At 32.2% G+C, this 144179-nt stretch overlaps 12 protein-coding genes, 2 long non-coding RNA genes and 3 pseudogenes across 15 annotated transcripts; 9 read left to right on the top strand and 8 right to left on the bottom strand.

The window, feature by feature from the left end:
* Nucleotides 1-15628: 15628 nt before the first annotated feature.
* Nucleotides 15629-16175, top strand: LOC25486362 (uncharacterized). Its single transcript, XR_003009075.2, has 2 exons — nt 15629-15885; nt 16004-16175. It is a non-coding gene; the product is annotated as an uncharacterized lncRNA (long non-coding RNA).
* A 2496-nt stretch (nt 16176-18671) lies between these two features.
* LOC112419338 (protein FAR1-RELATED SEQUENCE 5-like) lies at nt 18672-21850 on the top strand. Of its 2 annotated transcripts, none has more exons than XM_039830414.1 (3): nt 18672-18785; nt 19462-21614; nt 21718-21850. In XM_039830414.1, the coding sequence occupies exon 2, from the start codon at nt 20221-20223 to the stop codon at nt 21106-21108; it is 888 nt and encodes a 295-aa protein (XP_039686348.1). In that variant the 5' UTR covers nt 18672-18785; nt 19462-20220; the 3' UTR covers nt 21109-21614; nt 21718-21850. Both variants share the same exon structure in this region, with proteins under 2 accessions (XP_039686348.1, XP_039686349.1).
* A 6382-nt stretch (nt 21851-28232) lies between these two features.
* LOC11410191 (polygalacturonase At1g48100) lies at nt 28233-35162 on the top strand. Its single transcript, XM_003594585.4, has 7 exons — nt 28233-28389; nt 31346-31799; nt 32264-32431; nt 32532-32576; nt 32652-32859; nt 32950-33031; nt 34245-35162. The coding sequence occupies exons 2-7, from the start codon at nt 31419-31421 to the stop codon at nt 34750-34752; spliced, it is 1392 nt and encodes a 463-aa protein (XP_003594633.1). The 5' UTR covers nt 28233-28389; nt 31346-31418; the 3' UTR covers nt 34753-35162.
* A 1324-nt stretch (nt 35163-36486) lies between these two features.
* On the top strand, nt 36487-40007 carry LOC11413876 (uncharacterized). Its single transcript, XM_003594584.4, has 5 exons — nt 36487-36635; nt 36782-36851; nt 36955-36999; nt 39247-39344; nt 39565-40007. Exons 2-5 carry the CDS (start codon nt 36798-36800, stop codon nt 39653-39655), a joined length of 288 nt encoding a protein of 95 aa, XP_003594632.1. The 5' UTR covers nt 36487-36635; nt 36782-36797; the 3' UTR covers nt 39656-40007.
* Nucleotides 40008-40598: 591 nt separating this feature from the next.
* Nucleotides 40599-45037, bottom strand: LOC11415954 (boron transporter 1-like; annotated as a pseudogene).
* Nucleotides 45038-56060: 11023 nt separating this feature from the next.
* LOC11420003 (YTH domain-containing protein ECT4) lies at nt 56061-61459 on the bottom strand. The gene is made up of 8 exons (XM_003594580.4): nt 61157-61459; nt 60104-60167; nt 59825-59966; nt 59654-59727; nt 59112-59576; nt 58362-58901; nt 58023-58235; nt 56061-57098 (listed from the first exon to the last, which is right to left on the bottom strand). The coding sequence occupies exons 2-8, from the start codon at nt 60149-60151 to the stop codon at nt 56496-56498; spliced, it is 2085 nt and encodes a 694-aa protein (XP_003594628.2). The 5' UTR covers nt 60152-60167; nt 61157-61459; the 3' UTR covers nt 56061-56495.
* Nucleotides 61460-65432: 3973 nt separating this feature from the next.
* Nucleotides 65433-73004, bottom strand: LOC11420002 (DEAD-box ATP-dependent RNA helicase 46). Its single transcript, XM_003594578.4, has 8 exons — nt 72812-73004; nt 71348-72616; nt 70358-70579; nt 70011-70079; nt 69202-69471; nt 68748-69098; nt 67128-67405; nt 65433-66941 (listed from the first exon to the last, which is right to left on the bottom strand). Exons 2-8 carry the CDS (start codon nt 72581-72583, stop codon nt 65840-65842), a joined length of 3528 nt encoding a protein of 1175 aa, XP_003594626.2. The 5' UTR covers nt 72584-72616; nt 72812-73004; the 3' UTR covers nt 65433-65839.
* A 3267-nt stretch (nt 73005-76271) lies between these two features.
* On the top strand, nt 76272-79560 carry LOC11410190 (solute carrier family 25 member 44). The gene is made up of 6 exons (XM_024776326.2): nt 76272-76535; nt 77116-77497; nt 77653-77849; nt 77948-78089; nt 78662-78821; nt 79263-79560. The coding sequence occupies exons 1-6, from the start codon at nt 76471-76473 to the stop codon at nt 79301-79303; spliced, it is 987 nt and encodes a 328-aa protein (XP_024632094.1). The 5' UTR covers nt 76272-76470; the 3' UTR covers nt 79304-79560.
* Nucleotides 79561-84133: 4573 nt separating this feature from the next.
* LOC120578152 (uncharacterized) lies at nt 84134-84692 on the bottom strand. The gene is made up of 2 exons (XR_005644085.1): nt 84435-84692; nt 84134-84269 (listed from the first exon to the last, which is right to left on the bottom strand). It is a non-coding gene; the product is annotated as an uncharacterized lncRNA (long non-coding RNA).
* A 6065-nt stretch (nt 84693-90757) lies between these two features.
* LOC11417076 (heat shock cognate 70 kDa protein-like) lies at nt 90758-92725 on the bottom strand (annotated as a pseudogene).
* Nucleotides 92726-94555: 1830 nt separating this feature from the next.
* LOC25484934 (receptor-like protein Cf-9) lies at nt 94556-102114 on the top strand. The gene is made up of 8 exons (XM_039830955.1): nt 94556-94705; nt 94790-95057; nt 95242-95301; nt 95442-95567; nt 95653-95737; nt 95812-95947; nt 100011-101963; nt 102058-102114. The coding sequence occupies exons 1-8, from the start codon at nt 94556-94558 to the stop codon at nt 102112-102114; spliced, it is 2835 nt and encodes a 944-aa protein (XP_039686889.1).
* A 5-nt stretch (nt 102115-102119) lies between these two features.
* On the top strand, nt 102120-102893 carry LOC120578294 (receptor-like protein 9DC3). Its single transcript, XM_039830954.1, has one exon. It carries the CDS (start codon nt 102138-102140, stop codon nt 102891-102893), a length of 756 nt encoding a protein of 251 aa, XP_039686888.1. The 5' UTR covers nt 102120-102137.
* Nucleotides 102894-103775: 882 nt separating this feature from the next.
* LOC11417074 (heat shock 70 kDa protein 4) lies at nt 103776-106305 on the bottom strand. The gene is made up of 2 exons (XM_003594570.3): nt 106015-106305; nt 103776-105565 (listed from the first exon to the last, which is right to left on the bottom strand). Exons 1-2 carry the CDS (start codon nt 106235-106237, stop codon nt 103926-103928), a joined length of 1863 nt encoding a protein of 620 aa, XP_003594618.1. The 5' UTR covers nt 106238-106305; the 3' UTR covers nt 103776-103925.
* Nucleotides 106306-108454: 2149 nt separating this feature from the next.
* LOC11410188 (probable ribose-5-phosphate isomerase 4, chloroplastic) lies at nt 108455-112849 on the bottom strand. Its single transcript, XM_003594568.4, has 9 exons — nt 112600-112849; nt 111265-111392; nt 110974-111043; nt 110568-110672; nt 110372-110467; nt 110236-110292; nt 109684-109801; nt 109536-109602; nt 108455-108790 (listed from the first exon to the last, which is right to left on the bottom strand). The coding sequence occupies exons 1-9, from the start codon at nt 112771-112773 to the stop codon at nt 108718-108720; spliced, it is 888 nt and encodes a 295-aa protein (XP_003594616.2). The 5' UTR covers nt 112774-112849; the 3' UTR covers nt 108455-108717.
* Nucleotides 112850-114558: 1709 nt separating this feature from the next.
* LOC25486361 (heat shock cognate 70 kDa protein-like) lies at nt 114559-116476 on the top strand (annotated as a pseudogene).
* Nucleotides 116477-124947: 8471 nt separating this feature from the next.
* On the top strand, nt 124948-129200 carry LOC25486358 (coatomer subunit epsilon-2). Its single transcript, XM_013607634.3, has 6 exons — nt 124948-125347; nt 125416-125567; nt 125914-126049; nt 127009-127164; nt 127451-127530; nt 128879-129200. The coding sequence occupies exons 1-6, from the start codon at nt 125096-125098 to the stop codon at nt 128970-128972; spliced, it is 870 nt and encodes a 289-aa protein (XP_013463088.1). The 5' UTR covers nt 124948-125095; the 3' UTR covers nt 128973-129200.
* Nucleotides 129201-133848: 4648 nt separating this feature from the next.
* On the bottom strand, nt 133849-138927 carry LOC25486356 (UDP-arabinose 4-epimerase 1). Its single transcript, XM_013607632.3, has 10 exons — nt 138663-138927; nt 137340-137480; nt 136898-137022; nt 136556-136669; nt 136356-136463; nt 136160-136251; nt 135756-135897; nt 135542-135636; nt 135146-135275; nt 133849-134449 (listed from the first exon to the last, which is right to left on the bottom strand). Exons 2-10 carry the CDS (start codon nt 137398-137400, stop codon nt 134078-134080), a joined length of 1239 nt encoding a protein of 412 aa, XP_013463086.1. The 5' UTR covers nt 137401-137480; nt 138663-138927; the 3' UTR covers nt 133849-134077.
* Between the last annotated feature and the right edge of the window lie 5252 nt (nt 138928-144179).

Raw genomic sequence — 144179 nt, 5'->3', positions numbered from 1 at the left:
AATCCAACCAGTTAGAAAATATTCTAATGCTATAATCTACAATTTGCACCACTAGTTACATATATGATATGATTCTTCATCGAATTTACGGTTGAGCCTAACATTACCTCATAAAACTAACTTGTAAAGTGAAAATTACCCCCCATTTATAAACGCTCGTCTAGACCATATGTCAATCAATGTAGCAGACTTTAACACACATCCTCAAATATAATACTAATGGGTTTGGTACATAAATATAAATGGTTGGTGATCTGAAATAATATATTTCACTCGGTATGCATTCTGTTTTTGTATCTAAGAATTTAACATAAGATTAATGTTTCGGGCACTTTTCGACCCGTAAATTTTAAAATGTTGCGATTTTGGCCTCCTATTAAAAAAATTACAATCTTTACCCCTTTCGTCTCAAAATTACTGACAAGACGCCACATGTTCCAAAAAAGAGATCATTTAATCGCAACTTTTTGAGAAGATAATCAAAATATCATATTTCCCTTACCTTAGGGGTCAAAAGAGCATATTTCCCTAAATTTGGAGGGTCATTTTTGTTCATAGGGACCAAAATCACAACATTTTAAAACTTAAGGGTTGAAAAGTGCACTTTAATCTAATGTTTTATACCTCTTTCGGAAACTCACTTATAAATATATCTCACCCCATGTTGATGTTTATTTTATTTTATTTTTTAAGATATCAAGACTTCGTTTAATACGTCACGTCAAATCAGAGACATATCACAAATTGATGTTTATCTCACCCCATGAAGTTTTATAATGATTTCTACTATATATCAAAGTTTTAATTTCTATTTGTAAACATTATGCAAAGTCATTTTGAGTTTTAATGTTGGTAAATTATTAGGTACCTTAAAGCTTGGTTGGAGATCGATATCCAGTAAAGCAAAACTCATTCAAAATTTGATTTTATTCTTAAACAAATTAATATAAAAATATGACATATCATTGAATAATTCAATGATGAGTACATAGTCAATCAAACTTAATGCGTGTCATTGTATTCGCCTTTAATTTTTCTTCTTAAGAATTTTAAATGAATCTAAGTTAATTTCAAGACTTCATTCCGCTTCGAGAAAAGATTTGTTTAAAATTCTTTTCAAATTGAAAGGGATGGTTATCAATATACTGGTTGATGTTAAACTCTAAAATATGAAAATTTTATTCCTTGATTTCATTAATATTAATTTATATATATATATATATATATATAATTTGAATTCCTATATTTAAAAGACTTTTATATGTGTTTAGTCCCTGTAAATATAGGGATCATTTAAAATTTAATCTTGTATTCCTTAAGACTGCTGAACACATGTAAAAGCCTATTTAAAACTAGTTATCATATATTTTGCTTTACATTTGAAAACTCTTATACATACACCTTTATGGCTATATATATGGTCTTTTTGTTGGGTCACAAGGGGAGCCTGAGGGACTGTCCATATCGAGGCTAGAACAACTACACTTGCCCACAACAACACTTTTGAGAAACCTAAAACTAACTAAACAGAGAATTCTAATAGAGATTGATTTGACTTTTTATATTTGAAAATTATTATCATGTGTTTTGCTTCACGCTTGAAAATTCTTATACCTTCACTTTTTGTGTCTATAAATAAGGTCTTTTTGCACATCCTAAAATATCACAAAAAAAGTAAAATTACAATAGAGATTGTTAAAATATACACATCAAAAAGAGTCATGGAAGTAAGCATGATAAGAAAATGTGTTGTGATGATGTTAATGATTATGTTAATTGTATCACATGTTGAATGCAACTTTCCATCTGAAGAATTTGAGCCAACTAAGCTCAAAGGAATCCGAAGAGCATGGTGTGAAATTAAGTGTGACTTAAAATGCATTGGACAAAGACTAGTAGAAAAATGGGAGAAGTGCGTGAAAGATTGTATGAATAAATGCTAGGCGCCGGTAAAAACCAAAATATTGCTATGATCCTTACCTACCATCAACAATTGTGTCTAGATTTACTTTCTCTTCGTCTTTTTTTTATTTTTATTTTATTTTTTTAGCAAATATAAATAATATCATATATTTGTTTGTACTTTGTAGGTGCCCATGCAGTTCATACACAAATTGATTCAAGCTTGGAGATTTGCAGCAATAATAAATAAATAATGAGTATCCCCTACAAAAAATAATGTGTATGTTATGTGAGACTCTATATAATAAAATTTACTCATAGAATTGACGTTATGTCAATCTTAAATAAATATGTTTTTATTCATAATGCCTACTTTCTATTTTTTATTATCTATTTTTGCAAGTAATTTTTATTTATTTATATTTTTCTCTGATGATTGATTCATAGATTTAGCAACCAGCTATCTTTTGAAAAAAAAGATATAAATCAAAATCATTTTCTTAGCACCCCAAATCATTGTTTACAGGCATGGCAGCAACCGCCACCACCTTCATGCTCAACTAAATATTGGGAAGCCAAATAAAACCCGGTTTAATCCTTTGCATTGCACACAGATTATAGATCACAAATCCTCTAAAATCCATTAGGGTGTTGAAGCACATAACACGCGTGAAGAAATTGAAATTTGAGTGCATTAATTTAGTCAGGTTGGGTTTGCCTTTGTAGCAAAAATAAAGAAATAGAGAGGAAGTCAACATGTATGTAATTAAGAACTAATTTTTAATAGTTAAGATGAAATAACTTATTTTAATGTCTTTCTACTTCTTGCAAAAAAGAAAAACATGTGACGTCAAATGCCAATAGACCTTGCCACATTAACTCCCATATGCCACCTCATCAGCTTTAACAAAATCTGAGGGAAATATTTGCAAGAATTTAAAATTTTAAGGGGTTATTTTCCTATTCACTTAAAAAAAATATGTTTGGAATGCATAAAAAACTTGAATGTCTATTTCAAAAAAAAATCTTTCAAAGCAATATATCCCACATAAGAAGAGTGGTTGACATCGTTTGTAAAGATTCCTAAAATAAAATTCCAAAGTGTTCAAAGGTTTTATGTATCAGATGTCAGTAAAAAGAGGTATGGGCAGTATGACTTTTAATTCGGTATATGATGCGGCAATGGAGTCAATGGACCCCGTCTACGAGTTATGCACTTTGGAGAGTTATGCACTGATGTTAGTTCTATTATATGTGATGTATGATCAGAAATTCCGTCGAGCAAGCGTTGTATAGAATTGATGTAAGACCTGTTGTCATTTGGTTACCATCTGATGAGCAAGCGTTGTATAAAATCACATATTTGCCCTCGTTTTTTCATGTATTTGGCTCCCAAGGAGGCGATGTCGAAAGTGGAACCTTCCAGATTTCCTACGCTGATTGCTGTTGCTCAAGAGCTGCAGAGAAAAGACAACAATTGTTCAACTGTTGCTGATCATGAGTTAACTTCAATGGTAGGGGAAGACCTGGAAACTGTACAAGATTTGGTGAAAATTCATCGCCAATTTATGCCACATAATCGATGTCCAGCGTGAGCCAGTATGCTTGTAATTGTAAAGTCCTCGTGACTTCTAAATTTGATCAGAATCATATGGTTAAAGGCGACTTAACTTAATCATGAGTTGTTTTATCTTGCCACTTTTCATTCCTTGCTTGATTGGTTTATCCAGATATTCTTTTTTAGGTATAATTTACTAGAGGAATGTTAGGGACACACTCCCTAATGCTAGTGGAATAGAAAGGTGAATGTGATGATCTAGATCATTAATTAAGGATGTATCCATGATGGTTCCCCACAAGTTGTATGAAGTTTCTCTAGATTTGGCCTCCAAGGATGATCAAGATTCATGAAATGGTAAATTGTTTTGATGATGAACAAGCCAATAAAAACATAGAAACTATTGCTTGCTTTCATTAATTAAGATATGCTCAGTTATGATCACTAAATACCATTAATTTGTCAGAAGCGTATTCATTTATTATGGTAGTGTTATGATATTGATATCAGTGATAGAAAATAGTGAATTGAATAGAAAAATAAGCAAGTGAATTGAGTGTTTTCTTAAGGAATATGAAATTTGAGAAAATAGAAAAATACCATATAGTTTGAACTCTAATCCAACTAGTTAGAAAAACATATAATGCCATATATAGGGCTTGCACCACTACTTACATATATGATACGATTCTTCTTAGAATTTGTGGATGAGCCTAACACAATCTCATAAAAACTGGCTTTTGAGATAAGATTTGCCCCCATCTATAAACATATGCCCATACCATCTCTTATTCAATGTAGGAGTCTTTAACACACACCCTCAGACCAATTATACTAATGGATTTTATTCGTAGATATAAATGGTGAGCGGTACGAAGGAAACATTGTGGCCGGTGGCCTAACAAATATTGGAGGAGATTGAAACCATATTGAATGAGAGAAATTAAGCAACAGAGAGTGAGAGACATTTATTAAAAACCGTGTTACTTAATATCACTACGGAAGGTCTATTATATAAGAGATTTTACACTTAATTATAAAAGGAATATTCAACAGAATATGCAATGCTAAGATATATCTTCAATCTTACTAATGAAGCAAATTGCTTCAAACTTTCAGTAAATTAGTCTAGATTCTCAAATTTCTCATGTTTGAAGGTCTAGACAATGAGAATAGAAATTTAATGACATAGAAAGTATAGAAGAATAAAATATGTTTTATATTCAAAAAAAATAAATAGACATTTTGGAACAACAAGCATTCTGTTTTTTTATCCTAAAATTTCCGTTTTCTGCCGTTTTATATTTAACTTAAGATTTATGTTTTATCCCTCTTTTAGAAACGCACTGAAATAATATATTTCATTTCATGTTGATGTTTTTTTTTTTTTTTAGGATATCAAGATTGGTCGTTATTTTTACATATCCAATCAAACTTAAAAGGTGTCATTGTATTCACCTTTAATAGAGATGGCGATGGGTACCTAATGGGTAGGGTACTATAGTATCCATCTCCATACCCACGTTTGTAAATGCTCGTACCCGTGCCCGTACTTTCGTGGGCAACAACTTTAGTGCCCATACCCGCACTTTAGCCATGGAAAGATAATAAAAATCACCACACTTGAAATAAAACTATGATCCAAATTTTTTTAAATCAACTTACGAAATAATATGAATCGTAATATTTTACCAAATAAAAAAACATCCAAATTATTCCTGAAAAAAAAAAATAGATACCTTACATCAGTTATACGTTAAAAAGTTGTAGTTGCATGCTAAAATCATAATAAATTGTTACTAACATTTTTATTAATCTGTTTTAGGTTTAAGGTTAGGCTTAAATAGTTAAATTTATTAATTAATTGTACACCAAAAATAAATAAATTATTTATAATATTATATAAATACATATATGCGGGTGGCGGGGCTCGGTAGTACAGTGCCCATACCCATATATATAAATTTACGGGTAATTACCCATACCCAAGCCCGGACCCATGAAAGCGGGGTTTTACCCTACCCATAGCGGGTATTTTTTGCGGGTGCCCATAGAGTTTGGGTCCAATTGCCATCCCTAACCTTTAATAATTCTTCTAAAGAATTTTAAATGAATCTAAGTTAATTTCAAGAGTTCATTCCGCTTCGAGAAAAGATATGTTTAAACTTCCAAATCGAGATGGGGTGTATACCGATTAATGTTTAACTAAAATATGGAAATTTTATTCTTTTATGAGCATGTTTCTCCTTAAGGTCTCATATTCGATTCTTTCCGGTGTCAATTTGAGTGGGTTATAGTTTCTTCAAAAAAATTAATTTGAATTCATATATTTGAAAATTATTATCATGTATTTTCTTTACGTTTGAAAACTTTTATACATACATTTTATGGCCATAAACATGGTCTCCTGAGTAACCTTTTGTTTAGCAAGTCTTTTGAGAAACCTAAAAATCTTTAAAATGAAAATTCTAATAGAGATTGATTTCACTTTTTAAATTTGAAAATTATTATCATGTATTTTACTTTACGTTTGAAAACTTTTATACATACACCTTTATGACTATGAATAAGATCTTTTTAGAAACCTAAAAATTACTAAAAAGAGAATTCTAAAAGAGATTGATTTGACTTTTTTATATTTGAAAATTATTATCATGTGTTTTGCTTTACGCTTGAAAAGTCTTATACCTTCACTTTTTGTGGCTATAAATAAGGTATTTTTACACAACCTAAAACATCACAAAAAAATAAAATTATAATAGAGATTGTTAAAATTTACTTCATCAAAAAGAGTCATGGAAGTAAGCATGATAAGAAAATGTGCTGTAATGATGTTAATGATTATGTTAATTGTAACACATGTTGAATGCAACTCTCCATCTCAAGAATTTGAGCCAACTAAACTCAAAGGATGGCCAAGAACATCTTGTGAAATAAAGTGTACCATGTCATGTCTTCCACACATAATACACGACTATGAAGCATGCGTGATAGACTGTGAGAATAAAAACTGCTAGGCGCCGGTAAGAACGAGAAAACATTACTATGATCTTACACCATCAACAATTGTGTCTAGATTTACTTTCTCTTCATCTATTATTGTCTTTTTTTTTGCAAATACAAATATGTTTTTTCTTTTGTAGGTGCTCGTGCAATTCATACAGAAAGTGATTCAAGCTTGGAGATTTGCAACAGTAGTAAATAAACAAATAAATAATGTGTATGGGTGATTCTATATAATGAAATGTACTCATTGAATTGATATTATGTCAAACTTAAATAAATATGTTTTAATTCACAATACCTTGTTAAGAGTCCCACATCGGATAGGAGATGGTCAGACAATGTGCTTATAAGTGGGGGCAATCCTCACATCATAAGTCAGTTTTGTGGGGTTGTGTTAGACCCAACCACGGTTTCTAAAACGGTCTTGAGCGTGAGGTGGTGTGTTAAGAGTCCCACATCGGATAGGAGATGGTTTGACAATGCCAAAAGTCTTATCTATCAGATGTGGGACATGTGTTTTTCCCAATATACCTAACTTCTATTTTTTATAATATTTTTTCCAGGTTTTATTTATAATTGTTTTCCTATGATTTTTTCTTAGATTTGGTTACATGCATAATATTGTTATAAAGATATATGTTAAAGATTCCACAAATAAATTGATACATGATGGGTTAACACCTTAACTAACTAAACTAGCCCATACTAACTAACGTTAGAATATGAATTGAATTTCAACATGCTCATGATGTCTTTAGAAGTGTTGATCTACTGTGCTTATATACTCTCTATATGTCGAAAATTATATCTCATTCTAGAAAATTATATGGCCATTTTATTGGATAAAAGAGTAATAGTTGGGGTATATCCGTATATGATAAAAAAAATTTAGAAATTTTTTTTTTTTAAACAGCAAATTTTATTTAACAACCATGGCCCCGTTCAAGACAAACAGAGACCGACGAAATTGAGAATACAAACTAAAGACGTCTTACAAAGGCGGAACACCCGAAAATAAACACCCTGAGGACAACATCCATCAAAATACACGTCACCACCTAAAACAGACTCCTTCACGAAAACGACCTCTGTAAAAACGATATCCAACCACTCATCGTCACTACTCACCCCCCAAGAAACACCCCTCAAAAATAAACTCCCAGTCCTCAACACCAAGCACCAAAGCAGAGGAAAATCCGAAAAGCTCCTGTTGTGAAAATGACTCAAAATTAGAGTTTTGAATCTGTCAAAATCGAGGCCCGAATGGTGCTGTCTGGGTCCCAAATTTGGCCGTGGTTTTTGAGCCTGTTGGTACGTGAAAAATCGGTGGCCGAAGAGCAAAATCAGGGCCCGAATTTGCCAGCAGAAAAAATAACATAATCATATTTTTGGGGTCAGATTTGTTCCAATTTTTTTAGGATACTTTTACTATAAATATACACATTGTATCAGAGTAAACCTTGAGATAGAGGGGGCTGAAACAAAGGGTTTAGAAGTCAACAAAAAAAATACAAATTAAATTCTTCTAATCAACTTTGTTTTCATTCATCATCTTCTCAGCACATAACGGCAGAGGCATGGCGGCAAATCATAATTTACAGGCATGGCGGTAGAGGCCACCACCTTTAAGCTCTATTTAATATTGAGTTAAATGTTGAGAAGCGAAAAAGAGGTGAATTTATCTTTTGTATACTGCACAATATAGATTATAGATCATAAATCCTCCAAAATTCATTAGGGTTGTGAAGCACATAACGCACGGGGAGAAATTGAGATTTGAGTGCATTTAGTTAGGTTGGGTTTGTCTTTGTTAAGATGAAATAACTTATTTTTTACTCCCTCCGTTTTAAAATGAGTGTCGTTTTAGCCAATTGCACATTTATTAAGGAATGAAATAAAGTAGTCAAATGTCATAACAATTTTACCAAATTATCCTAATCAACTATTGATTTGTTTTTCATTAAAGAAAAAATAATATTTTGGAAGTAGTGTAACATAGTATTAATTGAAGGGTACAATTGAAAAGAAAAAGTTATTATTGCATTGGAAACCGAAAGTGACATTCATTTTGAAACAATTTTTTTTGGTTAAAACGACACTCATTTTGAAACGGAAGGAGTAATATGTAATAAAGAATCAATATGGGTTTGCTTGGCTTGTTCATGCGATAGTTGTGTTTGAGTCGGAGATTTAACAAGGAAGATCTTTTTATTTGCTTCAATGAAGTTTGATTTAGAAAAGAAACTTTTTTTTTTTGTGACAAAGCTAAATCATAAACAAAAGAAAAGAACACAAAAGAGAAAAAGAAAAATTAGGTCCCGGGGAAGAAAGTTCTTGAAGCGTCGCTCTTTAGCATCATAAGTAAAGGAACAGTTTAGATATGCTACTTAGGCATGGCAACAAAACTCATACCCGCGGTTATCCGTCCGAACCAAACCCAATTTGACGGGTTTTCCCCGTTTTGACTGAGTTTGGGTATGGGTATGGGTTTTCCCCGATTTCAAAACACAGGTATGGGACTGGGTTTGGGTATGGGTATGGGTTTTCCCCAATTTAAAAAAAAATTATTCGATGCGGGGATGGGGCGGGGATACCCAAACCCGTCGGGGACGGGGATGAGATTTAATTTCTCATTCCCGTTGGGTATGGGCAGGGTAACAGATAAGTATATGAAAATCGGGTATGGGGACGGGGAAGGTAAAACCCGTCCCCACCCCGCCCCATTGTCATGCCTAATGCTACTTTTCTATTTCTTAAAGAAGTTGTAATAACAAAAAGTAGAAGTTGCATTACTAAACATGCATAGTCGGTTAGCACGTAAAAGTCTCTTAGTGATGACATGGACCAATGCATAGTTTTAAAACCCGGCTCGGACCGGCCGGTCGAACCGGTTGGACCGTGAAGCGGTGGGGTAAGCGGTTCGAGTTAACTAATGGATCGGCCATGCATTTGAACCGGCGTGAACCGGAGTGACTCGGCTAAAACCGATGACTCGGCGGTTTTTTTGAACCGGATCGGGTCAGTGATGGAAATAAAAAATAAGCAGAACGGAAGAAAACGAAGGACACATCAACGTTGTTCATACTTGAAAACATTTTCAGTGGTTTATACTTTCACCATTTTAGTTGCATCTTTGACATGATAACATTACATATTGATATAGAAGAAGAAGAAAAAAAAATAGAATGAGAAAGGGAAAAGTCACCCGCATAAAGGGATAGGGAGAGATGGAGAAAGTGTTTGATTAATTTCTTTTAAAGAATGTAAAGCTAATTAGATGAAGAGATGTGCATTGACAGAATTGTATAGAGTAGTGTGTATTTCTTGGAAGTTGTAACTAAGCATATTCTTTGAAAGTTCCAGAGCAATAGTAGTCTGTACCGTCTACAATTACTTCTATTTTAAATTTTTTAACTATAAACTAGTAATTTTTTTTAGGAAGGGATTAACTCTAAAATAATGTGAATCTCAGTTGGGAAAAATAAAATAATTTTTTTTTAAAATAATAGACATTGATTTATCCGGTTTAGTCTAGTTTAATACATAAACAATATTATCTATATACGCCGAGTTGAATATCGAGTCAATCGGTCTAAACCGGTTCAGTCATGCGGTTCGACCAATAATTCGACCAATGACTCATTGACCCAGTAACATTACCGAGTCAATCACCGAGCCGAGTTTTAAAACTATGGACCAATGTTTAAGTAAGTGTTCAAAAGCGTTTGATCGAAGGTGTGTGCTTGACATTGCTAATTTTAATCTTAATCTTAATTTTTTTTTCGACAAAAAATCTTAATGTTAATCTTATACGATCACGTCATTCTTGCCACATCATCACAAAATAATAGTTTTTATTTACCAATTTTAACAATCACAGGCATTGAAGAAGATGATACACCATAATGGAACAGTGATGATGATGACAACGGAGAGAAGACAAATATTTAAGTAAAAAATGGGGAAAACTAAGGGTGAAAATTGGGGGAAAGGAAAAAAAAAATTATGTTAATAACCTTTCTACCTCATGCAAAAAAAAAAAAACATATGACGTCAGATGCCAATAGACCTTGCCACATTAACGGTTAACAAATTGATGGGGGTATTTGTCATTTCGAAAATTTGAGATTGAAGGAAATATTTGCAAGTATTTAAAATTTCAGAGGAAAATTTTGCTATTCATTTAAAAAAAATCTGTTCAGAATGCATAGAAAACTTAAACGAATATTTAAAAAAAAAAAACTTTCTTTCACATTAAATCAAACTAGCGGTACATCTCCCAACTAGATTATATTTAGTGTACTTTAAGATCATTATATCCACTTGACTCGACACGAGACCTTTTCACATTCCACTCTTTCTTCTTCTTTCTTGCAAGTTGCATACTAACCACTTCTGCTATATCAACCAAATTATCTAAAAATGAAGAACAAACCCACTTCTGAAACCATTATCAAGCATCTTAACAAAACCATGAGTCAATTCAAAGCAAGATATCCTACAGAAGAAGAGTGGTCGACATCGTTTGTAAAGATTCCTACAATAAAATTCCAAAGTGTTCAAAGGTTTTATGTATCAGATGTCAGTAAAAGAGGTATGGCTTTTTACTCGGCATATGATGCGGCAGTGGAGTCAATGGACACCGTTGGAGAGTTATGCACTAATGTTGGTTCCATGTTATGTGATGTGTACGATGGATTTAGAAACTTCGTTGAAGAAGCATTGTATAGAATTGGTGTAAGACCTGTTGTCCTTTGGTTGCCATCTGATGACACTGCTGAAGTTTATTGGCCCTTCATTCTTGTCAACTTTGCTTGTTGTATTATTATGCTTTTGAAAAAGTTTACCGATGAGATAAATTATCATACTTTTATGATTGAGTTTATTAATGAGTTGAAAGAGATAATTGGATATGATGCTGATTTGGATTTTCCATTTGATTTCAAGAGTGCAAATGCAATTAGAACTAATCTTGGTGGTAGTTCAAGATTATGTCAAGATACAATTAGATTTATCATGAAGAAAGGTATTCATTCGGTTGAAACTGATGAAGAAATTGGTGTTGTGTGTCAATATTTGTATAATGTGTTAGCTTGGTCTGAGATGCGCCATTTCATACTCATCAATGATATGTTAGTTAAGGCTAAATCACCTGTTTTCTTTGACCCTCGAGTTTCAAAAGAGGTAAATGATTTTACTGAGGCGTGTAGAGCTATAAAGTCACATATTTGCCCTCAGTTTTTCATGTATTTGGCTCCGAAGGAGGCAATGTCAAAGGTGGAACCTTCCAGATTCCCTACCCTGATTGCTGTTGCTCAAGAGCTGCAGAGAAAAGACAACAATTGTTCAACTGTTGCGGAACTTGAGTTAACTTCAATGGTAGGAGAAGACCTAGAAACTGTAAAAGATTTGGTGAAAATTCATCGCCAATTTATGCCACATAATCGATGTCCAGTGTGAGAACAGTATGCTTGTAACTGGTCAGATGTAATCTTAACAGTGTGTTTGATGAACTATTGAGCTAGTGGAATAGTAAGGAGAATGTGTTGATCTAGATCATTATGTATCCATGATGGTGTGCCTCACAAGTTGTATGCAATGGATCTATATTTTGCCTCTAAGGATGATCATGACTCATGAAATGGTAAATTGTTTTGATGGTGAACAAGCCAGTAAAAACATAGAAACTATTGCTTGCTTTCATTAATTAGGACATGCTCAGTTAAAATCACTAAATACAATGAATTTTCTTTCATAAGATCAGAAGAGTAATCGTTTACTAGGGTATTGTTATGATATCAGTGATAGAAAATATTGAATTGTATAGAAAAATAAACAAGGCACATAAGATAGATTACATATGCAAACAAATGGAGGCAAAGAAAGTTAGTGACAATTAAGCCTCTGAATGATTTAGGAGAACCTTTTCAACCCATTCTATAGTTAGCTACTGCTAAATCATTAAGAGTAAACGCTACACACTTGTACAAACTCAATGGGAATGCGTCGGTCCAAAAAAAAGTACTACCTCCGGTTCTATTTATAAGAAAAATTTAGGTCAACAAAAATGAATGTATTTGGACTGAATTTTTAACTAGATACATCAACTTTTGTTGACCCAAAATTCTCTTATAAATAGGACCGGAGGGAGTAATAAATAAAGAAACAGTTATAGAGCTTTTAAATTAAATAGAAATTAAATTGAGGTTGAGAGAAAAAAATATGAGGTGAGTTTTCTTAAGGAATATGAAATCTGAGAAAATAGAAAAATACCATATAGTTTGAACTCTAATCCAACTAGTTAGAAAAACATATATATATATATATATATATGCAGGGGCGTCCCTGAGGGGGTGCAAACAGCTCAAACGAGCTGAGCCTCCCTCAAGGATGGGCCTCAATTTTTTTATTTTTTTTTATATATTCAGTATAATGGTGGTTTCTTTTTAGGCCCCCTAAGATTATTTCATTCCCTCACAAGGATGGGCCTCTTTTAGGATTATTAGAATTAGTTCCTCTTGATTTTGGTGTTAGGTGGGGGTTCCTCATGTATACGGTAGTCATTTTCACCTCTGGGTGTACCACATATATATGACACCTTGTATTTATCTTTTAAAAAATATAAATAGAACATTGCTCTTTTAAAAAAAAATTATATTTTGATTTTATCACTGGCCTCTTTTCATTTCCAGAGCCGAGCCTTCGAATTCTCAGGGACGGCCCTGTATATATGATATGATATGATTCTTCGCAGAATGTGGTTGAGTCTAACACAATCTCATAAAACTGACTTTTAAGATGAGAATTGCCTTCATCTATAATTATTTACCCAAACCATCTCTTATTCAATGTAGAAGTCTTTAACACACGGGTTTTATGCGTAGATATAAATTGTGAGCGGTACGAGGGGAAACCTTATGGCCAGTGGCCTAACAAATATTGGAGGAGATTGAAACCATATTCAATATGAGAGAAAGCAAGATAGTGAGAATTTTTATTTTTTTTTAAGAAGATAGAGTGAGATTAAAAACCATGTTATTTAATATCACCGCGGAAGGTCTATTATATAAGAGATTATACACTTATTTATAAAAGGATTATAAGAGATATAGCTTCAATCTTACTAATGAAGTAAATTACTTCAAAACTTTCACTAAATTAGTCTAGATTCTCAAATTTCTCACGTTTGAAGGTCTAGGCAGTGAGAATAGAAATTTAATGACATTTGAAAGTATAGAAGAAGAAAATATGTTTTTTTTTATTGGAGAATAAAATATGTTATAATGATATAAATGACATATTTTGGAACAACAGGCATTCTGTTTTTTATCCAAGGATTTAACTTAAGATTTATGTTTTATCCCTCCTTTAGAAACCACTGAAATAATATATCTCATTCCATGTTGATGTTATTATTTTTTTTTAAGATATCAAGACCAGGGGGCGTTTGTTTCACGGATGCAAAAATTATTCCCTGGAATAATTTTCCCAGGAATATATTTCTTGGAATTATATTCCTAGGAATATTTTAAAAAAGTGTTTGGTTACCAATTTGAATTTCTTGGAACTTTCTTTCTAAATTCCTGGGAATACTAAAAATATGTTTGGTTTAAAATGTATAATCCCAGGAATAAATGTCAAAATTATTAAAATACCCTTTTACATTAAATAGATGAAAAATAATATTTTTCATGTTATTTTTAATCAAGCAAAGTAAATTATGTGAGTCAACAAAGGTATTGGTCAGCGTATATACTTGTTTTTTAATACATAACAAGAGTACCATGTTTCAAGTTGTTACACGCCATTTAATTGAAGGTTGGCAGACTGCCCAACACCTTTGACATGCAACAACAACAGAATGGTGGATGCCCGCTCGAATGTCAGTCACCGAAACTCGCATTTGCGCGGCCCAGCTCCGCTGGTACAACAGCCTGGCAGGTCGAGAATCTGTCCAGCAGTTAAAAAAACGCAAAAAACAAAACAAAACATAAGACACAAACCTGTTATGGATGGATCTGGATCCAGATGAGTGAAAAGAGAGAGCAAAGAGGGGTTTATATATATGTGGGTTTCTATTAATTTAGAAAACGCGTGGGAAAAATTAGGAGGGAAGAAGCGCGGGTAAAATAGGGGTATGGGTGGGTTTTCGCCATGAATGTGGAGATTTCATTCCCAGGAATTGAAGATTCCAGCCCCCCACCCCCGGGAATAAAAATAGAGAGTCAACGGGTAAATAAGATTCCTGGGAATCATTTATTCCTGGGTATATTATTTTTGTTCCCTTCTACCAAACATAGGAATATCATATTTAATGCTCTTATTTCCAGGAATATATTTTTTATCTCCCAAACAAACACCCCCTAGGCGTTACTCCCTCAAAAAAAAAAGAAGGACTAGTCCTTATTTTTTTTATTTTTAATATGACATATTATTGAATAACTGGATGATGTGCACATATTCAATCAAACTTCTAAAGAATTCTAAATGAATCTAATTTAATTTCAAGAATTCATTCCGCTTCGAGAAAAGATATGTTAAAACTCCTTTCCAAATCGAGAGGGGTGTATACCGATTAATGTTTAACTCTAAAATATGGAAATATTCGTTTATTACATTGATATTAATTTTTATTTTCTTTTACATACTATATAATGTGAATTCTTATTGTGCTGGCTTAGGACCTACGAATATGCTTCTCAGATTCGATTTTTTCCAGTGTCAATTAAGGTGAGCTATTTAACCTCTTCAATTTGAATTCATATATTTGAAAATTATAATCGTGTATTTTACTTTATGTTTGAAAACTTTCATACATACACTCTATGACCATAAATAAAGTCTCCTGAGAAACCTAATATTCACTAAAAAGAGAATTCTAATAGAGATTGATTTGACTTTTTATATTTGAAAATTATTATCATGTATTTTACTTTACGTTTGAAAACATTTATACATGACTCCTTTATGGCTATAAGTAAGGTCTTTTGAGAAACCTAAAATTCACTAAAAAGAGAATTCTAATAGAGATTGATTTGACAACTTTATATTTGAAAATTATTATCAAGTGCTTTGCTTCACGCTTGAAAAGTCTTATACCTCACTTTTTTGGCTATAAATAAGGTCTTTTTGCACAACCTAAAACATCACAAAAAAAAAAACTATAATAGAGATTGTTAAAATATACACATAAAAAGAATCATGGAAGTAAGCATGATAAGAAAAGGTGTTGTGATGATGTTAATTGTAACACATGTTGAATGCAACTCTCCATCTAAGAATTTGGGCCAGCTAAGCTCAAAGGACTCCCAAGAGCATGGTGTGTATTTAAGTGTAACATGTCATGTCTTAAAGACATGATACACAACAAATTTGAAGCATGCGTGATAGATTGTGACAATAAAAAATGCTAGGCGCCGGTAAAAACGATAAAACATTACTATGATCTTATACCATCAACAATTGTGTCTAGATTTACTTTCTCTTCATCTATTATTGTCTTTTTTAGCAAATACAAATATGTTTTTTCTTTTGTAGGTGCTCGTGCAGTAGTTCATACAGAGTGTGATTCAAGCTTGGAGATTTGCAACAATAATAAATAAATAAATAATGTGTATGGATGATTCTATATAATGAAATGTACTAATGAAATGTACTCATTGAAATTGACATTATGTCCAACTTAAATAAATTATCTTTTGATTCACAATGCCTAACTTCTATTTTTTTATAATCTATTTTTGCAGGTATTTTTTATTTATAATTTTTTTCCTATTATTGATTCATGGATTTGGTTGCATGCGTAACATTGTTATAATATAAGGGTACATATTAAAGATTCCACAAATAAATTGATACATGATGGTTAACACCTTAACTAACTAAACTAACCAATACTAACTAACGTTTCTTTGAAGAAAAAAAATAAAAAAAAGATGCTAACTAACGTTAGAATATGAATTAAATTTCAACATGCACGTGATGTCTTTAGAAGTATTGATTCTACTGTGCTTATACTCAAATTATATCTCATTCTAATTAAAAATATAAATTTGTTCTAAATTATATGTTCTTTTGCAATATCAATGAACATTGACATTTCTTTTCCAATTACGTCCTTCCTATTTACTAATTCATATTAATTTATTTTTTCATACTAATGAACAATATTTTTACAAAGTGAAATTTCTCATCTCCATATAATATTAATTGCATTTTTAATTTGTATGATACGAAGTAACATATAATTTGAGACGGATAGGGTATATAAATATAATGGTATAAATATACACTGCCTTCCCATGAGGGCAAACCTATAATGATTTATGCAATTCTTCCCTCCCCAAGAAAAGTTTGAATACCACCCCTTTCTCGGCTTTACACTATTTGGTCACTAGCTCTAATTTATTAAATAAAATGCAAGGTTTTTTCTAAATTACCTTTGAAGAATGGTGGGTAATTTACCCACCAACCAATGAAAATGAACAATTTATTTGTGGGGTCAAGATAGTTCATGTATATGTGCTTATGTGGCTAATGTGTATTGGTTGGGTAAATTACCCATCATTCTTTCATGGTAGCCTAGTTGTCACCAAAATCCAAATGAACATATCATTGATTCCCTTAACAGATAAAACTTAATTCAGGTTGTTTTCCAAAAAAAAAAAAAAAAATCAGGTTTCATTTTGGGTACTGATTCTCCACCATTTTTGGCTTTTTGTTTAATCTCTCCCTTATTCCTAGCAGACAAAATTGCGCTGATTTCCTTAGTTTTAAAAATCAGTTTTGAAAACAAAGGTTTAAGTTGGTTTTTAACTCAATTTGAAACTTGTTTTTCTCTCAAACCCTAAACCACTAAAGTAGGTTGTTTTGTTAGTGGTTTCCATTTACACGCTCCACATCTTTCGTCTTCCCCTTCAACTTCATCATGATTTCCATTCATCACCATCCCTGAAGTGTCGCCATCGTCACCACCGTAGCCGCCGTCCTTCCTTCCTTATTCCCCGTTCTAGGGTTCCTTTCTTCTTCTCAGGTTTGTTTCTTGTTCCTCTTTTATTTTTTATAAATAACATCTGTTCTTCCCTGTTCAATAATTTTGATCCACGGATTTTTGGTTTTTTTTTTCCTCTCCTATGTTATTTCAATAATTTTTGTTGTTTTGATTTTCTTGTTATGTTGTTCTTCAAAATAAAAACAAAAAATATTGACAAAAGAACAATTAAGACTTTGACAATAACATTTGCTGGTTACTATAGTGAACACAAACATGCACCGATTATAGCAATGATGTTATATTAATTCTTCATACATTAATGCCATTTTTTAATGTTTGCTAATATTGTGTCGACTATTTTTCAAATCTTGCCAAAAAAAAAAAGGTAACATTTGAAAGAGAATAACTCAATGAACAGTTGAGAAAATAGAGCTAAGCACATCTCGATAATGTTTGTCTTCCTTGAATAATGTTTCTTGTGGGGGGGTGGGGGGTTTACTTTGACAAGAGTTACAATTTTGGGGAATTTTTTCCTATTCACTCGAAAATAATTTTATCCATCCAAGCTATCATTTTTGTTACCCCTATTAAATTTCTATAATTTTGTGTTTTGTATTATTAGGATTTTTTCCATTTTCTAGTTCTGAATTAATTTTAACATTTAAATATTTTAGTTTTTTATTATTAGGATTTTTTTTATATATATTAGATTTATACTAATAGTTCAATTAATCCATTGGATTTTAAAAATAAGTTAGATAAATTGAATACATATTTTTAAATGGATGGATTCAATACAATCCATTAAAAAATATTGTTTAGTGGATGGATTTAATGAATTTTGTAGTGGATATAGATTTGGTGGATTACTTTGCCACCCCTAATAATAATTGTTTCATATTACAATATGAGTATGGGTGTGTGTGTGTGTATATATATATATATATATATATATATATATATATATATATATATATATATATATATATATATATATAGATAGAGGGCATTTCAAATAAGAGGAGTTTTAAAATGAGAGGTTAAGAGGATGAAACAGTGGCCATTGGATTAATTAGATGGCTGTGATTAAAAGAAATGGTTTAATGACTCACGTGACTCCTTCTCCCCAATTTTCCAATTTTCCAAAACGCGCGTTGCTTGCTTTCTCTCCATATTTTGTTGACGTTCTTTCTTCTTCTCATCACCGACCTTCTCACTTCTCTCCAACCATGGACAAAGATACATCAATTTGAATACTAAAACTTGCACTTACGTTCAACAATCATTATGGACAAAGATTCATCAACTTGTTTTCAAATTCCTCAGGTATATTATAATTAGTTTGGATCCTAAGAGATAGTTTTTTTTTTTCTTTCTATTTTCTTGTTGTCGTTGCTCTCTATACTCCAATACTGGTTCTATTACTTGTTGTCGTTGTTGTCTATAGTAGTTTTATTACTTGTTGCACTGACCTTCTTTCTATTTTCTAGTTGTCGTTGCTATCAATTTGATTATTTTTTCTGTTTTGTTCTTTTTTATTGGCTGCACCGTTGTGGTATTTACTTGTTTTATTTTTCTTTCTGTTTACTTGAGAAATAAGCTCAGTAGGTTCCATGATTTTCTTTGTTTGGAATGCTTATCAGAAAGAGTGTTAGTGTTATATTAATGTAATGTAGAAGATCTCTACACTTGTTTTTAGTACTTGATAGTATTCCATCTATTTATAGTCGACAAAGAGGAATAAGAATGTAGGTACTATATAATAGGGAGTGACTTCATAATTGCCAATAATTACCATCTGACACAGGTATGGGACCACTTCAGCCTGAAGAGGAGCCAGTTTATGTAGTTAGTTTTTTAGAATTAATAATAGAAACATTACTTAGTAACTCTCTGTTTTCTTCTTTTTTGGGACCATTTTTGTTGGCTGCAGAGTTGTGTTCATTTTAGGAATACACACTCTTTGTTTATTCTTTGTTTGACTTTTTATTGTTAATTCTAGGAATATGAATGTGAGCCAAATTTTGACGATGAATTAAAGCCTAAGATTGGACAAGTATTTGATACATTAGATGAAGGTAAAAAAAATTATGAAAAATACGCACTCTCTGTCGGATTTAGTGTGCGTTCAGCATCATCGACTATAGATAAAAAAGGCGTGAAGCGTTGGAAGTATTTTGTTTGCTCGAAAGAGGGTTATTTGGCAAAGAAGAAGGATGATAAGGAGGAAAGTGAATCTACTGTCAAGGCTAGAAGAAGAAGGGATTTAACAAGAGAAGGATGCAATGCAAATGTTGGTTTCAAATGGGTAGGGGAAGGTAAGTACGAGATAGCTCGATTTCATGAAAGCCATACCCATCCACTTGCTTCACCTATGAAGAGACCGTTTCTAAGGACTGCAAGGAAGGTTAATCCATTTCACAAAAGCTTATTACATGCATGTAGTAGAGCAAATATTGGACCTTCATAAGCTTTCCACTTATTAAAAGAACAGTGTGGGGGTTATGAAAATGTTGGATGCACGCAGAGAGATCTTCAAAACTATTCCAGAGATTTAAAGTCTTTGAATAAAGATTCTGATGCACATGTTTTGATAGATTACTTTAGAAGAAAGCAAGAAGTTAATCCATCCTTTTATTATGCATATGAGGTAGGTGAAGAAGGCCGGCTGAAGCATGTTTTCTGGGCAGATGGTATTTGTAGGAAAAATTATTCCTTATTTGGGGATGTGGTTTCATTTGATACTACATATGAAACAAATATGTATCATTTGATTTTTGCACCTTTCACCGGGATAAACCATCATCGACAATCTATTACGTTCGGAGTAGGACTTATAACAAATGAGAAAAGTGATTCATTCGTATGGTTGTTTGAAAAGTTTTTGGAAGCAATGGGTGGACATAAGCCAACTCTTATAATAACCGATCAAGATCCTTCCATGAAAGTGGCTATAGAAAAGATTTTTGATACTTCTACTCATAGATTGTGCATGTGGCATATCATGAAAAAAGTTTCTGAAAAAGTAGGTGTGTCCATGAATGATGATGATGAGTTCAACAAAAGTTTCAAGTCATGTGTTTGGGGTTCAGAGACACCAAATGAGTTTGAAGAGACTTGGGCATTTTTGATGACAAGGTTCGAGTTAGAAAAGAATAAGTGGTTGTTACATATGTTTGAAATTCGAAGGATGTGGATCCCAGCATACTTCAAAGACACTTTTATGGCTGGGATATTGAGAACAACATCAAGATCAGAAAGTGAGAATTCTTTTTATGGTAATTTCCTGAATCCTAATGTTAACTTGGTTGAATTTTGGATGAGGTTTGATTCAGCAATAGAAGCGCAACGACAGAAGGAGTTACTGGCTGATAATAACTCTATTCATTCTAAACCAAAACTAAAGTTGGAACGTGGTATAGAGAGGCATGCAAGAGATGTGTATACTCGTGAGAACTTTTATATATTTCAACATGAATTATGGATTGCATGCGTGGATTGTGGGATTGAAAATAAGAAAGATGGAGATGGGATGGAAATATTTCATATATATGATAATAGTGAGACCAATGGTAAACTTCGAGAAGTGGTGTATAACTTGTCCGATCACAATGCAAATTGCTCATGCAAAATGTTTCAGGCTGAATGAATACCTTGTAGACACATACTTTGTGTTTTAAAGGGAAAAAAATTCAATGAAATACCAAGTAAGCACATTGTGAATAGGTGGACTAAGTTTGCAAATAGAACACCTATTTTTGACATAGCTGACAATGTTTTGGAGGAAGATAGCAAACTAATTTCTGATGTGTGGAGTCACTTACATAGCTGTGTGGAGAAGGCTGGCAAAGATAAGGGAAAATTGCTTCTGTTGTTAAATGGGGCTGTTAACATGGAAAAACAATTGGACGAGTTTGAAGGGAGTTCTAAGAGAAACAGGACAGATGATTTGATTATTGGGTCCAATATTCCTGAGGAAGTAGAAATCCTTCCACCAAATTTTGCAAAGACTAAAGGTAGTGGGAAAAGAATCAAAGGTGGCAAAGAGAAGGCTATTGAACAACAACAAAAAAAGGCAAGACTTTGTAGGTTATGCGGTGAGTATGTGCATCATGACAGCCGCAATTGTCCCCAAAGATCATCTCCATAATTTTGGTAAGAAAACCCTTTTTGTGCTCATGTTTATGGTGTACTTATTTTGATCTTTTTGTGCAAATGTTTATGGTGTAAATTTTTACTTGATGTTTTTTGTTTTTAGGATTGGAAGAATGGCATAGAAGAAGGAAGAAGGAAGTTAGACAAACAAGATGAATAACATAGAAGAATGAATGTCATATTTTGATTTGAAAGTTCTGTTTTGTATCAGTAACTTAAGTTCTGTTTTGTATCAGTACTTGTTTAGATTTGATATCAGTACTCCTATTATTGCTTGGTTCAATTTTCTTGTTTTTTTGTTTCTGTTTTGTTCTTTTTTGCTGGCTGCAGCATTGAGCCAAATTTTAGGCTATCAGTACTCGTGAATTGAGTTATTTGGCTATGCATCATTGTAGCAAATATCACTCCTATTATTGTGCTTGACTTCCTCATTATAAGCAACAACATATATGTATTCCCTGACTAAGAAAAGTATATTTATGGGCAACAACATATATGCCTATTTTTGTGCCAAAGTAGTTATCAGTCATGTAGCCAAGTAGTAACAAAATAGTTCTTGGTAATAATGTGTTTTAGTCAATTTTTAATTCAAAATAAAACCTAAAATCTGAATCTGAATGATATTAAGTTTCTAAGCTTTCGATGATTTGTTTTGATACTTTTACTATCATTTTTGTTTCATTAACTAGATTGAAGATATATCTTCTTTTTTTTTTTTAAATTGAAGGTATACCATTTTTGTTGTGCTCTCTGTCATGTAGGTATTTCCCTGAATGGAACAAAGTATATTTATGGGCTTGGATTATAAATAAGAGTTTGTTGCTTGTTAAAAAAAACAAACAAACGATCAGTTTGCTCCAAATGTATTCTTTGATGTAAAACCAATTCATCATAGCACATGTAAGGCTCATAGCAGCAACAAGAATACACATACGACATATCACCATGAGTTTTTGAAATCCCTACTAAGACTATGAGCAACAGAGTTTACAGACCTCTTAATGAACATAACATTAACATTAGACATCTCTCTCATAAGAGTTTTAATATCCTGAATAACATGATCAAAAGCTGCTACAAAATTACTAGAGTTAATACACTTGACAATCACTTATGCATCTGAGAAAATAGTTGCTTCAAGGATGTTAGCTTCCTTCGCCACTTGCAAACTCCATCTGATTCCAAGCGCCTCTGCAAGGGTTGGGTCAACTTCCTTCGCCACAACCAAACCCAATCTATTCTGTTCCATCATGAAAGCATCCAGCATCAACAAAAAAAATAAATTCATGAACCATCATGATACTCCAGCATCAACAAAAAAATAAGTTCCTGAACAAAAAATAAATTAAACCTGGAAAAGTGATATTCAAACAGAATAAGATATTTAAACAGAACAAGATGTAAAAAATTGGGGTATCAAATTAAATTGGGAAAAACTGAATCAAAGGTATTGAGAATTTAATTGGGAAAAATTGAATCAAATTAGGGTATGAATCAGGACACAATTTCCAACCTGTTCATAATAGAATCAGCATGAGGATTAACAAATTCTGGATTATCACCTTTGTGTGAGAGGAAGAATCGTATCTTGTGCTTGTGTTACAAGAGGAGTGAGAACTGATAAAGGTGTGAGAAGAAGAATCGTATGTTAGAAAGGAAGTGAGAGAGAGTGAGCAACGCGCATCTGAAATGGGGGTGAAGAGATGTCACGTGATTCACTTATGTGAGAATTTAATCACAGCCATCTAATTAATCCAATGGCCACTGTTTCATCCTCTTATCCTCTCATTTTAAAACTCCTCTATATATATATATATATATATATATATATATATATATAGCTTGATCTTCATCTTCGATCTCTAATTTGACTACTTATTTTATTTTCTAGAGTAAGCAATGAATGGACTGAGGGAACGGTATCCCACTGAAGCAATGTCAAATATGTTTATTATTATGAATGAAACTAGTGTCGCTAATTTCACTACGGCATATAAGGTGGCGGTTGTTTCAGAAAATAACAAGGAGTTATGCATTTGTGTTTGTGCTATGATAACTTATGTATCTGCTGAATTCCAGAACCCTGCGTTAACAGCATTGGGTGCAATAGGTATAAAACCTAATGCATGGAGGTCTACCATTGATAACTATACAAGATGGGGGATACAAACCTATGCTGGTTACCAAACTATGAATTTCGATTGGCCTTCAATACTTGTCTATTTCGGTTGTTGTATCATTGTACTTTTCAAGGAGTTTACTACTGAGGAAAGCTATAACATTTTCATGACGAATTCTATTCGCGAACTTAGAGTGAGAGCTAAATGTGATCCTGACGCTACGTTTGGTGTTCCATTTGATTATAATAAAGCTACTGCTATTAGAACTATGATTGGTGGTTGTTCCTTGCTTTGCAAGGAAGCAATTAAATTTCTTTTCAAGTACATGAATTGCGAAAGTTCAGCAATTGGTCCTATTTGTCATTATTTGGGGAATCTGTTAGCTTGGGTTGATATGCGACATTTGGTCCTCATGAATAATTTTTTGATTATGCCTAAATCTCCTGTCCTAGAAGACCCTAGAGTTTCAAGAGAGGTGGAAAATTTAGAGGCGGCCATTACAAAAGTTATGCAGCATCCTTACCCTCAGTTTTTCATGTGTATGGTTTCGAATGTGGAACGGTACAAAGTTGAACCTTCCTTGTTTCCTACTTTACTTGCTGTTGCGCAGGAGCTGGAGAGGGCTGACTATAACAACAATGTTGCAAATTTTAAGTCAATTTCAACCACAGATGCAAATCCAGCAATTGTACAATCTTTGGTAACACTTCACCAAACTGCTTTTCCACAACATGGCTCAAGCTCTTCAAATGTGCGAAGGTCACAGGTGAAACAAGAGAAACCACAAAAGCGCTCAAGGACTTCAAATGTGCAAATGCCACAGGTGAAACGAGAGACTCCACAAAATCACTCAAGGACTTCAAATGTGCAAATGCGCCCGGTGAAACAAGAGAATCGACGAAAGCGCTCAAGGACTTCAAATGTGCAAATGCCACCGGTAAAGCAAGAGAGGATTCATGTTATTGTCTTGGATTAGTACATCATGAATAAGTAGACAACCTTATGACGACATCATCGTATTTTTACTTTTACTTTTGATATTGACTATTAAATGTTTGATTTTGAGATTTTTCTTTATTTTATGTATTCAGTTGTATGGTTTGACTTAAGAATTTTTGAGGTATTTTTCAGACATTTAATTTCTAATTATGCTTTGTTTAAACACTTGTTCTTGATATGCCTGCTTTTGCTAAAGTATTTTTGGAAACATAGGATATGCTATTTGCAGCTTAGCACAAAAGAGCTTTGTTGGTTCAGAATAGCCTAGTTGCTTCATATTGACATGGTATCATTCTTTAGGAAATGAGAAGTTCTTCTCAGAAATCAGAATAGTCTACTATACTATTTAAATCAAATGCAGGTGTGAAACTAACATGTTATTATTGGATCAGGTTCATATCAGATATCTTATTGCTACTGTGCTTTGATTGTAATCTATATGTACTTGCTAGTTTCTAACTTAATCTATGATTTTCAAATATATTACTTTGGTCAAACAATATGCAGGACTGATATGTATTAGATAAGTCTTGCTCATCTTAAATTTACAAAAACAAATTTTAAGCCTGTCATTGTGATTTTGATTATACAAGGGTCACAAATATTTTTGTTTATATGCTTAATAATATGCTATATGGATAAAAATATCATTACGATTCTATGTGATTGTTCTGTTTTGGGAAATTTAAGCAAATCAATTATCAAAACTGATATCAATCCTATATGCTTTTGAATGCTCTGATACCGGTTGATAGAAACTGATATCAAAATATAAATTTATAGTAATTATTACAATATATAATCCCAAGGAATTCGAGAGTCTTGGTTCTCTCCCCTCCAAAAATTCGAGAGTTTGGTCTCTCCCTACCAATCCTTTATCGCAATCCCTGAATAGCTTTCTTTTCCTTTGCATCTTATTTATAATACTAACTCTCTCCTATAGTAGTTACACATAAGTTTAGTAGACAACCACTACTGCAGACAACAATTACTGCACATAAGTAACAATTACTAATTTATAATACTATTAAATAAACAACTAGTATTATATAACTTCTGCCCTTAGGAGTCCTATATCCAACAGTTTAGCCCTTTGTAATTGATGAATGCAGTGAAATAGATGAAATAACTTTGTATTGAATTTAATGAAAAACACAATACAAGATAAATTGACTGAATACAATGTAAATTGTAAACTTAAGAAACTAGTAGGAATATAGAAGAAGACTTTTCTTCAATTTTCTTCATGTCCACTATTGATCCTCATTTCACCGTTTATGCACAACTCAAGGTTACTTGATTTTAAGATCACACGCCACGTCTCCATTTACCTCAACTAATTATGTTAGGTCAAATGTATTTCCTCATATGCTATTTTGAATCATAACATTATCATAGCAAATTTTTCTTGTACCTTGAGAAATTGCTCTGCCTTGATGTATGCTCATGTAAAAAGGGGTTATACACTAATGTACCTTGAGAATTTGTCTTTGTATAACAGGGGAGTACCAGGGCAGGTCAAGATGGAAGTTATTAGCCTATAATAAAAAACTTACACTAAGATGGATATTGAAGTTGTATTAGATTTTCACTTCTGCAATGTTTTTGAGTAATTAAATGTATATATGTGATTGATCAATCATATCTTATAAGCTAGCTTTTAAGAGCGACATCAACATCCATTTCACACCGATCATTTAAAAAGTTTAGCCAAAACATTCCTTATAAACTTGAAGGAAAAATTATATTTAGTATATGTTTTTTTAAATGGTTTATAATTTTATTTTTTGACGTACAGATATTAACAAAACATAAAAAATAAAAAAAATAAAAAAAGAAGTTTACTATTCATGAATCAAAGATGATTCATTTTAATTGAAATATATTGGGTTTTAACATTATTAATACATCCCCTCAAAAAAATATTAATACATTGAATGTTTATATTTTAGTTAATGTTTTCTTTGCTTACTTTCTTTACTAAAATCTTGACACTCATCAGCATTCAAAAGAAAGCATATACCATTCATGTGCTTGGATATCTGCATTATTAATAACAAGGCAAAACACCTAACAGCATTTCCACATTACAGCCTAATTGGTGCTTATGCTTAATTAAACCTGTCATAAAACCAAATGCAAACAAGATTAAGTTTAAACTAATGGGTTATTTAATGTCACGGAATCAGACACCAGAATGCTGTGTTTTGTTCCCATTCTTTATAATATGCTATCCACAATCACATCACTATCTTACAATATAAAACATGAGTAAATCTTTCTTTTTTGGTAAATCGAGTATCTTCTACGCGCAATTGCATAGATTAATCCTTCAAATCCTATGAGATTAATTTAAATAGACAGCAAACTGTCCATAAGAATTTTAACGCTGCTACATGTTTGATGCACAAATAAAACTTGGGACCTTGATTAGGCTAAACAATGGTCCAATAATATTCGATAGTCAGTGAGGCATACAGCAAATTTGGAAATATATATGGATCTTTTTTGTCTACATGGGGCCTTTTTTGTTTATAAAAACTAATGAACAATAAATTTTCATTGGTGGACTTAAAATTAGGATTTTAGTAGCCTTACCCTTAGGTCGATCCTAAAGTTAGAATAGACTCGTGATAACTTATATAAACATCCTTAAGTAAAGCACGAGTAAATTGTAAATATATAAAAAAAAAAAAAAAATTAAGAAAGTAAATACCATTTATTTGTTGAAATCCAAATACCAATAACTGGATCATGATTCCCTGCAGTCGGGTAGATGATATTGTCACGCAGTTAAAGTGTTATTGGTCTTACGATTGAAATCGGATTGTAAATATTTAAAGATCAGAAGTGAAATAAAAACTATTCTAACATATCATATGGTTGATATCATTCTACCGTCACTACTTGACTGGAGAGATTATTTTCCCCAATAACTAACAATATAATTAATTATTCAACTTTATATTAATGAATGAATGAATCCATTAATAATTCCATTCGTCCGTGACACACACAAAATAAAAACACCATCCCGTGAAATATTCTCATCAACACGTGTCTCTTCATCTCCTCTCATGAAAAATAAAGTAATGTGACCACAAACTGAAAATGAAGACTTTCTTTCTTAGTTCTTGAAATTTCTGCAGAATCTTCTTATAGCTGCATGTGAAAATATTGCCTAAGAATTGAAACTATGACCATACTATACGTAACAATGAACCACTAATAACATGTCACGTGTTATAGCTTATAATCACAAACACTTTTGTCACCTCAGAACACAAAAAAAGTGCACTCACGAATCTCTCTAGTCACTTAATTGGTTTTGTTGTTTATGAAGTTTCTTTCTCTGTTCTTTCACCTGTGAATATTGTACACACGTGACATGTTAAGACAAACATGAGTGAGTGAATGTGCATATGCTCAAATATTTTTACACATTCATCCTTCTATATAAATCCTCTTTATAATACACATATTTTGCAAAACATGTTATTATTGTGTTGTACAATAATTGTCTTAGACATGACACATACATAATAATCACAAAATTCATGTTAAGTCTAATGCATTGGATTGTTACAGCAATTTCTTGTGCTCAAAGAAATTGAAGAGATAAAATAAGCATACCCTTGATCAATTCTTATTATCAGGTGAATTTAACAAGTCTATTTAATTTTTCAATGTTGTTTATGTACTTGAATGGTCACGTAATATGTCTTTATAAGTGTAAAATAATTTTATGCACACTTTCGATTGTATGGATGTACTTTGTGTAATATAAAAACATGGCACACAATGAATGTAATATGATTGCACAAAATTCCAACAATAATTTATTTTTTTTTGGTGAATTTCTTTTTTCTTTTTGAATCATAGATGGAGTGATAAATACCTCATGAAATTCAAGACACAAATAGAAGATATCATGTTCGAAACCAGAACACCACAGATATCCAAACTAACAATTTTAGCATTTGTCAATTAAGAAAATTCTAACAACCATGCAATTTGGTACAAATTAATTTTATCACGAAACAATGTGTACAATTTTTAATGCGAGAATTGATGCTGAATATAGTCTTGAGAAATATTTACTTGAACACAAAATCAAATTAAAATATTTAAACACACAAAAATAAAAAATAAATTTAAAAAAGAAAATAATTAAATGACATGACTAAATTAATTTTCTTTTAATTTTTTCAATTTGTGTACCCAACAATTTTTATTCTGCTCAAGACTTGCATTTTAGTCTTTGATGCAAATCAAGAAAAGTAGTTTATAGGCTAAATGATACCAATCATTCTGTGAAAATGATTTTCATGCATGACAAATACATCATTTTCTTCAATACATATACTTTATATATAGAAGTTTTAATTTCTATATGAAGGTCACTTTCCATGTTCTAACTCTGCTTATGTATGTCCCTAGCTAGCAGCATATCTTGGTTTTCTTTACCCTTGTTTTTGGTTTGAATCATAGAGAATTTGATTCCACCCGTGAATGCCTTAATTCTATTGTCGGGTACCAATATAACTTCCCTACAATAAATTCAGGGCCACAATGAACTAAACAACAACAAAGAGTCACGATATTGTTTTCTTTTACATCAACACTATGTATATTCCCTCATTTTACACTTCTCTTTTGTCCAATCAAAACGAATCTCAATTTACTAAAGCAAAAAATAAATTTGGTGTAATACTTGTTTGAAACGTTCACATTCCAATAATTAACAATTCAAGTATAAGTTTTTTTATTGAGAGAAAATTCAAGTATAAGTTTTTAAAATGTGAGTAATAATATTTATCCCCCAAATGTCACACAACATAATTTTTTTTTTATATTTTCTTATTTCGCCAAAGAAATTCATTATACTATGTACAACTTTGACATAAAAAAATGTATTTTGGTATAAACCGAAGTACATACGCGCATTGATTCAAAATTACAACGTGAATCCTCTAGGGTTGCAACCGTACATGATTCAAAACCCATCAAATTTATGGTCTTGTCACTACGATTCATTACCTTAAATCAAGTAAAATAATTGGACAATGATATATGAGGAAACCAAATATATTAGAGAGTTCTTAAGTTAGCAATAAGTGAAAGTTTTTTTTTTATTCATAAGTGGAAGTTGAAATTTCGTATAACTCAAACTAGTGAAGTTGTTGTGATTCTATATGCAAGTTCAATTGTTTTTTATGTCTAGCTTCCAATAGAATAGATAGATCTCTTACGTTTACGATTATCATGATGTGTAGCTTTCTCTTTTTTTACTATCTGCTAGTACTTTAATTTGGTCGTTAGATTTCTGGTTCTAACTCATATATAGCCATATACTCACATGCAATATCTATTATCTTATATAATGTTGATTTTTTTTTTCTTCTGGAGTTGCATGTGTTGGTTTCACCTTTTTCAAGGTAAAACTCGTAAACAAAGATGTACGTATGACTAGGACAAAATTACATGAGAAAATCTCATTTTCAGCATCAGTATTTATCCCTTTTGGTCTTTATTTATATGAAGCGTTTAGGTCAACAAAATGTAATGTATTTGGTTAAGAGTTTAGACCAAATACATCAACTTTATTGATCTAAATGACTCTTATAAATAGGATCATAGGAAGTATTTTAATAATTTTCTTTGAGAGTATACAAAAATGGCTTTTATCTTCATTATTCTAATTTACAATGCATTTATCCTTGTTACAATTTTAAAAAGTTATACTCATTTTTTTACACAATTGGCCCTATATGTGTGTGAAGAATGAGGGTGTAGAAGTGTGTGGTGTACAATTTTCTCCTTCCTTTTATTTTCTCTCATTTTAATAAAAATGAGGTATTAGATTAAATAATATACCATGGGAAAAATTTCAGGTTCTGAAAATTAGTCAATTTTTTCTCAAAGGAACAAACAAATATACTTTGTCTAGATACTGTTCCTGCCTTTTCACCTAAGTTTTCAATTATAGGCTTAAAGTATCATAGATACAAAGATTTATAAAATTGAAATTTAATATTCATATAATGCATGCAGTGAGTTTCCATAATTCAATTACTTGAAATTCAAGATGCCGCATTGTTATTGAGTTTTTATTCGAAGTATTGATAACAACTTATTTCTCTTTTTGGGAGCTTAATTTGAGAAAATATATCTGAACAGAGGAAACTCACTTGGGTTGGTATGGTGGTAATGACCTAGAACATGTGAGTGTGTTCCTCTTCAAAGTTTCAGGTTCAAAAATGAAAGTAAGAAATTGTATAAAAAAAATAGTTTGGAGAAAAAAGACAGATACAAGTGTTACTAAAGAAATGTGACCTCAAAAAAGGTCTCTAAAAACTTCCAAAACTATTCCTTGAGATACATACACTTTTGATCAACCAGCAATCAACACGTGTCAACTTTATGTTTGAGAATTTATTTCTTCGCCATCATACAAATTCTTAGTATAAATAATAACCTTTAGCTTCATAAATGTCTTACTAGGCAAATTTGCTATGATTTTTCTGAAAATCAGTTTAAATTAATATCTTTCATTTATCTTTGCAGTATTAGAATTTTTAAGCTAGCCATTTTATATTTTTCTTTTCACAGATATATCATCATTGGAGAAACTTGTATGATTTAACATTGGTACAATATTCATTGACTCAAAAAAAAAATCACTATGAGTCTCATTCATGGAATTTTTATCCTATGGATAACAATGATTCTTTTCATCCATAATGTGGAAGGAAGGTACCATCACAAGAAACCAAAGAAAACTTCCCCTGCACCTAGTGACCCTTCACCACCATCTCCTAGTTTTCCCTCTGATCCATATCCATATCCAAATGATCCTGGAGAATCTCCTTCTAACTGCGTTTTCGATGTAAGATCATTCGGAGCAGTTGGAGACGGTGATGCTGATGATACAGCCGCATTTAGAGCAGCATGGAAAGCAGCTTGTGCAGTTGATTCAGGAGTTCTTTTAGCTCCTGAAAATTACTGTTTTAAAATCACTTCTACTATCTTTTCAGGTCCATGCAAACCAGGACTAGTTTTTCAAGTAAGAATGCTTCTTCAATTTCCTTGTTCATCACATAAAACCATTTTTTCTTTATATAAATATGTAAATATGGTTCAAAATTTCTTTTATGGTCGCGGTTGCGTTCATCCTTGGTATTGTGGTAAATTTGTAGATAAATGTGGCTGATTTAGTTGCAATTGCGGCCACAATTGCTATTACTGACGGTAATTTAGAACCATGATCATGGTCTTAAGTTACTGTCAGTAGGCCGTAACTGCAATAGTGTCCGCAATATAAAGGATTTTAAAGTCTATACAAAATCATCGATAACTGCAATTTTGACCATATCAGTTGCATTTTTCCTATTTTTTCCGTAATATAAAAGTTTGCAGCGTAATTGCATTTGTCCGCGCAATTACAATTTAAAACCATGACCTTGAGGATGTAAAAATTTATTTCATACATAATTATTAATTATCTAATAAGGTTGAAAATGTGTACAGATTGATGGTACTTTGATGGCACCAGATGGACCAAATTGTTGGCCAGAGGCAGACAGTAAAAGCCAATGGCTTGTGTTTTATAGACTTGATCAAATGACTCTAAATGGGACTGGAATTATTGAAGGCAATGGAGAACAATGGTGGGATCTTCCTTGCAAACCTCATAGGGTAATAATCATAATAATTAACATTAACACCATTATTTTTGTATTTATCTATGTAATGTTAAAAACTAAATTCTAGTAATTTTTATTTTTTTTCATTTCAGAGTCCAGATGGAAAAACTGTATCAGGACCATGTGTTAGCCCTACAGTGAGTAAAATATTCAGAATTTACCTTAACCATTACATTATAATTTTTTTTTCTTATGAAACATCTTGTTTATAGATGATAAGGTTCTTCATGAGCTCAAATTTGGTGTTAAGAGGGTTGAAAATACAAAATAGTCCTCAATTCCATGTGAAATTTGATGGTTGTCAAGGAGTATTAATTGATGAATTGTCCATTTCTGCACCTAAACTTAGTCCCAATACTGATGGAATCCACTTAGGAAACACAAGGGATGTTGGAATATATAATTCCTTGATAAGCAATGGTAAATAATAAAGAGCATTGTCACACTTTCTCAATATAGAAATTTTATTCTATGGTTTTTTATTTAATTATGTTACATTTTATTTAATAGGTGATGATTGCATTTCAATTGGTCCTGGTTGTTCAAATGTAAATGTGGATGGTGTTACTTGTGCTCCTACCCACGGAATTAGGTATGTCACATAGTTTCTGTTATTTTAGTTAAATTGGGTTGTTAACTATCAATTAATTATGATTAATTTAGGAATAAAATAAAAATAAGCTACAAACTTAGTTGATGGTATTTATATAAATATATATACACCTAATTTCTGTGGTCCAAAAATCATTTCAAAAGGCAAAATGAATGAAAAGTGACTTTAACATGTAGTGTGAGTGTAATAACTCTTGAAGGTGTCTTATAAGATAGCAATTTATCTTCAAGAAAAATAAATAAATAAATAATGGAAAATTTGTGTTTGAAATTGAAACTTTTTTAACTTCAAATGATCACAGGATTAATTTTCTTTTTTAGAGATTTTTGTGACTATAGTACTTTAACAGTTGGAAGTTTCAAACTTCCAATCATTAATGTGACAATAGTTTTTGTTCTTCATTTCTGTAATTCTGTTTTGTCCCCTGCTCCTAGGTAGCAATCTATTACCAAGGGGACTAAATTTTTTGGACATGACTTTTAAAGATGTTGATTTTGTAAAACTTAATAATAACATAAATTGAGTTTGAAAAAAAGTAATTTTAAATTCATGAGTTTATTTTGAAATCAAATTTGATTTTTTTTTAGGTATAAAACTGATTTTATATGTTTGGATGCTATAGGGTATAATTGATATTGTCTCAAAAAATAACTATAACTTAAGCTAGAATTTTGAGCTTCTAACTCTCCAATTTTTTTTAAGATTAAGTTTTTTTTTTTTTTCAATTCACTTTCATAAATATATACAATGATAAATAAATTTACATACACACTCAGTGGACTAGACATGTTGTAACATCTAAAAGATATCTGGTATTAGAGACCAAAATATCTAAGAAATACAATTGATATTAGAGACTAAAATAAATTTGAAGAAAAAAAGAATTCTGATAACTCACCGAACATTTACAATTTTTCATAAAATAATTACATTATTGCAATCAGTGTCATAGATTAGAAGTTGTTTTATGTTGTATGGCTTGATTCCAATTATACAATTATTTAATAAAAAATTGTAATGTTAAGTGAGTTATCAGAGTTTTTTTTTTTTCTTCAAATTTATTTTGGTCTCTAGTATAAGACATATTCTCAGATGTTACACATGTGATGTGCTATTTTGGAACCTATAGAATTTTGAGTACCAAGCTTCTATGTAGCTATAATTAAAAACCTTACTGATGTGATTTCCACAGCATTGGAAGCCTTGGAGTACACAACTCTCATGCATGTGTCTCAAACCTAACAGTCCGAAACTCAATCATAAAAGAATCAGACAATGGACTAAGAATCAAAACATGGCAAGGTGGTACAGGATCAGTAACAGGTTTAACATTTGACAACATCCAAATGGAGAATGTAAGAAACTGTATCAACATAGACCAATTCTACTGTTTATCAAAAGAGTGTATGAACCAAACATCAGCAGTATATGTAAACAATATCTCCTACAGAAAAATAAAGGGTACATATGATGTGAGAACACCTCCTATACATTTTGCTTGTAGTGACACTGTTGCTTGCACAAACATAACACTCTCTGAGATTGAACTTTTGCCTTATGAAGGTGAATTAGTTGATGACCCTTTTTGTTGGAATGCTTATGGAAGACAAGAGACTTTGACTATTCCTCCACTTGATTGTTTAAGGGAAGGTCAGCCTGAAACTGTTGTGGAGTTATCTGAATATGAATGCAATAATTAAGGGAATTTGATCGAAAGGTCACGAGTTCAAGTCATGGAAACAGCTTCTTATTAAAAAACAGGGTAAGACTGTGTACAATACACCAAATAGTGAGACTCCTTCCTAGACTATACGTATGCGAGAGTTTTAGTGTATCGGATTGCCCTTAATTAAGACAGCATTGCTTTAAATTGTGGTTGCTAATATAGGGAAGGTATATCTTATAGTACTACATGTATAGAGACATTATAATTTATTGTGTTAGTGGGAATTGTTGTATTGTGTATGTTACTTAGGATTTCGTCCCTATTGGGGGTATTATTAGTCCCGTATTGTGTGATGATTTATAAGATATAGATAAGTCTATTTTTTGGGACTTATATTGTAATAGCTTGATTGGATTTTTATATATATCAGGTTTCAATTATCAACTCGTGTATCATTGCAAGCATGTTTTTTTGGTTGATTTGATTATGTTTTTTTGGTAGATAAGCATGTTTAATATTAATTTATGTTTAAACATCTTTTAAATGCTTTTTGAGTCCGAATATCTTTCCTATCTTGGACTATGACACTATCCCCTCATCTTACATTGTTGGATGAACCATAAAAGTTGGACATTTTAAGACCGTACCACTACAAATCAAAAAGATCATATAAGTTTTCTTTTTCTCACTTATTTTATTGAAAATTATATTTATTTGTTGCTAAAATATTTTTTTATTATTGTTTGTTTTTATTAACTCTATGTTAGTTGTACCACTAACCTATTCTTAAGAACAAAACTCAACTAACAATAACTTCATACTACCATTCATATATTAATTGCATTTTTATTTTTTATTTTAAATAAATTTTAACCAAAATAGGAATATTATTCTTGAAAATAATATTCCTTGAACCATAATGGAATTTCATACCCAAAAACAAACACACCATAAAAGAATCAAGAACACCTGGGCGAGATGTTTTTTCAAGAAACCGAACTAACTCACAAAAATAAACGCTAGGGATAATTAAATTTGTGACCTTGTTATAAGCATATCCGAAGCAAAATTATCGGACTAATCCAAGCGAGTTCACTTGGACGAGATGTTAAGGACTCTATTTCATCTTAATCAGAGGTTCTGAATTCGAATCCAGTTTTGGGAGTGGAGTGGTGTTCAATTTCTTGAGGGAAAATTTTGTTATTTATTGTGGTTCTACCTGACTCGAGGGATTAGTTTATGATTGCACGGAGATAATACCCCATTCACACCACAAACACACCCTAAAAGTGTGTTTATTGAACATGACAATTATAGTTGTACCGTGTTTAACTGTAAAACTTTTCAAGAGACAAAACAAATTAAGGACAAAAGATCGAACAAAATTTGAAAAAATTTCTTTCAAAAAATAATTAAAATTTGTATCCTTCACTAAATCACGTCACACATTTTTCTCACAAACATACTCCCTCTGGTCTCAAATGTAAGAAACAAAAAAATATAATTGGTGGTCTCAAATGTAAGAAAAAGTACAGTAAATGAACTTTTTAAATGTCACAATTCCAAATTTACCCTCATTAAAACCACTTAATGTCTTTACTAGTCCAAGTCAAGGGTAAAATTAGAAAAATACTAATACTTTTTATAATGATTTAAATGTGGTCAATCCACTTGTGCGTGTGTTTTTTCTTCCCTTACATTTGAGATGGGAGGGAGTATATTTAAAATACCAAAATAACATTCGTCTAGTAAACAATTCGTAGAAGAAAAATGGATAAAATTAGGAAAAACATATAACAAGATTATAAAAAAAATAAAAAGTAAAAAGTATTACAAATAAAAAGAAGTCCTTTGCTCTCTCTTTCTCTCTCTCACACAGCGACGGGACGGCTCCTCAGAAATCGACATTAGAATCAGGTAAGTACTTGATGATCCCAATCCATCATCCTTAGATTTCATCTATCTATGCCGTTTGTCTCTTTTTCCATTTTCCCATTTCTGCTTCTAAACTGTTCGACGAATTGTCTCAATGAACTTCTTCATCTTCAATCTTTGTTTTGTAGGTAATTGCTTTCCAAAATGCCTACTCTTCAAACTTCACTTCCTCCTGAACTCGCCAACAATGCCATTAGGGTAAAATACAACGCCCTTTTTGTTCAATTCAATGAAAGATTTTAACTTGTGTATTAAATTTGCAAATTTTGTAGCTGATTTAAAAAAAAATGATTTTTTTCAGCTTTACCGTGAATGCCTACGAAGAGCGAAATATATCGGTCATCGGGTACTTGATTCTTTATTATCTCTCTCTCTCTCAATCAGGTTTAGTAGGAGCTTGTTGCTGCTAGCATAGTTTAAATTAAACACAAATTTGACTTTTTCTTTAGTTATCTGTTTGTTTTCCATAGTCAATTCTTTCGAAATGAAATTTGAGTTTATTGGTGGTGTAAGCTCTATAGACAACAAGTAGGCTCTGTTTGGATAAACATCTTATTTTGCAGCTTATAGTATAAGCACGTATCATGATAAGCGTTTACGTATAAACTGTTTTATCACAAAAGATAAAATAAAGTTAAATTATTTTTGTTTAAGCTACAAATTGTTTACATAAGCTATCTTGGAGAGCTTATGAAAATAAGGTGAAATCAACTTATGAACATGGCATAAGCTGTTTTCATAAATTCTCCCAAACAATCTCACAAGTGCTTATGCTAGTGGGTAAGATCAAATAAGCTAATACAAACAGGCCCATAATTGAGATCCATATATTCTTACATTAAGATGTTTAGGTTTAGCATTTTAGCTAACATGGTAGACATACTCAGATGCTTTGAGTACACAGCTTCATTTACTTGTGGATTATTTTGTTTAAAGGGGGGGATGTGGGTGACAGGAGATATAATGGAGGGAGGAGACTGTAGAGTAAAACTATAGGGTAAAATTTACAGACAGTTCTCTACATCTTGTTTGTAATGTTTTCCTATCACAATTTTACGTTTTAGCAATGTATTCTAGGTCATAGTTTATTTAACTCTACATCGTTACTACCATTCTAATGGAGGTTCACCACGACTTCACGGGACTGGATTCATTTAGTCGTTAATGATGGGATCTGAGATGTTGGACAGTGGAATATAAGGTACTAGCGGCTGTGGCGATACTTGTGAGTTGTGACAGGGCTGATGGTTATTTAGGGGGTCCCTTCTGGATATATGAGAGGGTGGACAGATGAAGAACATGGTGATGATTTCTTCCTTGCATTCTTATTCATGCCATTACTAGCGTCTGTTCTGTCTGAGTGGTGCAGCTACAATTGGCGTTGAGATTGGGGAAATTATTTATGAGATCGGTGGTGGTGGTGGTGGTGGTGATTGATTGAGAAGAGATTGGGGAGACGATGATCCTAGAATAATGCCACCATTTACGACAATGATCCTGTGACTCCACTTTATTACCTCTGGGTTCTCAAAATATGGATCTATTTTAAAATCTTCTCAGTTTGTTCATAAGAAGTTTCATGTGTTTTTCAAAAGAGACTACCATTAGCAGCCTGCCTGTAGAAGACGTGTGTGACTTGGAAGTTGGAAGAATGGAATATGAATATCACTAGCATTTAAAAAGGTTTCGTTAAAAGTAGGATTGCACGACAAGATGTGAATGGAGAACACCCATGCAACCTTCGCTGGTGCTGCAGAAAAGCCCGCTTTGACAGAACCTGTGTTGTAGAACTTCTTTAATGAAGGCAACGGTGTTAAGCTTAGGATATCTGACATCAGTAGAATAATACACATGTAAAACCCTGATAGGAGAATAGTAGGAACTGGAGATAGCGAACTGTGTGTATGTTTTATCCAAAATAAAATTCCCTTGTTTGGTTGAAAGGGAAGCTGAGTGAAAATAACTTCTATTTTATCTTCCATTATTCAGTTTGCAAGGGGAAGAGGAAAATATAAAATTAATTTACTATTATAGCCTTAAAGAAGGTGGACAGAGGAAAGAAAGTACAGTGAAATCCTTGACTGATATGACTTTAGAACTAAGGCTTGCACACATGAAAGTGAAGGAGGTTAAAAGAGGTAAAATAATACAATGTGGGTAACTAAAGATTGCTAAATATAACATGTTAAGATAGTTTTTAAAATAAAAATAACTGAAGACAATTTAGTCGGCACAATAGTTAGTTAAACAGTTGTCCTTTTCTTTGCTTGTTACACTTTTCATGTATGATCATGGTGCACATTTTAACTCATTTACCCTCCCCAGGGGAGGGTGGGCAAAATTTGGAGAAGGGTAATTCTAGATCCTCTCCAGATTCTAATTCAATCATGTATGATCATGGTCGTTTGGGGGGGGTGGATACTGAAGGGTAAAATTTGGAGAAGGGGGGTTATACTACCTCCCTATCTTATTCTAAATCAGTCACTTCCATTAGTATCCTTTTCTTCCTTTTACACCTAAGTACTGTACTTGTTATACCAAATAGCTATCTGTGTGATAAAACTAAGAACTGTGCACTTTCTTTCTGATTCAGCAACATAACACACAGCTTCTTGTTGATATGGTGAGACAACAGTTTAAGAAAAACCTACATGAGACAGATCCTGATAAGGTTCAAAAGTTAAAGGACGAGTAAGTTTGTGCTCTAATATATATTGCATTTATATTGTGCATGTTTTCTGGATTCCTGGTCTGTTCTCTTTTCTTCGTTGGTTCTCCTTTCCCTTCAACAGATGCAATACAATTCTGATGTCTGTGCACAAAAAGATAGTAATTGTTTAATCACTTATGAATTGATTGGTTATTCCAAGCACAAAATAATATTTTTCTTTTCCTTTCTCTTGTTTTGTAGTGCTGCAAGGGGACTTATAAATCACATACTGTATGAGTCTGAGAAAATTTCTGGTCGAAAATTTACCAAGACTCCTCCTAAAGAAGCTTAATTTGTATAATCCCAGATGATTCAGTTTGTTTATTAGTGCTCGGTTTGGCAGATCAAGCATATAGACACGACCTTCCAAGATTTTTATGATGGTTGTATTAAATTGTTGAAATAAAAAAAGTTGTAGAAAATTGCTCAATTGCTTTCCCTATCTGCACTCTTTTTCATATCAATAGTGCTCAAGTTTCTTATAACTATTTTCTAGTTTCTGGCAAATGATTCAGTGTCTCATTAACTCATCTTTTGGCAGATAATGATTCCTAAATTATGCCTTCTTGTGGCTGATTCTTGACTTTTGTATCAGTTTAGAACTAATAAACCCGGGAAGGAATCAGTCAATTTTATTGTGGTTACATTGTGTCGAAGTTTAAACCAAGGTTGTAAATTATTATGCTTCAAATTTCTAAGTTCAATTCCTGAAACAATGTTCTTCAAAGGTGGGTACTATTACTAAGGAATATACAAGAGGAATTTTATTTTGTTAACTAAAAAGTATAACTTCATATTTTCTCAAGAATCCATTACTTTTGAGCCTGCATATGTTTTTCATTATTTCCTTTGTACCACTGAGTTTAGTCTAAAGCTACAAATTTAAGTTTTCACTCACCCTGACATTGTTCTTCACTATTTAATTGTTAAATATGGTAGAATAATTCTTAACACACATTGAAGTCAAGATATTGGAAATTGGAATAAAACCAAGGCCTCCTTAAATAGTATTTTTCAGTAAGCTCCCTGATAGTATATTTACATAAATGATGCTTTTTAGAGCTTCATTCTGATTTCACTGTTGACAGATTTATGGAGACATTTGATTAAAAGTTGGTAAGATGACAACAAGTCAATTCCTCCACAAGGACACATGGTATCAAAACAAAATTCCTAAGAAATCAATGATAAAAACCATTCTTGCAATTTAGCTTTTTATTATATATATAAAAGAGAGACCTCTTGTAACAATCCCTGCACTAAATTATGTTGTAGCATTCAGATGTTAAAATATAAGCAAGGGGCATTGCCACCTTTAATGGCAACCCTTGTATTATAGGCATAAGTTCCAAACAAAAACTGTATATCAGTGTACTTTATCCTCCCGGCCTAAAGGGTCCTCTCCCAACACCTCTACCTCTAGGGTTACAATATTAGGGTTTCCTCTGAGTTGATTTACATGAGGGTTCTGTACTTGATCTGGTAATCTTGGAATTCGGAATGTTGTGTATTTTATCTGGTAACCTTGGATTTTGGAAGACTTGTAAACTCATTTGATGGTGTTACAGTGACAGCTTATCACCTTTGGAATGCAAGTTTGTCTAACCTCACCCTGGCTTCTAGTGATAATCCCATTCAGAATCTCTCCATCATCTACAAAGGAAGTTGTCCTGCTCAACTCCCCTTCCTGCATGAACAACAAAGCAACGGAAACAGCCTAAGTGTGGATTGATCCCAGATTAGTTTTGCCAGAAGCAAACACGAGAAAAAAGCTTAGTTCATATAGAAATCCGTATCATTAAAGAGCTACTTCAAACTATTGATATCAATGTCATTTATATTTCATGCAATTCCATACTATGTTTATATATAGTTTGAACACATTCGTCCATTTCTTTCAGCCAAGAAACCCTTGATATTAGCAACTTACAGCAGATAGGTTTAATTGTAATGTGAGGACCTCTTCATATTCTGCAGCATCTAACTGTTGAAGGTGTGCCTCTTTGAAGAACTTGGGAAGGATGTATTGTCTTACAGGAACCAGAAGCATGATCATCAATGGGAAGAGAACACCGGCGATTGGAACCCAAGTAATACCAAAACAAACAAGCAAGTATACAGTCTGGAAGAGTGTAAATACTGCAACTATCTTGAAAGGTATGGTTTCCATGTAACTTGCATGGCATTCCTCCAGAACTCTATAGAAAAATATCAGGTTAGTGAATCACTCAACAAATTTTCCGAAAGAATAGAAAAGGAGACAGGAAATGGTGTGAAATACAATACTTGTATCTTTTGCTCGTCGCAGTAAAAATAAATAAAATTCGTTCCCAGAACTGGTTGCCAGGTAAGTTTTCAATGGCCATGAAAGCAAAGTATCCCCACAATACAGACGTTGGAATCATTTTCAGGACAGACATAGCTGCTACACATCCTCCTACCATCAAAGATTGAAGCAAGTTGCTTACTCGCTGTTCTTCAACCTCAACAGGCAATAAGTCATCAATTTCTTTCTCAATATCAAATATTGACTCGTCAACTGCATTATTTAAGCTTCCCGTACTTGATGCCAATTGAATAGTTGATTCTTTCAACTCTTTTAATCCCTATCAAAACAAAGTTAGCCAAGATTTTGGATGATTATAGTATTCAGTTTGTTAAAACATATGAAAAAATTACACGACGAAAGATTCTTTTGTATCTGTCCTAGACATGTGGCTGTCAAAACAGAACTTAAAAACTATACTCCAGAAAATTGCTATCAACTTTGATTATGTCAAATAGGTTAAAGGCGGGAGGGGGGGTGATAAAAAGACTACAATAATACAAACCGGAGCATAGGGTTCCTGGTGAGTTAGAGCGGTTTGCATTTGCCTGTAAGCATTTTGCATACTTCCATATACTTGTCCCAAGGGTTGTTGTTTTCTCATGCAATTTCGAGCTGTTGCAATAAGCCGATTTCTAAGTAACTGCAATAGCCGATAAGAATGGTCATTGGTCATTGCACCATACAGGTAATTATTTTCTACTATGTTTCCACTATCTCCTTTAAACCTTTAGGCCTACCAAAGGTTGCAGTAATAGAATTGTATTGGCAACATTTATCACAGTCAAGCTATAAAACAAGAAAACAGAAAACCTACTTTAATGTATGTATGCATGTATGTAAACGTATACCTGGTGCTTCAGTGTAGCTAAACTTTTGGTATGCATTGGAGACTGTGGAATGACACCATTTGATGGTGGTATTCCAAGTAGACCACATAATAAGACCTGTCATACATTCAACATATCAAATAAATGTAAAAAAACACAGATCAAATTCAGTTCATGGACAGGTTAGAAATCCACATTTTCTTAATTGCAAGAGGAAATTGAACAGTTTAGGCAAAGAACCATAGGAGTTTCAAATAAACCTCAGAAGGATCATGTACCATGAATCCCAAAAGAAGTAAATCATAGTGGAAAGAAGGTGGTTTTCTTAAATTGAACTCTTTCTGCTGAGAAAGCTGAGATGCTATACTATGATCAAAATAGTAAAGCACGGCAATCATCGTAGCTGGAATAAATGCTCCGATAATATAGAGAACTGGCACATTCTGCATGTCCTGTCATTGATTTAGAATCATTTCATGAGAAAAGTCCAACGAAGTAGTATGAACACAAGTGTCTGTTTACTTTGAGAAATTATTTTCTATTTTCACTTTTTATTACAAATATGTCATCTTATTTTCACTCGGTTTTGGTTTTTAAATATTTGTATAGGAAATTGTGAAAATGAAAACAACGAGAAAATATGAAATAGGTGAAAATTAGTTGAGATTTTCGCACATAAAAGTGAAAACGATTGCAGATGTCCTAACAATGAAATAATTTGGACTGATTGACCATCCATGCCTTTATGACAGTCCAGTTCTCATATTCACCATGGGACCATGGATTTGGACTGAAGAGTCTCCTAGGGATTCCTTTTGGAGTATTTCCAGCTGGTATATAGGAAACAACAGTCCATAACAGAACCATCAATGCGACACCATAATCTGCTATGAATCCCCGTAAACATCCTGCAATGAGAGGAAAATAATATATGAAACATAATAAAAGAACTTGGTCAGAATATGAGTTGAAAATATAAATTCAGTAATTATGAACCCCTATAAAATTCACACCAATCTTACCTGATCCATATCGCCAAGACCTTGCTTTTCGGCTTCTCAATGCTGTAAGCAGAAGACCAAAGGAAAGAACCAAAGCAAACATGCCGTTTCCAAATCTCCATGATGATTGAAACTCAGTTGATTCAGGGTTTGCTCTCTCAGGTATATGAAACTCGTGAATGAGTCCCTGTCAAACGCAATCAGAGAGCATCTTTATCAGATACGTTATATAATAATTCATCTTAATTTTCCCTTACTTCATGCAAGAACTGCATAATCATGTCTGCTAAAACAAAATTAACATTAATGTCAGAGAATACAGAAAGATGCATCTTACTTTTATAGCCTCTTGCATGAAGAGCATTGCAATGAGAAGGCCAAACAGTTCCCCTGCGACGCGAGTGAATCTGTTGACGATGGAGCATGCTCCTAAGATAGCCAATAGGAACAACAAGAGGGAAGTCCACATGCATACCCTGCCCATACAAAAAAAAATCATGAGGTAATAAAAATGATTCACTATAAAGTCAAAGACGACAAAAATGATTATATCAATTCAAATATGAATGTGAGAAGACTATACCACCCGGTCCACGCTCGGAAGAGCTTGGAACCCAAATCCGGCCTATTTTTAGCAAAGTTGAACATGAATATATACATGATTACAGTTGGTTCTGCTACACCAAGTATCAACAAAGGCTGGCCTCCAATAATAGAGTGTATAATTCCACACAGTGCAGTAGATGCTAATGTTTGTACAGCAGTGAGTATCCCATCTAGACATTGTTGGTACACATAACATTCAATTGAAGATATACTAAATTATCATTGCTTTTTATATAACAAGATTCCATGCATCGATGAAATTAACAATGTACCTGTATCTCTTTGCAATTGTTCTCCAAATGAAATAACTGGAATTGCTGATGCAAAAAATATATATGTGGTAGGGGCTAATATCCTAAGAAATAACAATTCAAGTGCCAAGTTAACATTCCAATTAAAATAAGAAGTATGAAGTTACTAAGAACTGCTTTAAACTATAGTAATCTTCATTTCTTCATCGATTGAATATAAAAAAGAAAAGCTTCTGTCTTCATTGAAGTATAAATCATGAATATCGAAATCCATAAAAAGAAGTCAGTGTTTTTGTAGCATAACTTCATGTGAATTATGTACCTAAAGCCTGCAGTGAGACCAACAATCCAGTCATGCTTGTAACACATCAATCTCTTTTTCACATCGTTTTTAATTCCACGAAATGGAATGAATGTGTCTTTCATTATTCTCAACCGGGAAAAACTAGGGGATAAAGAAAATCGGAGGGTTGAAACTGAAAATATATAGTCCAATGAAAAGTAAATAAATAGAAGAAAATGAGTTAGAGTGACAAAGTTAAAGAAGAAAATAAAATGTGGCTTGGTAAATGAACATGAAGGTAATGCATCATAGACTCATAGTGAATCAAATTCTATAAATGAAAGGAAAAAGGGAGATATAAAGTTTTGTAAAAGATGGTGAAAGTTGGAGAAAAATACAGTATGGTTTGGTGAAACTAAATGTTGCATTTCAAGATATATATATAATCAGAAAACTGGATATTTACTTGGAGTATATACTAGTTTTCCACTATGTCTATTGAAAATTAAATAGTTAATTTACGGTTGTTTTTAACATATATACAATTATTAAAATGTGTTTATGTGACAATATGATGAATTATTATTGGATGTATGGTTAGGCTTCATATGCATATTAAACCACCTGTCAAATCATATCTAGAAAAGAAATTCTTGTCATTAGTTGAGCTTTAGACCCTAATGTTTTGGATTAATTTAATATATCCATATGGTTGCAACACTGGTTGTGCATCAAGTTCTCTCAATGCAACTGGGAAGTGGGAACAATGACCACTAAAATGAGTACAAAAATGTCTTGAATATACCATTAGGTATAGTAGTGATATACAAGTAAAAGATTTCATATCAAAAGATTTTATAGATCATAGATATATTCTTCAAAAATATAAAACATTATATCCAGAATTGGAATATATTAAAGTGTTTTGTTTTTTCACCTATAAAGAAGTTAATAAGAGAAGTTGCCCGCCGCCCCTTAGATTAACTGCAATATAATTTAAATAATTTTTTTCTATTTTGTTATTGGTCTAGTGGCCAACGCGCCGGTCGAATAATCAAATTTGGAAGGGTGAAAAGGATTTGCGATTGAATCGTGTATGTGGCAATTATTTTTATCAACAATGTTGTGATGTGTTAAGTGTGATAAGTTTCAAACAGGAATTCTGGAGGAGATTATCACTAGAAGTCGGGGTGAGGTTAGACGAATTTGCCTGCGATCTTTTTTATTAAAAACAAAGGTAACCTTTTTTTTTAGTCATTTTTAAAAGAAAAATTGATCAATGACAATAAGGTTAACTAATAAAATATAAAACAGTAACGATAAAATGAGATATCAATTATTAAAAAAAATAGGCTAAATTGCATTTTTTGTCCCTTAACAATTTAGGTAGTATCGCTTTGGTCCTTTAATTAAAATTCGATTTATTTTGGTCTCTTAACTTCTCTCCGTTACACATTTTGGCCATTTCCGTTAGTTTTAATTCAAAAATGTTAGGTTTTCTTCATCTTATTCTCCTCTTTTTCATCTTCATATCATCTCCATCAACTTTCAACAGCAAGAATTGAGGTTAGACGAATTTGCCTCCGATCTTTTTTATTAAAAACAAAGGTAACCATTTTTTTTAGTCATTTTTAAAAGAAAAATTGATCAATGACAATAAGGTTAACTAATAAAATATAAAACAGTAACGATAAAATGAGATATCAATTATTAAAAAAATAGGCTAAATTGCATTTTTGGTCCCTTAACTATTTAGGTAGTATCGCTTTCGTCCTTTAATTAAAATTCGATTTATTTTGGTCTCTTAACTTCTCTTCGTTACACATTTTGGCCATTTCCGTTAGTTTTAATTCAAAAATGTTAGGTTTTCTTCATCTTATTCTCCTCTTTTTCATCTTCATATCATCTCCATCAACTTTCAACAGCAAGAATTCCAGAAAAATTCCAGAAGAAAATGAAGAAAACCTAATGTTTTTGAAATAAAACTAACGGAAAGGACCAAAATGTGTAACAGAGATGAGTTAAGGGACCAAAATAAATCGAATTTTAATTAAGTGACCAAAGCGATACTACCTAAATAGTTAAGGGACCAAAAATGCAATTTAGCTAAAAAAATATGTGCAACTCCAAAAATAAACTATAAACCAATTATGTGCGACTCCAAAAATAAACTATGAACCAATTAACATCAAATGATACAACTGGCTATTTTTTTTTAAGACTTAACACGTATATTTTTTTTGTGGTGGTCGGGATTTGAACTTCAAACCTTGCATATATTATACATTGACTTTACCAACTGAGCTAAGCTAACGAGGGTAGGCTTAACACATACATTAGTAAGACCGAACACATACATTATCATAAAATATAAGCTTTTTTTTCTTTTTGGTCAAGTGGCCTAGTGGCTAGAGCTCACACAATTTAATTGTGAAAAAGTGTTCGAACTTCAACCCCTGCATATAAAATGCAGTATTCCTACCAGCTGAGTAAAGCTCACGGGAAAAAAATATAAGCTTTTATATACACATATTGTTATATGAAGCCAGTTTATGCGAATTACAATACCTAAAACAACAAAATGCGAATTAGAAGCCACCGTCATATTTGTACCCAACAAAAAAAACATTGTCATGATAATAAGAATTTCCTGTCAATCAATATTTTTAGCAGTCTTTTCAATCAATATTGGTTATACTTATATATTATCAACCGCAAAATCAATGACAGTTCTACTCCATTGTAAATATCTAATTTTAAGAGTTTTTTAAGAGGAATCAATGCATATAATGTGAGGGAAAACATGATTAGGGATAAGCAAAATTTAAGAGGCATTTAAAATAATAATAGAAATAGATAGATAGATTAGCATTCGGACGGACACGAATGCTCTTTTTATTGCGCTAATAGATATAAATTACGAAAATATTTTGTTTTTCAAATTTTGATTAAAATTATTTTCATTTTAAATAAAACTATTGGTCTATTCAAAAATAAAATAAAATTATAGGTCTAAATAATATATATTTTGCACTTTCATATTGTAACAAACTATATATATATATATATATATATATATATATATATATATATATATATATATATATATATATATATATATATACTTATTTTTTCAATGATATCATCGATATAATAAATAAAAAATTAATTAAGCCAAAATGAAATGTAACATTAAAAAGAGTGGTTCATCCCGCACAAGATGTGCAAAGAGGATAAACATTACCAATAATTATACATGTAGGGAATAAAGATTTTTGGCTGAATTTTTTATAATTCAAATTATACCTCGATTTAAGAAATATTTTGTTTTTTGGATGAATAATATAATTATTTTTTATAGACTATATTTATTATTTAATTAATTTTATTCAAAAAAAATATTTGAGTTGACTATAAGTTTGACTATGTATTTGACTATTTAGATTTAAAAATTAATTATCATGTATTTTTTTTTTCGTTTGAAAAGTCATAAACTACATTTTTTATGGCTATAAATATGGCCTTTTGCATAACCTAAAGGAAAATGTTACATGAACACCCTTTATTTCTACACCCCATTGTACACCCTATGTATTAGGGATATTTTTGTAAGTTCATCTCACAACCACACTTTATCTTCTATTTATGTGGGGTCCAGGTTACCATGTGTCAGAATTTTGTGTGGATGTAAAGGATGTATTGCCACATGGGGTGATACATGTATCATCGCTCTAACCTAAAATATCAAAAAATAGAAAATTATACTACCAAGTATACAAATCGAAAAGAATCATGGAAGTAAGCATGATAAGAAAATGTGTTGTAATGATTATGTTAATTGTAACACATGTTGAATGCAACTCTCCATCTCAAGAATTTGAGCCAACTAAACTCAAAGGATGGCCAAGAACATCTTGTGAAATAAAGTGTACCATGTCATTCCACACATAATACACAACTATGAAGAATGCGTGGTAGATTGTGAGAATAAAAAATGCTAGGCACTGGTAAAAACTAAAAAACATTACTGTGATCTTACCATCAACAATTGTGTCTAGATTTACTTTCTCTTCATCTTCTTTTTTGTCTGTTTTTAGCAAATATAAATATTATATATTTTTCCTTTTGTAGGTGCTCCTGCAGTTCAAGCTTAGAGATTTGCAACAATATTAAATAAACAGATAAATAATGTGTATGGGTGACTCTATATAATAAAATGTACTCAATGAACTGACATGCATAATGTCAATCTTAAATAAATACGTTTTAATTCACAATGCAATTTTTATTTCTTATAATCTAACATAGTAGTATTTTCATTTGACACTTTTAAGCACCATTGTATTTTTTTAGAACTTTCAAGAAAGACTGGTTCAACCCGATTTAATACATATACATTTTTGTTATATAGATCTTATTATGCTAGAGTCACTTCCGATTTAATCATGCAGTTCAACCAATAATTCCATGATTTAACCATCCCCTTGAACCCTTGACTTTGCTGGGTTAATGAGCGGTCTGGTTTTTACAATGTAAGGAAAGGAGAAAGTGGTGATGGGATAGTTTTTGAATGATTTTGGAGAGAGAGACTGAGACTCCCGAATTTCTTGGATAGTAATTGTATACAATATTTCTTTCCTTAAATTATGCGTGAATTGTATGTATGTAATTTTGTTTGTTATAAACGTGACGGTCATCAATAAAAATCGGGTTAATAGTGTTTTTGGCCCCTGCAATATAGCGCACTTTCGGTTTTAACCCCTGTAAAAAAAAAAAAATTAGATTCCACCCTTGAAAAATAAAGATTCTTCAGGATTGACCCCTCACCCCAATGTGTCAGCAGAATCTCCTATGTGGCAGTGACTTGTCAATTTCTTTATTTTTTTTAATTTTTTTCATGCCACGCGTGTAAATAAACGCCACGTGGCATTTGTTTTTTTTAAATAAAAATTTAAAAAACGAAAAAAACTTAAAAAATTAATAAAAATACTGAAAAATTTAAAAAAAAATGGAAAAATTAATAATGATTGAAAAAATCTGGTAAAATAAAAAATAATGAAAAAAATCTGGAAAAATAATAAATATAATTTTAAAAAACGTGAAATTTAAAGACGTCACGTCATTTATAATTTTAAAAAATATATATAATTTTAAAAAATGTGAAATTTAAAAATGAAAAAAAAAATCTTAAAAAATTAAAACAAAGACTGGAAATTTTATGAAAAAATTTGGAAAAATTAATAAAAATAAAAAATGATTAAAAAAATCTGGTAAAAAGAAAAATAATGAAAAAATTCGGGAAAAATTAAAAAAAAATCTGGAAAAGATTAATATATATCAAAATTTTCTAAAAATTAATATATTTAGAAAAAAAAAATCAAATTTCAAGATTTTTTTCAATTTCGATAAAATTAAAAAATTCTGGAAAAAATTCATATTTTTATTTTCAAAAGTAAGAAGTTTTATTTAAATCTTTTCCATAATTTTTTTCGAAAATTGTTTTTTAAATATGATATTCTGGAAAAAGAAATTCAAAAATTTCAATATATATTAATCTTTTCCACAATTTTTTTTAAATATTTCCAAAACAAAATTCATTATTTTTTATTTTACCAGATTTTTTTTAATCATTATTAATTTTTCCATTTTTTTAAAAAAAAATTATTAGTTTTTTTCGTTTTTTAAATTTTTTTATTTTTATTTAAAAAAAAAATCACAAATGCCACGTGACGTTCATTTACACGCGTGACATGAAAGAAATTGACACGTCACTGCCACGTAGGAGATTCTGCTGACACATTGGGATGAGGGGCCAATTATGAAGAATCTTCATTTTTCAAGGGTGGAATCTAAAAAAAAAAAATTACAGGAATTAAAACCAAAAGTACACTATATTACAGGGGCCAAAAACACTATTAACCCATAAAAATCAGTTGTTACGATAAAAATATATTTTGATACCGGTTTCTTACATCAAAACAAACAATGGAATAACTTAAGTCAAAATATTATAATCTCAAAATATAATATTAGAATAACATTATATTCAGAATTGGAATATATAAAAGTGTCTTGTTTTTTCACCTATAAAGAAGTTAACAGGAGAAGTAGCCAGCCGCCCCTCAGACTAACCATTAACTGCAATATAATTTAAATAGTTTTTTTCTATTTTGTTATTGGTCTAGTGGCCAACGCGCAGCGTCGGATAATCAAATTTAGAAGTGTGAAAAGGAGTTTCCATTTATGTCTATGTGGCAATTATTTTTATGAACAATGATGTGATGGGTTAAGACTTAAGTGTGAGTTAAAGATTCATATTAGATGGTAAGGTTGAGGTTGAACAATATATAAGTTTCTCATGAGAGAACTCATAATTTCAATGCCTTAAAATTTTGAGTGGAGATGTGGTGCTCAACTCATTTATGTGGTTGTTCATATATCAAAGTGATAATCCAACCAAGTGATGTTCCCCTTATGATCCAATGAAAGGACTGCTTGCAAACAAAGTGCAAGGTTGTAACCAGGGATGGGAATAGGCTAAATCAAGCTGGCTTTTGCAAGACCTAAGTATGACTTTTTAAAAAAAAAATAGGTCTAAGACTTACATGTAGCTTGTCATAAACTTATTTTTTTAGGCATGAGTCTAGCCTTTTGAAAGTCAGATATGACATGTTAGTTTGTTTAAAAGCATATTTCATATGACACCTTTAGATAAGCAATTTGATTTATATTTAAATAGATTGACAAAATAACATGTTGAGATTTAAGAGGGGGTTTTAAAAAAATTCAATCTTCTCGACGGAACAAAACCCGATGAACTGATCTTGATTATATCATTAATCATAAATATAATACATACTTAAACACTTTAATCATTCATGTGTTTACCCCTTGAAGCACATATCTTTTGAAGTCAAACCCAAAGAGTGAATGATCACAAGTACTTCTCAATGACAACACCTTTATTTAGTCCACACGAACAAAGTAAATCACAATGCTATCTTCTACAAATGAAGGCTTAGAGAGAAAGAGGATGTGGTTTCAGTTTCAGAAAACTAGGGTTTCTGAGAGAGTTAATAGGTTAAGTCTCTCGTGTTAATGCTTTTCTATTTATTTATAGAACCACTTCCTTGATCATCAAGCTAAGCAAGCACTTAAGCACATTGTACCTTACGGTGCACCATGTTTCACTTAAATGCACTATGCCATATTGTGGACTTGTGTTTCTCTATTTTGTAGATTAAATGATAACTCATATTTAATTATTTAATTACTAATAAGTCTCACTTATTATTTTATAAATAAACCTTATTTGTTTATTTATCTCATCTATTTTTTCTATGTGTGTCAGTGTGTGCCCTTGTAGGTTCTCGTAACGTTGACAATGATATTAAATCACATATTTAATATTATAAACAATAAGTGGTATCTAACAACACATCACTTCTACCTTAGTGACAGGAATGTTACGTGATCTAACAAACCTCTATATTGAACACAAGGCATAACGTGTCACCCTTGTCCAGTTCAAAATTGGGTCATTAAACATTTATCCTATTATGCAGGAGAGAAAAATTTCATCTAGGTTACTCGTGTCCCTCATCATGATTTGTGAAGTACCTATCAACTGACTTTATAGTCATCTTGTTACGAACAATGTTATATGTTACATGCTTTGTTTTCCTGTCTATGTGCCAAGGACGTGTGGTCCTTTTGTCTCCACCAGTCGGTCACTTCTTCGGATCGAGACAATTTACGTACTTGGATGAAGAATGTGTTGCAAATATTCGCCCCATTGGACCCGTTATCGTGTGGAAAAATTGGTGTTCAACAACCTATACATATTGTCACTTGGCTATACGACCTAATATGGATCCAGTAGCTCTCAATGTTTATGGCATTGTGTTCGTCGATTCCAACATGGGGTGTAGGTTTTGGTGGTCTTATTTGTGATCATACAAGTTCTTTTATTCATGGTTTCTTTGGGAAAATTAGTAGTATTCTTAATGCTGATATTTTGGGTTTATATCATGGTTTGAAATCGTATTCAAATATTGGTTTTAAGCAGGTGTTGTGTCTCTATGATTCAGCTATTGAATTTGACCTCATCCAAAAGAATTAAAATGTTCATCACAAATATGAAAATTTGATCATGGCTATCAACCTTCTTAGCATATGATATGGGTGTTGAGTTTTTTTTACCCTACTTTGGGTCTTTTCCTTTTCTTTTTCTTGTTTTTTCCTTCTTCATTTTTCCCTTTTGTTACAAAAGAAAAAAAAAATAAAAAATAACGTAGGCTTTGTGATGAGTCTAGATATTTTATTTGATTTGATAGTGCACCTAGACATAGGAGATTGATGAGTATGGATTTATTTAATGTGATTTAACTCTTTTGATAACAATAGTTTTGCTAAGAAATTAGGGTTCTATATTAGATAAACATGATCTTGAGACGTAACTGGGATATATTTTGTTAAACATCTTGAACATAAACCTCTAAGTATAATTGAAATTGAAACTTGTACTACTAAACAAGAAGATAGAGGGGATTTAAAAAATCTTAATCATTTGCCTTTATTTTGTTTCAATTCTATTTATTTTATTTGGAACAACAAATCATATGCAATATTATAAAATTATGGGACACGTATTTGCCATTAATAAATTAAAAAAAAATATGGGACAATATTTATCACTAATACATATAAAAACACGGGATAAATATTATTATTGATAAACATCAAGAAAACACCAGACAAATATTTGTCTATGATAAATATTAAAAAAAAATCATGAGACAAATATTTGTAATTGATGCATAAAAAGTATGGGACAAATATTTATCACAACTTTTTATGAAATTTTTATCACTGATAAATATATTAAAAATGGGAAAATATTTGTCAATTATAAACACGTTACATATATTTGTCATGATAATAAAAAAAAACATAGGATAAATATTTAACATTGATACATCTTGTCAAAAAAAAAAAACATTGATACATAAAAAAACTACGGTTCAAATATTTGTCACTGACAAAATAAAAATCATTGTAAACATAATAGCATTACTACAGAAAAATATGGAAGAAATATTTGTCATTAGTAAATCTAAAAAGTACAATGGACAAATATTTGTGATTGATACAAAAAAGCACACGAGAGATATAAAAAATAAAAGAAATATGTTTTTTTATTGATACATAAAAACACAATACGTATATTTATCATTAATAAACATAAAAAATATGGGACATATATTTATCTTTTCGACATAAAAACTTGAACAGATATTAAACTACGGGATAAATAATTTCATTGACTAATAGTAGAGCATGTCGCCCGTACATAAGTTGAATTCCTCCATTTTTTTTTCCTGCATAATGGAAATTGAATTCCTCGGCGGAAAAAAAAAATTGTTAATACTATCTCCATCTCTGATTATAAGACCCTTTTGAGAAAAAAATTGTCTCTTTTTATAAGACATCTTTGATATTTCCAAGTACATTAATTAATTCTTTACCAACATACCCCTATTTATTTTATATCTTTTTTTTCAATCAACATTAATACTATATTGAAAACATATACTAACTCTCTCTCTCTTAAAGGGTAAAATTGTAAAAACAATAGTGATTACAAACAAATTTATTATCACTTTCAATTTTCTTAATTCCCGTTATTTTTTCAAAAGGGTCATATAATTATGAACGGATGTAGTAGTATAATTATTTTCTTTTATAGTATGACTATATTTTGAATTCCTCAATTTAATTTGACTATATAGTTTGACATATATTTTGACTATGTAATTTGACTGTTTAAATTTAGAAATTAATTATCATGTATTTTTTTTCGTTTGAAAAGTCATAAACTACATTTTTTATGGCAATAAATATGGCCTTTTGCATAACCTAAAAATATCAAAAAATATAGAATTATACTAAGTATACAAATCGAAAAGAATCATGGAAGCAAGCATGATAAGAAAATGTCTTGTGATGATGCTAATGGTTATGTTTGTTGTAGCAAAGGTCAAATGTATCACTCCATCTCAAGAGTTTGAGCTAAGTAAGAATAAGATACCATCACTTTGTGAATTAAAGTGTGACGCATTATGTATCGGACACAAAATAATAGGAACATTTGATAAGTGCGTGGAAGATTGTAAAAAAACCAGATGCTCCGATCAAAACCAAATTCTAAATTAACATCAGCATGGTAACTATATATTTTTACTTTCACATCATTTTTTAGGGGTATTTTCTCATCATATTTTAATTAATCTTTTTAAGAAATCTAAATATTTATCTATATTTGTTTTTACTTTGTAGGTGATGGTGCAGTTTATCTACATGCATTTGTTGATTTAAGCTTGGAGAGTTGGCAACAATGTTAAATAAATCATTTGTATGTTATGTGAGACTCTGCATAATAAAATTGTACTAATCAGAATATACATTGTTTTTAATTCATAAAACTATTTTCTATATTTTATAATCTATTTTTGCTAGTTTTTGTTACTTGTTTGTTTTCTATACTGTTGATAGATAAGTTCTGGTATGGAATCCTAAACAAGTATTTTGCATTTCTACCTTCTTTTCTTTTACCAAAAATAACAAATAAATGAGACTTCTTCTCACTCAAAAAAAACAAAATGAGACTTTCTGTGACTCAAACACAATGATCGATGGCTACAAAAGAAGTTCTTGCCACCACACCACCTTAAAAATTAAACAATAAGTCGACTAGTTTGTATTACTTGATGGTTTCTTATTTATTTTACGTTGAAGTAATAGATGAATAAATTACTTAAGAATTGCTCAACGAGTACGTGGCATCATGAAACTACTTTAGTTATGCAACTCAATAGATTGCTTATTTTTCTCCCAATTTGAATCCCACGGTTATTAAAATCAAAAGTTTGATCATTCAAAAACTGTATTCATAGTTGAAAGACAGTTCAATCCCCACAGAAATTGCGATACTACTACTCTAAAATTGACCATGAAAAAAAAAAAAAAAACTTCTAAATGGTTGTTTGGATATGCGGCAAAACCAGGATTCTCACGTCCCTAGGCAATTTTGCCGTGAAAATAACAAAGCTACAAAATGTAGCATTAGTGCAAACGTGCGTTTTTTGCACTTCCACCGCTACAACAAACACAGCATAAGACATTCCTAAACCGAATATTTAATTTCTTTCAAAACCAAATCTTCCAACGACAAAAAAAAAAAAAAAAAAAAAAACTCAAACTCAACGTTGGTGTAATTCACACTATTTTTTTCATACAATCATTTTACGTATATCCTAGCAAATGTACGAAATCAGTTCCCACATATGAAATGGTAACATGATGTCATATCTTGATTGCACAATACTGGACAACAACAGATAAACCAAAAGAATTTAATATTGTTAAAGAATAAGCTCTCATTCAGTCATATACTACATTTCGAAACCTTCAAAACCAAAATGGAACAAATACATTCTTAACAACAAAGATAGATCTTGTGAATATAACAATCACATGGAATGAAAATGGTGAGAAGCTTTCAATCCTTCTCAACAAAGATTGGTTGAAATTTGAAACAAAGAAAACTGACCCAAGTATGTGTGCAAAAGGAAAGACAAAAAATTGGAAGTTCTAGGAGTCAACATTACTGCTTGAAAACCCATGATAATGGGAAGGGCCTTTGTATCAAAGCATTAGCAACAGAAATAGATCAAAAAGAAACAGCTTCCCAACTGCATGATACAATCAAGTGATGTACTGATGTTAATTCAACTTGACAGTACCAGATGACGAATCAAAACACAGGCGCAAAATTTATTTTTGGAAACTACTTTTAGCGGCAGCATCTCCCTTTTGTGGTTGTAATGCTTTTGGGTCAAGTTGTATACTGCCAACTTTCAAGAACCCAGAAGAGCCAGCTAACCCATTAACTTTAACTGGCACTGAGCCTACTGTAAGAATGTCAATTTGTTCTCGGCTACCAATGCCAGATTGTTTTGTTGCAACCTGCTTCGGGGTAATAGCGATTGAACCAATCTTTAAGATAGAGGAGATATCTTCTTCAACTGCAATTTTCTCAGCCTGCTCATTCACAGACTTGATGTTTGGGACATCAGAAATGTGGATGTTCTGCTCAGAATTTGAAATGGACATCTGATTTAAGCTATTAGAATCATCCTTGAGCCTTGCATTCTTCTCATACTTGCTGGGTGGTTTGTCAGGAACAATATTCAACTTTCGAGGTGCCAATGATGGTATGAATACTGGACTTTTGAAACTTCTGATTAGGAGCTTGGCTTTCTGATCGTGCATGATCTTTTGACGGTTTTCATAATACATGAAGTCATCAAGCAACGATGTCTTCAAAGTATGATTTTTGAATATTTTCAGCATTTCCAATCCTTTAGAATACATTATCTGCCACGAGCAAGAACATTCAATACGCGATATTCTAAATCAAGTAGAGAAAAAAAGCCATGACAGGTAATAAGCAAAATTTACTAGAGACAAACAACTAGTTTAATCCAACATTAAAACCAAAGGTAAACTGATCAACAGTTCACTTGGTTCAAGAAAATAAATTCATGTCGGTAATCATTTATGATGCACTGCTACACCCATGGCAACAACAACCAAATCCTAATATCAACTAAATCCAAAATCAAGATTAAAGTAGGCCTAGTAAACCACCAAACATCTAGTAAAATTTATACAATTGCTTTCTCTTCAAGCATATTAGCTCTGCTAAAACCTTGACCAAACACAAACAGGCAAGCAAACAAATATATGTTAATTGGTTCTGGCAATCAATTGAATCATTGGAGAACTCAGCAATTGATACAACAGAAAAAGACACTCAGAAAATGGAAATAATCATTTTGGCAAACAAATTCAGTGCAAAAACTTTACCTACAACGACTAATTTTAACATATAAATCTCATAAAAGAACTCTTGAACAAAATTAACAGTTGGATTTATGGGCTTTAGATAAAAGGAAAATAAAAAAATAATGAAATCATGGCGTAACATGATTGATATTGATAATAAACTTGATAGCGATGTTTTGAAAACTGGTCACCAGCCAATTCACCGGTTGGTTTGAGCCCAATAGTACTGCAGTCTGATTGAACTGGATGGAATCACGGTTGCTACAACTGATTTCTATTTTTAGATTTTACCAATTTACCTTATTAATGTTTTTTACTTATTTGGTTCAACGATTGAACCAATTGAACCAAGCCCTAGAGGTCTCTACTAGAATAAAGTCTAATTGTACGAGATAAAGACATAATATCAAGACATTTATGATGTATTCTTATATTTCAACAAATAATGTATACCTCTTGTGTATCTCTGCTATTAGTTACTGGCTTGTTCTCATTGTTGTCTAGTATGATGTGCCTAAAATTTGGATTTGGAACATCTTTTATGATATGCCACTTAACAGGAAAGCTTCCACTCCATTTATCTTGCTGCCAAAAGTCCATGTCCTTATTAAAGTCAACAGAGCCAATCATCTCTGCAACTCCACAAAATTGACCGCTAGCATTAACCTGCATAACAAAAACAGGATGAAGAATATTATTAAATCCAGTATGAAAAGCAGACATTAATTAGCTTACAAATTAGATACACAAAGAAAACATAAAAAATCTCACTTAAGACACCGTCAAACTTACAGAAAAAAATAGGAAGATAGGACAGACTCCAGATTTTTCAGCTGATACTTTCTTTGTATCCTCATAAGCATTTCCCAACTTCCTGTTTCCATGAACTGTAGAAGACCACACATTGTATTTAATGCTTTTGTGCACATCATCCTCACTGTATGATTTTATAACAAAAAACTTTGCATTATCATAGTCAAGAGGGAAATCCTCCTTGTTGTATTGGTCGGTATAAATGATGATGCTGTCTTGCTCATTACCACCTCCTACCTTGGTCGTATAAGCTTTCACAGACAGTTGATGTTTTGATCTACTAGTCCTAGGGCCTCGATTTTGATCACCCAATACATCAGCACTAACATTTCCATCACTTGATCCTAGTCCAAGGGCCTTTGGCCTAAGCTTAGCAACTGAAGACTGTCCATTAGCATTTGCTGCAAAATCAGAAAATCCACTTCGTGAAGAAGCTACTATCAATTGATTATGATGAGAAATAACATTCCCATTAGAGATAGTATCTACAGGTTGCACTGAAGCATCAGTTCTTCTATCCTGCAAAACAGAACAGCATAACCATCAACCAATAATACATTACTGATCTACCTATACACTCCTACAAAAGAAATAGCATTCACAACATCATAATAGTAGCAACTAACGTCACTCATAGTCATAGAACAGCTGACTCTCACTTAATCAGCGACTGAAGTAGTCGGGACAAAATTATATTCAAATGTAATCCAAAAAGGAGGAAAATTATACCTGATGAACAGCAGATGATGCTGCGTTGAGAGACCTGCTTCCAGAAACATTTGCATGTGTCAAATCTTGCTTCCTCCCATTGTTAGCTCTCGGCCCTTCTGATACCATGGCCACGGAACTTGTTTGATTTGTTGAAAGTATTAACGAGTTCCTAGAAAAGTTACCAGAAGCTTCATTGAACTTTTGTTTCAAACCTCTTCCATCACTTCTGCTTACAGAAGCGCTGGCTCCAAACACGGAGTTTGCAGAACTATCAGGAAAATTGTCTAGTTGAACAAGGGGGTCATAAGCAGGTGAAGCAGGGTTTTGATGATTGGGGAGGGTGTAATAAGATTGTCCTCCTCCATATGAGCCATCAACTCCTACCGCGGCACCAGGTATATACGGATTATATGGATTGTATGGAGACTGTGCATATCCATAGTTGTTGTAATATACTAACGGAAAACTTTCATCTTGTCCACCCTGAGATAAAGAAAAAAACACATTAAAATCAGCCACAGGCCCAAAACTGGACAGAGAGATACAGTAGTCAGACTCACCATGTACTGGACATCTGGACCATCTACACCAAAAATCCTATACTGGTCCTCCCATTCACCGGGTGATTCGAATCCTAAATCCACCAAATAATAAATCATTAATATAATATGATGCATAAAATACCAGTTACCACCAAAACCAAAGAACTTGCAAATGCATTTTAAATTTACCTGTACAATAATACCCATAATTGGTGGCAGCAGGGTAATACATGCTCTGATCAACAAATTCAGGGGCTCCTTCATTATTCATTACTCCAGATTGTTCAAAGTTTGGGCTTGTGAACTGTGAATTTATATCAGCCCCTTCAACCTAAACCAAAATGATAAAATTACACACATTATCGACTATCATACAACCTCATTAGTAACAATACACACAATCATTAAACAACTATTGATATATCAAAGTTCGGAAGTCAAGAAATTACAAAATTTATTAAAAATTACCCAGTAAGCATTCTGGTGCCTAGCTTGAGAAACATCATGCGTTTCCATATCACAACTGCCGACACTGTAGACAGTCACAAGAATAAAACATATAAGCACACATAACAACTCAAAAATTACTGTAGAAAATAACATCACACGTAGACAAAAATTTCCAGTAGTTAAAAACAGATAAACTAAACTGCAATGCAAGTCTATAACATGGAAAAGCACTCGCATGCCAATTCTCAATGAATGCGGAACCAATACAAATGAAGCCCAACAAAGATTACACTAACATATCAACTTTACCAATCTTATTCAATAAAGTTACAAAGCATGGGCACAGACACAGGACACTGACATGTCGACCTCGATAATATTTTAAGATAATAAAATTCAGGGTAATAACATGCAGAAACACTCACATGGCAGTTCTCAATGAACAAAGGAATGAATACAATGAAGCCCAATAAACATTACACTAACATGTCAACTTTACCAATCTTATTAAGCTTGTTTGGATTGGTTTATTCAGGTTTAACTACTGACATACATAAGTTTCGTAATACTGTTTGGGAGAACTATTAAAAACAGTTTATGACAATATTCATAAGCTTTTTTCAACTTATTTTCATAAGTTCTCCAATATAAATTATAAAAACAACTTATAACATGTACCAAAAACAATTTAATGTCATTTTATCTTTTCCTGTAGAAACAGCTTAAGCAAGCTTATAACAAGCACATATTTCGATAAGCACTTGTGCTATAAGCTGTTTATCCAAACAGGCCGCGTAAATCATGAAGCGCATACACGTTGACATTGATAATAAAAATTTTACCTCAAAATCTTACCAGTTGAAAAACGAATTTGACAACAAAAACAAAAAATAAATTAAACAATTAACCACAAGCACAATCAAGGGTTCCACAACGAAAACATGATAATTATTGGATTTCTAACCATAACGAAAAAGAAAAACGTGAAGCATTACGAAACCAAGAATTAACACCGCTTTCAAGAAAATAGAATTTGAGCGGAAAAAAGAAAAACGAAAATTAGTGCATTACCTGAAAAGAAGAAGAATGAAAAAGTAGAATCAATTCATAATTTTCGAATTAGAGAATGAAAATTGAGAATGAGTTGATTTGTACAACATTTTGCAAAATGCGAATTATGAAACCCTAACCATAACCGAATTTGTGAAAAAAGAAGGCTTTTGAGAAACAATAGAGAGAGACGAGTGGAGTAGAGAGAGAGAGAGATTGTGGCTGGCACTATATAAAGATACGAAGCGTTTTGGTGTTTCGTAGTCTCACTTTTATATATTTACGGAAATAACCCTGTGTTGATCATTTTGGGGTGCTTGTTGAACACGATTGGGGATTGAGTTTTGGTGACAGGTTGTCAGTGACTATTGAGATTTGGCCGCAGAGATGAAATGTATCATTTTCCCCCGCTTTTCTTAATTGCGTTTTTCGGATATATTTATTACTGTTTTACCTCTCTTTCGCGGTCCAATTTGAATCATTTTCACGTTATTTTTTTTTACCGTATTTTATTAATGAAAAAAAAAATGTCTCAAAATTTGATTTATATATTATTACATTAGGAAAATCAAAATAATATATGTGATTTATATAGCTAGGTCGGGATACTCCTGGTTCCTAACTACTCATTCTAAAGACCACCATGATGAAGATGTTTCTTGGAATTGGATTTGGAAAATGAAGCCCCAAAGAAGATCAAGTTGCTTTTTTGGACCGTTAGTCATGATTCACTCCCCCACTAAAGCGCTTTTGCACCATCGCGGTATGGTTTTGTCTCCTGTGTGCTATAGATGTAATGATCATGTGGAAGATGTTTTACACTGCCTCCGGGATTGCCCTATTTCTGCTTGTATTTGGAGATCATTGGGGTAAAATGATATTTCTTTCTTCCAGGAGTTAAACACTCACTCGTGGCTCATAACAGGTCTCGGCCTCTCGGATCCTTTGATTTTTGCGGCTGGCATTTGTTGTATTTGGAAAGCACAGAATGCAATGTGTCTTGGTAATGAACATGTTAGCTATCATCAACTGCGACACAATGCTGGGAGCTATCTTAGTTCTCTTTCAACGTCTTTGGGTGGAGGTCTTGTCTCTCGTCTGCAACAACGTTGGACTTCTTGGCACCCCTCCCGTATGCAAGCTACAATTCTTAATGTTGATGGGAGCTGTTTCGGCAACCCTAGCCGTTCTGGCTTTGGTGGTGTTCTTTGTACTTCAGACGGGATTTGGCTTTATGGATTCTCAGGTTTTCTTGGTATTTCGAATAACTTGCATGTGGAACTGCTTGCGATCATGCACGATTTGAAGTTGGCATGGGAGAAAGGGCACCAAAATGTGATTTGTTATTCTGATTCCCTCCATGTTATAAACTTAATTCAAGCCCCCCCCTCAATGATTGGCATGTTTATGCCACTATCATTAGAAATGTTGAAGATCTCCTTAATCTCACTTGGAATGTGCAGTTGACTCACACCCTTCGAGAGGCTAACGAATGTGCAGATTTTTTAGCTAAACATGGTGCTATTCACGATTCTGCTTGGTGCAGCTTGGAGAATCCCATCCCAGGCTTGGAAGATTTACTCCTCGCTGATGCTTCTAGAGTGCAGTTCTTAAGACTGTAGCCTAGTTTTTTTTTCTTTTCTTTTTCTCCTTATACCCAAAAAATAGTTGTAGCAACTAAAATTACAAAGAAAATGCTATATTTTTCATTTGTTGAAAATGAGCTAAAATTACATCATACAATATCAATTATTAATGTCAAAATCATGAATCATTTATACTGAATAGTAGATGTGTAAAATCAATTATATAGTATCAATTATTAATGTCAAAATCATGAACAAAATGAAGCATAAAAATTACAGTATATCCTGAATCCATTTCTACCTTTCAAATCTCAATCGAGATTCAAGACCTAAATAATTTTCTACCATTTAAACATATAAAAAAGAAGGAAAAAGAGAGATTACCTAAATAGAGATGACCTAGAATTTGCTTATAACCACTGCTGGTGTGGATGGAATGGAATCAGGGGCGATGGAATTGCTTATAACCACTACTGGTGTGGTGGACTAAGGGGCGATGGAATAGGAAGAAAGAACGATGGAATGAAAAGGGCAGAACGATAGAATGAAAAGAAGCAACGCGTTTTCTGCATAATATTTTTTAAAAATAAAAATAAAAAATTGGGTCTGGGCTGGTGTGACACTTGCCACACTAAGCCCAGGTCAGGTCCGCCCCTGCATATGTCTTATATATAACAAATTATATATAATTTTAAGACTATTACTTTTCCCACCCTGCCTGTTTCTCGCGTGCCCTGCAAAATAACCAAAAATATCCCTGGTCCGGATTATGTAATCTGAACCAGATTGTTATGTAACGAGGGTTTTGGGGAGTATTGGAAGGTTTATACGAAATCTTCAAATTTAATCTATATTATTATAATATTCTTAATATTAAAAATACATGAATCATAAGCATTAGTTTAGTATTCTCTAAAAAAAATACTCTTTCAAAAAAAAAAAGTGAAAATTTCTTCATTTTCCTCTATATTTTCCACCTCCAAAGCCTTATCTTTCTCTCCCCTTCAAACTCTCAAAGACAACCTTATTTATTAGGAGTTGGCTTTTAGCCCATACATTCGATTTATTTACGAGTTAGTGTGTGGAGAAAAAAGCAGCAAACAAAATTTCTTCTCTTAATAGAAAAACTGATATATTTTGACATGTTCAGTGAGTTCGTTTTGAAAGCTTGTGTATACTTTTACCTACTTCCTCTCCTCTTTTCATGCCATCGGTGTGCTCTTTGATCTTTTGTATCGTGCAAAAACTACCATACTTGAAAAATCCCACTACGAGAATCAAAACCACTTGGGGAACTTTAGAAAATGCAACTAAAAGAATGACCCCACTTAGGAACTTTTTATTGAGAATGAATGCTCAGCTCATGAGGAAGGTGCATAAGGAAGTAAAGAGAAAGTGGATACTTTGTCCTCAATGTTAAGGGGATTCTTGGAAACACTTGGTGCAAAGAGATAGATAGTGTGCCTCGCTTTCACATTAATATCTTTCTTTCCACTCCAGTAATCTGTGTTTATCAAGATACACATCTCATATTTGTTCCCACGTAAACAAGGTTAAAGATAATGATAGATTTTAAAAGATATAAATGTAAAACTATAAACTATTTTACAAGAGTTTTACACTTCGATAAAAATATCACACCAACATCTAGGCATGGTAACGAGGTGGAGTGGAAACGGGTTTTATATTTTACTTGTTACTCTATCCACACTTAACGAAGATGAGAAAATGAATACCATCCTCGTCCCCAACAAGTTCGGGTATCCCTGTCTCATCCCCATACCCGTCGTGAATCATTTTTTTAATAAAAAATTAGATTTTTTTCAACCCCAAAGGCAATGTTGTAATGATTTATTTATCCAGCATTCACTTTAACATTTTCATGATTGAATGATTTGGTTTCACCAGCAATTTTTATAACATGCAAATTTTCAAATCAAATAATATGACATGACAATTTTTACATTTGAGGATGGGTTTGGGTATAGGTCCGGGTGGGTCCCTATATCCCTATTACCTGTCTCGTACCTGTGTTTTAAATCGGAGAAAACTCAAATTCATACTCAAACCTAATCAAAATGAGGAAAATTCGTTAAATCAGGGGTAAGTTCAGACATGTATCCATGCCTACCGAATACCAACATTTGACGAAAAATCATTATTTGGCCACATTGCTCAACTCTAGTAAGGACATTTGAAAATTGGTTCTATGACAAAATAATAGTTGTCACAATAAATGTTAGTTTGATATTTGATATTATTAACACTAATAATCAATTAAACTCAGATCAAATACTCTCACAATTACAAGTACGAAGCACACTGTTCTTTTCCTTAACATGACAACTACAAGGCAAAGTATATATTTTTTTTAAGGTACAAGGCAAAGTATATTTGTTTTCGTTCTTTCATAAAATATATCTATGTAACGAAATAAGATATGTTAATTTTAATCAATTTCAATTTCACTCCATTTTTTTTATGATGAAAAATGGTAACAAGTATCATAAGAGCATTACTTAAAAATCCAAAATAAGCAACTTTTACATAAAAAACAATGTAATTATGACTTATATTTTTAAAAACAAAATTTCCTTTCAAGTATTCCTTAACCAATGCCCTTAAAGGGCTTGTTAGCATGACCCTTGTTTTATTACACTAGTCATTAAACATAAACACAGTCTTAAGAAAACTATGCTAACAAAATTAAATGAGAAAGTAGAACAAAAAGTACCATCTAAGTCAAGGTGGCTTGAGTTCTAGTGTATTACAATAAATAAATGATAATAGAATCTATTACATCTGTTTTTTCGAACTCCACATAACTAATAAAATACAGCCAAACCAATGCCTTCCAATTCACAAATTAATGGGAATACTACGCCGTTACCCCCAACCCACAAAAAATATAAATTAAAACAACTCTCACTAAACACATTCAGCAATGCTGCAGTATATCATATTAGACTGTTCGATCAAACTTTTTACGCTCTGCAACTTCGAATCAATCTTTTGCTATCAGTTGATCAGTGTAAGGCCAATCGGGAACAAAATGTGAGAGGTTAATATAGCCACCACTGTCAAAGTGCATTTTCAAAAATTGATTAGAACAGCTGCTTCAAATATCAGAAGCTGGTTGATGACTAACATCCACTACAGCCTCTGGGTTAGTTGAGCCTGTGCCCCCAACAACAGGTAGCTGTTCCACATGTTCTGTTCCCGTAACAGAATTCCCTTGGGTGTTGGCAGGTATAGGGAACATTTTAGGATCGGAAGCTCCTGCTTCAGGTGGCACAACATCATTTGTATCAGAAAATTTCGACTTAACACGCCTAGTTTTCTTGGGGCTGCGGCTTCGGCTATAACTGCGACCACGGCTACGACTGCGTGGACTACGACTACGGCTATAGCTGCGACCACGAGACCAGCTGCGACTTCTACTGCGACCCCTGCTCCAGCTCCTACTCCTACTTCTACTTCTACTTCTGCTGCTGCTTCTGTTGATATCCCATGTTCGAACTCTATCAGGGCTACGACTGTAACTTCTGTCTCTACTTCTCTGAACATCTCTTCTGTTGTCAAATCTTCCACGTCCACGCCCTTGTCCACGACCATCCATATTATACCTATCACCTGGACCACCGCGGTCACCCCTACCCCAACCAACATTGCCCCCACGCGGAGCATCAAATCCTCTACCTCTGTTGCCCCTACCAGGAAAGAAATCACCCCTCCCTCCACTTCCACCAACTCCATCCCTCATTCCACCGCGACCACCAAAGCCACCATCCCTCATGCCTCCACGACCACCAAAGCCACCACCATCCCTCATGCCACCACGTCCACCAAAACCCCCACCATCCCTCATACCACCACCGTCCCTCATGCCGCCACGACCACCAAAACCACTGTCCCTCATGCCGCCACGACCACCAGTTTCCCAGCGCCCACCGCCACCGCCGCCACCACCAGAGTCAAAGCGATTCATCCCGCCCCTATCCTTTCCAAAGCTTGGTGGCCCACGTGAAGCAATTTGCCTTAACTCTGGAAGCACGTGCTGGTTAGCACCCTCCAAAACTTTGATTAAATCACCTGCATGTTTCCAATCCTGCTCAGAGAAAAAGGTATATGCCACTCCAGTAGCACCTGCCCTTCCAGTTCTTCCAATTCGGTGTACATAGTCCTCAACACCATTGGGGAAATCATAGTTGATCACCACCCTATAACGTAAAAAGGTCACAAAATGGTAAGAAAAATGCTTCATATAAGGTCCAAACAAAGCCAAAGACACAATACAACTAATAGGATCATCATTATCTAGCACATGCACATGCCATATAAAATGTTCAAATGCCTGCTTCATGAATAAACTTAAGAATAAACACCTTACATACAAAGAAACTAACCTTATGTCTTTAATATCAAGACCACGAGCAGCAACATCGGTGGCAACCAAAATTGGAGACTTCCCAGTCCGGAATTGACCTAAAACCCAGTCTCTCTCACCTTGAGACTTATCACCGTGAATTGCAGCAGCCCCAAAAGTTCGGCCAATACTACGGGCAAGCTGATCACATAACTTCTTTGTGGAACAAAATATTATGATCTTAGAACCCCGTTCCTGGGATCTGAGGATCTGCTCTAGACGCCTTTGTTTCTCCATTTGTGGGACAACTTCAACATACTGCCAGTTTACAAATCATTTTTATGAAGGGAAAGAATGAATTTAACTCACCAAGAAAACAAAACAAAATTACTATACATGCACCTAGAACAGATGGTTGGCAGCAAATAGAAGTCAGAATACAAGGGTATAGCAAGTACAACACATAGACGAAGCAATACAATCTAGCTAAGCTGAAAAGATGATGTCATGATTATATATCCTAGGAAAGGGCAACTAAAAGAGAACAGATATACCCAATCACAATCAACAGGATGTTTATCAATTTCAACATGCAGCCAGATTACATATCCCTTTTAAGTGGACCTGAAGTGCAACGTGTCACAGCTTTTTTCTTATATTAAAGAACTGAAAAAATGTATTTCGCTAAGAGGTGCACCAAAAAATAATGAGTGCAACCTTAATCTCGAAAAGACAGGTTGTTTTCTAGATTTGAACCGACGACCACCAGGTCATTAAAGCAGCAATCTTAATGTTATTCCAAGGGTTGCCCTTTTATTACAATTAGTTGCTTAAATGGAATACAGAACTGTTAAAAATAAATAAATCCACACCCAGTATGATGATGAAGATACAGTTTTTTTTTTAACAAGATGAAGATACAGTCTTTATGAACGTTAAATGCATTTAATGGCCAAATAGAAAATGGCTTTAAATCAAGCGATGAAATGAATGGAAAATATAAATTGCAGTAGGAGACACAAGCCTAAATCAATTAAAAGTTTCAGTGTTTACAACTGTCAACAAAATCCAAACTTGGTGGAAAACTACATTTGAAGACATGGATCAAGTGTTGAATTTAATAGAAAAAATAAATTGCAATAGAAGAGAAGCCTAAATCAACTAAAAGTTAAAGTGTTTAACAACTGTCAATAAAATCCGAACTTCGTGAAAAATTACTTTTGAATACATGCTCCATTTTGGAAACTTCAACAAATACCACAAAGTCAAATTGTACTATGAAAGATTTGAAATGGTATTCCTGTATTTAGATTTCAGATATACATAACACACAATGAGAAATAAAACCCTGAAATCTACGCTAAACTCCGCTCAAACCAGAAAATATGGTTTTCATAATCGATTCTGAAAATTCCTTTCACTATAGATACAAAACAGAATTCAGTTGCTAAAATTTATTCACGATATACTCATTATTATATATGATACTTCCAGACTTGTGAGAAATCAGCAATTAATAGTCACAGAATAAAATACAAATTGATCACAATGGAAACATTGACATTTCAAAGCATTGACAAAGCAAGATAAAAATAAATAAATAACTAATTAAATAAAAACATTGGTTTAGTTTCAAAGCGAGTGGGCGTTAATTGAATACCTGTGTGATAGATTTATTTGCAGCAAGCTCATCTACATTTCCAATGTTAACTTGAACAGGATTTACAAGAAGATCGCCTGCAATTTTTCTAACTTCTTTTGGCCAGGTTGCAGTATACATGAGAGTTTGTCTACGTGGTGGAATCTCATTCACAATCTTACGGATTTGAGGCTCAAAACCCATATCAAGCATCCGGTCAGCCTCATCAAGCACAAGGAGTGAAACTTGCCCAAAGTCAATTTTTTTCATTTCAAGTATATCATTGAGCCTGCCAGGTGTGGCAACAACAATGTCTGCCCCCCGATCTAACTCTTTTAGCTGAAGGGCTTTAGGCGCTCCACCATACAAGCACTGCAAAGGGAAACAATATCAAGAGGAGCACCAACTGATGAAAGCCAATATAAATAAACTTAACTCTACACACGCAAAAATGATAAAAATGTTCATAACAAACCGTGCAAGATACTCTTGAAGACCGTGCAAATTTGAAGACCTCCTCTTGGATCTGTGTTGCAAGTTCACGTGTTGGAGCCAAAACCAAAACGGTGGGTCCATTCAGAGAATTATTGCGTCGCTGCCTAAGAAGAATGAAGGCCGGCATTAAGTAGCCTAGTGTTTTTCCAGAGCCTGTTTTGGCAATTGCCACTATGTCTCTACCTTGTAGGGCAATAGGCCATGTTTGAGCCTGTATTGGTGTTGGATTTGAGAAGCCCGCTGAACAAACCTAAAATCAAAGTATACATGACAGGCAATCAGACCACTCAACAGTGCACACATCCAACACCTTTAGATTAAGAAAACACAAGTGCATTCAACGGTTTGAACGACAGACAATTTAGCATACAATGAACAAAAGGACACATAGGTTGTGGTTGCTTACTGAAGCAACTTGAGGCAATAAAAAAAGGCAAAAAAGACATAAGAGGCGGAGCCAATAAGCAACAAATCCCAGGTCTCATACGCTGAAATTTGAATGAAGGGTCATCCACACTTATATAAGATGCCCATGAAAGGCTCCAGCCATCCTTTTTGCAGGCTCCAAAAATCAGGATAGTAGTTGCACGTGTAATTGTGCCAATAGCAGATTAGCAGTGCAGCGTACGACATATGCTCAGCTCTGGAGCAGATATCGCACCTGCGACAAGAGTTTAAAAGTAAAATTTAAGTTAAAACAGTGATGAAGAGGAGTGCAAGTGGAAAACCATTACTTTTCTAGAAGCACCAAAGCATCCAATACCATATAACAAGACAGAACAAACTTACCTCTTGCAATATCTCTGGAGGGAACCCGGTAGAATCAAATGTCATGAATGGGGGTGGAATGTTGTCACCCTGTCCAATAAGCGGTAAATACTGAGAAACAACTCATAAAATAAATATATGAAAAGCACAAACCATCTATAACTTATCATATTACATATGCAAAATCTAATCTAAAGCTATAAAAACTGATGGTTCACTTCTCTCCTTTGGAGCATCTTAATTCTAATATATACGCAAATCATAATATCAAGAATGCCTGGTGAGCTTGGAAGGCCTGGCCCATATATTATTTGTATCAAGATATTAAAATAGGTAGCATTCACAACTGCAAAAAGAATAGCACAGACCGATGCTGTAACTTCATGTTGCTGACAGTATAATTCAGCTGCTGAGAGATCAGTAACATCTGAAGATCCACCATACGGAGGCCTCGTAAAAGAGTTACTTGAAAGAGCAGAAGGTCCTCCTATCGGAGGAGTGAACATGTTGCTCATAGCATTCCCAGTAATACCACTTCCATTTCCACTGGGGACATTATTTTGAAAAGGGGAATTGCCAATCCTCATATCCTGCAAAGATGTTTTATAGAATCATCAATAAGTAACATATTGCATTAGAATATCAAACAACCATTATCAGGAGGAATACAATGAAAAATCAACTCAATACATACAAACAATCAGAAAACAGATGAAGCTTTGAAACATGCATTATCAACACAAAACAGTGTTGAGGTGGTCAAGTTGAAAAAAACTACTTCTAAGGCACACGAGCACTGTGTGACTAGCTAAAGGAACAATGCTTTAGGAATTCTTTTGGGTGCCTTTTGGTTACTTCAATTTCTGAGATTTTTGCCCTAAAAGTGCATAAATTATCTCCAAGCCAATACTCTTGATTTATCGTGTTCAAATGGAAATATAAATGAAGTTTTCAGAAAAAGTGCAACATTAACTATAGTTTTCAGACCAATGCATCATTTTGTGGGATGGCAGAGACAATGAGGGTTTTCCAAATATTAACTTGTTATTTTATTATTTTAAACCGTTGATCACATTTTGCTAAATAGATTGAAATAAATTTATTAAAATAAATTGAAAACATCAGTCTAACCATAAAAAACCAACCACAAATAATATATGCAATTCAAAGTTAATATATAGAGATTTATAGGTAAAAGTGTCGATCTTTAGAATTAATACATATCATAGCATTAAATCGTTGTTCAATTCATGTAACTAACTTCGCCAAGTGGGATGACACTTGGTTTTTGTCGTTTTATAAAAATGGAAAATTGAAGCAATGAATTAAACTTCAAAAGATATTAAAAGAAAAGGTACCTGCGGATTTCTGGGAATCGGCATTTGGGTCATATCTGGCTGCTGACGACCCATTGGTGGCATCTCTTTATTAGAATTATAATAATAGTCATTTCCACCTCTACCATGTAAATTGTCCTCGTGTCCCATCTTTTGTGCAACAGGATGCGCATTGGATGTATGACCATGCATCATTCCTGGACTCATCTGGTTCTGAAAGTTAGGACCATGTTGGTAAAATAAATCAGAACCACCCTGCTGTGACTGCATTGTCGGGGTAGACTGTTGCATGCCGCCTGAAAAGCCCCTGAATTGTTGTGGCTGGCCAGCATTAACACCTGCATTAGGCACCTGACCGGAACTAACTTCAGCAGGAATGTTTTGGTTGTTTTGAACAGGCAAGCCACTCCTTTGTGGATACTGTGACGGTGAGAAACCAACTTGGCTTCCATTTTTAAACTCTGCTTCCTCCATCTTCGGCATTGCAGGTTTAAAATCATGTTGATTTTCAAAGGGCTGGTTATGTATATTATGCTGATTCTGCTGGGGGTTCGGTTGCCCAGATGGGTGCATGTTCGGCTGAATCTGCTGTGAGTTAGGTTGCCTAGGCGAAATCATGTTTTGTTGATATCCCATATAATGCATATTCTGAGGAGTAAATTGCGGCGCTTGCGGTTGCACAAGCTGCGAACCGTGATCCTGAGAATTCCCCTGTCCAAATTGTTGTGGACGAGGAATCGCCTGTGGAGGCATCTGATGATGCATTTGCTGATATTGCTGCTGTCCTTGATACTGCATCATCGGCTGCCCTTGAGGCTGCATCATCTGTGGTCTACTTTGGTGTAACCCAGGTTGTTGCGCCGGTTGTGGCTGCACAGGCTGAGCAGTCTGAGAAGACTGCTGCTGAGCCGCCTGCACCATATGAGGACTTTGCTGCTGCGGCATCCCTTGACCATAATGACCGCCCTGCTGTTGTTGTGAAAGCTGCTGCACTTGCATCATCTGTTGCCCATGCTGTTGTTGCCCCACCCCACCAGCTGTCATCGAATGAGCAACAGGTATAGGCGCCAAGCTCGGCGTAGAAGCCGCAGGAGCTGGCGGATTCACCGGCCCCGGCTTTTCATATTGAGTAACATTAGTTTCAGGATTCCAATAATACAACAAACCAGTACTTCCATCAATCAAACCTTTCCACGGCGTCGGTAACGTAGGATCATCAGGTGCATATCTAGGACCAGCTGCCTCTGTTGTAGCCATATTCAAACACTGTATATCTCTATCTATCAATCTCTACAATCATAAAACATAATATTCTTAATCCTGATCTTAACCCAGATTAATAAATAAATAAATAAATAAACAAAAGAACCAAAATCACCAACACTAAACAAATTTTTCATTCTTCAAGAAAAAAAAATAATTACAAACAAAATAAAAGCGAAATCGTGTATTAAAGAACCCTAGGAAAGAAAAGGATTGAAATACCTTAGGTTTTGTGAGAATCTAGAAGGTAGTGTTCATGATTCGCGTGAAGGATTGAAAGTGAAGAGTGAGAACCAGAACAGAGGCAGCGTTTGGTTTCTTGAAAGAATGAATTGTTTTGGTTTAAATTAGGGTTGAAGAATAGTAGTAGAAGAAGGGAATAGAATAGAGAGATGGAGTACTGCGGCCGTTGGATTGGAAAATTATGATCGACTTTTCGATGGTTGTGATCGTTGGTTGCGTGTTTATGCGGTGTTCGCTACTTATATTCGACCCTTGGATTTTATTTTGCTAAGAATATCTCAATTTAAAATAAAATAAAAACAATATATACTCTACTTTATAGTTTTTTTTTTCTTCTTATGTAGATCTCTCAAGGGTTTCTTCATCTCTTTACACTCGAGTCATCAACTTTTTGTGAGAGTCTGTTTTCCAATCGTTTTTATCTGTACTTTAAAACTGGTTATTAATGTAGCACGAGCTTATTGGCTTTCCTTGCCTATCCATGGTGCATTTCATCAGGTATGCAATTAAGTTTTTTGATATCCAGTAGTGTGCGGCACTGTCTCTGCAATCAAAGGCGTTATCATGTAGTATTTTTAGTTTGCTAAGCATTTCTTCAATTGTTGGCAAATTTACGTCATGATGGGTGATAGACTGCAAGGAGGTAGGATGGAAAGGGTTTACACATGGCACTTCTATTTCTTAATTGATTGTAACTTAATTGCCATTCGATTACGAGGATTTTGTGGATCCCAGACTCACATGTATTGACATCGGTTTGTTCTCTTGGTTATGATATGTGTGACAAGAATCCCGAGCCTTTATAAGCAAGATTTTGTTTCCATTTTGGAGGATGCAAATGACAACTTTCAGGAACTTGAACACTTTTTGCATGAATCGGATTTTTCATTCCTGAATTATTGCAATACTAGAGTACTTTGTTTCCATATCAGTGTCGTAATTGAAAACAACATAGTTATTGGCATTAAAACGTTGTTAATGGTTAGTTTTTTATTAAAGGATTTCGGAAATTCCGGCATTATTGGAATACTAGAGTACATTGATTTGCTTTGAGAAAATTCCGGACATGTTTCAAGACCATGATTATATAAATAGAGGCTTTGTGCAGTTTGTTTCAAGACCATGAATTTATTTACACGTATGATGAATGGATACGGGTAAATATTCAAATCATTAACAATATACCAGATGTTGCCCAGCCGGTTGGAGCAAGGCCACATGTGAGTCGTACTGTGTAGATAGAAGATTCAAAAGTGCATGAAACTCTGATGTTGGAAGGGGGTGAGGCGTGTATTGCTCGTTTCGTGCAAGAAGGAAGGCTTAAAAATTCGATGACGATTGAGACAATGACCCATATTCCTCTGAAAACATGCATCAATCTAAACAACCAGCAACATGTTTCACAACTTGCTTCTTCTTTGGCTCAGATTATGCGCATAGGAGTGCATTTTGCTGTTGATCCACACATGAATAGGGATGGAGTAATGCCCCTTGAAAATTCGGATGGTCAAAAACAGTTGAAGCGTTAAAGGTTTGAGGATAGCGAAAAAGTTGCTGAGGATAGTCAGAATGGTGCAGATGTCACTGTTTTGAGTAGGGTAGATAGTAGTAATGTTGTAGAACCTCGTGATGTTGTAATGAATGAGTCTGCTTCGGCAACATACCCTAATGTAATGGCGGGATATGGGCACCAGGCTCGCCAAGGAAAATGAGTTTTATTAGCTGGAACTGTTGGGGTCTGAGTAGCCTGAGCATAATTCCCACTCTTAAGCACCTTGTTTGAACATACAAACCATAAGGAATATTTCTATCTGAAACAATGACAACCTTAAATAAAATTGAAGAATTAAAGATATCTTGTCTTTCGATTCTTGCTTTATAGTCGATATTTTCCATTAAAAAAATATATTTGTACACTCTTAGTTTTTCACTCACTCATTCAACATCTCATTTTTCTCTCCATATCTTTTCTCCTATCACATCACCAATTTATCACATAATATATTTATACACCTTTTTTTTTTCTCTTTGAAATTTATTTTCCTTTTTTATTTGAGTAAAATAAAAATAATTTTTTTTAAATAGATGATATTTTTTTTAATAATTATTCCTTCAAAACATAATTTAATAATTATGTTATTGATGAGATTTTAATATTTTAAAATGACTAAAGTATAAAGTAAGAATATTAAAGGTTGTTATTTTAACAAACTCATATTGAAGTATAAAGTAAGAATATTAGGTGTGAACTTTTGAGAAGTATTTGGAGCTTAATTATGAGTTGGTTCAACATCCATTATGTGAACTCGCTTTTTGTGTATGATCATATTGCACAATTTGAAAATTTATGTGGTATTTCAAGACATACATGGTCGTCGTTATAACTGATTTGGTTAGTGTGTGTTTGGACTTTTTGAATGAAATGGGATAATCCTATTTTTTTTATTGCAAGGAGGAATTGATTGTTCACTTGTTCGACAAAGTCAAACATCTTTTATTTTGTTGGTTAAGACGAAAAATCCAAACTTAACCTTTGATAACTTAATCTGATTTTGTTTATGAGTTCTATCTCTTAGTTTCTTCAGCTTGAAGGCTTGTTGTTTGTTGTTTTGATGCTGTAATTAGGTTTTGTAATCTTGATTTCTATCCTTCACTCCTTATGGAGGTAGAATTCTTTGTTTTGGTTAATATATTTTATTTTGCACTGTTTTTTTTATAAAAAAAAAATCATTTTGCATTGTTAAAAAAGAAACTCATAATTTGTTATATGAATCAATAATTAATACAAAATTTTCACTAACATTTTAGTAGGACTAATATTCGTTGGAGATTTTATGGGACGCACAAGGTAATTTTTCTTTTTACATCCAAATTTTGTTAATTGATAATTGAACTTGTAAAATTATATGCTTCTGTTAGAGCCGAGACCTAACCCAAGATATGTTCCAAGTGACTCTTTGTACAAAGCCTTGTAAGGAACCATGATATGCACCTCACGTAGGATCGCACGGGAACTGTGACCCCTGGAAATGATATGGACCTTCTAGTTCGGATTTGAGGTAATTTTTCATAATCTATTCACAGGCGTCCCTTAAGGACTACAATTGTCTTTAAAGGACAGCTGTCCAAGTAAAGGTTGAAGAAGCGAAACTTTAAAGATATACTATAAATACTAACTCGCGAATACTTGATCTCTTCTCCTCAACTTGGGGCTCATACTCATGTACCTGAGACAATCCGACTTTATCACTCCTGCCCCCACTGCCCCTTCACATCCGACCGACCCTCCCCAATACAATTATAAACTACATCCCCGGACGCACGAGAAGTATGAAGGGTGGGGGTGGGAAAAGAAAATCTTTAAAATTAAAGTAAAGCCGTTAACGGTCCATCTAAATCCGGGTACCCATCTCTTAGAAAATAGAAAACGGTATTTTATTTATTAAAAAAAGAAAGTAGAAAACACGGAAAAGGACTTGAACATTCTATGCAGGCGGTTGACAATAGTCTCCCAAAAGTCCTAGTTACACCAACCATCGCTTCTTTCGCTCAAATGTTCCTCTGTTAACACGAAAGAGTGTGTCATTCATCTCTGTGAAACACAACAAGACAGGTTCGTTCAAATAATTGTTATAGCCATGGACACCGAGGCTGCCACCACTCCACAGTTCGCGCTGTCCGATACAGACATCAACTGGGACAGGTAACTCAAAATAACAATAACTACCTTCACCTCTATTTTTTGTCTTTAACATTACTCAACCGACACACCACATATAAGTGTTATATAGGTGTCAGACACATGTTTAAAGACCACCCAAGTACATTAAAAAACAATTTTATTTAGACTGTCTTGTCCGACACGTATCCTTTGCGTCAGACACTGCAACAACATGCATAGTCTAAACGTGTCTGTGCTTCGTAGCTAGCTGCATGTTTGGAATCACGGCGAGTCAATCCAATTGTATATGCTATTTTCATTGGTTATCCTAGACAATAAGCCGAAAAGAACAATGTCATAAGTTGTTTTCATAAGTTATTCACAGTCTCTTATTTCAGTGGATAAGCTTAAACAAGTCATTCCCAGCAGGCCCATAAGATTGCTAAGTAAAGTTTGATCGATGTTTATTTTAACCTTAATTGAAGCGCATTAACCTCGTGTCCAATCACTTGATTATATAATCTCTATTTTAGGACGCTGAAAAGTTAAAAGTTGGCCTTGAGCTAAGTATTTTTTAGAGTTTCCCTAATTATTATTATTATTTTGAAAATTTTGTAATTAGGTTGGATAAGACCAGGTTCCACATCATTGGTGCAGTACTCTTCACGGCTCAATCAGCATTACTTCATCCAACAGCAGTGGTGAAGACAAGGATGCAAGTAGCTGCTTCAGGTCTCTCTAACATGAAGGGAATGTCAGTGTTCACTCACATTTTGAGGAGTGATGGAATTCCTGGAATCTTTAGAGGTTTTGGAACTTCTGCTATTGGATCAATGCCTGGTAGGGTTTTAGCCCTTACATCTCTTGAGATGTCAAAGGACTTTATGTTGAAACACACTCAAGGTAGCGATATTCCAGAAGCATCACGTATTGGCCTTGCAAATGCTGTTGCTGGCATGGTTTCAAACTTGGTTTCTTGTGTTTACTTTGTGCCTTTGGATGTGGTAAGTAATATTTTTAGATGCTTTTCCATTGGTGGACAAATATTACAATTATGTATGTATATTTAAGCAATTATGGTAGCTTAAATTATGGTTTTTGCATAGGTCCTTTAGTCTTGATTGATCATTGTGAATAATTTTGGTTAATGTTTTCTCAGATTTGCCAAAGGCTAATGGTTCAAGGTCTTCCTGGAACTACATATTGTAAAGGACCATTTGATGTTATCCGAAGAGTAGTGCATGCTGAGGGTGTTCGTGGCTTGTATAGAGGTTTTGGATTAACGGCTGTATCGCAGTCCCCTGCATCTGCACTTTGGTGGGGTTCATATGGGGCAGCACAACACATAATTTGGAGGTACATTCATGTCTTGGAATTATCTACTAAATATTTGAGTTTCTAAAGTTTCTTTCTTCCTTTTATGGTAGTAATTTAGTTATGGTTATTGGTTGTAGGAGTTTAGGCTACAAAGATGACATGGAGAAGAAGCCTTCGCATGTGGAAATGGTGACAGTTCAAGCTACTGCTGGGATGGTAGCTGGTGCTAGTTCATCTGTTATCACTACTCCCATAGATACTGTAAAAACACGACTTCAGGTATATGAAACTTGTGTTTCTGCAGTTAAAGAAAAAGATTTTGGCCTTGTTTGGATTTAGTTTCTAGTTTATAAGAGTTTCTCAATCAAAATACATTTATGATTTCATTAATGAAAAAGCTCTTATAAGCTTACAAGTGCTTATTGGTGAAGTTTAAGAGGAATTCTTGAAATGTCGAGATGCTGAAGCTATTCAACCTATATGAGAAGTTCTTATTGGACAAAACTCAGTTCTTGTTGAAAAATCTATGCAAACAGATCTGGATTCACATGCCTTTTCACGCTGTAAACGATAAATGAGATGGACAGTTTATATTACACAATAGCAAAATTAGTTTAAACTTACTCAATTGTTAATTCGAGATTTCGGACAGTTGGGATAGAAAATTGTGTGACACAATTTCTGCACCATATCCAAATTCCTCTACAAACTGTCTCATTTAGAACTTAGGATTGATATTCATTTTTCACTCAATCAATCAATTGGTATTTCTTTTGTCGAGTACATACTTTTAATTTTTGGTTGACTTTAATATGGTTGTTTTGGATGTGTCACTTTTAATTTTCACATAGGTTATGGACAACTATGGTTCTGGAAGACCATCAGTATTGAAGACAGCAAGAACTCTCCTTAAGGAAGATGGGTGGTGGGGATTTTACAGAGGGTTTGGACCAAGATTTTTGAATATGTCACTTTATGGAACAACGATGATTGTTACTTATGAACTGATAAGTATGTCACATCTTTTTTTTATTTATACAGACATCAATTTCTTTTATATGGCTAGTTCATATGACTATGAGCCGCACTTCTCTTTATTTTTCTATGTTGCATGATGTGATTTCAACTACCTGTTATATGGGATTGTTTTTTATTCTAAGCAAGATTTAAACTAAGCTGTATCCTAATTCTAGTTTGTTTTTTCCCTCTCCATCACTGTCGTTTGTTTACCGAGAATGTTCATTGAATTTATTTCTGAATTCTGTAGGTGCCAAAAAACTTAGCTGATTTCTAAGAAAGATGATTCTAATGTATTTCTTGTTTTTGTATATATACTTGTAAATTCTATTGCACGAAGTATCTTTATAATTATCCTGAATCTGAATGATAATCCTGTGGTATATTTCATTCCAATGAAGCCTTATTTGTTTTCTCTTTTAACCATTTTAACAGAGAGATTATCAGTACAACCAACTCTGAGGTCTTTTGCTTAAGAAGTGCATCCTTGCCAGGATGTCGGAGACAAAGAATCAAGCTTTATTTTAGCTTGTGCTCAGGGACAACAAATGAATAGATTCCTTCATCCTCAAGAATTGCATGATGCAGTACGACAAGGCCTAATTGGTTTAGTCTAACCATACTTTACCGCGTATTGCAGTTGGGGGAATTTCTCAAAGATGTGACTCCTTTTCTATATTTTCAACTAACACAGAACTTTTGTTTCTTAAAAACTGCAAATAGGGTAACTTTTTATTCTTTTGTGAGGGGTAACATGGAGAATTGTAGTTTTAGAACTTTTTTTCATTTTCATTTCTAGGGATGTTACTCTTAGTCAGAGCTTAAACTATCCATGCAATTTTGAAGATAATGTAAAGGTTACAAATTTCTTCTCTCGACATTATCGTTCTGTCACAGTCTGATTGTGATATATTTTAAGGGCTTCGTGAATTGATACTAAATTGTTTTGGAATGAGATAATTTGAATTGTTTGCTTGTTTGCAAATTTAAGCAAATATAATTTGTTAGGAAGGAATACAAAGGCTAGAAAAATTCATGATAGGCTGTATGAAAAAATGCTGAGTTGAGTTGCAACTCGGTCATCCAAAAGTGATTGTTGAGAAGTCTATCAAAAGTTCAAAACTGGCTCTTTTAGTGATTGTTGATATTCTTTACGAGAAATAATACCTTTCAAGATTTCAGTTGCATAGTTTGGATTGGTAATGGGTCGAGCGATTTTTGTAATGAATTAGAAATAACTTACTTACCCCCTGCTAAGAATTTCGTCAAGTCCCAAAACTTAGAATCTCTAGTTTAATCTCAACTGAGAGACAACTGTTTCTATACACCTTAAAAAATCATCCGTCAACAAGACGCCTTTTATAAAGGACAAAACCGTGAAGAGTTTACATCTAAAATGGACAATACCTCACGATGTGGTGCTCAAGGGTGAAAATAAACAATTTACATAGCCAACGATTCTTTAAAGTAATTTATAATTTATTGCAAATAAATGAAAATATTTATATGGGGTGATTGGTAGCCACTACTACATTTATGACTTTTTGTAACACTTACTCACCTTGTGATTTTGTAACATTTTCGAAAAAATGTTTCATACTCGTAACTCTCGTTTTATTCTGTTATGTATTTTTTTAATAAGTATCGAAAAAGACATGTAATTTTATTATTTAAAATCTCTAACCAACCATAAATATTTAAGTTAAAAATATCAAAATCACTTTGAAAATTATTTTTAATTTTTTTTTTTTATATCTATAACAAACGTGACATCTATCTCATAAGAAAAGCCTAACTCAATTGGGTTGAATATTCTGTTCGAGTTCTCATTCATCCACCTACATCTTCCGCCTCCCTAGGTAATCCCTCATTGGCGTCACCTCCTTTCTCCGATGGCGTCATAGTCTTCTATTCTAACGTCTTCATTCCTTCAATTTTACCTCGGTTTACTCTCATCGTTGTTCGATTTGTTTCATCTGTTTCCAGGACCGTCCCTGTGAAATAGTAGACTCGACTCTCTTTTTAAAATAGGTTCCTATTAAAATAAAACGTAATTTTTTTGTGTAGCTAAATTTCATTAAAAGAAAATCAGAATCAGAAGAACTTCTAAACATGAAAGGAATTAAAAAAAAATTAAGTGAAAGAGGTGAAATTTATCTAACGGTGTCGTTTGAATTTGTCATTCCTCTGCTGTGGAAAAAGATAAAACGAATGGTTTATGTGAAGAAAAAAATGATTGTGGTGATTTTTTTAATGAAATAGCTTTCCAAATCACTGATTAAGTGATTATACAAATTAGGGGTGGTTTGATAGGATCTGATTTATGTGCAAAAAAGAGAACTAGAGTCTAAAAAAAATTCAAATGTGTACTAAAGAAAAAAAATGATATAACATATATATTTTTTATTTAAGCTGGGGTGGATATTAGATTTAATTTTTCGTTAGTCGCATATAGGAGAGTCTCATATATCATACAAGTAATTATTTATCACTGTCTTCGAGCTTGAACCTGTGTACCTATATAAATATTTAGATTTATAAAACGGACTACATAATAAACATAAAAAAAAAAAAAAAAAAAAAAGAAGTGAAAGTATGAATACCATTATTCAATTAATACAATCCTCATAACATTTTTCGTAGCAAAAATAATAATTCTCGAGGTTTGTGACTGATTCTAGTGACTTAAAACATGATGGTATATATTTGTGATATTTCAATGGATTCAAACACCTAGCACGACACGTAATATGCGGAAAAAAAAAACCATTTGGCTCAATTACTTGTGATTGAAGTAAATCACGAGCATGAGTTACGACTAGCATAATCATTAACATCATCACAACGCATTGTTTTACTTGACTAACTACCATAACTCTTCTAGCTATTTATCTTTTCTGAATCTGGACTAAAATTCTCCAGTTTGTGATGTTTTAGATTTTGCAGATGACTCACCCAAAAAGATATTTGCATTAGACCTTTATTTTTTTATAGCAAACGATTCTATAAAATAATTTATAATTTATTAGTAATAAATGAAAATATTGATATGGGTAGCCACTACTGCATTTGTGACTTTTAGTAACACTCACTCACTCACCTTGTAACATTTGTTAAATTGTTACTGATATGGTGATTTTGTAACATTTCCAAAATGTGTTTCATACTTTGTACGTTGTAACAATCTTTTTGTTATTAGTGCTTTATAATTTTCCTTTTAAATTACATTTCAATTTTCTAACTCTTTAAATTTCTCTCACTTCCACCTTCTTCTTCTCACTCGATTGTGATCGAACCCCAGAAGCAAAAATGGAGTGCTATTAATTTTGAGCTCGATTGTTATAATTTTTTTAAAAAGAAATTTTTTATAGTGTGTCATCTTTTTGCTATAATTTGTTTATCAAAGAAATTTTAAAAAAACTTAAATGAAAAATTGGTTTAAATAGTTTATTTTAAAATGTCATTGTAAGTGTGGTATTCTCATCTTGAATGTATCAATATCATTAAACAAAACTTGGAATGAGGTTTACACTAGGTGCCCCATGTTTGTGCTTAGTCAAAACATCAAATCCTTGAAAGTCAAACATAAGGATTGGAATAAGAATGTGTTCGGGGACATTAACATCAATTTCCAAGTAACTGAATACAACCTTCATCAAATTCAGAGTCAAACTAATGATAGTGTCTACAACAATAATCTTCTTGTTGAAGAGAAAGTTGTGGATAGAATCAAATCCAAATTGACAACTTTGAAGGCATCTTTAATTTCTATAGTGGGAAGGGTTCAAGTTATTAGATTTTAATTCATAGTATGAGTATCTATAGCTTTGTCATTTATTCATTGCGTGATCTGATGGCATTGAACTGGAAGGAGGAACAAATGATTTCCAAACATTCTTAGCCCTAGGCTGCTTATACAATGGAGGATTTTGAAACATGTAAGCATCCTTATAAAACATCTCACCATTGGTTGATTTGTTCCATGCGTACATTTTACAAAATAGAAAAGAAAAAGAGATGAGGATAAACCATTTCTGATTATTAATCAAATCTTGGCCTATATTCTATACTCTCTTTTATTCTTGACCTATATTCTCTATGCTCTTTTTTTCTCAGAAGGTTTTATTCCTCTAGATTTTTCTGACTAGGTTTTTAAAGAGACAGATGTTGAGCTCCCTTGGCTTCTTTGGCTTGGGTTTTGGTCTAGTTTCCCTAAGTACTTTTGTATGTTTCATTCTATTTTAATAATATTTTAAGGGTAACGGAAATGATAGATGATTAAGAGGTGGCAACATAATTGGAATGTCTTGGTTTATTATGTACTGTCTTTGCACTCATTTTTGTTTTAAAAAATAAAAAGAAAAATTATATATCCCACGTCACCGGATTGGGTCAACGTGGTCACAAGTGCAAAAACCTAAATCCAAAGATGGAACCGATCTCCTATGGTTTTATCGAGTTGGGCTGAATTGTACCCATAAGTGAACGGGTTAGGGTAACAGATTGAGTCACTTTAGGTCGTCAGGTTCCTGGGTTGACCCATACATGTGAACACGTCAACTTGCTTATCTAATTTGGGGTAATATCGGAGAGAGTGAAATGGAATCTTATGTTAATTTATAAGTTTTCACTAATAAAAATTATATCTTCATAACCTATTTTTTCATAAACTACATCGACAAGCTTATAAATAATACAAAAAAAAATCATTTATTTGCTTAAACTATTTTATATAAACTTAAAATAAGTCTTATCCAAATAGACCTTGTCAACTGAAACAGCCCAGCCACTTAAAAACTATAGTTCAACACTAATAAATGTGGTTATCTCGCCAAACAATTCATTCAAAGGGTACCAATGTGTCAAGATGTCTTTCTGTGGTTGTGTATGTTTTAGGTGTTGACTTTTTAAGGTTTGGCCATCGCGGTGTTTAACGCTTTGGTAGTAATTTTGCGCAAATGATTCTTTTAGTTTTTTTTGTTACAAAGCTAACGAGAAACAAAGAACAAAAACAAACTGAAAAAGAAAAAGGTTTTAAGAAGCTAACTACTCTAAAAGGTAAAAGCTAACCTCGATTGGGTGCACAAATGATTCTTTTAGTTTAGTTTAACCATAATAATTATCTTTTAAATAAAAAAGTTAATTATATTAATTTATTTTATTAACTAGTAGTTCATTTGGTTAGCATTGGTATAGACTGCAACCATATTCACAAATCACTCGCAACAGAAAAGCAAGAAAGTCACAAACAATATACTATGGAGAGAAATGGAGAATAAAAAAAAATAGCAAATGGACATTTTAAATTAAAATTAATTTATTTAATTGCATTTAATTTCTTATACGAAGTTTCACATAACATAAAAATTAATTATTTAATATTGTTGCAAGTCGTCAACATGAATCAAGCAATCAATGTCAGCATATGCATTCCGCGAGCACCTATAAAAAAAAATACACAAGTAAATATCTATACATAAAATTAACTTGAGTCATTCTTGAACTAAAATATAAGAAAATTGAACCAAATAGACATAGTACAGTTTTTGTTTATAATTAATTAAGTTAGGAAAATAAAAAATGAAGAAAGAGTAAAAGTATGAATACCTTGTTAAATCATTACATCAAACAATGCTCAAAACAACCTTCCAAGCAATTATCAAAACCAGCACATGTTATAAGACACTCTGCACGACAAGCAAAACGCTCTATAGCACAACTTTCATCAACTATTTTTGATTGAGTAGTGTCACATAGTTGAACTACAACTAGCATAATAATAATCATGAACATGATCACAAGAACTTTCTTCAGCTCAATCATTGCCATATTTCTTCAATCTATAGTAACTTAAGAAGATTTGTGATTTTTAGTACTTGATGAGAAAATGTTAAGCACATGATCTATATTTATAGCCAAAACTTTTAATAATACATTTATTGTTTAAAAGATTCTTTTTACACTCATTTAAAATGTTTGTCCTTTTGCATTTAATGTATCACAATTTCTTTTATTAAAAAGTTAAAACAATTAATAAATCCATTTTTTCAAAAAAAATTAATTGATTTTATAAGGAAAATGATATTCATTTTTGCGACATTTTTTTTATACAAGAGTGACTTATTTTGTGGTTCAATGAGTATAATTTAATATTATCAAAAAGATAACAACTAAAACATTGCATTATCTATTAATGATGAGATATATACACTTGAGCTACTAATTCAATGGTAAGAATTTGGCCTTGTGACCCTAATAATACACTAAGATCAAATTCATTCAGAGATGATTGTAAAATGATTAATAAACAAATTTATCCTTCTTTAATATTTATAATAAAAAAACTAGCGATGATAGATATGAAAAAAATATAGTATCAAAAGAAATGATAGTAAATGATAAATCACTTTACAAATATAAATGATGTAAATGCATATACACTAAATATAGTTTTAATTAGATGTCAAAACTAGGTCTAGAATGATGCAACTAAGCGTCTCTTAATAATCACATCTAAAATCAATAACTAATCCACTCTATCATGAATTGATTCAGTTTCTATCAATTGATTCACTCTTCTCTTTTTGTGAAAATGTGAACCGATTCACTTAGTCTTTAAGAAAAGAAACTATGTCTTTATGATAAATCTTTCAACAAAAAAAAAAATGTCTTTATGATAAAGAAACTCTATGTCTTTATGATTCAATCCACTCTATCATATATGAATCCATTCACTTCAACTCTTTGTTCGTATGAATCGATTCACTCCACTGAGTGCGAACCAATTCACTCTTTTTTCTTTTATAACAAATAATGTTTTTAAATTGAATGAATCGATTCACACTAGTTTGCTTTCGGTGAATATGAGTCATAGATATATAAGTCATAACTCCCTATTTTTCAAATTCACGTACATACAAAGTCTAACCGATTCATATGCTATTTTAATTAGATACATATTTGTTTATAATATATACCTTTTCTAGAAATAGTGAAAGTAAGAAAAATCATAAGAGATACACTTAAGTGTATCGTGCTTCATACTTGTTTACTACTCCTAGAACATTCTTTTTGTAAACAACTTCTTGTTGTAACTCACCAACAAAAAAAAACTTTTTGTTGTAAATCTTTGGATTGAGATTAAGAAGTCCTCTAGGTTGTAAATCTAGGACTATGTTGTCTTAGTGTTTTCGAAGTGCAAGGGAAGTGGACGTAATCCCAGATTATGAGGTGAATGAATCAGAATAAATACTTTGTATCAACTCTTATCTTTGTATTTTACGCTGCTATCCATTTTCCAGTATCATAAAAGGAGAATAAGAAAGAGACCAACACAATTCAAACCTTTATTTGTTGTGTTTTTCTCACCTTCACAAATTCGTTAGAGTTACTTAGATCAGGGAAAATTATTTGTACCTTAGAGTGCTATTTTCTAGGGTTTTTACAATTAGAGTAAACTGATATAACTATAAAAATAAGCACACTCAAGTAAATTTTCATTTGAATCCCTAAGAAAATTTTAAAATCAAATTTAGTCTCCGAGAAAAATAAAAGCATTGTTTAAGAGGAATAAAAGCATTCTTTTAAGTCATTGAAAAAAAACAAATCAGAATAAATTAGTTCGTACCTTTTTTACACATTATTTGTTTGATGAAGTATAGGTAAAAAAAAAAAGTAAATAAAAAGAAGAAATTATTAAGTAGTTTAGTATGAGAAAATTTTAGACAATCCGGATTAGTTCACTACCTATGAGTCTAAACATGTCAATATCATAGGCATATTGAAATGGACGAAAGAAATTATTTACGTACTCTCCAAATCTTCACGCATTCTCCAAAACTGGATCAAATGTATTAATAGGTGATGTGAAAGATATTACCAAAAAGAACATGATATTGCAATAACCAACCAATAGAATTTTGACTCTTAGCACTTCCATTGAGATAATGGTTTTGGTTGAGTTAATAAAAACTTGAGAATGAATTTTAATTTAAAAATCCTTAACAAATGTCATCTTCTTTTTGGAAATTTAATGGGTCAAATTGAAAATTTTAGAAAATTTGAGGACCAAAATGCAAAATTTGAAAAAATTATAATAATGAAGAATTTTGAAATTTTTAACTTTTAGGTGTCATTTGAAATTCTCTAAATTTAACTTGAACAAAATACTTCATAAATTTCCATCATTTTGAAAAAATTTCAAATTATTATCCAAACAATGAAATTCAACTCAAAATATTTGAATTCTCTCAAAATATTCCATATCCAAAGAGACTCTAAAGGATACATACATAACCATTAACCAACAATTATAACATTTGACTCTGTTTATATTGGTTATGCCATCACGTAATGTTGTGTTCAAATTTTTGTTTTTGCTTTGGTTCTGTAACTTTTGACTCTCTTTTGATTTCTTATTAGGTACGCCCTGTGTTTGATAAAGATTTACTTTCATTGGTATATTACATTTTGCTTCTTAATAAAAAAATTTAGAGACAACCAATCAATTTTTGCCTAAAAACTACAATTGTAAATGATTTTTTTCTTTAAATAGGTGAAATGACAAATAACCATTAAAACTCACACATAAGTGAATGGGTAGGAGTATGAATTACGATCACGACATCCAACCTAACTATTTAGATATTTTTGTCATTTGAGTTAAGATTTGTAGACAAAATAATTCTTTTATTTTAGTATAACGATTATTATTTTTTAATCCTAATGTAAATTAAGGGTTAATTAAGTAAATGATCCTTATAAATTTCAGAATTTTATTTTTAGTCCCTACAAAATAAAATCACACTTTTTAGTCCCTGTGATATTTTCCTTAAGCTTTTTAGGGACCAAAAATGTTGATAGAAATTTTTGAAAGGGACTAAAAATGCTGACGAAAATTTTTATAGGGACTAAAAAGTGTTATTTTATTTTGTAGGGATTAAAAACAAAATTCTAAATATTTATAGGGACCATTTACTTAATTAACCCTTAAATTAATTTATTTTATTGACTAATTGTTGTACCGGTTAACTTGGTCTCTATGGGTAGTGCAGCCATATTCATTCATGAATCGACCATATCGGAAAAAAAAAAAATAAGAAGTCAAAAACAAGAAGGAACAAAAATATAATATTAGGAGAATTGGATTATAGGATATAGCAATTCGACATTACAGTAAAATAAAGTTCATTTATTATATAGTCTGACATGATCCATCGTCAACTCTTTTGGGTTTATTTTTCTTGAGAAGAGTCTCAAATAACATACAAGTTAATTATTTATCATTGTTGCATGTCTAGAAGTTTTGCAACTCTTGAGTGTATGATGCACTCAAGAGCACCTGCAAAGAAAAAAAAACACAATATAAGACCATCTAGATTATGCTTCCAGCTAATATAGATGGTCTCATGCTGCTTATGCCTTCACGTCGAAAGAGTGTGACCATCTTGACTAATCTTTAGCCTTCCTAAGAGTCATCTAAGACAGATCATTAAGGTGTTGAAAGCCCTCTACAAATATAGATTAGTTGCTCTAGGTCCAAAGGTGCCAATACACCACCATGAAGATAGATTGTCAACTTTCCTACGATTAATAGAAGAAAAAGTTGTTACGACGAAAATCTTTTTGATAAATGTTTCAATGATAACAAAAATAAAGTCTAAGTTTCATTTGTACCAAAAAAAAATAATCTAAGTTTCATGATTAATGATCTACTGATGTTGCAATTCAATTTTTGTCTAAGAACTTAATCATAGATGTAGGCAAAAAAGAAGCCACCTAAAAGCACGGTTGTCAAACTCGTAAATAGACTCATAGATTAGTACGAGTCTAGAAGACAAAAACGAGTGGATTCGCATATATAATCATTTTTGTGATAGACTTAGTAGATTCGTGTAGATTCATACCGACCCACATAGACTTTGGATTTTTTGTAAGTCCATGAGTTCTTTTAGTTTTTTTTTTTGAAAAAAACTCAAAAAAGCTCAAATTAAACAAAATTTGAAAGGAAATAAAATCTAGAATCCTTTTTTCTTTTTCGATTTCACTCTCAATTTAGAAACAAAACTCTCACTCTCACTCAAGATAGAAGAATTCATCGACGACATTTTCTTCTTCCTTCATTGACGACATTCTCTTGCTGTGTATTGCAATATTGTAGAAACTGATTGCTAATAACAATGTGCAAAGTGGTGGTAGAGGCAATGGTGAACTAGGTGGAGGTTAACATAATCCAAGTTTTTTTTAAGAAGTTAAACTAACCCACCCAAAAGTGGCACCGAAGAGAATAGAACTCGAAACCTTGAGAAAAAGCACACTTCAAGATCCCAAACCAACATCATCAGACCAACTCAAGTGGGTTTAAAATAATCAAAGTTAGGTTACAGTTAAGGATGAATAAGGTGTTTTATTTGGTGTTGAGTTTGATGATGATGGTCAGGGTGCTGGTGAAGATGACGATAATGGTGATTTTGATGATGAACAAGATTTCACTGGAGTTTTGGATGTTTGAAGTCATCATCATGTTTTTTTTGGCTTAAATGTTCAATTGGTCCCTTAACTTGATTTCAAGTATCGGTTTGGTCACATAAGCAATAAAAGGTCCGTTTAGCTCCCTTAACTTTATTTAAAGTGTCGGCTTGGTCCTTTCTTTTAATTTAATTCAAAAAAACGTTAAATTTTGGTCCCTTAACTTATTTAATTAGTTTTAGTTTGGTCCCTTAACTTGTTTAATTAATATTAATTTTGCATAAATTCATACGAGTCTACATGTCGAGTTTACGAGTAGTGTCTACCGACCCTTTTCGAGTTTATGTAGACCCGCGAGTCTGACAACCTTGCTTACAAGTAAATGATATCTACTCAACAATGAAAGAGAATAAGGTCACAAGCTTAAAGAATACCGCAACGATAACATCACAAGCTTAAAGAAGATATTGAAATAAGGTTGTTTGAATTAAGAAAAGGTTAACTGTTCAAGCAAGAAGATCATATTCAAGAATCTTCAAGAGAGGTTTAATTGTTCAAGGAGATGAGATTCATCATCATATGGAGTATTTCTCATCGAAAGAAGATTCTCAACAAGGAAGAAGATCAGGTTGACTAAATGGTACTTCAGAGCAGTATTTCATAATAGTACATCATAATGGACTGCATAATGTAATTCAAAAGGTACTTTAGAATGGCACTTGTGAACAGTTTTTCAAAATGGTACTTGAGAATAGTACTTCCGAATGGTGCTTAAGAATAGTACTTCAGATGAAACTTGAGATTGAAGTTTAGCACATTTTTTGTTCAGCTAAACAAATTGATCATATAGAGTTGAACAAACTGAAGGAAGTTTGAGAGTCATTGATTCATTGCCTACAGATGAAAAGAATTCACCAAAGTACAAAGGTGCACATCGTTGTCCTTCGTCACGCTTCATCACTTCTGAAGTAACAGCCATGAACAGTTCTGAAGTCAAGCATCATGTCAATGATTTGTTTTCATTATTACAAGTTCATTTGGCCAGAAATTTTTCACCCTTATTCTGAAAACATTCAGCTGACATCTTAAGTTTCGACAAATAATAGCACTCTTCTAGGGAAACTGATTTAGAATACAAAGGAACGATAGCATGTGTGCTTGTAAGTTTTATCATCCCCAAAATCAATATTAGGAGTTGTAATTTCCTTCAATTTCATGCCATGATCCATTTTCCATTAAAATTTATAACTGCTAAGACGTTATTTTAAAACTTTCAAAAATCATACATTGTTGAGCATGAGACAAACATAAAATTCGATTTTTTTGGAAAGGACTCCTGACTATAGAGCAGATTAAACTCATGTTTACTTAAAATGTATGAAAACTTACTTAAGTATTAGAAAATGCATACTAAACAGCAAGAAAATACTTCAAATCTTAATATAGAAATTACATAAAAAAAACTAAACAGTCTTGGCTATAATTTGTTCCATCCTACTCTCAAGCCCCTTTAGATAATCCTCAAGAACCTCAGCTTCGAGCTGCTGGTTATTCTCACTAAGCAAATTTGTGGCCACTGCAATTGCAGATTCAATCTTCTCAATTTCTTCTGTGGAGAGCTTTACGTTAATATCCTCCTCATTCTTTAAAGCATTTCTCATTTTGTAAATGTAATCATCCAATGCATTCACTGCTTTAGATTTCTTTAGGAATTTCTTGTCGTAAATACAGTAATTCTCAGCTTCTTGTATTAATTTCTTAACTTGACAACCTTTCATGTGAAAGAGTTATTGTAATCTCATTTGATGTGCCAGAAATATTATTCTTAACAGAAACTGTCAAAATACCATTTTCATCAATAGAAAAACAAACTTCAGAAGCATGCGAGCCACGAGGAGCTGGAGGAATTCCAACAATTTCAAAAGAGCCAAGCAAATTGTTGTCACAGGCTCTTGTTCTCTCACCCTCGTAAACCTCAATTAAGTCCTCCGGTTAGTTATCTTCAGTTGTAATATATCTTTCTGTCTTCTTGACAGGAATGCAAGTGTTCCTAGGAATCACCACATCCATGATATCTCCTACTAAAGACCTACCAAGAGACAAAGGTGTAACATCCTGCAGCTCCAACTTTGGAACATTCTGGATATCTTCACTTAACAAAGCAGCCTGAATAGCCGCCCCAAAAGCTACAGCCTCATCAGGATTAATGCTCTTGCACAACTCTTTCCCCTTGAAAAAATCCTGTAATAGCTGCTGCACTTTGAGAATCCTAGAAGACCCACCTACAAGGACAACATCATCTACATTACTCTTGTCCGTGTTAGCATCCGTAAGACAACTCTCAACAGTCTTCATGCATTCATTGAAAAGTTCCAAATTTATTTCCTCAAACTTGGCACGATTGATTGATGCAGAAAAATCAATGCCATCACATAAAGAATCTATCTCAATAGTTGCAACAACAAGATAAGAAAGTGATCTTTTTGCACTCTCACAAGCTGTTTTCAATCTCCTCAAAGCTCTTGGATTTCCACTTATATCTACTTTGTTCTTTCTCTTGAACTCTTCTACAAAGTAACTCACCATTCTATTATCAAAGTCCTCTCCTCCAAGGTGCGTGTTTCCAGCTGTAGCCTTAACTTGAAAGACATTATCCTTAATGGTTAGTAGAGACACATCAAAAGTGCCACCACCAAGATCAAAGACAAAAATATTCCGTTTTTCGACACAATTAATTCTTTTGTCAAGGCCATATGCAAAAGCTGCAGCAGTAGGTTCATTTAATATCTTCATAACATTCAGGCCAACAATATTACCCACATCTATAGTGGCTTTCCTTTGTGAATCACTAAAATATGCAGGCACAGTAACAACTGCATTCTTAACGGGTGATTCTAAATATGCCTCAGCAATTTCTCGCATCTTTGTCAATACCACAGATGATACTTCCTCGGCACAAAGCTGCTTCTCTTGATTCTTGTACTTTACCGTAATCATGGGTTTGCCATTGACACCAGCAGTGACTTTAAATGGCCACAACATTATATCATCTTGAACTACTTGATCACTAAACTTCCTACCAATTAACCTCTTAGCATCTGGAAATTTAACATTTGTAATTCTCAATTAAATTATTCAGTACTTCAGCATTATTAATCATAGTAAAACAATTATAACAAGTATATAAAGGAAGTAAAAAGAATAGAAATACCAAAGACAGTGTGTTGAGGGTTGGCAGCAGCTTGATTCTTAGCAGCATCACCAATCAACCTTTGATCTTTAGTAAAAGCAACACAAGAAGGCGTTGTTCTGTTTCCTTGATCGTTGTGAATGATCTCAGCTCGACAATATTGTTCCTGCCAAACAGCAACGCATGAATACGTTGTGCCAAGGTCAATTCCTATCGCAAGTCCTTCGTATTTTCTTTTCATGTTCTTTCAAGCAAACAAAATTAGCTCAAAACAGAATTGGTGAGAAAGGAGAGCAAGTTGCAGATTTTATTCTTGTTTTCCACTCACTCAGAAGATTTATATTCAAAATGAAAACGGAAGACAGAGAGTTAGTACTAGCTATTTGAAAAGATATATATAATCATTGTTTGTTTGGAAAACTGAAGTGTCTCTTTGGTTGTTGTAGTTTTTCTGCTCTTGTTTCGAATTCCAATACTAAACATTTTTCCAAGGCATGGTAACTTCGTTTTGGAAAATTGTTGTTTTAGTTTAACATAAAAATAACTTTTTTTTTTGTTGGTGATTATAAAAGTATTAAATGAAAAAGTTATCATCATTAAACTTAACCATTTTATTTGCTGATTGAACTTTAACGAAGGAACATGCGGAGTACTACAAGTCTAGAACTAGGTATTATACGATGATGAGTCTCTTTTAAGTGGTGATGTTTATTTTGATAGGTGTTGTCAGCATGAGTGTTGTTGGTAGGGCGTGGTTAGGTGTTGTGTGTAGATGTGTTTTTTATGGTGTTTATTTTCGAATACACGGCGCATTTAATTTGTATTCTCTGAATCACTGCTATCTTTGATCACATACCATTCTTACTTCAACTTGATCCCATGTCGCGGCGCCAACCTCATCATTGGTTTCGCTTTAACAATGCCTAGTTAGAACTTAACAGCTTGGTGAAAAATAATTGGCGCTACTATCCTTATTCAAATGAGTAGTGATATTTGAACAACTTTTTTGGTACAATTTTTGGGACAACCTTGTTGTGTTTTCTTCTTATTGGTCAAAAACAATAGAGAGAGAAAAATGAAGAGAGAGAATAAGAAGATAATGTGAGTATGAGAGAGAAGGTTGTACAAAAGTTATACAAAAATGATTGTACAAATATCATTTCTCTATTCAAATATAACAGCCAAGTTAAAACTATGTTTGCTGACATGGCTTCCTGGAGTAAAAATATAACCCCTAATTTTTGGAAGCAAATCTTTATACTAACAATTTAGAGTTCTTAGAAATAGCCTATTTCAAATTCCTTTCCTCTAAGGATGTCCACCTCATCAAAAGCCTACTTGGCATATGTTCCCAAAATTCCTCCTAATTTTTAATACAAGCTTAATAATTTTAATTATTATTAAAAACCGTTTTTTATTTAACATTAAATTGTACATAAAGTAAATAGTTGGTTACAATCAGATAATGATTAATATAATTACTGTTTCGATTAAAATTTATATTTTACAATAAAAATTTGAACGTTACAAATCAAATAATTACTAATCTAATTAGTATTCAATTAACATTTATATGTAACATTCAAAATTTGGTTGGTTACAAAATTATAATAAATAAACTGAATAAATTCTATTTTGAATTTTGGGACGTTACACTAAGGCATTAACCTACTAATTAAAAAATTAATTGTATTAATTAGTTTTTAAGGTTATATAATTAATTTTTGTTTGTTACAAAACTATATTACATAATTATTTATAAGATATTATTAAATATTAAATTAAATTTCAAATGTTATGAAGTTAATTTTTTGTACGTTACATGAAATATAATTTAACCGTTTAATGCACGTTTTATAATATTAAAGACGTTGATAATATTAATTTTAAAACGGTCAAATTGATAATTAATTTATATTAACCGTTATGGTACTATTTTTCTATATAAATAGTAGAGATTTTGGGTATGAGTAAACAACAATCACAAAATGTAGTTATTCGTTTTCTGTTCTTTGGTGCTCTGGTATCTATATTCTAAACTATTTCTGTAATTTTTCTATTGCAAAGGAAAATGTCAACGAAACACAACTTCATCTCTAATGTTTCGCCAAGAAAACAATCGTGGACATTGGTTGTGAGGGTTGTTCGTGCTTGGTTTGGTCAAGACTACAAAAATAAAAAACTACCATTTTTCATGGAGTTGGTTCTAATGAATCGAAAGGTACCTTTTTCATATCGTTTTTCTTTTTTGTTTTTTTTTAGTATTTTTTGTTTAAAGTATAGTGTTCTCAACTTTTTTATCTAGGGTGATCGAATTGGTGCGTCTATACGAAGAACATTGATCTACAAGTTCAAGGAACAACTCCAAGAGGGAATGGTGTTCACGATTTCCTCATTTAATGTTGCTAGCAACAGTGGTTCGTATCGACCATCATGCAACGAATACAAACTGGATTTCACAATCAACACAAAAGTCAAACTATCTAAAACTGTTTTGGTCCCAACAAACGTGTATTCGTTTACACCTGCACCTCATGTTTTCAATGAATCTTACGACAACAACTACTTAGTTGGTACGTGACTATAATTTTCTTCATGTAGATTTTTTTAAATATTATTTTTGCTTACAAAAATAACACAATAATTTATATATTGAATTAATAAAATGTTTTGTTTAATATGATTCAATTGTACGTTATATTCTTTTAATAATAAATAGTAATTTCATCGATATTTTAATGTGTGTTATATATGCAGATGTAATAGGAGTCATGATTGGAGTTGGAGTTGGAGTTGAAAGAGAGTACGAAAGAGATGGTGTAAAAACTAAAATGAATGTCATTGAATTGGATTCAAATGGGTAGGTTTAATTTATTTTTTTTGTAATTGTAATTTTTCAAGACCTGTATTATAGTATTTTTATTAATATTTGTATAATCTTTGACAATTTCAAATAGGTACGTACCGTTTTAAATGTACTCTTTTTGGAGAGTATGTTGAAGAGCTGAACTCTTTCCTATCTTCCGGTGAATCTCAAAATGCTGTTGTAGCCATTATGTTGACAAAAGTTAAATTGTTTCAAGGTAATAATTTATGACTAGCAATTGTGATTGTTTGTTTATACGAATATATATACTTGATTCATATACTTTTGAATCTTAATGATAGGAAAACCAGCATTGCGAAATGCATTTTCTTACACTAGAATCACATTCAATCCTGAAATGGGTGAAACAAAGGAAATAAGGAAAAGGTATATATATTTTTTTTAATATAACATTTTTTTTCTTAAGTTATAATATTATTGATTGATACTTTTTATTATAGCTTTCTTAGTGCAAATACAAATTCTCCTGCATCGGGATTGATCCAGTTACCAAATTCATCTCGCATACCTGTAAATGAGGAGTTTCTCTTACTTACTCCTAGGACCACTATTGAGGAGTTGAAGAATGTTAATAAGGTTTTTTATTTTATTTTATTACAGGTCTATTTTGGTAAAGTTTGTACACCTTTTGGTATAATGTTATTTTGTATGGTGATGCGGCACCTCTTTTATTGTCTTGGGAATTTCAATTTTCAATTGAACAAATCGTTTTTGTTGCATGTATTGACAATTCAATAAAAAAAAAAAACAGTTTCCATATTTTCAATTTACAATTTACTTATGTCTTAAACTTTACACAAATTCTAAAGTAAATACAAAAATTAAGTTTCCCTAAGTGTGAATAATTAGCGATAACCTATTATTTTAAAAATATTGTTTTTGTGTTTTAAACTTATTTTTTGTTCACAAATATAAAACGAAACATGATTTGTTAATGCTTTTTTTATATTCAAAATTTAACATAAAAATTCATTTTTTTTTTAATGAAATACAAAATATACATATATTTATGAGGTAAATTTTATTCAAAAATGTGCTTATTTTGATAAATTAAAAAAATAATGTTAATGAATATTATTTATGAAACCAATAAAAATAATAGATGTAACTAAAATTTTGAATTTAGGTTTTTTTTATTTATAATTGCGATCATAGAAATCATTGTGATTAAGTAAAAAATTAATATTTTATTAAGAGTGAAAAATTAAAACATAGGTAATCATATCCATTTGATATATTGAATGACTGACAAACCAAAGCTAATACAAACTCTTACTAATTAGTTAATTTTTTAGAAATATATTAATTATTTATAGTGTTTTTATCTTTTGGATTTAATTGTACTTTTGTTGATTATTTTATCACTCTCACAAAAATAGTCATCTATAAAATTTAACTTTTTGATCTCAATAAATGATTATTTATCGTTCAATTTTAAATACGAAGATAAAATACCACATAATGCCAAAATTATGGATGAAAAGAAACAAAAACAATAATATTTAAAAAATCTGTTAAAATTTAAATCATATTAAAAAAATTTAAATAAAATGTATCCCGTGCTTGGCACGGGGCGTTACACTAGTTAACAACAAAGAGCAGAAATTGAAGCATTCTGTATCTAATTAAGCAGTTGACGAAAACTACCACACATTGCTCACAATGCAGCCTAATTTAGCTACCATTTTTACTTCAAGAAGATAGCTACTGGAAATAGAGATCAAAAATATTTTGGCTTTCTAATAGAAATAAGAAGAACAAATTCTTTCATGCCTCTACTGGAAACACTATCAAGAATGAGGTATCATCCGCTTTACTTAAATTTTCCTTATAAAAAATGTTTATATTTAAACTCGGTATCCGATTCAAGTACCGACTAATTCAGGAAAAAAAGTATATAAATATTACAAACTAAAATAGCTCTATGTTTCTAAGTTTTTTTTTATTAACATGTAATCCCTCTTATATCAAAATAAGAAAATATTAATTTTTCATATTCATTGAATAATTGATGCATTTGGTTTATAATATGGATCTGATGATACATCAGTTATTCAATAAACCTTTTAAAGAATTTTTTTTCTCATATTTCAGACCGAAGTGAGATAAAGATGTTCATGGGACGGATTGGTTCACTTTTGAGTGAAACCATTGCCTAAACTGATTAAATGTATAATCACTGATTTTGTTTGGGTTAGAATCATCAAATAAACTAAAAATATGTACAAAAATATTTGAGAACTTTGTCAAATATAAAAAAAAAAAAAAATCTAAAATTAAAACACTTCAATAACTAAAGTCTCACGTCAACTTAAAAAAAAAAGTGTACAATCAAATCTCACACACCAATTATAACCTAATACAATATCAAAATGTTAAACCTTCTGAAATAAAAAATAAACTTAAAAATGTATCACCAATTGAATTAAGTTGAAGGGTTAACGAAGAAAAGAAGATAAATGTGATAATAGATAAAATACTTCTTTAAGAAAAGAAGATAAAATACTAATACTAATAAAAAATATTTATCCTTTATGTATTCCCTTGTCTTTTCTTGAGTATTGTTGTTGATACATTTGATTTGGTTGAGAAACACAAATAAATTACTCAAATGTCCTTCGGCAGTTAACTGTCGAAATTTTAAAGAACCGGCTGCAGTTAACTTCCGAGGAAAACAACTGCCGAGGAATTTCAAACCTGAAATTAAATAAGGAAATACACCTAAATTTTCCTTAATTAAATTTAATTCTTTAATCCTTTTAAGGAATTAAACATAGTTATTTTTATGATTTCATTCATATGATTTTGTTGCCATAAATGAAGAAATATGAGAGATGAATAATATCTACAATCGGTAGTTAATTGACCTAAAATGATGATTCAATAAATATTATTAATGACAATTTATGGTTTTTGTCAAACAAAAAAAAAAAACAGGTTTGAGGTTTCCTCGGCAGTTAACTGCCGAAGTTTTCAGATTTCCTCGATAGTTTACTGCCAAAGTTTTTCCTCGGTAGTTAACTGCAGCCGGTTCCATAATTCGGCAGTTAACTGCCGAGGAGCATTTAGGTAAATTACTAGTGTTTCTCAGCCAATGACAATGTGTCAACAACAATTCTCTTAAGTTTTTTTTTTTCAAACCACATTTTTGGTAAACCTCTTGTTTTTTCATTAAATTCTTAATGCAAGTAAATAGGAAAAAAAAATCCATCTTATTTTATAAACTTTAATTTTAAAATCATAAATAATTCTTTAATTTTCAAATTTATATAAAATTAGAAAAATATTTTATGATTATTAGTTTTGTTATGGCTATTTATTTTTAAAATGGTTTAAATTATAAATGTTGTTTCTATTTAAGGAAAATGATGTTTATATATTATAATTATATTATACCTTCATTGAATTCACGATCAGTCTACAAATAAATAAATAAAATTTAGAATGTGTCTGCACATATATTTTATGTGGATAGACATTCTCCATCCATAGATTCAAATAGAAATAGTAACAATTATATTGAATGAACATGACCATTGGCCACCAAGCAAAGACCATCAAACCTGAATATTGTAAATATTTGCGCTGTGCTCCTTAGTCCTTACCATTGGACGAGAGATAACTGAAACAAGTTTTGTTAAATGAATGCAATCCTTACCTCACAAACTAATTTTATAAAGATGTGCTAGAAATAGATTCAACAACCTCCATAAATAATGCATAATTCAATCTTGCAGTTTGTCTCTAGGTAGATAAAATCTAGTTCGAGAGGTCTTGTTTTATTGAAATAGATATATAAATAAGGAGACATTTTATATCTAGCTAGATATAAATAAACTATTTTTTATTAAAATAGTTTGTTTTCGTCAGAAACTAAAAATTTTATCTTACTTTTAGGGAGTAAATTGAGTTTTTTTTTTGTTTTTCTTAGAGACTAAAATTGGACTTCACTCTTAAAATAAATTATAAATCATATGCAATAAAGTAAAGATATGAATTAGAAGGAATCTTGGGATGAAAAATCAAACTAATTAGCTAGGAAAAAATCAAACCAATCAATGCTCTATAATACGATAACAATGATTTTAAAGTCATTGTACATGTACAACCACAACTTTTTAGCCAATGTCATGTTCAAAGACTTGGAAAAGTAGTTATAACGTTTTGATTTTGCCTAGCTCAAGAAATTTAGAAATTTGATGAGTTTAGCTACAAAAATTTAAAAATTTCGAAAGAAAATTTGAATTCTAGATCAGTCTACACGTCCTCTAAAAAAAACCAGTCTATACATAAACAATATTGTATATTCAACTATATTGAAAATTATATTGTATTTTCAATAGAAATATCAAACAATTATATTGAATGAAAATGACAATGCTCACCAAGCAAAACTGAATTTTGTTTTAGAAAATATTGTATTCTCAATTTAGCTATAAATATTTACCTTGCATTCCTTAGCATTCATTTCATCCACACTTGCTTTTCTATTGGTTTTCTTTCAGTTAAACCATTTACACTTTCCACAAAATCATTCATGGCGTGGGTTCTTCTGTTTTTGCATATTTTTCTCTTCCATTTTCCATCATTCTCTTCTTCTTCTTCTTATTCTTTCAATTTTTCATGTCATCATGACGAGAGCTCTGCTCTGCTTCTGAATAAAACAGCAACATGGCAAAATGGGACTGATTGCTGCTCATGGCATGGTGTCACATGTGACACAATCTATGGTCATGTGATTGGCCTCGACCTTGGCGATGAAGGCCTTGATGGTATATTACAACCTAATAGTACCCTTTTCGATCTTGCTCATCTCCAAACACTCAACCTTTCTTCCAATGATTTCTCAAACTCCCATTTTCATTCTAAGTTTGGTGGATTCTTTAATCTTACACATCTTGACTTGTCTAATAGTTTCTTTAAAGGTGAAGTTCCAACTCAAATCTCACACCTTTCCAAATTAGAATCACTTCATCTCTCCGAGAATTTTGATTTAATTTGGGGGGAAACCACGTTGAAGAGGTTTGTGCAAAATGCAACAAATTTGAGGGAGCTATTTTTAAATCAAACAAACATGTCTTCAATAAGACTAAACTCCATAAATTTTCTCTTCAATAAATCTTCCTATTTGGTTACTCTTAATCTTAAATCAACAGAATTAAGTGGAAAATTAAAAAAGAATGCTCTTTGTTTGCCAAGTATTCAAGAGCTAGACATGTCAGAGAATTCCTACCTTCAAGGCGAGCTTCCTGAATTGAGTTGCAATGCTTTTCTCACTACCTTAGATCTCTCAGATTGTGGATTCCAAGGGCCAATTCCTCTGTCCTTTTCTAACTTCACACATCTTAATTCCATAAGTCTCTCAGAAAACCAACTTAATGGTTCAATCCCCTCCTCATTTTCAAACCTTCAACGTCTCATTCACGTGGATCTTTCATTCAATTCATTTAGCGGTCAAATACCAGATGTGTTTAGTGCGATGACCAAACTGCAAGAACTCAATCTAGCTTCAAACAAATTACAAGGACAAATTCCGTTTTCATTATTTAACTTGACTCAACTTGTTACATTAGATTGTTCGCATAACAAATTAGAAGGTCCCCTTGGCAACAAAATCACAGGGTTTCAAAAGTTAACTTATTTCAGTTTAAGTGATAACTTTCTAAACGGAACAATTCCTCCCACCTTGTTATCTTTGCCTTCTTTGGAACATCTAGAGCTGTCAAACAATCGATTTACAGGACATATCAGTGCAATCTCATCGTATTCGTTAGATACGCTATATCTATCTGGTAACAAGCTACAAGGCAATATTCCAAAATCCATTTTCAACCTTACAACCCTAACTAGACTAGATTTATCATCAAACAACTTGAGTGGTGTTGTTGATTTTCAACTCTTTTCCAAACTTCATTGGTTGTTTTTTCTGTCCCTTTCACATAATAGCCAATTATCACTAACCTTTGAATCCAATGTCAGTTTCATTTACTCCCGACTAAGAATATTGTATTTTCCTTCTGTCAATTTGACAGAATTTCCCAAGATTGAATTCCCAAGATTAGATTCTCTTGATTTGTCAAATAATAAACTTAATGGAAGCGTGCCCAATTGGTTGCTTGAAATATCAGGATCTTTGAACCTCGCTGGAAACCGTTTCACTTCCATAGACCAAATTAGCACACAATCAATTGGCACGTATTATTCCAGCTCAAGGAATATTAACCAGCTCGGTGGCCTTGATCTTAGTTTTAACTTACTAGCTGGTGACCTCTCTGTATCAATTTGCAACATGAGTTCACTTCAAACACTCAACCTGGAACACAATCAATTGACAGGTATCATTCCACAATGTCTTGCTGATTTATCATCCCTTCAAGTTTTGAATCTACAAATGAACAAATTTCATGGCACTTTGCCAAGTAACTTCTCAAAGATGAGTGCACTTGAGACTCTGAATCTTTATGGCAACCAATTAGAAGGCCATATTCCTAGATCCTTGTCTCTCTGTAAAGGGTTGAAGTTTCTAAACCTCGGCAGCAACAAAATAGAAGACGAGTTTCCTGATTGGCTTCAAACACTGCAAGATTTGAAAGTTTTGCTGCTGCGAGACAATAAGTTGCATGGTATCATTGTTAATCTAAATACAAAGCATCCATTTCCAAGTTTAACTATTTTTGATATCTCAGGCAATAACTTTAGTGGTCCGCTACCAAATGCCTATTTTGAAAAGTTTGAAGCCATGAAGAATGTTGCTGAATTGGTATACATGACGAATAATATAGGGCAGCTAGGTCTTAACAATAGGGCCAACCCAGTCTCCATCCGATCAATTGCACCCTACTATGATTCTGTGATTGTGGCATCAAAAGGGAACAAAATGACATGGGTTAAAATTCCAAACATCTTAGTAATTATTGATTTGTCAAGAAACAAATTTGAAGGAGAGATTCCAAATGTTATTGATGAGCTTCAAGCACTTATAGGGCTTAACCTTTCCCATAACAGACTCATTGGTCCTATTCCCAAATCCATGGGAAACTTGACAAACTTGGAATGGCTGGATCTCTCATCAAATATGCTCACTGATGTGATTCCAGCAAAATTAACCAATTTGGGCTTTCTTGCAGTTTTAGACTTTTCCAATAACCATCTAGTGGGAGAAATACCTCGAGGAAAACAGTTCGAGACATTTTCAAATGATTCATATGTAGGAAACTTGGAGTTATGTGGATTTCCCTTGTCAAAGAAGTGTGGACCTGAACAATATTCTCAACCTTCACTTAACAACAGCTTTTGGAGCGACGCGAAATTTGGATTTGGATGGAAACCGGTGGCAATTGGATATGGATGTGGATTTGTGATTGGAATAGGCCTCGGATATTGTATGTTTTTAATTGGAAAGCCTAGATGGCTTGTGATGATATTTGGTGGTCAGCCTAAAAGAAGAGTGAAAAGGAGAACAAGAGTGAGTAGGAACCATGGTGCAACCATGAATCAGAATCAAATGGTGGCAATGTCGTAGTCTTGTTGTGGTTATTTTCTCTATTGTGTGTTAGTTTTTACCTTCTATATTTTAAATAAGTTTGATCTCAGTGCGACAGTCTTGTAACTCTTATATATCTTTGTAAAAAAAGTCCAAATTATCAGTTTCACATTCAAATGCTTTTTAAGTAAAACATTCCACTTAAGTAAGCACCCTGGATTTGATTTACTTTGTTTGACATATATAGAAATTAAATGAAAACATGCTACTTGATCTACTTAATTTTTACCTCGTGTTTAGGATTCGTTTGAGCTGAATAGAGACATGATAGGTAGTGTCGGCACAATGTATTTTTAGACTTTAGACAGAATTTAAATAAAGAATTTTAAGTGTGTTGAGGAAGAATAAAACAAAAAATAAGAAATTTTGTTCATAGGTTGAAAGTAATTATGTTTGACGCGTGTTGGACACTAAATTTAGATATCTCGTCAATCAGAATTTAAACTTTGGTTCGTTAGATTATGAGTCTAACCCTTTTCACTAGAATCAACCCCATTAGTGCAAGATTTAAAAAAATTATAAAAAATCACTAATATATGTTGAATATAATATTTAATATAGACACTGTTTACTAATCGTTAGAGTACAAAGGAATGATAGCATGTGTGCTTGTAAGTTTTATCATCCCCAAAATCAATATTAGGAGTTGTCGTTTTCTTCAATTTCAGGGGGAACAAAATTCAATTTATAAAAGAAACTTGGAAGTATTTCTAGCTTGGTAAGACATGATCCATTTTCCATCAAAATTTATAACTGTTGAGACCTCAAGTTTAAAACTTCCAAAAATCAATACATCATTGAGCATGAAACAAACAAAAAATTCGATTTTTCTGGAGAAGACTAATGCAGAATAAACTCGTCGAGAACACTGAAATGGAAGCCTTCCTATTTGTTGGCTTTGTAAACTAATCACATAATTCCCAAAATACCTGCATTGATTTAAATAGCTGAATTTTATCAAACCTTACATAACAGAAAGACAATAATTAAAATCTTAATTGAGAAAACAAACTAATTAGTCTTGGCTATAATCTGTTCCATTCTACTCTCAATCCCCTTTAGATAATCCTCCAAAACATCTATTTCAACCTGCTGGTTTTTCTCATCAAGCAAATTTGTGGCCACAGCAATTGCAGATTCGATCTTCTCGATTTCTTGTGAAGAGAGCTTCACATCAATATCCTTTTTCTTTAAAGCATTTCCCATTTTGTAAATGTAGTCATCCAAAGCATTCACTGCTTTGGCCTTCCTTAGGAATCTCTGGTCTTCAATATGAAAATTCTCAGCCTCTTTAATTAATTTGTTTATTTCTTCACTTGACAACCTTTCTTTGTAATTAGTTATTGTAATCTCATTTGAATTGCCAGAAGAACTATTCGTAGCAGAAACTGTCAAAATACCATTTTCACCAATAGCAAAACATACATCTGAAGAGGGGGAACCACGAGGAGCTGGGGGAAAACCAGAAAGACGAAAAGAACCAAGCAAATTGTTGTCACTGGCTTTTGTTCTCTCACCCTCGTAAACCTTAATCAAGGAACTGGATTGGTTATCTTCAACTGTAAAATATTCTCGTGTCTTCTTCACAGGAATGCAAGTGTTCCTTGGAATCACCACACTCATGACATCCCCTATTATTGACCTACCAATGGACAAAGGAGTAACATCCTGCAACACCAAATTTGGAACATTCTTAACATCTTTACTCAACAAAGCAGCTTGAACAGCTGCCCCATAAGCAACAGCCTCGTCAGGGTTAATGCTCTTGCACAATTCCTTCCCGTTGAAAAAGTCCTGTAATAGCTGTTGGACTTTGGGAATCCTAGAAGATCCACCAACAAGTACAAAATCATCTATAGTACTCTTGTCCATCTTTGCATCCATAATACAACTCTCAACAGTCTTTATACAATCATTAAGAAGATCTAAATTCAATTCCTCAAACTTTGCCCGATTGATGGATGAAGAAAAATCAATGCCTTGAAATAAAGAATCTACCTCAATAGTTGCAACAACAAGAAACGAAAGTATTCTTTTTGCCCTCTCACAAGCAGTTCTCAATCTCCTCAAGGCTTTTGAACTTGCACTAATATCCAATTTGTTCTTTCTCTTGAACTCCTGTGCAAAGTAGTTTACCATTCTATTATCAAAATCCTCTCCTCCAAGGTGAGTGTTTCCAGCAGTGGCCTTAACTTGGAAGATGTTATCCTTAATAGTTAGGATAGAAACGTCAAAAGTGCCACCACCAAGATCAAACACAAAAATGTTTCTTTCTCCAACACAATCAGCTCTCTTTTCAAGGCCATATGCAACAGCTGCAGCAGTGGGTTCATTCATTACCCTCATAACATTGAGACCAGCAATTGAGCCAGCATCTATCGTTGCTTTTCGCTGAGAATCACTAAAATAAGCAGGTACAGTAACAACAGCATTCTTTACCGGTGATTCTAAATATGCCTCAGCAATTTCTCGCATCTTTGTTAGTACCATAGATGATACTTCTTCAGCACATAGCTGCTTCTCCTGGCCTTTGTAGTTAACAGTAATTATTGGTTTGTCATTGACACCAGCAGTGACCTTGAACGGCCATAATAATGCATCATCCAGAACAATAGGATCACTAAACTTCCTACCAATTAATCTCTTAGCATCTGAAAAAACGATATTAATAAGGTCTAATTATTTATTTGGTCCATAATTTATTAGGGAAATTCTAAATAGATCCATGAACTATAATTTTGCTTTTTGAACTTGTAAATAATTTGTAATTTGGTTTTTGGGTTTTTAAATAATGAATCATTAAAGATTATTTAAAAGTAAGTTCAAAACCTAAATACAAACTTTAGTTTAGGAACCGTTTATAATATTCTCTTTGCTCAATAGTCTAGGTAACAAAAGCAAATAAACAATAAAAACAAACATTCGAAGGAGTAAATGAATTGATATTACCAAAAACCAAACTTCATTTCACTCAGTGAGGTCGGCTCTGGATAGATCAATGGACTTGTCAGCAATCTAAAATTTAGTCCTTCAATTTTTTAATAATTTGCAATTAGGTTTTCAAACACTTAAAGGACAGAAAGAATAGAAATTTATTTACCAAAGACAGTGTTTTGAGAGTTAGCAGCAGCTTGATTTTTAGCAGCATCACCAATAAACCTTTGATCTTCAGTGAAAGCAACACAAGAAGGTGTTGTTCTGTTGCCCTGATCGTTGTGAATGATTTCAACACGAGAGTGTTGTTCCTGCCATACTGCAACACATGAATACGTTGTACCAAGGTCTATTCCCACGGCACGTCCTTCTTCGCATTTTCTTGCCATGAATCTGTCCACAAGTAAATGAAAGAAGTTAAGGAACGAATCAGAACATTTACATTTGACTTGAAGTTGAAATGAAATGAAAATATTACTTGTTGAGGTTTACCCGTCAAGACTAAACGCAATATGTACTACCATTGTAATCTATTCTGTACATATAAATAGTAACCAAGTATATGAAATGAAATTATTTGAAAACCCAATCGTCTCATGTGCTTTTGTTGTGTGTTTTCCAAGGGTCACATTGTGCATAGTATTTTGTTGGAATATTTTCCAAGTACGGTTTCAACTTCCAATACTAACTAGAATATTGTTGTATTTAATTTAATATAATTTTTTTAAAGAATATAAAATTATTTCTATTAAATAAGTTTTTCATTCTTTAAAATATAGCGAATTTTAATTTTAATCGCTAGAAAATTAAACATAATGTTTTTGTCCTCACAAATTTTTTTATTTTGTTTTTGGTCCCTAACGGTCGAGTTATGTGAATATGAATGTCAAGATTATGAATTTTTTATGTTCAAAATGTATGCATGTTATACCCATTTATTATATTCAACTTTTGTATGTTAATATTATTATGTTCAAAAAATGTCAAGAACACGACAAAATTATATTTATTAAGGACCAAAAAAATTGTGAGACAAACTTTACCCCTTTTTTCTTAAAAAAAAGTAAAATAAACTTAACCCTTTTATTTGCAATAATATGTCTAAGTTTTTCTTTTTATCATGCTAACTAGTATTATTGGGGCACTTGCTACGGAAACAAAACAAAAAAAATTCATTCACACAAAAAAAAATGTTTGCTTCTACATATAAGACTCGTTGCAAGTTACTAGATGCATTTATTCTTTTTTTCAATTAATACAATAAATTTATTTTGGAATATGAAAAGTAACATTAAATTTATTTTATATAGTAAAGGTAATTTAGTAATAGTCATACATATTTCAGACAAATTTATTACTCCAACAACTTTTAATAATACTTGTGACTTTTTTTTGTAAAATATGATTATAAAAAGACTGGTGCTAGTCACACCCCAAAAAAAACAAGTTACACCCCAGAATGACTAATATACCCTTAAGTTGAACATAAGTAAACTTAATTTACATTAACCTAAATTGAATAAGTAAACTGAATTTACATTAACTGAACATAAGTAAACTTAATTTACATTAACCTAGATTGAGTAAACTGAATTTACACAAACCTCTTATATCTAGATTGAACGTAAGTAAACTAAATTTACATTAACCTAAATTGAACATAAGTAAACTTAATTTACAGTAACCTAAATTGAACATATCTCATACCAAAACAAACAATAAACAAATAGAAACTCATTGAAAATGAAATTCATGAAATTCACTAACTTTTATGAATATAGTACAGATCAATAACAAAGATGTTGATTCAGATATTGGTTGCACATCTATGATGATTTGTGGATGAAATGGGGGGTAAGGGTTCAGAATGATCATAAAAGATGGGTTTTTAAAAATTTACATGAAGAGGACAATTTTGGTATTATTGTAAAATTTTAAATAAATTTAGGTGTAACTAGTTTTTTTTGGGGTGTGACTAACACCAGTCTTATAAAAAGGGTCAAAGGGAGTATCTTGAAAAGAGCTTTTTTTTCATTTTTTTGGTTACCTAATAAATATTCCTTTTGCTTGTGAAGTTTTTTTCATGTTTGCTCCAAACCTCCTTAAATCTCAGGATCGAACAATTCCCGGGATGGAACCTGGAACCTCCCTAAATCTCCTTGTCCCTTAGCTTACCAATCGAGATACCAACATGGGACAAAGAATATTTCAATAAGGGTGACTGACCAACTTCTACATGGAATTACTCCATCCAATATTTGAATGTATGCATAACAAAATCACTATATTAAACGATGTTAGTTTTTCTGAAATATACACCCTCCGGTCACAAATATAAGCAAAATTCCATATTTTAGATTCATTCATTAAATGATGTATGTAGTCTTTATTGTAGATAACATACATCATTTATTGAATGAATCTAAAATATGGTTTTTTGCTTATACTGTATTTGTGACCGGAGGGTGTATTTATAGATTAATAAAGATTTCATTTTCTAACGATGCTTGTATTTCTATGGAACAAGTTCTCATAAAGAGTTTGGAAAATTCAACTATTTTGTATTAGATTAAGAAAATAGATTGTTCTTTACTAAAATTCTTAAGTGTAAAACTAGATTATTACTTTTCTTATAATCAACAACAGAGAGTACATAGCATTGTCGCATAACAGGAAAATTACTAACATTTAAGAATTCTAGAGATTGTGCAAACCATGACATCATGGTGGAATAGAAAATCGTAGTTCCAAAGGCGCGTGTGTGCAGCCGCAAAACTTGTTACTGTTGATAACTCCACTGTAAGTGTAACATCCCTAATTTTAATCACACATTTACAAAGGAGAGATATAAGAAGTGAATCTGAAGTGCCTAACCCACTACATCTGCAGTCAATTTGTCCAAAACGTTCAACCCATTTGGAGATGCAATTACCACTGTACATCTGCATTACAAAATAATGGAAGCAAATAAAATGAGTTAATATTGTCATATAAACCACTTTCCTTTGTTTCTTTTGCTTCAGGAAAGAATATTAGTAGAACCAATGCAATAATTTAGTAGAACAAGATGTTTAAAAGTGACTAGGATGTTGATCCTGCTTATGTTATTATACTCATGTCTCATGGAACTAAATAAATAGGTTGCAATTGCATCAGACTTCAGGTCTAAAATAAATATTAAAATAGTATCCTCTGCATTTCTTTTTGCCAAATGCTGAAATAATGGATAAAATATACTAATCGTGCCCTTTTTGCACCTCTTTGTAATTGCAGTTTGTATATATTTCTATTATAACTTCTTAACAAATTTTGGATGATATTACCTAACTCGTGAAACCATGCAAAGTTCATCAGTAAGGCTTGGTTTGGAATAGCTTCTCAATGAGAATAAGTTTATAATTCTTCACTTACAAAAATATTCTCATGTATTTGCTATGAAGAAGTTTGAGAGATCTTTTGAAAACGTTGAGACGTAAAGGCTATTTTCAACTTATATTAAAACAACAGGTGTTTTAAAATCTCATCAATGCAAGATTCTTTGATATTTTTGTCCTAAAGGCATTATGAGAAGTTTATTCAAACTAATTGTAAACCATTCTATCAACCATATCAAGCAGTACATCAGAGACTCGAAACATTATCAGATCACCGATTTAAAGCGCATAAAAGATGAGAGAGAAAACTAACGGGGTTTTCGATATGACACCATGGTCTACAACACCATCAACGTTATCAAGGATTTTCGCTACTTCAGCTGCAAGTAATACAAAGTCAATGAGATTGACCAGCACAGACTAAAATATGCATCATCATCACAATTGCAGACAGAACTTACCAAGGCTTGGTATTGGAGATGTGAAGATAACATCAAGAACATTATGTCCTTCCCCTGTGACCAGTGGAAAGTCACCTCCTAGTGGACCTGCTTGCCCAATAGCTGGTCTTCTCCACACCTTATTATACAAAAAGAAACAATAAATATAATTGTAATGAGCAGGCTTTTTGGTAAAACAGTTGAGAGAATGCAGAAAAACATGAGGGACATAAGAAAACCTCTTGGATCAATTAAGAAATAAAATAAGCTACTAAAACAAATAAAGAGACCAATGCATCAAAGATATCTCCAATGTGATCATAAGTGTGTGTACACCAAAAAAAAAAATTATATGATCAGATGATAACTTGAAATCATTTCACACTGATAGTGGATCATACTAAGCTGAATGAGTGGTAAAACAAGAAAAGATACAATTGATCAAGAAACATACAGAAGAAAAAGTCAGCATCACCAAGAAACGTTGTGTTGATAAAACAACCAATCAGATCTAACAATTTCTTATTATACACATGAAGAAAAACTCAGAAAAAGAGGGAATGTGTAGCGAACCTCAGCATCGCCAAGAAACATATCGTCAATCTCTTCAGCAGCTGCCAACCAGTTGAGCTGCAAGGAAAATTTTGATATTAAAGACAAATATACAGAAGAAAGAATCGATAAGCTAATAATTAGCACAGCTGCTTACAGACTGAATTAAAACTGGAATAGAACCTTCCAGACCACCTTTGTACTGGTTTTCTTCAATAATGAACACTAGTTTATTGGCGTTATTCAGTATGGACTGCAAACAACAGGAGAAAAAGCGGGGAAATCAATCATCATTAAAACACAAACGTTGATCTTCACAAGAAAATACAGAAGAACAATGTATAGCAACTAGCCTTCTCTTGGATTATGGATTCCTCACTTTGCAATTTCCGACGTCCAATTATAGCAACAAATGTCCCTTCTTCTACACCGTCGGCATCATCAAATGCAATATCAATCTACAACAGAGCAATATCAAATGAGTCTACAATGAAATTTCAGTTCTTTGGAAAATAAAACTTAAAGCACACCTAACTTTACATATCAAGATATCCAAACTTAAATTTACTTTTTACTTCAATATGACTTTATCAAAACATTTTTCTTAGTTATGCGTTTATCTAAGAGATTTCTTCTCTTTAGGAAAATTTTCACCAGCAATTGCATACAAGGCTTTCTGGCAAGCATCCAAGTACCCTCTAAAACAAGTAATACTCAACATTAAAGGAAAATCTAGAATATGATTGTTTTTGTGCACACTTGAGAACTGTCTTGGTAGGTATCCAAAGGAATCCCAGCCTTTGCTGCTTCACTTGCACTTGCAACAGACCTGCACAAACAAATGCATCAATGCCGAATGGATTGGTCGAACTTACATTACTTCCCTAAAATATGCCGACAATTTTCTGCATAGTGAATTGTGATACGATATAAATGTATATAATTACAATTCACCATGTAGAAAATTGTTGTCGGCATATATGAAAGGAAAAAAAATCACGTCGACAATGTATATCGATTGAACTCAGAGAAAGGAGAGGAAGAACTCACGTGGGAATCCCTACTACGTCTTTCAAATTACCATTGCGAAGCTGGCGACCTAAATGCTGAATGGCCATACCAGAAGCATGACCAGACCCCAATCCTACAACCATGCCACTTTTCACATATGTATCCACCTACCAAACACCAACCCATATCTAAAAAATTCATTCATCTTCCAATTAAATGGATAATCACCAAATATAAAAAATAAACATGATTTTGTCAAACACATGCAGTTTTCATTATTTTGTCAACCCATTCACTTGTAGAACAACAAAAAGGGTTGTTGAAAACAGTACAAAGATACAGTTTTGATAAATGTTGCAAAGGTTTCATTAAAGAAAAGCACCAAGGGCATGTTTCTTAATAAAATGTTTATCAAATAAGTACTTATAAACTATTTCTATAACAAAAAATATAAGAAATGATTTCTGTACAATCAAATTTAGTCTGACGAAAATTCAAATGTTTTGCAAAAAGATGTGGTCAATGCAGTTCAAATAAGTGGTTAACTAGGATCAATAAATGATTAATGAACCTATCAGGTATTGAAATTCATTAACCACGAGTTTGAGCATGGTTAACCATAATTTAAATGTAATTAACCACTATGGGTCTGTTTGGTAAGACATAAATTTGAGCTTATGGCTTATTTTCATGAGTTTATAGCGGTTTTCGATAAGCTAATTCAAGTAGTTTCCGTTGGGATTGGCTTATTTTAGAGCTTATGCAAATAAATAAGCATTAATGTATTATTTATAAGCTTGTTAAGGTAGTTTATGAAAAAACTTATGAACATACAATTTTCGTTAGTAAGATCTTATGAATTAACATAAATGCTTAATTATTTTCATAATTTTTTTTTCATAAGCTCAAAATAAGCTCAATCCAAATAGGCCTTATAGCTTAAACATATAGCTTATCACTCTTTATCTCAACTTTAACCCTACAATTTTATTTTAAAAAATAAATATGAATTAAATGCACTTTATTTTATGTTATTTCATATATATAAGTTAATTTAACTGCTAATTTTACAAAACACTACAAATTCAATCAATTAGCTTATCTGTTATAAGCTCATCCGCTATAAGTTAGCTTATCAACTATCTGCTATGTTTTTTTTTTTTTTTACGAAACAGAGCCTATTTGAACTGTTAGGCATTTAAAAAGTTGTCTGTTCGAATAACACAACTAAGAATTAAATTATCGCCTTCATATAAGCTATTATGGAGAGCTTATGAATATGGCATAAGTTGTTGAATTGGTATGAAATGCCACATATTGATGCCCTCCAGAAAAAAGAAAAAATGATGATGACTTTAAAGCTGATATACATACAGTGTATTGAGCTGCTTGGAGGAGAGAAGAAGTGTCATCGAGACAAGAGCGAATGGGCATCATTCTAACAAAAGTGGGACTGATCCTTTTCCTTCTTCTTCTTCTGTCCAATGGAGAAGTGGGTGATGAATTCAGGAGAAGCCCTGTGGAAAGCAATGAAGCTATGGAAGCCATTGATGTTCAATTCTCAATCTCTGTAGTTTCATCTAACTTGCCAGTGATAGTGGATAAGAGAGGGAGGGAGGACATATCCCAGCAACACACAATTTCATATATGATGATTTTTTTTTATTGTTTCTTTTTTTTTTTTTCGGTAAAAAACTAAATATGAAATATATAGAATATTATATAAATATATCACAAATAAATTAGATTTTTTTTAACAAAATATTAATTAAATATGAATTTTTAACCATCAAACATATAAAAATTCATATTTTGTTAAAAATTTCTATTTTTTTTTTAGAGATTCTTATAATATTATCAACTATTCTGCAAAATTTTGTTCAAGGATTAATGGAGGGACCAAAAATGAAGATGAAAAACTTTTGAAGGACTAAAAGTAAAAAAAAAAAAAAAAATCAGTGGTATGATAGAGTTTAATCCACTCCTATTTCACGTCAAAATAGTGTAACTATATTGATCAATCTCTATAGACTTCCTACGAATCATCCAAGACGGATCATTAGGGCTTTGAAAGCCTTCTTTAAATATAAATTTGTTTCCCGAAGTTCAAATGTACCAACACACCACCATGATATAAATTGTCAACTTTCCTACAATTAATAGAAGAAAAAGTTGTTGAAACAAATTTTTTTTTGATGAATATTTCAATGATGCAAACCTTATGAAATAAGGTCTAGATTTTATGATTGATGATCTAGATGTAGACAAAAAAGCATTTACTCAACAATGAAAGAATATGAGTATCATGAGAATATCACAGCAATAGTATCACAAGCTTAAATAAAGAAATTTTGACAGCTCTAATAATGTCGTTATATTCTATTAATTTGGATACTCTGAGTTTATTCGCAGATTCATTCTTTACATTTTTAGCAGTGCTGAATGATATAATCTCTCAATTTAAATGAATGAATATCATTTTATTTTTGTCGAAGAAAAAAAAGCATATTCACTTTTTACTCCGATGAACTTAAAATAAAAAATAAAGATAATATTTCCATAACATAAGGAGGAATTTGTTAATGATCCAATAATTCCAAGACTCCTTTATAATAATCTGAATTTCAACCAGGTCAATGCATATCAACTAGGTAATTGTTATTCCTTTTTGTTTTTTTTATTCTGTTTGTGTATAGCTTCTAGCTTGTAAATATTGTTTGGATACTATTTGCACTCTTTTATTTTTTCCTTTACACATCTTACGTTAAGAAGGACTTTTTGATGTGGTAATATATTTTATTTTAGCATCTTTAAAAAAACATTTAGCAAGTGAGAATGTGAGATAAGGTAAAAAAAAAAAACATTAACAAGTGAGATGTATATATAACACTTTTTTTATTTCTTTGCTAAGTCGGTAGTGTGCTATTAGCATTTTTTTTTTTCTTCATCACAATTCAAACTGTGGTATACTCTCAAGCTTGCGTATATTATTCCCGCACAAGATCAACGCGAGAGACGCTTGATTTTGAAATAACTTGGTATCGTCAGTTTCTATTTATATTTTTTTTTTTTGGTAGATAGACGAAATGGCAAAGCCATTATAAATTCACACACACAAGTGGAGGTACCGGGGTTCGAACCCCGGTCATGGCATCCGGCCTAACAATTTCGGCATTTTACCAGTTGAGCTAGGACTTCTGGATTTCCATTTTGCCCTAAGAGTTTCGGAGTGAGTGTGAAAGGGAATTCAAAACAAGAGGCAAACCTCAACAAAGTTGTATTTTCATTCACACCTCCCTACAACTTTATTTTTATTTTTTCGTTGACAGATTAATGGCGAGAAAATGCGAAGGACTTGCTGTGGGGATAGACCTTGGTACAACATATTCATGTGTTGCAGTATGGCAGGAACAGCACTCTCGAGTTGAGATCATTCACAACGATCAAGGCAATAGAACAACCCCTTCTTTTGTTGCTTTCACCGAAAATCAGAGGTTGATTGGTGATGCTGCTAAGAATCAAGCTGCTTCCAACCCGCAAAACACCGTCTTTGGTAATTTCTATTCTTTCGCTTCCGATGTACTATCCCTAATCATAGCCTATAGGTCTAATACCTCCCTTGTTCATTTAAGTCGGATGTTTGCAACGAATTAGTCCTTATAAGTTTTGCCCTAATTAGTTACAAACAGCTAACTTAAAGGAGTGTGGGTGATATTTGCCCTAATTATAAGTCCATTTAGGGGGGGGGGGGAATATTGCCCCGGTATATCAGTGTCATATTAAATTAGTACATACAAACCGGTACACAAAAGGTTTTTTTGGGTTGGGTAACTGTGTTAATGTTGCGAAGCATCCACTGATTTTTGTTACCGATTAATCCACGTCAGGGAACCTGGTATTTTCATAACATTCACACATAAAATAAACACGTTAAATACATTATCTAATTTTCTCAAAAAATGTGAAAATTACAAAAGGCTTATAAAAGAGGCTGAAGTGCCAACAATTGAATGATGAAAGTTACTAATGTTAATTTTTCAGATGCTAAGAGGTTAATTGGTAGGAAGTTTAGTGATCAAGTTGTTCAAGATGATGTGATGTTGTGGCCATTCAAGGTCGCTGCTGGTGTCAATGACAAACCCATGATTATTGTCAAGTACAAGGGTCGAGAGAAGCAGCTATGTCCCGAAGAAGTATCATCTATGGTACTCACAAAGATGCGAGAAATCGCTGAGGCATATTTACAATTTCCAGTTAAGAATGCAGTTGTTACCGTGCCTGCTTATTTCAATGATTCTCAACGAAAAGCAACTATAGATGCTGGTGTCATTGCTGGCCTCAATGTTATGAGGGTAATGAACGAACCCATGGCAGCCGCTGTTGCATATGGTCTTGACAAGAGAACTGATTGTGTTGGAGAACGAAATATTTTTGTTTTTGATCTCGGCGGTGGCACTTTTGATGTGTCTCTCCTAACAATCAAAGGTAATGTCTTCCAAGTTAAAGCCACAGCCGGAAACACTCACCTCGGGGGAGAGGACTTTGATAACAGAATGGTAAACTACCTTGCTCAAGAGTTCAATAGAAAGAAAAAAGTGGACATGAGTGGAAATCCAAAAGCCTTGAGGAGGTTAAGAACTGCTTGTGAGAGGGCAAAAAGATCATTGTCTTTCCTTGTTGTTGCAACCATTGAGGTAGATTCTTTATTTGAAGGCATTGATTTTTCTTCATCGATCAATAGGGCCAAGTTTGAGGAAATGAATATGGATCTTCTTATTGAGTGTATGAAGATTGTTGAGAGTTGTCTTAGTGATGCTAAGATGGACAAAAGTAGGGTGGATGAAGTTGTCCTTATTGGCGGGTCCTCTAGGATTCCCAAAGTGCAGCAACTATTGCAGGATTTTTTCAAGGGGAAGGAGCTGTGCAAGAGTATTAACCCTGAGAGGCGGTTGCTTATGAGGCAGCTGTTCAGGAAGGGGAGAATTACCATATTGAAGACAAGAAATTCCTAAGGAAGGCTAAAGCAGTGAATGCATTGGATCTCTACATTTACAAAATGAGAAATGCTTTGAAGAAGACGGATATTAATATAAAGCTCTCCTCAGAAGAAATTGAGAAGATTGAATCTGTGATTGCAACTGCCACAAATTTGGTTGATGAGAATAACCAGCAAGTTGAAATAGATGTTCTTGAGGATCATCTGAAAGGGCTTGAGAGTAGCATGGAACACATTATAGCTAAGATTATTTAGTTTTTTTTTTATTTTTTTTCTCAATAAAGATTTTAGGTATTTTCTTTCTGTTTAGTAGTAAGCATTATTTGATTGTTAAGTAAGGTTTGTTATATTTCTGGTGAAGATCTGTTACTTAAATCATGCCAACAACAGTGTGTTGAAACCATGATGTAGACACTTCTATTTCCATTGTGATTAATTTGGACTTTATATTAGTTTACATGTAATTTCTTCAAGTTATCTTCAGGACTTTAATCTGCTGCATATTCCTTTGCTTGAGAAAAGTTGTATTGAAATTTAAAAATATTAGACTAAGGTTTCAGCAGGATTAGTATTATAGAAAAATGGTCTTGTCTTCTTTCTGAATTTGGAGAATAATGATAACTTCCAAAATTTATTAGTAAACTTTATACACCAATACTTGGCAAAGCCTCTTAAATTCCTAATGCAAACATTTTTTTCTTTATTTGCCATATTGTTTGACAATATTATAATGGGTCAAAGATTGATAAACAATTTATATTTTGCAAAATGTCGTTCTTACCTTTTCTTGAAGCTACAGTTTGTTTGTAGCTTGTACATATTAGTTTACTTTCGAAATGAGTAAATTACTCTACATTCACTTTGAGAATGAGTTTAATTACTAAACATTGATTTCGTGTAAAGAAATTGTATACGCATCTAATTACATCAAGTTATGGGCTAATAGCCTGGCAGTGCCATTCCCTACGATTTAGAGCCCCAGTTGTAATGTTGATAATTTTAGTTAAAAATAATTGGAAAAAAAATCGAACACCGCTTATAGTGGTTTTTCTAATTGGAATCACCATTTATAATGATAAATAATTAAGTTATATATATATATATGAGCATTGGTTCAAATATGACTTTAGTCTTGGATATGCAGCAGTGTTAAACTCTTAGGGATGTAACCAAAAAAAAAAAACTCTTAGAGAGAGTTTGCCGCCCATTTAAGTTTCACAATGCTCGAGGGATTAGTCTCCACAGTTACGCTTGGAGGATACTTGATTTATACAAAAAAAAAAAAAAACATGACTTTACACTTTTATCTATAGCCAAATAGACACTTACCTAAAAAAAAAGATATTTAGTGGCAGATTTTGTCATAAGTAAAAGTGTCATTTTTTTTATCCCATACTCCAACAATTATACCTCCCTACCAATATTTGAGGCTCCTATAAATTGGGAGTTCGGGTATGCTCCATTTATGCTAAGCTTCATTAGGTTTTTTCTTTAAATAAACTCCATTTAGGATTTAGATGCAAGACATGTGGCAAAAAAATATCTAACAGGTGAGATATTAAATTAAAAAACAAATATTTGTTTAATAAAAATACATAATAATAACAAACAAATCATGTTCCCTTCTTCTCTCATGTCGCAACAACCTTTTATTGTTTTTTAATTTAAAATCTCAACCGTTAGATATTTTTTGCCACATGTCTTACATCCAAACCCTAAATAGAGTAAATGGAGCTTAGCCTAAATGGAGCATATCCAAACTCATAAATTGGAGGCCTAACTCCATAGAGCTCCTTGTTCTTGCCCAAGGATGGGCCACTAGCCTAGTTCTATTTGTACAAATGAAGTATGATGGTTGCTTTTCCGACATCCAATAGTTCCTAGAAAAATAGTTCCTAGAAACACATGTAAATGATTAAAAAAAAAACAGTGGTAGTTAACTACCGTCGATTTTTTAGTTATAAGTCAGCGATAGTTAACTACCACCGAGAGTATTTTAGTATTTTACTTGTATTTTTAGAAAGTTTTTGATGTTAAAAAAGCAATTTTCAATGAAGTATTTGTTGCACTATGCACAATTTTTTTTAAACTATTAATCAATAAGTTTAGTCATAGAATCAAGCAAGATATAGTCAGACTTGTTTATCCAATTGGTTCAAAAGACTGTGCACGGTATAACACTATTTTTATTTATAAAAGGGATTTAAAAAAATATTATGAAATGGATAATATAACACTATTTTATTTATAAAAGAGATTTAAAAAATACTATGCAATGGATAAAATTATAATAATAAATATAATAATTTAAATGAATGATATAGTTGGAAGAAAAGTACTACACCAAAATCGTATAATACTCATGTAAATAGTTTTTTTTTTGTCCGGGGTTCAAACTCTGGACCTTGCATATATTATGCATTATCCTTACCAACAGAGCTATTAAATGATCTATATAAATCATCAAACCCAATAAAACATATTGAAAATAGTTATTTTCATTTAATACACATGTAAACTCAAAGATTTTAGAGTGGGAGGACAAATTACATTAATGAGTGTAAAGAGAGTGACAAAACTTGTAATCATGCCGATAATTTAATGATTTTTAGGAGAAATAAATGTTAAGAATATATTATAGACTTAATCAATCTCCTTTTGATGACACTCACGATCGATGCATGATGGTAAATAATCATCGTGCTACCAATGTACGTGCGCGGACGTGGGCGCGCGCGCAAGTGCGCGTTGTTTATTATGGAAAAAATTAGTTTTTTATTTCTACACCAAACTTGTGGAAGTGATAGTAGGCTAATAACTCGTATAAGAGGAAAATGAAACTTAACAATGTCTTTGACAGTGGATTTTGTTCTAAAGTAAACGTGTTCTTATTTTTCTCAAGACAAGAAACGTCGGCAAAAAAATAAAATAAAAAAATAAATATGTTATTCTTGTGCTGAATAACTAAATATGTCGAAGGAAAAGACTAAGATGAAGCAAAATATTTGTCTAGATTGAATAGGCTAAAGGAAAATATTGGTGTAGATTAAATGGTAGGGTTGGCAGTGCATACAGGTCACTGGTTCCTACATCATCCCAGTACATGGTTCTATTATTTCTAACTGACAACTCCTTATGCAAAGTGTTGTCTAACAAACATGCCACAACCGCCGCAACAAATGCTCTTTACCCAAATGACACATTGATTAATTCATTAAACTGTCATAACAAAAAAATGTGTATAAGTATAAAGTGCATATAAATTAAATCTTATTATTATAATATAACGGTGTGTATATCTTATCAATACCCATCCTTTGCATGTATGGACTGGTCCAAAACCATGGACTGGTCCAAAACCATGGATTGCTTTATATTCCATGAAGTAATGAAGCACAGAAAAGCCCAATACCATGGAGATGCCTATAATGACAACATTTTGAAGCCTGCTCAGCTTGCGGAACTGAAGAAAAGTCAGACCTCCAGCACTTGCAAATGATGTGAGGGAAAGGAGTGAGGCGTTTGTTTATGGTAATAAATAGATAAGACATCTATTTGGTTTTTTATTTCTACACCAAACGTGTGGAAGTGATAGTAGGCTAATAACTCGCATGTCACATTATTTAAAATATGTCAAATTATTATTTATTTCTTTAGTACAAAAACTCGATGAAGAGAGCAAAACTGAGTGATTTTAAAGCAGGACGACAGATTACATGAATGAGTGAAAACAAAGGGACAAAACCTGTAATCATGCCTATAATTTAATGATTTTTAGGAGAAATAAATGTTAAGAATATATTATATACTTAATCAATCTCCTTTTGATGACAGTCACGATCGCTGCATGATGGTAAATAATCATCGTGCTATCGATGCGCTTGGGCGCGCACACGAGTGCACGTGTGTTTATTATGGAAAAAATTAGCTTTTTATTTCTACACCAAACTTGTGGAAGTAATAGTAGGTTAATAACTCGTATAAGAGGAAAATGAAACTTAACAATGTGTTTGACAGTGGGTTTTGTTCCAAAGTAAACGTGTCATTATTTCTCTTAGACAATCTCTTAGCAAAACATATAAAGAACACAATAACGATTCATTTTAATATTGATTAATTAATATATATATATATATATGTAGTAGATATAGATATTTCGTAATGGTGTAATTATTAGGATAAGAATTTAATAATTTTTATTTCTTAATTCATTATACTTTAGTTTTAAAAGAATATTAGAATCGTTTTTCATAGAGTAATTATCTAAATTAAATTTAAAAATAGTTAAAATTAGTTCTGTTACAGTTTTGATTCTCATAATTTTACTCGTTGACATAATTGTCCCCATTATAAAATTACTCAAATTTGATCCCTTCATCTAATTTTTGTACTTAAAAAATAGTGAAACTAAAGTTTTGAATGAGTTTTTTTTTATAATTTCATAAGTGGTTCACTCCACATCATCAGTTCACATGTCACATTATTTAAAATAGGTCAAATCATTATTTTATTTTTAGTACCAAAACTCGATGAAGAGACCAAAACTGAGTGATTTTAAAGTGGGAGGACAGATTACATGAACGAGTGAAAACAAAGGGACAAAACATGTAATCATGCCGATAATTTAATGATTTATAGGAGAAATCAATGTTAAGAATATATTATAGACTTAATCAGTCTCCTTTTGATGACACTCACGATCGTTGCATGATGGTAAATAATCATCGTGCTATCGATGTGCGTGCGCACAAGCAGGTGCGCGCGAGTGCGCGTGTGTTTATTATGGAAAAAATTACTTTTTTATTTCTACAGCAAACTTGTGGAAGTGATAGTAGGCTAATAACTCGTATAAGATGAAAATGAAACTTAATAATGTTTTTGACTGTGGATTTTGTTTGAAAGTAAACGTGTCATTATTTTTCTCAAGACAAGAAACATCGGCAAGAAAATAAATAAATATACTTTTTGTGCTGAATAACTAAATATGCCGAAGGAAAAGACTAAGATGAAGCAAAATATTTGTGTAGAATGAATAGGCTAAAGGAAAATATTGGTGTAGATTAAATGGTAGGGATGGCAGTGCATACATGTCACTGGTTCCTACATCATCCCAATACATGGGTCTATTATTTCTAACTGACAGCTCCTTATGCAAAGTGTTGTCTAACAAACATGCCACAACAGCCGCAACAAATGCTCTTGACCCAAATGACACATTGATTAATTCATTAAATTGTCATAACAAAAAAATGAGTATAAGTATAAAGTGCATATCAATTAAATCTTCTTATTCTAATATAGCAGTGTGTATATCTTATCAATACTCATCCTTTGCATGTTTAGACTGGTCCAAAACCATGAACTGCTTTATATTCCATGAAGTAATGAGGCACAGAAAAGCCCAATACCATGGAGATGCCTATTATGACAACAGTTTGAAGCCTGCTCAGCTTGCAGAACTGAAGAAAAGTCAGATCTCCAGCACTTGGAAATGATGTGAGGGAAAGGAGTGAGGTCTTTGTTTATGGTAATAAATAGATAAGACACCTATTTGGTTTTTTATTTCTACACCAAACGTGTGAAAGTGATAGTAGGTTAATAATTCGTATAAGAGGAAAATGAAACTTAACAATGTGTTTGACGGTGGATTTTGTTCTAAAGTAAACGTGTCATTATTTCTCTCAAACAATCTCTTAGCAAAACATATATAGAACACATTAATGATTCATTTTAATATTAATTAGTTATAATATATATATATATATATATATATATATATAGACTTTTCGTAATGATGTAATTATTAGGATAAGAATTTAATATTTTCTATTTTTTAATTCATTATACTTTATTTTTAAAAAGAATATTAGAATCGTTTTTTATATTGTAATTATCTAAATTAAATTTTTAAAAAGTTAAAATTAATTATATTACAGTTTTGATTCTCATATTTTCACTTGTTTACACAATTGTCCCCCATTATAAAATTACTCACATTTTATCCTTTCATCTGATTTTTGTACTTTGAAAATGGTGAAACTAAAGTTTTGAATGAGTTTTTTTAATAATTTCATAAGTGATTCACTCCACATCATCAGTTTGCATGTCACATTATTTAAAATATGTCAAATCGTTATTTTTTTTAGTCCAAAACCTCGATGAAGTAACCAAAACTGGGTGATTTTAAAGTTGGAGGACAAATTACATGAATGAGTTAAAACAGAGGGACAAAACATGTAATCATGCCAATAATTTAATGATTTTTAGGATAAATAAATGTTCAGAATATATTATAGATTGAATCAATCTCCAGATCATTTTAAAATTACTAGGATTTGATCCCTCCGTCTGAATTTTGTACTTAAAAAAAATGGTGAAACTAAAGTTTTGAATGAGTTTTTTATTATAATTTCATAAGTGATTCATTCCACATTACCAGTTTGCGTGTCACATTATTTAAAATATGTCAAATCATTATTTTTAAGTACAAAAACTCGATGAATTGTCCAAAACTCAATGATTTTAAAGTGGGAGGACAAATTACATGAATGTGTAAAAACATAGGGACAAAGCTTATAATCATCTAGATAATTTAATGATTTTTTAGGAGAAATAAATGCCAAGAATATATTATAGACGAAATCAATCTCCTTTAGATGACATTCACGATCGCTGCATGTTTGTAAATAATCATTGTATTATTGATGTGCGTGCGCGAATGCGTGTGTTTATTATGGAAAAAATTACTCTAATTTACATACTCTTGAATTATACGTATAAGAAATAAATCGATTATTATATATAGAATGACTACAAACCATGTACATAATGTATGTATATATACACATCAAAATAAGAAGAAATTATATAATAGATTGTAGATAGGAAAGTAATTGATTTTTTATAGCATTTCAATAGCAACCAAAAGAAAATAACACAACAAATAAAAAATCATTCATGAGTGCAAATTTGAATTGAACACACAATTACTGTAAAATTTTATAAAAACATTCAAATGGAAATGATAAACGGGTGGCGTTTAGCATACAAAAAGTCAATCTATTTATATATGATACAAAAAGTTTTTTTAACCTATAATAGCAAGTTTCAATATAATGTTAGAAATATACCCACAAATTATTTATTATATCATTTATAAATAATCCCAACTATTAAAAAAAAAGTAATCCCAACGATTATTAATATTATGTTATGATCAATAGATTATCCCTTTTAATTTATTGATTTAACAATAATTTACATCTTTAAATAAATTAACACACCTAGATTATTCTCTATTCTTCATCTTCTTAGCTAGAAGCTTAAACTCAAATCCAAAAAATATCATTGCAAAATTTCAAATAGTTTCCATCTTTAAATAAATTATAACATTATTATTTGACACAATCAGATTATTTATTAAAACATGAATTGGAAAACACTAAAAAACATCGTTGCAAAATTTTAAAGAACATCCATAGCTGGATATTCCCATGGATGACTGGGAGTTTTTTCCCCAAATTCATATCTAGTTTTTTTTATTTAAACCCAGATCTGGTTTAGTATCAATAAATTAACAAAAATAAGACTAAATGCAAAACAAATTGAAAAAGTAAACACAACTGACACATTTACAAATAGCTCAGAAATGGTCTTCTATCTTTCATTTTGATCTTCTTTTGTAGTTGGTTTGGGTTAAAGATGATGAGGATTTATTCATAACGATACCCAAATAATTGGTTCTTTATAATATCTAGATTAATATTTTGTTAATTTTCACAGTTGTTTAAAGTTGAAGAAAAAACAATAATCACTTCTTTTTAAGTTTTTAATTTTCTAAAAATAAATAGAATTGCATTTACATTGTTGTTAAAGACTCTTTAAAAATACAGAACTATAACAAACAAAAAAACCTACTATTCAAGTAACTCTTCTTCAATATCTTAACCATTGAATAATTTAATAATAAATCAATGGTGAAAAGTTCATTTTTGTACCATACACAAAAAGATTGACTTTTGCATGCTAAACGCCATCATTGTAGATGAAAAACAACATCAACAATAGACAAATTAAATATACATTATCTTTTTTTTTCTCTTAACACATTAACATTCCTCAAACTCCATGAATAGATTTATGTATGATATCCATGATATAAGTTGTTAGAAATTAAGAGTGTCTACCATAGAGTGAATTTGTGAATTCAGACAACATGCATGAAGATATAAAATATATAGTGGATTAATACCATAAATTGAACTAATTTTTGGAATTGAATCCATAAAAAATATATGTTAATATGATAAATGTTTCAATAAATCACTTGTATTAGTATTGAACTTCTTTTTGTTATATATAGAATGTAATAAAAAATTACAATTGAAACAACAATTAAACTATAAACTCAAAATTAAATTAAAAATTAAACAAACTCCCATTTTAGTCCTTAAAAATGTAATATAACGTTTCATTAGTCGATCATTTGGGGAATAAAAAAAAAACACCATCAAGCTTTCACTCTTCACTTCCTTGACCATTTTAATCTTTAAGTTAACATCCTTATTTAACGTCGGACATTAAAATAACTAATCGAGTAAAAAGTCAAAAAGATTTCACTCTTTACATACTTAACCATTTTAGTTTTCGAGTTAACATCAATATTTAACGTCCGACACTAAAGTGACTGACCAAAGAGTAAACGATTTATCGAGTGAGAGATCATTACGACAACGTGTTAGAAGCCCAGGTCCAATTCACAATAAAAGCCCACAAAAATATCACCACCTTCACTCGAATTTTCCATTTCTCTTTCTCTTCTTCAAAACCAGTGCTACACAAATTCATCTTCAAGATCTAGATCCAAATCCATCAATGGCGACACCAGATCATCTCTTCAACCTCCGCAACAACTTCTACCTCGGCGCATACCAAGCTGCAATCAACAGCAGCGAAGTCTCCAACCTCTCTCCCGACGACATCATCGAACGCGACACACTCGTTTTCCGTTGCTACATCTCTCTTGGTCAGTTACAGTTCGTCATCTCCGAAATCAACGATTCCGCTCCCACTCCTCTTCAAGCCGTTAAATTGCTCGCTCTTTATTTCTCATCACCCGATTCAAAGGTTACAATTTCATCAATTTCTCTTCAATTGTTTCAATTTATCGTCAATTTATCGTTATTTTGTTGTAGGAATCGGCGATCGCGAGTATTAAAGAATGGCTTGCGGATCCTGCGATTGGGAACAATGCTACGTTGAGGCTTGTTGCTGGGATTATTTTTTTGCATGAACAGGATTTCAATGAGGCGTTGAAGTATACTAATGCCGGTGGAACCATGGAACTGTAAGAAAAAATGCATTTTTTATACACTGACGGTGTAAAAATAATATTACACTGTCATCCCATAAATAGATACAGTTTAATGGGAATACACTGACGATGTAAAATGATATTAAGCTGACATCCAATAAGAAACTATCAATCTGATATGTCATACAACTAATTTTAAAATATCGTTGTGATTTGGTGGAATACAAGATGAATTGAATGTTAGTGTAAAACTATTTTTTTTTACAGTGTCGGTGGATCTTATGTTTTCTCTTGGTATATTATTTCAATTTTGATAAAGATGATGAGAAGAGGATGTGAGGGTTTGGGAGTGATTGGATGTTGGTTTTGTGTTTTTTAGGACTGCGTTGAATGTGCAAATCTTTATTAAGATGCATAGGTCTGATTATGCTGAGAGACAGCTTAGGATTATGCAGCAGATTGATGAGGATCATACTCTTACTCAGCTTGCAAATGCTTGGCTTGATTTGGCTGTGGTAATTTTTAATATAAGTTAATTATTATTTGCCTTATTATTGAATTGTTGAAGTGGCATGAATGTAAGACTTGATAATGACACGTAGATACTGATAATAATTTAAGTAATTGGAAGTGATTGAATGGATCAGCATGTTGGACATTAATATGTGTCGGGACAAGCACAAACACTCCTTGGATTAGGCGTGTCCCAGTGTCGGACACGTATCGTGTCCGACACCGACACTTGTAATTACATTGGATTATGGGATTTTTTTTCAAATTATTAGCTATGTTGGCGTGTCAATGTTTGTGTCGTGTTCGGTATCCGTGCTTCATAGCTTTTAATTCAAAGTGTCGGTGCTATGTAGATTATTATTAGGGCCCCGAGAACAAGTTTTAACCTTTAATGACACATGTTAAGAAATCACTTATGCTCTTGAAAAAACAATTTTTGTAACTTTTAAATGTAGGGCACATGTTACTCAATATAGACATAGGGTTCGTTTGGATTGGCTTATTTTTGAGCTTATGCAAAGAATTAAGTTTTTATGTTATCGTAAGTTCTCACTAATGAAAATGGTATCTTCATAAACTGTTTTTTCATAAACTACCTTGACAGGCTTATGAATAATACATGAAAGGTTACTTATTTGCAAAAGCTTAAAAATAAGCCAATCCAAACAGAACCATATTCATCTTAAAAGTTTAAAAATTGTTTTTTCAATGCAAAATGTCTATTTCAGGTTCCTTAGCATACATTGGCAAGACCCAAGAAATTGAATACATCAGTTCGAAGACAATATTTCGATTTTTTTATTCTTTGACATGTACCTAGGCACTTGTTAGCATTTGCCTTTTTACTATTACTAATGAAATGAAAAGTGTCTTTTTTTATATAAAAAGAAAGAAAGATTTGAAAATTGATGTTTTGGTTGGTAAGTTTGGAATGTGATGTGTTTTATTGCTGTTGGATTAGGGAGGGGCAAAGATCCAAGAGGCGCATTTGATCTTCCAAGATTTGTCTGAGAGATATCAGTCTACTAGTTTGCTCTTGAATGGCAAGGCTGTTTGCTGCATGCAAATGGGTAACTTTGATGAAGCTGAGACTCTTTTGGTGGAAGCACTCAACAAGGCACGTTTGTTTTGCATATCTTATTCGTTTCAATTTCATTTGACTAAACTTTTGATATTGCATCCTGTTATCTCATTTAGATGAGTGTTTGTGGTTGTCCAAAACTTTTGATGTTTCATATTGCCTTTCCAATTTTCAGTTTGATATTATTTCAAATGAATATTGAAATTCTGTTGGCTCTTTAGTTTAAACCTTTAGGCGTTGCTGAAGTAAAATTTGATAGGGTAATCATTGGTTTTTTTGGAAATGGTGGTGTTAGTGCTTAAGAAACTCGTGATTTGTGCAGGATGCTAGGGATCCAGAAACACTGGCAAATCTTGTTGTATGCTGTCTTCATCTTGGAAAACCATCTTCTAAATCATTCAGGTAAGCTCATCTTTATTGTTTGCAACCCCCTCTTTTCATCTCGTGATTTTTTGTTGTTGTTTGTTATTGAAAATATATATCCTAGCATAGATGTAGTTTCCTGTATTGGCTGGTTGAATCTTTTTGTTACTTGTAGTAATTTTACTAAATTCTGAATCAACTCTGAAATTTTAATACCTGTGGGCCATTTTTGTATATGGAATTTGTCTCCCCAACTTGTGCCCTTGTGGTCATTGTTTGAGAGTTATGAGCCATTTGTTTGCAGCTCTCAAGTGGAAAACGATAGCAATTGTTAATGAAATTAATTAAATAATAGCTCTTTCAATTAAAAACTTTGGAATATAGGGCTAAAATTTATATGAATGCATATCATTAAAATCTTTTGGGTTTAGAATGTATGATCTGTTTCCACACCCTCTTCTGTATTTGGGTCCTTGAACTTGAAGTAGGTCACAAAACTATTAAACCTAAAATGTTTCATGTATCACTTATGTTGGAAACCAAATTGCATTGTGGTTTTGAGTTTGTCTTGTTTCCCAGACATGATTCATTTGTGTGTCAAATCTCACTTAAACTGTTTCATCACTTACTAAATAGTGTTACTAATAGTGATTAGTAACATAACATCATTTGTAAAAATAACAGTACATAACTTAGGCCCAGCTTCTAATATTTCCTAGCAGTAAGTATCTACAGAATCAAATGCCATTGTACAATTCCAATAGTGAAACTGTAAAATGACAACTCCAAAACTCTATTATCATATATATCTAATATAGAAAATAGAAAATGTATTATACATTTTATTAAGATATATGTTTATACACTTTGGTTCTGTTTAATGATTTATTTACTCTTCAAATATGAACCAGACCGTGTTGGGAAGGAACAATTTTGAATACCCTTTGCAATCTAAAATACTTGATGTTTAGAGAAATGGACATACTTATATTTTGTTGTCCTCTTTGATAGTTTGCATCAGTAAAATATACGAAATGAATGCATCTTTTGAGTTTGATAGCTAATCACCTATCTACTATGTGGAGCCTTTCTTCTGTGTCTTAATGGTTGAATCTTGGATATCTGATTATGTATTTCTTGTATCAATATAATGCAATGTTACACCACATGATATTTGTGTGCAAACATTTTGCAGTTTACTCGTATTGTAAGTGTCAAACATATGTAGTAATGACCGACCGGATTTTGTTCCCATCTAGAATCTTTTTCAAATATTGTTTGCGTTTCTACTAGCATTATAGACAAACCAGGACTATGCTTAGTTTATGCCATTGAGAAAGAAGGTTTTCCATTTGTGAGTGACTTGTAAATGTGCACTGTTTTGCAGCCAGCTGAAACTTTCACACCCAGATCATGTACTGGTCAAGAGGGTATCAGCAGCTGAAGAAAGCTTTGATAGAGCGCTACAATCTGCTTCATGAGCTCGTGATCGATATTTTTCATTATTTGAATGGTGTGTGTGGTCTTCCCATGCAATTTTTACACCTTATTGTGGTTATTGTATTGTCGCGTATAACCAGTTGGGTAAAATGTGTTATAGGATTCAAATTTTATGATAATGTTTGTCTTAAGTCTTGATGTTACAAAAACTATAGCTGATATTAATTTGTTGCAAGTTCATTTCCATTATATTTTTACTTGAAAAGGAAGAAATACCTATTATATTATATGAAAGCAAAATTACGACTGTTTAGAGCTCCTGCCAATAATGAGCATATGTGGTCCACTAGTCCTAGCTCAACTGGCAAAAATGATGAAATTGTTAGGCCGGACGCCATGACCAGGGTTCGAACCCCAGTACCTCCACTTGTGTGTGAGTTTATAATAGTTTTGTCATTTCGTCTACCTACCAAAAAAAAATGAGCATATGTGATTTTTAGTTTCAAGCATGTAAATTTAACAAAAAAATTAGTACAAAATCCGAGGAACAATAAAATTTGAGTTTTTTTTTTTTTTTAAGGAAAAATAAAGTTATAGAGATGACAGTCTAGGGACAATAACAACAATTTAGGAATGAACAGTAAAAGTACTATCAATATTCAAATCTTATGCGTAAATTTAGTGGGGGTTTTTTTTTTTTCTTTCAAAAGCAACCCATTCATTCTCCATCTGCTCCTCTAATCAAATCTCCATAACCGGCATGAATGCCATCCTTAGCAGATCAATCAGTATTCAATCTTGACCCCTAGGAGGAGGATACCACAATATCCCTTCTCTGAGAATCCCACCTCATTCACATTAACTTGGCTAGCATGCTTGTAATAATTTATCTGATTTGCAATGTTTACTCACAATCTGTGACAAGCAGTTGGCCAATTCTCCAGCAAAACCCCTTTGATAACTCTCCTACACTCCCGCTGCAGATTCATGCTCGCCTATTTATTAGAAAAATGATGTATACTAATAGGTTCTCTCTAGCGTGTCCTTGAAGAGCTTGTGAAAAGGTTCACCAAAATGCATCATATGCTTCCTATAATTCGTCAATAGTCTTCCATGTTTTAACTATCCTAATAAAGCATCCAATTCGCTCCGGAACACTCATCTTCCAATCGCCATTACCCCTTAGCTGCTCAAAATCACACAGCAATTTGTAACTAAATGACATTGAAAAACTGCCATTTTTTAAGCTGGGCCACATACACCAATCAGGTTCATTCTCTACCTCACATAACCTGGTAGCCATCCACTCAACAACTCTATACTCCACATGCCTGCACTATTAACCAAGTTTGCTAAAGAAGCAGTACTAAGTTCGATAGGAATAATACTCACCTCCAAATTGTAAATACTCTCACCAGGAACAATATAGATTTGGCTATTAATATTATCTCCAGCAACATTATTTCTCTCATAATTGCTGATAGAAGTTTGACAAGTGTACCAAATACTATCGAAGTAGTAAAAATTTCGTTCCCACAAGGACTGATTTTAATCTCAATAATTCAATTACGTTGTAAGTTAGGATGTATAAAAGTTTTTTTGATTTGCCACTAGGCAGTTGATTGGTTTGTTTGCATAAAATTAACGACAAAAAGTAAAGGTTGATTTTAAGAATAAGAGAGAGATGAGTTTAGGTCTTTCGAATCATCTATGTTCCCCTAATTGGTATACTGCACCTATTCTTGTGAATGTTTTTCTAGTTCCACGATAGTTAGCAAAATAGTCATAATCAATCCCTTGAGTTAGGACCCTCTTCTAGGGTTATAGCTCATAATTCCTTATGTGGTCTAATAACCTTTGAAGGTTTAAGCACGTTAACCTAATATCACTAATAAAGGATTATCCATTCCTAGACTAACCATGTTTATTAGAACAATTCAATTAGGTTTAAGTCGAAAGCTAGGGTCAGTAGTTCATTCGTTCTCACTAAATGATATTTATATTTGATCAGGATATAAAAAGCATTAAGAACAATTGAATTGAATAAAAACTAGATTGTCATTCACAATAAATAGAGTTTCACAGCAACATGTTTCAATTAGGGTTACAAAGAATCATCTCAGACCTAACCTCTAATGGATTTAGCTACTCATAATGGTGTTTACAAATAACATAATCATTAGAGGAATCAACACATACATGAACAGGTAAAAGGATGAAGAAATCGCCCTCCTAGCCGTCTTATAGTCTCAAAATCGCACTTTGCTCTTCTCAATTCGTAACCCTTGTCTTTGGAATAGACTTCAACTTAAATAGGCACAGAAATTCGCCTAAAATCGTGTCACGATTTACTGAATTAGGGTTTCCACAAATCGTGTCACGTTTTTCCTTAACAGAGAGCATGTTTTTGGTCTTCTAAAATCGTCTCTTGCTTCTTTGCATTCTCTTCAATTTTTCTGTTCTTTTTGCTGCATAAATGGCCTTGTGAACTCCAAATTATGATCAGTTTACACAGAAAATTACGTAATGACGAGATGTCATCAATTGCCTCTGAGAATATCACACCACAATTTCTTCTCTCTGATTTTAATAGCCCAACCAATCTTTATAATACATGTTTGGTTATTCGCATCTAATCTTCAGATACCAAGTCCTCCTAGATCTTTCGTCACCACCTCCTAATTAATTAAATGCGTATGCTTCCCTCCCTCGGCCATCATCGCCCGCCACATAAAAGATATCTGCAGATGGCTAAATTCCTGAAAGCGAGACTTAGGAGTCATGGTGGCCTTCATTGGATATATAGGTAATGCTTCAGCCACTGATGCTGAAAGTGTACCCTACCAACTTAAGATAATTGTCTAGCCTTCCATGCATCTAAATTTGCTTTACTTGACTGATTATATATATACTGACAATCAGCTGGCCGAGGAGCTTTACCAAGGATAGGAACTCCAAAGTATTTGCCGAATGTAACAGTTTCTCTAAAGCCAGATGTTTGCACTGATAAATGCATGACGCTTCTAGGCACATTACATGAAAACAGAATGCTTGTTTTCTCGCTGCTAACCTTCTACCCGGACAGCATGTAAAATTGATCAACTATTCATATTACACATCACTAGTTGAACCAAAGAGAAGTAAATCATCTGCAAACATAAGATAAGAAACATAAGGATCCAAATCACCAGCTCTCAACGTTTTCCACTCAACTGACCTTCAACCGCTAGACGAATTAAGCGAGACAGTTTATTCATACACATTACAAAACGATACGGAGAAAACAATTTGAATGGTGAATTAATATGTATGCATATTTGAACTCCTAAAGTCGTGATTAGTGACATTTAAAACGTTGTTAATAGTGTTTAATGGATGGTTGATGAGTTGGGGAGTCTTGTTATATTCATTAACCATCTATTGAACATAATTAATGACATATTTAAACAGTTTTAACCATCAAAACATTTGTCAAATTTATGTGTCAGAATAACTTAACTCTTGTTGATTAGTAGTGATGCAGATGACTCCTAATGGCCTAATTTAACTTACAATAACATTTTTTTTGTTCTTTGCCTTTATGTTATTGAAGTTTGTAATTTTTCCTTAGACACAATTGGCTTGTAGTTGTAAGTTATGTCCTTTCTATACTAGCTACATATGACTATAAACCATCAAAATGGAAACATCATAATCACAGCAAACAAAGATAAATAATAGATAAATAATTGAAAGTTATAGGGTGCGTTTCATCCGCTAAATTGTAAGTACAACATATGGCCGAACAGCACAAGACAAAATTTTACGTTATTGAACATTACTTTTGTATTATAGGATGTTCGGTGGTATTTTAGACAACTTAAAATTGGGACAAAAAGTTATGTTGTGGTTCAATGAGACAAAAAATTTAGTTTTTGTCATGTCTCTTGTCCCCCAGTTTGCCCTGTCCCTGTAACAGTTTTACAATCAAATACAATTCTTGTCCCTTGTTTTTTAGCGGATCAAACGCACTACTAATGGTAGTAATGTATATGAATTTTTTCCTGATCTCATCTGAGGGGTACTCGAGCAAGACGCTGATGGCGCATTACAGTTTTATGTGCTGTTTTTATTCTCTCTTTTTCCATAATGCTCATTCTGTGCTAGCATTAGTGATGATGAAAGAGCAAATTGGAATTTCTGAAGGTCATTTCTCCCTCTTCCTTTTGATGTTTTTAAGTGTACTTAAGTTTTTTGAAAAGAAAATTCTGGAATTATATTGGTACTTATTTAAATGAAGTTTTTAAACTCAAATTAACTTCACTCGATTAACTCTAAAATGAAATAGTATCAAGTTATTACAACCAGACATGAATTATGTTTTCCTCTAAATCGGATATCATCCACGTGCAATTACGAAGATTAATCCTTGAAGTCAGATAGGATTACAATGGACATCAACATTCTCCCTCAAGTTGTTCAAAATGACTTTGGTATTTTAAATCTTCAAAATGCAAATTTAACAAATTGATTATATGTAAACACCAAATAATATTTTTTTTTTAAAAAGCACCAAACGATGGAAGAAAAACAATTAAAAAGAACACAAATTCATTTCCTGGATCTCCTCCCCTCAACAACCAAAAGAAAGAAAAATCAAACATTCAAAAATTGTCGGCAATAAATTTGTGGGCTCAAGTTGTTCCAACAGAAGGAGACATTCAGTAGGTCATGTGAATTTGAAAAGAAAAACAAAGTAGGTGAGTGAGTGAAACATCAATTATTTATCTTATATATTTGTCACTAGTATCCTATATTTTGAATATTATTGGTGCCTTTATGCCTTTGTCACCGCTTCATAGCCTAAAATCATGGAAAATAAGAAAACTATGATTGGCTTCAACAGTTTAGGGTGCCACCAAACAAATTGCAACCATGTACAAAGGAGTGAAATGGTTCATAATTATATTTATTTGGAATGGAAAATTCAATAAGATAGAAAGTAAAGCTATATCAGAGCCTGCACATTATATTATTGAACCATTATTATATGTTTGAATACAAATAAGTATAATGAATGAACTACCAACTCCCTAAGAACAAAACTTCACCATCCAATGTATGAGAGCAATATAATGGCAGCTGCTATGGTTGCCTTGCTGTAGCTCTAGGAACTTCCATAACCATTAGGGCGAGTTTTCTGCCATTTCCATGCAACCTGAATGCTCTTTTCAAGGTCAGTGTATTGCGCAGTCCAGTTCAGTTCGCGTCTGATCTTAGTCGGGTCGCTATACACCTCGGCGTAATCACCGGGTCGGCGTGGAAGGAAGTCTACTTTGATGTCAACACCTGTAGCCTTTTTACAAGCACTCACAAACTCCTTAACTGACCTACCTTTTCCAGTGCCAACATTGTAGATGCCTACTTTACCAGGCTTTGCCTTTTCAAGAGCTTTGACATGGGCATCAACAAGATCGGTAACATCAATATAATCTCGAATGCATGTTCCATCAGGTGTGTTATAATCTGTTCCTGTAACCTGCAAGGTGGCAACAGATGCAATGAGCATAGGGTCATTTTACATCACGGCATATTAATTAGTCTAGAGCCATACAAGAATTGAAGTAACTTGGGCAAAAATCACTTCATGTTTTCCACGAGAGCTAGTAAAAAACATATTCATGTTGCAACTTATTTGAGCTTATCTATTGGCACAAGCGCCAGTGAGACAAATTGAAAAAGCTTATGGAAATAGCTTATGACATGTCCATAAGCTGTTTTCACCATATTCCCATAAGCTCTCAAGGATGGCTTATAAAAACAGCTTATAGCATATATGGAAACGGGTCGACTTTATTTTATCTTTTGTTGTAGAAATAGTTTATACATAAGCACTCCTATTATAAGTGTCAATATCATGATAGTCCATATCTTAGGGCGATACACTAAAAAGTTCTACTGAATTTAACTTCCAAGAAAAACAAGCATGTTGCTCCACATATCAAGTATTTAAACTTGACACTAATCCTAGATTCTATGCAAGGGAATATCAAGCTTATCATTAGTTTGGTGAGTCTGGAAAATGCATATACTTGGGCTCTCTGTCACAGTTATCTTGGAAATATATCAAATATTGTTCCAACAATTAATATCCTAACAGGTAGGTTTTTCTGACTTATTATCTATGTAAACAATTTCATTTTAGCCAAAAGTAAAAATGAAAATATTGATATACCTTCAAGCCAGGCATAATACCGCGAGCTGCATCAAAGCAGGCACCTGAAATACGACCATGTTCCCGAAGCTCAGGTCTTGGTGCCTCACCTAATCTCCCTTCAGGGTCTGATCCAATCACATTGAAATATCTGGATGTTTCCCAAAGAAAAGTTATCAATAATCACAACCATAATGATTCTAAAAAATAAAGTAAAAATAATTGTTTTTTTATGTTACAGATCTATTTGCTAAAACCACAGAGAAAAGAAAATGAAAACAAAGGGTCATTACTGCCACCTCTTGTAAGGTTCCATTATAGGTAAGATATATTCAGAATCATTAAACGAATGGCACATTGAAAAAGACATGAATGAACTGCAAAAAACATGGGGAAAATCTGATATAAAATACAAACCTTAGAATCATTACTGCCATCTTGGAATTTTTTGAAAAATCAAGGATGATATCTTCTGCCATCTTCTTAGCTTTTCCATATGGATTGATAGGTTTCTGAAATCCAAGTACAAAATGTCAATGATTAAACACTACACACCGATGTTCATTAAAGTCGTTCCAAGATGCAACGAAAAACAAAGAGTTATCGACTAAACCACGATTGGATTTCCCACCTGTTCTGTTTCTTCTGTAATTGGCATCTTTTCAGGTTCCCCATATGTTGCACATGTACTTGAATAAATGAATGTCTTCACATTATATTTAGCCATAGACTCCAACACCAACAAGGTATTTGATGTAATGTTGTGATAATACCTGACAAACAAATTATAGAACATAAATAAAGTAGAGAACTGAAATGGATTAAATTTAATTTTGTTTAGCACACAAATGCAAGATTATCAGTTCAAGAGAACCCGTGTTCAAATTCTGATTGAAACAATCCTTGACTAGACTTCACGAACTCCGGATTACAAGGGACCCCTTCCCTTGAGAACCAGAGGATTAAAACCAAAATAAACAATACAACTTTATCAACTGGAATTAATATTCCCAAATGAAAGCTACAAGTACTTACTTAAGAGGGTAAAGTGTACTTTCTCCCACATAAGCAACAGCTGCAAAGTGCATCACAGCATCAAACTTATTCTCCGAAAATATTTTATCAACCTAATAACCAGTTAAGTAAACAAATTTTTGGGGCATTTCACTAACATATACGCTTCAATCAAAGTAAAAAATTAACACCAAATTATTTACTGTAACAAGGATACAGATTTTGCATCTCCCAAGTCAGCATGTATAAATTGAAGTCTTCCAGGTTGTGGAAATAAGCTTTGAAGAACCCTGACAGCACCCAAATTTCCACGTGACAGATTATCCTGAAAGAGAGAAATTATGTTTAGCACAGACTGGTCACTGCATTTGCATTTACCTTTATCAGATAGAAGTTTTCAGTATTTTAAAGACATACCACTATGGTAACTCGATAAGACTCTTTCAGAAGTCGTAAGGTAGCATGTGACCCGATATAGCCTGCACCGCCGGTCACTAAAACATGAGTAACCCCAGGTTCATGGACAGAAAACTGGACCAAAAAAGCAGAATCTCAATCAATAAATTGAATAAAATGGTAAAATTGAAAATTATTTCTCTAATCATCAAGCATTAATTGGCTGATAAAAAACTTATTCACATGTCAATAGGATTTATATCTTTCTTCCAGGTCTCACTCTGATATTTATGTATTACTAATATATTATCAAAACATCACAGTTACTACATGCTTTAGTCAGTATAATCTATAGGTTATTACCGGACTAGGAGTGGTAAAAGATGGAGATCTCTTGATCACCAAAATGCATAATGCTGTTAATGCTGCAACAAGAAAAACCTTCCCGAGAAGGTTCCCCTTCTTCTTTGGATCCACATAATCCATACCTAAAAAAAGAAACATAAATAAGAACAAAAATATCTTAAAGCTTCAATATAACTATGAGTATAAATAATTATTAATTATACGAAAACAACCAACCAATGTGAAATAAATCACAGAACTTCGACAACTAATTATTTCATGAACACCTTATGCAATATACTGGCATAACAAGGTATCCTATACCTTGAGTGCTAGAAAACACCGCATCTCAATTATCATTATGAAATCGATTAATGTTTTAAGCACATCGAGATTCATTCAATACAATCAGATAGTTAGTCAACCACCATTTGTGCTTAAATTTGGCAGAATAACTTACCGCCTAATGACATAGATCTGGCTGCCCTCGGCTGACTTCTGGCCCTAGAAAAATTTAGCATTTGCAAAATCAACAAGGACTATTTCTCCAATATCAATGATCACATCAAGGTCCACGCCTAGGAGGATCTTGAGTGATATGCTGCAGCAGAAAACAAACCGTGTAAGTTTTCTTTCTTTTCTCTGGAATGAAAAAATTCCTAAAGTGGTTTAAAATGAAAAACCAGCAGAACAAAAAACAAACAAATTGATGAGTCAATGAAGGGTGAAAAAGAACACTTTTCTTTCCAAAAGTTTTATTGGTGAAGTGTGAGAGAAAAGGCATGAGGTAAACAATGTTAAGATTCTAATGACCATAAAAGCTCTGTCAACAAAACAGAACCATGCCAATTCACCAAAAACACAAAACCACATAATCTGTGAGAAAGAACATGCCATAAATGAAAGATCCAAACAAGTTCAGAAGATGTAAATCATGAAAGAGGGAAAGCTAAGAATGCTAAGAATACCCTCTGCACATTTCACAAGAACAACACAATAAACATGCAAAAATAACTTGTCTGTCATGCCTCAAAGAAAATCACAAAACAAGGAAAAAAAACAAAACATAGTGGACCAACTTTACAATCCCTTTTCAAATTTCAAAAACAAAATCATGGAATTTATTACCTTATGAGAAAACAGCTTAAAAATTTCAAATCAAACCAAACAGCTGAAACACAAAAAATCCATAAAACCAAAACCAATTTCAGGATTCAATCACTACAACAAAACTTCGACATTGACCAATTCAATTTCATCAAGAATATACACACACACACAAAAATACTTTCAAATTTATCCTGATTATTTATTTTGCAGCATCATTAGACCAATTCAAGTTCATCATCAAAACAAACAAAAACCCTTTTTATAATTATCATCAGCATCATTGACTAACAATCAACCAAAAACCAAACCTAAAAAAAGACAAAAACCCTTCTGTTTTTATCCACGTTATTTATTTTAAAGCATCATTAGACCAATTCAAATTCATCAAAACTAACAATCAACCAACCAAAAACCAAACCTCGTAAATTCAACTAACAAAATCAATAACCAACCAAGCCATAAGCACAAAACTCAGAAATTCAACAAACAAAAAACTGCATCAAACAATCCCAGAGTGGAATAACACACAAAAAAAAAAAAACTTTTTTAAAAAACAAAATCATAGTGGGATAACACAGAGAAAAAAAAACACTTTTTTACAAAAAACAATCACTTTTCAGAGTGGCCCACAAGATGAAACGATCTTATAATGAGAAAACGAGTAGAACTTTACCGTTTCAAAGCAAAAAGAACGGTTTTTATTGAAATAAAAGTGAAAATGTGAAAAAGTGAATGAAGGAGGAAGAGGGAGGGGGGGTGAAGAAGTGGAATTGAGGGGGTGTGAGTTGAAATTAGATTAGGAGAGAATGGAAAATGGTGTGAGAATGAGAAGAGAGAAGAGGGAAAAGGAGAAGAAGGGTTCTAATAGATGAAGATTTCTCTTTGTGGCAATGTTGTCAAAGCGTTACAGGTTGCTAAAGGGAACAAACATCGTAGACTATACTTTTTCTATTTTTTATTGTTTTTCTTCTTATATACTTCTCTTTTTTTAATTAATCTTTCTACTATTTTTTAATAATGCAAAATTTTTTGACTTTTTTTTTCCCTAAAAAATGTTTTATACTTTATCTATACTATATCAACAAAATATTTGTGACTTCTAAAATTGTAACAAACTTAATAAGTCGTGTTTATCTTTTCTAATTACAACAATAATTTAACAAATATAATATAGATTTTTATCTTTTTTAATATCATCAATAACATAACATTAATATATAAAAAATTGTTTAAGGATATAATTGAAATTATAAAAATTCAGATCATAATCTTTATCCCCTTTATATATATAGTATTGTTCCTTTATAGTGGGATATTTTCTATTTTAATGGCATTTAGTTTTTTAATTAAAACCTAAAGAGTGATGCTATTTCCAGCGAAGAAACCATCTCGAAAGTGTCCCGATATGTTTTCAATTGTTGGATATCCGCTTAGTGAATGAGCACACATGCTGAAAAAAGGAAAGAGGTGATGGCAATGCCATTTTAAAATATCGGGATTAAAATTCGCGAGATGTATATCATTACCAAAATTTAAAATAATATTATTAAAGGATAAAATAGTAAATAAAATAATGTATATGAAAGAGAAAATAGGTAATAAAAAAAGTCAGTTCAAACTCGTGTATTTTAAATCTATTTTATTTATATAGTATAGAATAATTGTCTAACGGTCCTCTTCTAGAGTTTCTATTTTTATGATCAATTGATAAAAGTGTCAAAATTGTTAGTTGAACGTTGTAATTCAAATTTAAATGTCAGCTTCTCTATTTATGATTTTAAAATAATTATTATCGTTTCGTCTATTTACAAATAATAATTTGTCAAACTACGATTTTGAGAGAAAAAAATTATATTTATTGTTTGACTCGGATATACTTTATCTTCACTGAAGAGAAGTTATAGGAAGCCAAAAAAATAAACGATGCATACCTTTTGAAAATAATACACCTAACAATAATATAATAACTTACGTGTTTTCATATTTATTAATTGATATGATATTATATAATTAAATTCATTTTAAAATAAAAAACATATTTAACCATTTAAAATAGAATTTATATTTAGAGTGATGTTCTTTAAAAAAAAAATATATGGGGAGAGAGATAGAATTTATATTTCGAGTCATGTCTTTTAAGAGACAGAGAATGTATATGTACATCTTTTCTTTCATTGGGTACCATTTTTTATTAGGTACACATCTTTAAATATTAGGTACCATTTTTTATTAGGTACACATCTTTAAATATTAGGTACATTCTCTTTGCTTTTTTTTTACTCGGGTACCATTTTCTCTCATTTGATATCAGTACCATTGCTATTAACCCTCAATTGGGGGTACCTAGCTAGTGAGACTTTTTAATGGGTATAAACTAGCACAATTGAGGGCGATCTAAGAATGGTACAAAGTTATCTCATCCAATTTTGTAAAGGGTGGAAATTAGATACAATACTACAATGAGCAATGGCGGATCTTGGAATATTTTATGGGGTGGCAGAATTGTTTGAAATATATATTAAACTGTGTGTAAGAAATATTATAACTGTTGACTGGTCCAATGGTTTATTTTGCTTGATTGCAGAGTAGGGGATGCCGGTTCGAATCCACATAGGAGAGCTTTTTTTTGAACAAAATAGTAAAAATATAACAGAAAAACTAACGTCATTTCCACTGCACCAACTGCGTAGTTGTGATACAAGTATGCCTAATCGAATATATATAGAAAAGTTGGGGGTATCATGGCATCTGCAGGTCTCTATGAAGATCTGCCACTGACAATGAGAACTATTTTTATTTTTATTTTGTTTAAGGAAGTACTATTTTTACATATTTATGTTATAAGTATTATGTTTATAGTTGTCATTTTATTGAACATGTATAATACTTAAAAAAAATATGGATGTTAAACTTTCAAAAGGAAATATTAGTTTTAAATAAAATATGAACAATTAACAATATAAAAGTGATTAAATTTTTTATATAGAATTTAATAGAGAACCATTTACATTGTGAAAAAACTTTGCTCCGAAGTCTAAGAACAATTTGGTTCTTTTTTCATCTGACTATTGGCTCAACTCCGAATTTGAAATTCATAATAAAATGTTCCCACAATCAAATTATTAATATGTATAACAATTAAGAGATACTCTTGTGTGATCACAAAAAAATTGTACATAATTTAAGCACACTCATAGAAATGAGAAAAATGCTAACAAATATTTTTAAAACATTGTTTAAACATTCAAGATGTGTTTGACTTACGTTTTTAAGACAAAATTTGTTTTTGGTAAGAAGCACTTAGTGCATTTTCTTTTATCCTCCCTCCGTAAGTGACACATCCAATTACGCATACCAATGTATAATTTTGAGTTTAAATATCTTGAATAATATATTGGAAAAAATTATGAAAATTTGATATTTTGAAAATACTCATCGAGATGAATCCAACGACATCTTATATGATATTATTTATCTTTGTATATTAGTAGAAAAATATGGTCAAAGTAAGTTAGGTCAAAATTGCACATTTTCAAACAGGTCATTTATTGCGGGACGGAGGAAGTAAAATATATTAAGCACATTTTTTTTAGCAGCCGAAATTCAAACCAAACCTTATTCATACCAATTGAGCTAAACTCATGATGACATATACCAAAAACATTTGTTATAGAGGAACCAGCAACAAATGGAAGCATATAATTGGATATTCAGAAACGTTGTTCTCGAGACGATTTTTCCCATTTAATCACACGCTGATATCGCACGCATGTCACGCATGGCTCGATTCAATCTCAAATCATTCACTCAATCAGACAGAAACAGACAAAGTTTCTTTTCATAATGCTAAGTGTAACTACTCCCTCTATTTACTTTAGTTTTTGGTACAAACTCCCTTTGTTCTTAGTGTTATGGTTTAATTTAACATTAGAGTAGTGTTATTTGAACAACTCTTTTAGTACAACTTTTGTAACAATTTTGTTATTCTTTTTTTTCATTGGTCAATAACAATGGAGAGAGAAAAAGGAAGAGAGAGAATAAGAAAATAATGTGAGTATGAAAGAGAAAGTTATACAAAAGTTGTACAAAAATGGTTGTACAAATATCATTTCTCTTAACATTATCCTCCATTGTCTATTACTCCTCCTAAATTGTACGTCGCTTTAGGAAAAAAAAATTGTCCCAAATTATATGTCGCTTTAAAATGCCAATGCAACGTTAATGATATTTTTTCCTATTATAACCTTAATTATTTATTACTCTCTCTTCTTTCAATTCTTTTATTTATCTTTCTCATATCATTTATTAAGGATATTTTTGTAAAACAACTCATAATATCTCTTTTCCACACAATATTAATTGTATTTCTTAATATGTGGGAAATGCCCAAAACATCATACAATTTGAGACGGAGGGAGTAGTATTAACAGATAAAACTAGAATAAAATAATTGATTTTTCATCATTGAGAAAATAGAACAATTTTTTTTCTTCCTAAAACGACGTTATTTTAGAACAAATATAGCAATAGATTACTCTCATAATATTTTCTGAAAAGGACAAAAAGATATTTCGACACAAACACAATATTTAATCTCCATAAATCTTTTTGATTCTTAAAACTATTCTTTAAAAAACTTTTTGATTCCTTAAACTCTAATTTATTTGAGCATTAAAAACTTTTTGATTCTTTAAACTCTAATTTATTTGAGCATTGAAGTCGTGTAAGGTGCATCATTCCTCTATAGTGAAGAGAGTCACATTCTGACATGATGCACCTACTCTATCGACACTCTAAAATATTGTTTTACACCAAAATATAACCAGTCTTTTTAAGTTTTATTGGAGATGGTAGGAAATATCTACAATACTACTCCCTTCATCTTTATATAAGCACATTTTATTTTTTCACATTTACACTAAAAAAGTTTATAGTGTAGTTAATATTTTTATTTTATTATATATGAATACACCTGAAATATCATTTCAATGTGTATAATAAATTCTGATTTTTTATATTTCAAGACACTGATATTAATTAAAGTTTTATCTGAAGAAAAAGAAAACAATAATGTATCCAATGAGGTGGCATTTCATATGGGAAAAGTCAACCCTTTTCCACCACGGGAAAAGTTGAATTTAATGATTGGATTAAATGAAGAACATGTTCTTTCAACACTAGATTTTTCTTCACATTATCTTCCAACAATTTTAAAAATTCTGAAAGTTAATTTTCAGAAATTAAAAAAATCGAAAAAAATTCAGATAAGTTTTTTTTTTAATTATGTAATTTATTTATTGAATGTTAGAAAATAAATTTGAAAAATAAATTTATTTTTCAATAAAGATATAATTCTAGAAACTAAGATAAGTTTTTATTTTTTTTTTAAAAAAATATTTTTTTAATTTCGTAATAAAATGAGATATTCTGAAAAATAAAATAAAAATCCTAATTTTTCTTAAATTAAAGTTTTTTATTTTTATAAGAAAATAAAATTCTGGAAAATAAGTTTTTTATTTTCAAAAAATATTATCTAATTTTTGTTTTTATACTAAAAGAAAACATTATTTTGAAAAAAACTTTTTAGAATGTTTGAAAAAAAAAATCTGATTTTTTTTTTTTTTAATTTGAAATGGTAGTAAAAGTGTGTACAAAATTCTAGTGTAAAGAGAGTATGATAAAATTTATTCTATTGATTTGATCTAACGGTTAAATACCAACTTTCTCATGGTGGGAAAGGATTAACCTTTCCCATGTGAAATGTCACCTATCTAATGTTAAATGCTATGAAGCCCGGATACAAGATATGATACGGATACGATACTGCACCGATACGTCGATACGGAAAAATTTCAAAAATTAAGATACAATACGACTGAGATACATTAATAAAAAACTTTATATATATATATATATATATATATATATATATTTTTGTCAGGTAGCCTAGTGGCTAGAATTCACCTTTTTCAAGGTGAATAAGCGGGGTGTTCGGGGTTCGAACCCCGACCCCTGAATATAATAATGTATGTTCCTGCCAACTAAGCTATGCACGGGGACAAAAAAAACTTTATATATTTAAATGTGCAATATAATTATAACCATTTTTTTAATATGCAAATATATTAACAAAAAAAAAAAAAAAAACCACTCATAGGCTTGTAGCACATCAACATAAATATAAATAATA

The sequence above is a fragment of the Medicago truncatula genome, chromosome 2, assembly GCF_003473485.1.
Source record: "Medicago truncatula cultivar Jemalong A17 chromosome 2, MtrunA17r5.0-ANR, whole genome shotgun sequence".
Taxonomy (NCBI): Eukaryota; Viridiplantae; Streptophyta; class Magnoliopsida; order Fabales; family Fabaceae; genus Medicago; species Medicago truncatula.
The sequence above is the reverse complement of the archived record's forward strand: the minus strand, read 5'-3'. Positions and strand labels throughout refer to the sequence as shown.

Coding starts and splice junctions, on each gene's coding strand:
- LOC112419338 (XM_039830414.1), top strand. CDS start 20,221: ATGTATCATTTGATTTTTGCACCTTTCACCGGGATAAACCATCATCGA.
- LOC11410191 (XM_003594585.4), top strand. CDS start 31,419: ATGAGTCTCATTCATGGAATTTTTATCCTATGGATAACAATGATTCTT. Junction 31,800..32,263: donor AACCAGGACTAGTTTTTCAA/GTAAGAATGCTT, acceptor AAATGTGTACAG/ATTGATGGTACTTTGATGGC. Junction 33,032..34,244: donor GCTCCTACCCACGGAATTAG/GTATGTCACATA, acceptor TGATTTCCACAG/CATTGGAAGCCTTGGAGTAC.
- LOC11413876 (XM_003594584.4), top strand. CDS start 36,798: ATGCCTACTCTTCAAACTTCACTTCCTCCTGAACTCGCCAACAATGCC. Junction 36,852..36,954: donor TCGCCAACAATGCCATTAGG/GTAAAATACAAC, acceptor GATTTTTTTCAG/CTTTACCGTGAATGCCTACG. Junction 37,000..39,246: donor CGAAATATATCGGTCATCGG/GTACTTGATTCT, acceptor TTTCTGATTCAG/CAACATAACACACAGCTTCT.
- LOC11420003 (XM_003594580.4), bottom strand. CDS start 60,151: ATGGAAACGCATGATGTTTCTCAAGCTAGGCACCAGAATGCTTACTGG. Junction 58,236..58,361: donor CTATCTTCCTATTTTTTTCT/GTAAGTTTGACG, acceptor TTTGTTATGCAG/GTTAATGCTAGCGGTCAATT. Junction 57,099..58,022: donor ATAGCAGAGATACACAAGAG/GTATACATTATT, acceptor TGCTCGTGGCAG/ATAATGTATTCTAAAGGATT.
- LOC11420002 (XM_003594578.4), bottom strand. CDS start 72,583: ATGGCTACAACAGAGGCAGCTGGTCCTAGATATGCACCTGATGATCCT. Junction 69,099..69,201: donor CTTCAAGAGTATCTTGCACG/GTTTGTTATGAA, acceptor TTCCCTTTGCAG/TGCTTGTATGGTGGAGCGCC. Junction 66,942..67,127: donor CTTGATATTAAAGACATAAG/GTTAGTTTCTTT, acceptor TTTACGTTATAG/GGTGGTGATCAACTATGATT.
- LOC11410190 (XM_024776326.2), top strand. CDS start 76,471: ATGGACACCGAGGCTGCCACCACTCCACAGTTCGCGCTGTCCGATACA. Junction 76,536..77,115: donor ACAGACATCAACTGGGACAG/GTAACTCAAAAT, acceptor TTTTGTAATTAG/GTTGGATAAGACCAGGTTCC. Junction 78,822..79,262: donor TGTTACTTATGAACTGATAA/GTATGTCACATC, acceptor CCATTTTAACAG/AGAGATTATCAGTACAACCA.
- LOC25484934 (XM_039830955.1), top strand. CDS start 94,556: ATGTCAACGAAACACAACTTCATCTCTAATGTTTCGCCAAGAAAACAA. Junction 94,706..94,789: donor TGGTTCTAATGAATCGAAAG/GTACCTTTTTCA, acceptor TTTTTTATCTAG/GGTGATCGAATTGGTGCGTC. Junction 95,302..95,441: donor AAGAGAGTACGAAAGAGATG/GTGTAAAAACTA, acceptor AATTTCAAATAG/GTACGTACCGTTTTAAATGT.
- LOC120578294 (XM_039830954.1), top strand. CDS start 102,138: ATGACGAATAATATAGGGCAGCTAGGTCTTAACAATAGGGCCAACCCA.
- LOC11417074 (XM_003594570.3), bottom strand. CDS start 106,237: ATGGCAAGAAAATGCGAAGAAGGACGTGCCGTGGGAATAGACCTTGGT. Junction 105,566..106,014: donor CTCTCAAAACACTGTCTTTG/GTAAATAAATTT, acceptor TCGTTTTTTCAG/ATGCTAAGAGATTAATTGGT.
- LOC11410188 (XM_003594568.4), bottom strand. CDS start 112,773: ATGGCTTCCATAGCTTCATTGCTTTCCACAGGGCTTCTCCTGAATTCA. Junction 110,468..110,567: donor AATCCATAATCCAAGAGAAG/GCTAGTTGCTAT, acceptor TGTTGTTTGCAG/TCCATACTGAATAACGCCAA. Junction 108,791..109,535: donor GGTGTCATATCGAAAACCCC/GTTAGTTTTCTC, acceptor TTTGTAATGCAG/ATGTACAGTGGTAATTGCAT.
- LOC25486358 (XM_013607634.3), top strand. CDS start 125,096: ATGGCGACACCAGATCATCTCTTCAACCTCCGCAACAACTTCTACCTC. Junction 126,050..127,008: donor CTTGGCTTGATTTGGCTGTG/GTAATTTTTAAT, acceptor CTGTTGGATTAG/GGAGGGGCAAAGATCCAAGA. Junction 127,531..128,878: donor CCATCTTCTAAATCATTCAG/GTAAGCTCATCT, acceptor ACTGTTTTGCAG/CCAGCTGAAACTTTCACACC.
- LOC25486356 (XM_013607632.3), bottom strand. CDS start 137,400: ATGCTAAATTTTTCTAGGGCCAGAAGTCAGCCGAGGGCAGCCAGATCT. Junction 136,670..136,897: donor CTTTTACCACTCCTAGTCCG/GTAATAACCTAT, acceptor TTTTTGGTCCAG/TTTTCTGTCCATGAACCTGG. Junction 135,898..136,159: donor AGTACACTTTACCCTCTTAA/GTAAGTACTTGT, acceptor TTTGTTTGTCAG/GTATTATCACAACATTACAT.